Below are 106,361 nucleotides of genomic sequence, written 5' to 3'. Positions count from 1 at the left end.
GAACATCTGGTCGCCCGACTACCTTCGTTGAGGAAGACGATGAGGTGGCGAGAGAGATGAAGTGAAGGAAAGAGGGAGATATGAGGTGGCTTTAATGTTTTCCAGAAAGAATTCCATTTTGGCCCCTAAACTTCCAGAAAAAAGTTGTTATTTTAGCCCTACGAGGCCAAATCGAACTACCAAACATTTGTGGAGGCTAAAACTGCGAGTTGATCTCTAATTAGGGGGGGCGAAACGAACAAAATAAAGAAAAAAACTACTGGTTGTTAAGTTTGACAAACAGATATTGGGGGTGCAAAAGAGATGCTACACACAATGGGAGCCAATTGGGTGAATTGTTCATATTATAGGAGTCATTTGAAAATTAACCCTAAGACAAGGGTAATAAAGTAATTATAAAAATTAGGTCATCTCCCATTCCACCTAATTATAAAAGGGTGTTATTGAATGTAGTAGAGAGGCAAACAGATTCTAGATATCATGTTACATACACCCATCAAAAACTTCAACCAAAAGACAAAAGGGGGAAGAGAAGTTAGATAGAAATACTGAGGAGGAGAGAGAAAGAAAGTGAGAAAGAGGATAGCCATAAAAGCACATCCTTCAAAGACTCCCTCCATCTTAAACCATCCACAACCCCAAACAAACACACCATCATTCATCATCAATCTCTCTCTCTTTCTCTCTCTCTATATTACTAAACTCTTTCTCTGTCTAAAAATGTTGCTTTGCTCAATGGCCCAGCTGGACCAAAATTTATTTGAGATTGGAAAACGAAAAAGAAAACAAGGAAAGAATAGGAGAAGAGAAACAAGGAAAGATGTCTTCCAACCAAACCCCTTTAATATACTATATAATACTACCAAGTTTCCTCAACTACCCTTCTGCAACCTCCCAAAAAATCCTTTCTCTTCCTATCAAAGTTTTCAACCCTCTCATAAAGATTAATCTTTCCGATTTATATGCCCCTTTTTGGGTTGTTTAGGTCACAATTACACACAGAGTAATACAGTTTTTCTTTTTTTCTCTCTCTTTCCTCTCTCTCGCTTTTCCTTTTCTTTCAGATCTCTGGTTTTCTTCTTCGATTTTCCTTCTCTGATATACGATGTTGAAGAAGAAGATGAAAGGGGTTTCAATTGATTCTTCTTCTTCTCCTTATGCTTATAACGATCAGGCCAAAGCTAGGTTTAATAAACATCAAAGTCTTATGCAAGATTTCATTGAATTGCAGAAGGTAAGAGATCTATCAAGTTCTTATCTTTTTTTAGGGGTTTTCTTTATTTCATATTTTTGAATCATGGGTATGTTTTAGATTTGTAGAATTTTTCTGGGTTTTTTGTTATTTCTTGTTCTATATATGTATGCTGATTAGGGTTTGCAGTCAGATTCTTTGAATGTTTTTCAAGTTTTGGTATTTTGATCTATTCTAATATAACAATTCTTTCAACAGGAAACAGAGGCCAAGAAGCAGAGATTACAGATTGCAAAAGAGAAGAAATTAACTCTCTTGGCTGAAGTCCGGTATGTTCTATCTATAATTTCAGAATTTGTTTGTGTTTTTGAAGTAGAAAATTAGGTTTTGTTGAGTTCTTTATGAAACAAATTTAGGTTTCATTATGTTAGAACAAAATTAAGATTCTTGGTTATGTTGTTTTAGGAGGAAAAAAAATAGATTTTGTATGTTCTTATGTATTATCTAGTTTTGTCATTATGATTGTTTTGTTGCCAATCAGAAAAGCACAGAAAACTAGTTCTAAGATTCGGGTTTGTTTTTTCTTATTTTCAGCTTTTTGAGGCGAAGATACAAATTTTTAATGAGAAATCAATCACCGGCAACCCCTTCAATGGAGCAAAATCTAACTCGACAACAAGCTCCTGAAATCGTTAGAGATACAGTTCGACAAAAAACTCCTAAAATCCGTAGAAATACTTTTCGACAACAAGCTCCTGAAATCCGTAGAGATATCGTTCGACAACAAGCTCCTGAAATCCGCAGAGATGCTGTTCGGTTGCCAAATCCGACTCCAGTTTTGGATTTGAATCAGATATCTGTAAGTGGACGAATAAATTTTGATCTTGTGTTTTACTTGTATTGTTTGCTAAGCAGTTGGAGCGGGGATCAACTCGGGATTGGACATGGCACGAGTTGACCTGACGCCCTGATCCCTTATCTCCACAGACCTGAGCTGAGTATCTCGGTCGAGTTTTCACCAACTCATATGTATAACCATATGTATCAATATGTATACTACTAAAGACGCACACATATTTAAGAAGTCAAGATTGGGACCGTCACATGATTGGCTATCCTGCTATATTCCGATCTGGTCGACCAGTTACTTAGGGATTGGGTTCGGTGCTAGTCCAACTGCTCAAATATATATATATATACACACACACACACATTATGAACAAGTCACAAACTCTACTCTAATAGGTCAACTTAAACTCCGAGAATTCGAAGTTTGTTATACAACAACTTACTCGAGGGTTCGACAAGTGATCAGTTTGTGCTATCTGTGAACCTGATTTGATCCATGAATTAGTCCGGCCGATCGGCCTATCCTAACTACTTAGTGTTTTGTTTGTACTATGGGTTGTTCTGGATTTCTGATTCTATTCGGTTTTATTGCAGAATGGGGACGAAGAAGTAGATGAATTCCAGATCACTGGTGAACCGATGGAAGCTGAGAGAAAACCAAAGAACTACTCGATTAATAGAAGTAGTGAACAGCAGCAACAAAATGATGTAAATTTATCTGTATGTAGGGAAATAACAGATGGGGCAAATAGATCGAGGAAGAGAAAAATTTCATGGCAAGATCAGGTAGTTTTAAAGGTTTAGAAGAAATACTCTTGTCAGTAAATCAATCCTCTGATCTCAATGTGAACTTTATAATCTTTTGCTATATGTTCTTATAGTTTTCTTTTTTATGTAAAGGAAATCACAGTATTGTTGATTTCTAGTTAGCTATTACTTGTTGATGAAATCTATTTCTTACATAGTGCTCGAGTTATCTGATGAACCATAGGTTCCGAAACCCTGATAAATGTATCGTTAAATTTGAAACGTATATGGGGACCAAAACAGGGTGGAGTAACCCTAAAATTATAAATTACGGGGAACACAAAGACAACGGACCCAGATCTGATGGAGCAGCCCATCAGAACCCGAAACAAAGAAAAGCAAGAGTCACAAACTCTAAAATCTAAAGGGGTTCTTGAAGGCTTTCCACCTTTAAGGTTATGAACTTATTCATTCCCTATATGTATCAATATCATATTTTGTTAATTTATCAATAAAGTTTTCATGACACTTACATGTTTACCACATTCTCCATTTATGCAATAAATCTTTCAGGCTCAATGTCTGATGTTGCTGGGATGACTTTGAAACATCCAATAGGTGTTCTTTTTTTAAAGCACATTATGACACCTGTATGGAATAGTTTCAATTTGATCCAAAGAAGACACTTCAGGTCTCAATAAGCGAAAAAAATCCTATATATTAAAAAAAACTCAATCGGTTACATGAAGTTTAAGTCTGACCGTCCGTTTTTATCGGGAATTTGATAAAGATTACATCTAACGAATGATATAAAATCTTTTTTCGTGTAAATCGAGTCAACATAGATAGGTATTAGTGTCAACAATTAAATCCGTTAAAATCTCTCTTACCAACTCTCATTTTTCTTTCTCAACAAAAAAAAAAACTCTCATTTTTCTTTCCCTTCCGTAACTTCTAAATAACTTGCCGCCATCTCTTATCTTTATCTTCTTTCTTCTTTTCCATAATTTCTTTTAACCATCATTACCTTTCTTCTTTCATATAAAATGCGATCTACCGACGTAGTCAAGAGGGATCTACAGAAACCTAGTCTTCTTTAATCAGGAGACTTCCTTGGCACAAAATTTGGCATGATTCTATACCTAAAAGTAAAAAAGAAATTCCTAACAAAGATTATTCGGAATAAGCTACTTGATTGACAAAAGTGACCAAACAATCCGAACAAGGCAAATTAGGGATGTCAAGAAGACGTCATGTGTCAGTTCTTGGTTGACAAAAAGTGACCCAAACAATCCGTGAACAATTCAAATCCGACCGACATGTATCAGTTCTTGTATTAATCTCTGCATTTGAGCAGTACTTGCTCCCACTTCTCTGAAGCAATTAGCCAAGCATGCAGCATAATATCCTTCAATATTGTCTACTCCTCAAAGTTAGACATCATAGAAGTTAGATCAGAATCTAAGATCAATCCAGTTAGTGATGCGGAGCAAGAGAGAAGAGAGAGTTACTTGTTTTCTATTTACTTAGTACAATAAAGGTTATGTTTCTTTGTTGGTCTTTAGGGCCTGTTTTGTTGGTCTTTAGGACCCTTTCGTTTTTATTCAGTTCCGAGTGCTTTGATCATAGACCACTACTGAGAGTTTCTTCATCAACTTATAACTCTCTCTACCGATGTACCGGATTTAGAGGTGCAAACCAGAGATCTGCACGCCAACGATTGATGGCGAGTAGAGAAGAAGGTGAAAGAAGCATCGGTTATAAAACTACCCTTAGATGGTTAGTGGCGACTGCACCAGAAGTAGCCCACCAGTTAGATTAGGCAGCTCTAGAGACACCCCAAGTGGGCATAACTTGTCTTGTGTGTCCGATTTTGGTTGTGTCTTGTTATTTCAAACTTCATGATGTAATTCTCATTAGCCTTTAAATGAAGTTTGATTTCCAAAAAAAAAGACGTCATGTGTAAATTATCCTTAAGGTGCAATTTCTGGACATGTTTATCGGGCAAAGTAGCCCTATTAAAATTATTAATTGGTGAATATTTGGGATCAAATAACTAGGGGTGAGCAACGGTCAGATTTTTTCGATTTTGATTCGAACCGAAGCCGAACCAATAAGTGGCGGTTTGACTAAGTTGTTGGTCGAAGTCGAGTCGATCATTTGGTCGGCCGACATGGTTCGACTTGGTTTGGTTCAGCTCGGTTGGGTTCGGTTGATTGGTTTAACCGAAGACAATTTAGATAAAATGGTAAACTAATGTTATTCATTTCAATGCATACACGAAAAATAAAAATTAAGAGATTATTATACTTTTCCACCATTACATATAACGAAAATAAAAATTAAAAATTCATTGTATTTTTCCACCATTACCAACAAAAAGAAGGAGAAAAGCGAATGCAAAATCTGTATTCTTAAGTTACTAACTAAGAATGAGTTGTGATACATAGAAAATTAATGAATACTTACCTCTGAAAACCTTTCAATCAAGTTGAATATGTTGTGGTTGACGAAGCCGGCAACAACAATTAGGAAAGAGAACAAACTGTAGACTTGGAAGACTTGATTACGGTTTTCCTAATTTTTTTCCTTATTAACTTTACAAAATTATTATTTCCTCTTTTCGTAGAGTTCGGTCGGTTCGGTTTGAGCGGTTTCTAGAAACCCAAGCCGCGACCAAACCAAGCCGATTTGGGTTGTTCGGTTTTTCGGCCGAACCGAGTCGGACGATGATCGGTTCGGTCCTAAAACCGATCGGTGCGGTTCGGTCCTAAAACCGATCGGTGCGGTTCGGTCCTAAAACCGATCGGTGCGGTTCGGTCCTAAAACCAATCGGTGCGGTTCGGCTTGGTTTGGTTTGGTTTGGTCGATTGGTTCCGTTTTTGCTTACCCCTATAAATAAATTTTTTTTTGTTGAAAGTGGGATGAAATAACTTGCTCACTTCATCTGACTAATCATTGTATCTGGATGGACATTTTAGAGCGTTCTGGAGATTTTTTTTTTCATTTATCTGATTTGTTAGATCTTGGCAAATTTTTAATGAAATTGATTTTATTTTCGGCAAATCATAAGTCCTGATAATCGAACAATAGTAATGAAATCTATTTTATTAATGTGATATGAGATTAACAAGCGTTACGAAATTCACTATATCTGAATATTTTGTATAAAGGCCCAACAATTTCCATTTATGTTATTGAAATGTATATGGGAAGTTCTGTGGCATTTGACAAGTAATGAACATTTATGTATATATATATATATATTTGTACTCAAGAATTATGAAAGTATCTAAATATCTTTGAAATTAAGCCAAAAATCGCGCATGCATGTAATATAATTTCCAAATTTTGTGGTTACAAGTCTATAAATTGGATCAAATTAGTGTATAAAAGATCAACCCATTAATGGGCTTGATCGGGAGATTTCCATGAAAATGGGTCGGACTCTCTCCCACCCCCAATTCAAGCAGTTGCAACGTATTTGACACCAAACGATAGACAAAAAAATCTAGACCGATTTAGGGGACGGTCAAAATGCATATAGGTAGAGGACAATTCCGACTAATTAAAGGGAGACTGTTTTGTTTCTAAATCCGGGTTACCCTTTTTTCCTAGATTTGATCCAATTTATAAAACCGGCCCATCCCTTTTATGTAGTCGGGCAGATCAATCCATTAATGGACTTGATCTATCCGACCCACAACTCCCTTTTTAGTCATTCCGGACATCTCTTTCGAGCGCGGTTCTTTTTATATTTTGCACCTATCAAACTGGATCATATCTATCTATAGGTAAGCTCCTACTAGTCTACTCTCTCTGGTCAAGCCACCACTCTTTGGTGTAAGCCGCTGTAAGATCCGGTCTATGTTAACTGCGAATCACCGAAGTGACCAAACGATCGTTAGCGGCTTATAGCTAAGCATTACGATCCCTAATTAGATCGGACAAGATGATCTTCCGGATAAAGTCATGTTTATCCTAACTGACAAATTGGACGCATTGCCATCTTGGTCGAAGGACACTCCTTCGGAAGGACGTCTCCTTCAGACCGCAAAAATATCCTTTATATAGGGCGACTCTAGAAACACTGGATTAAAATTTCGTCACATTCAATTAATACAATTGTCCGTACCTTGGAGCACAGGATATGCCCTAGTATTTATAAAGAGAAGTAGTCCCTCCTTGGGATTTTAATATGATGTTCCATAATTCTACCATGAGCTTTCTAATTTATACGATCAACTAATTTGTGCATGGTTATCCTTAACAAAAAAAAAAACTAATTTGTGCATGGGCTAATATAAAGTTATATGGAAGATGCAGCTTCTTGTTAGCTATTAGATTTAATGAGTGGGAGTTCAAATGCTACATCTCATGACTAGTTAATGGGCACACCCTCCTGTTGTTAGATAAACACTAAATAGTTGTATAGATCAGGGTCGACCTTGGCCCAATTTTGAGAGTTAATGAAATCTCAGATTTTGGTCTCTCTCCCCAATTCCACTATTTGGTTTTATTTTCGGCAATTCATAAATCCCGATATTTGGAGAGTAGAATCGAAATCTATTTTATTAATATGATATGAGATAAACAAGAGTTAGGAAATTCACTATATCAGAATATATTACCAAAAAAAAACCTGAAAAAGCAATATATATATATATATATATATATATATATATATATATATAAATGCCCATCAATTTCCATGTATGTTATTGAAATGTATATCCGCAGTTCGGTCGTATTTGAGAAGTAATGAACATTTATGTACATATATATTTGTACTTAACAATTATAAACGCATCAAGATATCTTTGAAATTAAGCCAAAAATCGCGCATGCATGTAAATTAATTCCCAAAATTTGTGGTTAGAAGTCTATAAATTGGATCAAATTAGTGTATAGCCTAACCAACACCATAAGAAGTAGCTACTTAGTTAAAAGTAAGAAAATCAAGAAGAATGGCAGGTGGAAGAATGGCAGGTGGAAGAATAAGAGCTATTGCATTTCTCATCATGTTCTTCTTAGCTTGTTCAGGTAGTTTGTCCCTTGATGGTAACCTATTTATTGAATAAATAAATTTAGTTTTGAGTGAAAATAAAAGAGTTGTTTTTAATAGTGTTTGGCTAGTTATTTGTTTTGTTTTGATTCATGATGATAGTGAGTTTCCTAAAAGAGATGGAATGAAAATTGTTTTCCTACCCCCTCATTGATCGTGTTCTTTTTTATGTACTAATTCTTGTTATGTGCTTACATGTTTATTTTTTCGTCAAGGTCGTCTGAACGCAAATTTGACAGAACTGTTGGTGAGTACACAAGAATTTAAATGTTGTCACCATTATGATATTGGTGGATGTGACGAGCATAGTACAAAAGACAATGATAAATGCAAAGCTCTCTGCGGCAATTGTCCTAATGGAGGAGGACATTGCGTATTTTGGGAGCATACCGAACCACCTGTTGGTCATGTTTGTCATTGTCGTTGTTGATGAATCAATAAAATGTTTAAACCTAACTTGATTTGAATAATATACCAACTTAGAGTATATTACATTTTAGTAGTAATATTTAATAAAGAGAAGTATTTTCTCCTTGGAATTTTAATTGATGTTCCATATAACTCTACCATGAGCTTTCGAATTTATAAGATCAACTAATTGTGCATGGATTAAAATAAAGTTATTTTTCGCTGGTATTCTGGTAAGTGTCGATGTGCACTTTTACTTAGGGTTTTGAAAGAAAGGTAGTTTGGATCTTTATTCCATTTTTTTTTTGGTAAAAATCTTTTTTCCATATTGTTTCTTGGTTAAGAATCATTTTCTTCATATTTAGAATCCACAGACTCTACGGGTACGGCTGGATGTACACTTTAACACCCTCCCTGAAATTGAACAACGGTAAAGCTAAAGATTAAATTTTAGACGCAACTCTAAGAAAATCATACGATACAATTTTTTTGCTAGAATGACAACTAATTGAAATTGAGAAAGAACAAACCAGACTATAATGGATGATGCCGGACTAGAATGGACTACAAAGTGTCAGCTTAAAGCAATATACTTTGAACCACTATGGAAAAACGGATTAGTGGCTGTATAGATGACACTCTTATTAACCCAGTTAAATACAATGGGCTGCGATGAAGTATCGCTAAGTTGTTTAAAAACAAAACTAGTCTATGAAATATCAGCTGAAATCAGGCACGAAACTAGAACTTTTGTTAGGAGGGGGTCGAACTATTCTAGTCATAAACTAGTTTGAAAATTTTATATAGCACTTTCATTCAATATTACACATAAAAAAACAATTAAGTCATAAAGATTAAATAAAAAATAACATTGGACTACTACTCATAATAGTTTTTTCTTCTATAATGTATCAAAATGGAACCCGTCGCTCCTTAATGTATCAAAATAGGCCCCTCCTGGCTTTCACACAGAAACGTCCCCGACTGACATACATAACGTTGATAAGAAGGATGCTCACTTACCGACGGTTCATGCATAAATACCTCGCCATACCGATCACCATGCCTTGTCAGTACTGGCCCTAACTTTTAGGGGGCCTAGGCGGACGTGTCGATGGGCCCCCTCCACTTTAAGTCGAAAAATATAAAAGTTAATATTTTTTATAAAATTTATAATTGTTAAACTTATACATGAAACAAATACTACTTAAACACCGCTCTTCTTGCCTTTTTCGATACAAAATCACTAATCACATTTTTATCTAAAATATAATGTAAGTCATGGGAGTCTGTCCGATGAGAAATGCGAAACAGAAGAAGGATCCTCCTGCTGGGAATTAGATCCTGCTCTTTGTCCCCCCTCTTCACAGAATATGGAGAAATTAATTGATCGATTCATCGGATCCTAGGTCGGGACTGACGGGGCTCGAACCTGCAGCTTCTGCCTTGACAGGACGGTGCTCTGACCGATTGAACTACAATCCCAGGAAAATTAGGTGTACAGCCTAAAAATTCTTATTATTCTTTATCATTTTATTTCATCATGTACATGTATCAATAATATTCAAAACTTAAATTTTTTAAGTAAAAAAGATAAATTTTATCTTTTTTCGGTTAAAACCCAAAAATTTATCAGTTTTTTTCTGTTATATACCCAAATATTTGTATTTTGTTTTGTTGAAAATCCAAATTGTTTACAAAAATGTTGCAAGTTACGGTAAAGTTGTTGCAAGGTGTTGCAAATCTATTGCAGAGTGTTGCAAAACTGTAGCAAAGTGTTGCAAAATTGTCGCAAGTTGACTCGTCATTTTTCACCTAAACAAAAGTTTTGTTGGGAGTGTTAACCAAATACCCCCATGTGAGTAACCAATTCTTTAAGTTTTATAAAACAACACATGTATATAACTTTCTTCGTGACGGGCCGGAGTTCCGTAAAACCTATACATTTTAGAAATGATGATCCTTCGTTATCTTAAAAAAGATGTCCACTTTCAATAGCAGTTGTCTCAAATAAATATAGAAAAAACAATGATTTTTTCCATTTCTTTTGGGATGCTGAATTTTCGAAATCTCGCAATCTCGGGTAGCAAAATGCAAACTCGAAATTTCGATATTGGAAGCTCAGATTTCAATTTCGACCTTATAATTTCCAAACTTGGTCTGTAGAATACAAATCCAACTTGCACATTTTGGACACTCTATTTGTAGAATGCAAATTCGGTTTGCAAATCTTGTTAACTCAGTTTGCAAATCTTGTGAACTCAGTTTGCAGAGTGTAAACTAAGTTTATAGATTCAAACTCTAACTGCAAACCTAGAAAAAAAATACTGCAATTTTATCTTCTGCAAACAAATTTTTCTTAATCGGGCAATGATATGCTACTAGCTAGATGGAACACCACCTGGATCAGTTAAAACTATAGAGAAGTAGCTCTATAATACCATCATTAACTACAAAGACATCATAAACAACTTCAGAACAAATTAGGGCAAACCCGACATTAGGGGTTGTTCGTCATGTTCGTCATTTGAAAATATTCCAAGCCATTAAGATCCCGATATGTGCTAGAAAAAGTTGGCCCGAACAAGATAAATTGCTGATGTCAAGAAGATGTCACTTGCAAATTTGTTTTTTTCGTGCCATGTTTGTCTGACCAAGTAGCATTGTTGTTGACTCTCAACAAAGAAAAAGGTAGCAATATTGAAAGTATTAATCAGCCAGTCGAATATTTGAGAACTTGCTAATTTCATCTGAACATTTATGGCAAATTGATTTTTTTTCTCATTTATATGATTTATTAGTTATCTTCGTTTTGAAATCAATATTGATAGTTCTTGAGTCTTTAATGAATTTGATTTTATATCCGGCAAATCATAAGTCGTGATAATCGAACAATAGCAACAAAATCTATTTTATTGACGTGATATGAAATAAAAAAGCGTTACGAAATTCACTTTATCTGAATATATTATAGAACAGACATGAAAGAGCAAATAATTGATTTATATATATAAAACCCAACAATTTCCATGTATGTTATTGAAATGTATATCCGCAGTTCGGTCGCATTTGACAAGTAATGAACATTTATGTACATATATATACAGGGCCGGCCCTACCATTTACGAGGCCCAAAGCCGTTTATAAATTTGGGGCCCTTATTAGTTCCTCGTAATGTTTTATTTAAAAAAAAGAAAAAAAAACGCATTTGGAGGGAGTCGAAACTCGGTCAGTTGGGTTGCAAAACACTAGATGGACCAATCCACTAGCTTCTCTTTTATGCTACTTAACGTAAATAAAGGGTAAACAAGTGACAAAAATTTATCGAGAGGCCTTTCCGAATCGGAGGCCCAAAGACACCGCTTTGGTGGCTTTGGGCTAGGGCCGCCCCTGTATATATATTTGTACGCAACGATTATGAACGTATCTAAATATCTTTGAAATTAAGCAAGAAATCGCGCATGCATGTAAAATAATTCTCAAATTTTGTTGTTGGAAGTCTATAAATTGGATCAAATTAGTGTATAGCCTAACCAACACCATAAGAAGTAGCTACTTAGTTAAAAGTAAGAAAATCAAGAAGAATGGCAGGTGGAAGAATAAGAGCTATTGCATTTCTCATCATGTTCTTCTTAGCTTGTTCAGGTAGTTTGTACCTTGATGGTAACCTTTTTATTAAATAAATAAATTTAGTTTTGATCAAGGTTGGCTAGTTAGTTTTTTGTCTTATATATTGATTCATGATGATAGGTAGTTTTCGAAAAGGGATCGGTTGAAAATTGTTTTCAAACTCGTGATTGACCTTGTTCGTGTTCTTTTTACGCCTTTTTATATTAATTCTTAATATGTGTATATATTGGTATTTTCTGTCAAGGTCATCTGAACGCGAATTTGACGGAATTGCTGGTGAATACACAAGAATATAAATGTTGTCACCATTATGATATTGGTGGATGCGACGAGCATAGTCCAAAAGATAATGATAAATGCAAAGCTCTATGCTCCAGCAACTGTTCAAAGGGAGGATCGTGCAAATTTTGGGAGCATACTGAACCGCCTGTTGGCCATGTTTGTCACTGCCATTGTTGATTTTTTTTTGTTGAGAGGCTGCCATTGTTGATGATACATCAATAAATGTTTAAACTCACCTTTCTTTGAATAATATACCAAGTTAGATTAAGTTGGTTTAGTAGCAATGTGTAATAAAGAGAAGTATTTTCTCCTTGGAATTTTAATACGATGTCCCATAATTCTACCATGAGCTTTCTAAAAGGGATAGAATGAAAATTTGTTTCAAACCCTAGTTGATGTTTTTTTTTTGAATTGGTCAGCGTGTCTCGAACCCTTTACCTCTAAGTGGAAGATTATACCTCTTAGCACTCCAACCCTCATTGATGTTGTTCTTGTTCTTTTTATGTCTTTTTTATATCAATTCTTATTATGTATTCACATTTGTATTTTTTGCCAATGTCATTTGAACACGAGTGTGACGGAGATGGTGAATACACAAGAAATTAAACATTGTCACCGTTATGTTATTGATGGATGCAACGGGCATAATCTAAAAGACAACGATAGATGCAAAGCTCTGTGCAACTGTTCAATTGGAGGATCGTGCAAATTTTGGCAGCATACTACTCCGCACATTAGTCATATTTGTCATTGCCATTGTTGATGAATCGGTAAATGTTGAGTAATATATATACCAAGTTAGAGTTGCTTACGGTTTAGTAGTAATATTTATAAAGAGAAGTAGTTTCTCACGGGAGTTTTAATATGATGTTCCATTATTCTACCATGACCCTTCTAATTTATACAATCAACTAGTTTGTACATATTTCAACAAAAGAAAAACTAATTTTGCATGGACTGATATCTATATAATAAATCAGAAGGGAAAAACGCAGATTGGGACAAACATCCTTTTTTAATAAAGGATATTGTCTAGAAGCCCTTCTCAAAATTTGAAATATAGTCTTTCTTATAAATAAAAGAACTTATAAAAAAACAATAACGGTGTATTTCTTAGAACTAAAATAACTAGCTTAAGAAAAAAAATGAAACAATAAGTAGAATACCAAAAGGTTGATATAACAATAATAAATATGGAAAGTCGGGTGGATTTTGGAGAGAGCGTCTAGAATAATACTATAGGAAACCTATAGAAACACTGGGTTAGAATTTCGCCAAATTTAATTTGTACAACTGTTCGTGCCCTATGGCACGAGATATTCCCTAGCCGGAAAGTCGAACACTCGGTACAACTATACCCTAGGGCACTGGGTTAAAAATTATAGTATCCAGAATATAGCAATGACTAATATGAAAAGTTGGGTAACGTGTTTAGGATGAGCACCTAGAACAATACTATGAGGCTACTCTAGAAGCATTCGGTTAAATTTTCGTCAAATTTAATGATACAATGGTCCGTGCCCTGGGGCATGAAATATACCCTAGTAAAGTTGTATTGAAGATGCCTCTTGTTTCTTGTAGCTATTAGATTTAGTGAGTGGGAGTTCAAATGCTACATCTCATGACTAGTTAATGGGCACACCCTTGTGTTGTTCTTCTTTTTTTGTTCTTTTTTTTCGAATTCGATTACGATCTACGTTAGTCGTTACAAGACATTGATACATCATGAAGATGTAATAAATACGATAACCTCCTAATTTAAACCAAGAATGAAAGACGCCTAAAACCCAACAACAAAGATGGCTAAATCCCGACAAATTATTTCATTATTTATAGCCTAAATTACATAGGATAAATCTTGATGGCAAACTGCTTCCACCTAGACTCCATCCCATGACCTCGTGGGATTAAGAGAGGTGTCCAATTATTGCATGTAACGTCGTGGTGCCTTCGCCAAGAACAAAACCCCGTACCTATGTGAGGTGGTCAAAGCGAGGACAATATCGATAACTACTAAAGCTTGGGGCGTTACAAAATGGTATCAGAGCCTAGGACGGCTCTTCGCTGAGGGTGGGGGGATTGCGATAGTCCCATATCGCTCACGAGAGTGTCAAGAGCCTGGATTATAGGTGTACGCTGGCGCTTAGTAAGTACCGAGGCCTTTTGGATGCGTTCGTGGTGCCTTCGTCAAAAACAAAACCCCGTACATGTGTGAGGTGGTCAAAGCGGGACCATTATCGATAACTGCTAAAGCGTGGGGCATTATGTTACATTATTTAGATAAATCTTTATCTAACACCCTCATGTTGTTAGATAAACATTAAATACTTAGATTAGGGTCGACTATGTCCCAATTTTGAGAGTTAAGGAGATCTTAAATTTTGGTCTCTCTCTCCTCGTCCCACTTCTTGAAATTTTAGAGATTCTGACGGAGGACTTCAAAGGAAAATTTCAATAACGATCATGTCTCAAAAAAGTTTTGATATAGATATTGATAGTCTAGGTGAGAATAATATATAGTATAATTAATAGCAACTTATTTATGCTAATGAGAAAAATCTCGTTAATGGGAACAAAAACTTTCAAATATATTCAGATAATCGCAATATCATTATTTAGATTTTTAAAGACTTGTTGATAGAAAAAAACCTCTGTAATTTTTTTTAACAAGTTTAACAAAAATGATTTAGATATTTAAATTTTGTTATACTAATACAAACGACGTCGGGTTGAATTTCTTGTTCGTCGTGGCTAACACTCGATATGGATACTTTTCAAACTTCGACTTTTTGGGCAAACTTGTGCAGCTATGAGAACATTTTGTAAACCTTACAATACATGTATGTGCTTATGTAAAATTCGCTATGTGCGGATCCGTTTATATCCACATAGTTGGAGCATAAAATATTGATCTATCCCTCCATCAACATAAAATTGGCCTACGAAAATTCGGAAACTAAAGGTTATACACACATACTAAGGTGTAACACCAAAATAAGTTACTTTTTTGCTTATGTAAGTAAAAAAGTTAGTTTGGTAACGTGAAAATTTCCGGCTTCACTTAAATTAAAATTTGACTTTCTTTTAAAGTTCATATTTTCAGCTTTTGACTTTAAACTTAAACAACTTTTCTTTAACACATGCACGAGTTTTACTTTACTAATTTTTTTTCTTTGTTTATTTCCGCTCCACCACCACAACTAAACTTCCACCACATAATTCCACAAAAAAAAATTTCATCACACGGTTGTACAACCACCACTATACACCTCCACCACCATTGTATCTCAACCACCACCACTACCTCCACCACCACTATACCTCCACCACTACCGTACTACGTACCACCGTACCTTTACCACCACACCTCAACCACCACCACTGTGTCTCAACCACCACCACCACCATTTTTTAAGTTTTATAAAACAACAAATGTATGTAACTTTTTCGTGATGGGTCGGATTTCGGTAAAACCTATACATTTTAGAAATGATGATCCTTCATTACCTTAAAAAAGAAGTCCACTTTCAATAGCAGTTATCTCAAATAAATATTGGAAAAGCAATGATTTTTCCATTTCTTTTTGGATGCTGGATTGCGAAATCTCGCAATTTCGGTTAGCAAACTCTGCATTGTCGATTTTGGAAACTCAGATTGCAATTTTGACCTTATAATTTCCAAACTTGGTCTGCAGAATACAAAATTTGCATATCTTGCACGCTCCATTTGCAGAATGCAAACTCGGTATGCAAATCTTGTGAACACAATTTGCAAATTTGTTAACTCAGTTTGCAGAGTGTAAACTAAGTTTACAGATCCAAACTCTAACTGCAAACCTAAAAAAAAATACTGCAATTTTATCTTCTTCAAACAAATTTCTTCTTAATCGGGCAATGATATGCTACTAGCTAGCTAGATGGAACACCACCTCGAGCTGTTAAAACTATAGAGAAGTAACTCTATAATAACATCATTAATTACAAAGACATCATAAACAACTTCAGAACAAATTACGGCAAAAGCGTCATTGGGGTTTGTTCGTCATTTGAAAATATTCCAAGCCATTAAGATCCCGATATGTGCTAGAAAAAGTTGGCCTACAGAAGATAAATTGTTGATGTCAAAAATGTCACTTGCAAATTTGTTTTTTCGTGCCATGTTTGTGAGACCAAGTAGCATTGTTGTTGTTTTTTTTTTTTGTTGAAGTTAGTAGCATTGTTGTTGACTCTCAACAAAAAAAAAGGTAACATTGCTGAAATTATTAATCAACCAGTCGAGAACTTGCTAATTTCATCTGAACATTCAAGGCAAATCGATTTTTTTTTCTCATTTATCTGATTTATTAGATCTTGAATCTTTAATGAATTTGATTTTATTTCCGGCAAATCATAAGTCCCGATATTCGAACAATAGCAACAAAATCTATTTTATTGACGTGATATGAAATACAAAAGCGTTACGAAATTCACTATATCTGAATATATTATAGAACAGACCTGAAAGAGCAAATAATTGATTTATATATATAACCCAACAATTTCCATGTATGTTATTGAAATGTATATCCGCAGTTCGGTCGCGTTTGACAAGTAATGAACATTTATGTACATATATATATTTGTACGCAACGATTATGAACGTATCTAAATATCTTTGAAATTAAGCAAGAAATCGCGCATGCATGTAAAATAATTCTCAAATTTTGTTGTTGGAAGTCTATAAATTGGATCAAATTAGTGTATAGCCTAACCAACACCATAAGAAGTAGCTACTTAGTTAAAAGTAAGAAAATCAAGAAGAATGGCAGGTGGAAGAATGGCAGGTGGAAGAATAAGAGCTATTGCATTTCTCATCATGTTCTTCTTAGCTTGTTCAGGTAGTTTGTACCTTGATGGTAACCTTTTTATTAAATAAATAAATTTAGTTTTGATCAAGGTTGGCTAGTTAGTTTTTTGTCTTATATATTGATTCATGATGATAGGTAGTTTTCGAAAAGGGATCGGTTGAAAATTGTTTTCAAACTCGTGATTGACCTTGTTCGTGTTCTTTTTACGCCTTTTTATATTAATTCTTAATATGTGTATATATTGGTATTTTCTGTCAAGGTCATCTGAACGCGAATTTGACGGAATTGCTGGTGAATACACAAGAATATAAATGTTGTCACCATTATGATATTGGTGGATGCGACGAGCATAGTCCAAAAGATAATGATAAATGCAAAGCTCTATGCTCCAGCAACTGTTCAAAGGGAGGATCGTGCAAATTTTGGGAGCATACTGAACCGCCTGTTGGCCATGTTTGTCACTGCCATTGTTGATTTTTTTTTGTTGAGAGGCTGCCATTGTTGATGATACATCAATAAATGTTTAAACTCACCTTTCTTTGAATAATATACCAAGTTAGATTAAGTTGGTTTAGTAGCAATGTGTAATAAAGAGAAGTATTTTCTCCTTGGAATTTTAATACGATGTCCCATAATTCTACCATGAGCTTTCTAAAAGGGATAGAATGAAAATTTGTTTCAAACCCTAGTTGATGTTTTTTTTTTGAATTGGTCAGCGTGTCTCGAACCCTTTACCTCTAAGTGGAAGATTATACCTCTTAGCACTCCAACCCTCATTGATGTTGTTCTTGTTCTTTTTATGTCTTTTTTATATCAATTCTTATTATGTATTCACATTTGTATTTTTTGCCAATGTCATTTGAACACGAGTGTGACGGAGATGGTGAATACACAAGAAATTAAACATTGTCACCGTTATGTTATTGATGGATGCGACGGGCATAATCTAAAAGACAACGATAGATGCAAAGCTCTGTGCAACTGTTCAATTGGAGGATCGTGCAAATTTTGGAAGCATACTACTCCGCACATTAGTCATATTTGTCATTGCCATTGTTGATGAATCGGTAAATGTTGAGTAATATATATACCAAGTTAGAGTTGCTTACGGTTTAGTAGTAATATTTATAAAGAGAAGTAGTTTCTCACGGGAGTTTTAATATGATGTTCCATTATTCTACCATGACCCTTCTAATTTATACAATCAACTAGTTTGTACATATTTCAACAAAAGAAAAACTAATTTTGCATGGGCTGATATCTATATAATAAATCAGAAGGGAAAAACGCAGACTGAGACAAACATCCTTTTTTAATAAAGGATATTGTCTAGAAACCCTTCTCAAAATTTAAAATATAGTCTTTCTTATAAATAAAAGAACTTATTAAAAAAACAATAACTGTGTATTTCTCAGAAATAAAATAACTAATTTAAGAAAAAAAATAATAAGTAAAATACCTAAAAGTTAGGATATTCAGGTTATAACAATAATAAATATGGAAAGTCGGGTGACATTTTGGAGAGAGCGGCTAGAATAATACTATAAGGAACCTATAGAAACACTGGGTTAGAATTTCGTCAAATTTGATTTGTACAACTGTGCAATCTTGTGCAGCTATGAGAATATTTTGTAAATCTTACAATACATGTATGTGCTTATGTAAAATTCGCTATGTGCGGATCCGTTTATATCCACATAGTTGGAGCCTGAAAAATTGACCTATCCCTCCACCCAACATAAAATTGGCCTAGGAAAATTGGGAAACTAAGGTTATACACACATATTAAAGTGTCGTTTTGCAACACCAAAATAAGTTACTTGTTTATTTAAGTAAAAAAGTTAGTTTAGTAACGTGAAAATTTCGGGCTTCACTTAAGTTAAAATTTAACTTTCTTTTAAAATTTATATTTTCAGCCTTTGACTTTAAAGTTAAGCAACTTTTCTTCAACACACGCACGAATTTTACTTATTTTTTTTTCTTTCTTTTATTTCTGCCCACCACCACAACTAAACTTCCACCACATAGTTCAACAAAAATAAAAATTCCATCACATAGTTGTACAGCCACCACTATACACCTCCACCACCATTGTATCTCAACCACCACCACTATACCTCCACCACAATTGTATCTCAACCACCAACACTATACCTCCACCACCATTGAATCTCAACCACCACCACTATACCTCCACCACTACCGTACCACCGTACCTTTACCACCACACCTCAACCACCACCACTGTATCTCAACCACCAATACCACCACCATTTGTATCTCAACCACCGTCACCATTTGAATCTCAACCACCACTACCACAACCGTACGCACACTACATCCACCGCCACTTTCTCATACTTCCACCGTACATCCACCACCACCATACCTCCATCACCATCGTGCCTCCACCAACACCATCCCCGTACATCCACCACCACCACCACCATCCAGTTCCTTCACCACCACAACCATCATACCTCTGCCACCTCCAACGCCACTTTAATTCAAATCAGGTATCTTTATGAGAAGAAAAATAGAAAAGTAAATTGCATTACCAAATTAACTTTTTGACTTTTTTACTTACAAGTAACATTTTCGTCAAACATACTTATGATAATTTCTTACTTTTTTGAAGCAAAAGAACTTCTACTACAAGCAAAAGAACTTCTACTTTTGGTTGTCAATCGACACCTAAGTGTATGGCCAAATTTGCTTAATTGGCTTCTTCAGGACCTGCCCTAGTATAGATTTATCCTAATCAATGTCAATATATTCTTGTGAACTTGATTAAACATCCAATGAGAAATTATATGAATCTCTACCTATTCTTTCTAGCTATCTAACTCTCGGTTTCCCTCTCTCTTCATCTCAAGCTCACAGCTCTCACCATCTCTCTATTTCCTCTCTCCATTCGATCACTAAAGCTTGGGAATTTGTATTTTACATGGTATAAGAGCCATACTCATATTTTTTTTTGTCATTATTTAATCTCTCTGCTATCTCATTAGCTCTCGTCGTTACTTCTACTCGTGATCTTTCTTCTCAAACTTCCGCACCACCTATCAATAATTTTCACCTTTATTCGATGTTCACCTATATTCGATGTTCACCATTCAGATTCTCCCACCACTGTGTTGATTACACCATTACTAACCAGAAAGGAGAAGTGCATTGCCTCTAACCATACTTGCTCAACTTGGTTTGACCAAGTCATGAGTGAAAAGCACTAGAAAGGAGATGTGCATTGCCTCTAACCATACTCGCTCAACTTGGTTTGACCAAGTCATGAGTGAAAAGCCCATTAACAACTTTGGGCATTGTCTATAAAACTTCCCTTGGGAAAAACAATTCAGGGAACTTAAAAACAATTCGAAAAACAATTAAGGTTATTTTGCTTTACCCCTCGACACTAATTGGTAGTAATTGAATTTAGCACAAAAGAAAATCTAGCAACAACAGAACATAATTTTATTTTTATACAACAATTGCATACAGTATGAGTTCCACACAGCAAATAACAAGATTTGGTTTCCTCGCATCAAATACAGTTATCAGTTTCTAATTACAGATATGATTTTCCCTTAATTAATGAGAGAGGGAGAGCAATAGATCACCTGATACATCTTTATCAGGTCTGTTAAATCTGGAAAACATTTGTTTGAAATCGTTCATCGTATAACCTCCAATGTCCGTACCTCTCTGTATGAAAAACAGATCTTGGTATATAGAAATTTGGCTTTATAAACCTCTTCATATTTTTTAGGTTCACAGATGAACTTTCAATATCTCGACTAGTCAAATTTGCACACCCAAATAGATCCAAGTGTTCCAATTTCGAACACCCTTCAGAGACCGACGTGAGTCCATGAACTGTTAGCTTAGAGAATCGAAGCTCAAGGTGTTCCAGATTCGGCATAAACTTCCCAATTGCAGCAGCTTCGATATTTCCGTCTTGAGGGCAGGCGTTTAGATATGCATTTGGAACTATTCCGATGTGTTGCGAAGGGTCTAACCAATTCAGAAGGTTTCGTTTCAAGATCTTGAGGTTTGGGCACTTCTTTCCGATCACTTCAAGAGATTCGTTAGATATTTCATAACAGTAGCTAATATCGAGCTCTGTAAGCATTGGACAACTAATTGCGATCTTAGAAATTGATGTGTCAGTGATATTCGGACAGCTCTTGATTGATAAAACTTGTATGTTTGGGCACCTGCAATACAAGTAAAAGAAAAGAATACAAAATTAACAGGTTTTGGATCTTCGGAACAAAAATCAAGTGCCAAGAAGATGAACACATAAGATAAGGGCTCCATATACTAGGTCTAATTGCAGAATAATCAAGAGTAAGATTTCGAATAAAATTCATTTTGATAGACTATAATCAAGCCTCGTAAGTTTCTAAACAGTGATGCATAAGGCCAATCAACGGCCTCACATCCACCCACAACGCTCTAACCGATCTTACGAGTTGGAACAAGTTTCATCAATAGGTAGAGATAGAGACCACCACCCAACATTCTCTTCTGTGGGATGACGACCAGCCGCTGCGCCTCCCCCAAAAGTAGTCGGAATTTGTGGAATGTGTGGATTTGGTGGATGCCAAGTGGTTGCGAGGAGGTCGATACTAACTAATTTTGAGTCGCCACCCGAGGGTAATGGATACAATGGGTGCATAGCCCTTGTAAAGATCCTACACTTTTCTATTTCGACAAAGATTACAGTTATGAACTTTTTTTTCCCATCCACAAATGCAAATTACCTACTCAGAAGAGATCCCGATAGGTTATATCCACCAGAAGCGATGGCCTCTTACTATTATTTACTAGAAGTCAAAACACCGCCTTCTCAGTTAGCATTAGACAACCTAAAATAGATATTCAAAAGCAAGTAACTATTCTACATGTTTCCCTAACTACGAAACAATCCAAGTACAACCAAACCACTCTTCAATTGCAGCCGCTAATAAGGCATAATCTATTCTATACTTTCTCACTCTAAAATCTAACCAGACTGTATTCCGGTTCTCTGCGCAAGGAAAAACAAACTTAAAAGCAAGGAATAAAATTTCGGTCAGTCCCCAAATCGAAACATTTCGTAGAAATATTTCGGTTAGTGTGGAAATTTTACAAATCCATGGAAATGATATAAATACAATGCAATGGTATATAACAAGATTATTAAACCGTAATGAAGCACAAAAATGATGTATATAACGGATTATTAAAATCTATTAGTTTGGAGGGGTATTAACAATTACACAGTTATGTCCAGGAGTAAATTGAATAGCTTCTTGAAAATAACACCCAAAAGGTATCATTTTTACCGATAATAGTTACTCCAGTTAACAAACTCTGTCAGTTCGCCAATTACACAATTATATCAGGGGTGTTACTAAGATAAAATCAATAACTCAGTGGGTAAATCATTCAAATAGATTTGGATAACATTAAGAACATAACATAAAAATCAAGAGACATCTATGAGAAATGAAAAAGATGAAGGAATAGATAGTCCTTAGTTTTAGTTTCTCCGATTTTAACGTCCACAATCAGATCAAAAAATGATAACAAATCCCTAACAATATGCAAAACTCAGTATCTATCTTCTACCTATTTCAACATAAAAAATAGAGAATCCAATTGCATGATAATAACTGAAACCCTAAAAGACAATTGAAAAGTCAAAGTTAGTACCTATCAGCAACGAAAGAGAGAGATTGATCGGAGCAATGTCTAATACGAATCTCTTTCAAACCAAATCCCCCACTCCAATTGACAACAGATTGTAACATTGAATCAATTTTCCTCTCGAAATCGGGAGACCACCAAAGAGAAGATTCACGGTGAGATTCAAAAACAGATTCGAGATCGAAAACAGAGAATAGAGAAGGATCTTTGCTAGCATGAATCCATGATTTGCAAACAAACATGGCTCCTTTCCATCTCTCTTCTATACTCAGTCTTGAGAGGATATTGATTAAGCACTCGTGAGTTAACTCAGACCAGTCCGAGTTGAAGGTATCGTCTTCTCCACTTTCGTCCGCCATGGGAGATATGTGGTCTGAAAATGGAGGTTACCCCATTTCTTTTTATAACACGATTGACGCCACATGTGTGTTGTCTTTTTTTTTTTTGTTAAGACCACATGTGTGTTGTGAATATGGCTGGCATGGATCCGTCTCAGTTTGTCCATCTAATTTTATCCTTTGAGGGGAGAAAGTTCGAGATTTTTGTTAAGCCATATCTAGACGCTTTAATTAGTTAAAGTAATAGTTTGATTTGTTGATTTTCCTAAAGTATTTTATTTAAAGACTTCGAAAAAATTGTCAATCAAATCATTTACTTTAGTTGAGTGATACAATCAATGATATTTTATTACAGATACTAAGGTTCTAATTTTTATTGTTTTCCAAAAAATGGATTAGGTTAGTTCTCATCTACATTCTGTAGTTACTCTTTCTTTACCCCAATTTATAACTACTACTTGGCCAATATAAATCATTCTAGACTATATTTGTTACAACGAGGAATCGAAATGAATTTCACATACCTAAATAACAAGGCCAGGGTCAACACTTGGTTGTTCAAGTAGTTGATAGTGTTGACATAAATTCTAAACTCCTAGATGTCCCAAATTAAATTCTCAGAGGTTGTGGATTTCATGGTTATCGAATTTGGGTTATTAAAGGTATAAATTTGTCGGATTTTAGGTCTCTTTCATGTTGTTTGGCTTTAGGCCTCTTTCATTATAAGTTTAGGTGGTTATCGTGTTAATCACATTTTCATGATGTATCAATGTCTTGTAACCAGAGACGGAACCAGGACCAGAAATCAAGGGGGCCGATATTAAACCATATTTTTGATACTCATGGAGTTATATGACAAAATTGATGATTTAAATTTTAAACCACAATTTAATTCACAACTTGTTGGTCCTAGAAAGTGCACTCGCTCTAATGAATTATAATATATAATTTTTTTTTGTTATATTTCAATTGTCTTTCCAAAAAACATAAAAAAGTGAAATTTTGCGTCTAATTTTTTTACTTGAATCAAGAAAACATAATCAAAATATGAAAAATTTGCGTCTTTGTAAGAATTTTCATTTATTTTAGAATCGATTCATTAGATAAAATTAACTAATAAAGTACTACATTAACAAAAAAAATGTTAACAAGAATTGTTTTTGTTGGGTGTTGAACCAAAAAATTTATAAAGATTAGAAAAGGACCCATGGGTATAAGGCCCAAAATAATGTTGAAAAAAGGTTTAGGGTCCAATCTTCCCAAAAAATAGGTTTTTAGTCCTTTTGTACTTTGGACCAAAAACCCTTAGCCCATCAAATAATATACCGTCCCTGTCCCGAACTGAATTCCCGCGATTTTTTTAATGTGGGGCCAGACGAAATTTTAAACGGTATTTTGTACCGTGATTTTTTGTTTTAAACAAACGAAATCATTGATTTTCTCTCTCATCGAATCTGTTTTGGAAACGAAATCAATTTGCGTGATTGGGGGATTAAATAGGAAATAACGGATACTCAAATCAATTTTCTCTCTCTTTACAGATTTGGAAACCAAATAATTTTCTCTCTCTTACTATGTAATTTTTTTTCGATTCAAATCAATTTTTTCTCACTTAACTTTCAGATTTGGAAAGAGTATATTTTCTGGGATCAATTTAGCGTGATTTGAGTAATATACAAAACGTATATATCACTTTCTCTCACTTAACGTTCATATTTGGAAATAGTATATTTTTCCGGGATCAATATAGCGTGATTTGGGGGGTTAATATACATAACGTATATATCACTTTCTCTCATGTAATTTTCGTTTTTAGTTATACATAACAAAACATGCCTTACAAGTTATGAAACATGTTCATAAATTATGTACAATTTACGAACATTACAACATCATTTGTTTTCGTTGTTACTCATACATAACCACACATCAAATACAAATTATGAAACAAGTTCGTAAATTATGTGTTATTTATTACGAGGAAACCATTATTTGTCATATATACAACGTAATTTATCCAATATTTCACATTATTTATACCAGAACTTGATGTTTTTTACACAGGTACACTGCAGTATCTTCTCAACTATCTGAGTCATTCAAAAAACGAACTGAATCTTCTCTGATGGAAATTGAATCATTTTTATGAATTTGAAATCATGCCCTGTGTTTATATTATATTGTCGAAGAGCATATCGAAATGCTTTTGCACAACTAGGAAACAACTGACCAGTTTCAGTAAATATTTTATCCCAACTATCAAATTTTAGTTTCGTAGTCTTACTTAGATTTGATGATTCTGTAGAAAATTCCATCTGTAAAATCAAATCTACACACACAAATACAAATACATTAATCAACAAAAATATAATGTACTATAAACGACATGTACAGTTTCGTAAATTATGTATAACGTTTATAAAACTTCATCAGGTTTTGGAGACTAACAGATCTTTAGTCAGAATAACATGGCCCCTGTTTGTGAAAACAGTATGCGTAATTTTTCATAAATTATATATAATGTTAGAACAATTACACGATGTTTTTGATATTATTGTTAAAGTACATATAATTGTTTACGAAATATGCATTGTTTACATTCTGTTATGAAAACTTTGTACGGAAGATATATGAGTCATGTATTGGAAAGTATGCAAAATTTATTATAAATTACAGATAGTGTACATTTTGTTATGAAAACCCATACGGAATAATATCTGGTTCATAAATGGTACGGATACAAAGATTTGATATGAATAAATATCAGAAAATCAACATCGTTAACCTAAATCTAATAAAAAATTAAATGATAATTGGATACAAACATAACATAATCAAATATAATGTATTAGTAACCAAAAATTAAACATTAAGACCATAAACCGGTAATGAAGATCTTAGAGAGAGAAAATAATGAATAAGGATGAATTTTTGAAAAGATGATACAGAGATGAAAACTAATTTTAATGAAAATCAGAAATATTTTTAAAGATGATGATGAAAAACAGTTATAGAAATATTTAGCTTATTACCTTAAGATGAGATGCAACTTTTGATCGTATATAAGAGTACGAACTGAAAAAATAGAAATGGAAACTACAGCTGGTGTATTAGATTAGAATGAGATCTCAAACTTCTGTTATGAAAAACGAGATTGAATATAGGTTTCAGTTTTAGGAAGATCAATAGATTAGTTTCTGTCTTGAAGATGAATGAAGATAATGTTTACTGTTATTAGAATCGTGATTGGAGAGAGAAAGTGGGAGAAAATAAAAACCGTATATTTAAGAATTTGATGGAAAATGAGTGTTTGATTATATATAAGGTTAGTTTAGGTATTATGATTTAATAAAAATTTTAGGGATTTGTGTTTTCTCTCGAGATGGATACAAATGGATTATATATCCATTTTTTAAATATTTTGATTTATAAAACCATTTTAACTTTAGAGTGGATTAAATGTGTGTTTAAGGGTAGGTTTTTGGACCATAAGCCCAAAATTTCATTAGAAAATTGTAAGCCTAACAAAACTCGAACTCGAGTTCCTCACGCTCACAACTCCCATTACTGCCATCTCATCTGACAACAGTTCGTAGCCCAAGTGGTTCCAAGGTGTTGACATAAACTCTAGAAAATCCTCAAGGTCCTAGGTTCGAATCCCATAGAAGACGGAATCGTTGGTTATTTGAATTGAGATTATTAGGGTATAAATAATGTAGTTGGGTTGTAGGCCCGGTCTTGTAAGAGTTTGAATTTACTATCGTTGATCGTAGTCAATTTCCAAAAAAATAAAAAAAAATACTACCATCTCATCCACCCCACATAGTTGTATGGATTTGAATTGAAAGTTATATTTAATTCACCTGGTGAGCAATCAACCATTTCTAAATAGATTTGCAGCCAGACGAGGGGGGCCATGGTGCCTCTTGGCCTAGCTGTAGATCTGTCCCTGCTTGTAAAGACTAACGTAGATCGTCTTTGATTTCTCAAAAAAAAAAACAAGGAAGGAAGGAAACACATGGAACCCGTTGCATACTACTTTGAATTTTTGAGCTTATAGCCCAAAAAACGAGGCCTAATATGACATTTAGTCCACTCTAATCCCATTAAGAGTTTGAAAACCAAAATAATATTATAAATGGATATCTAGTCCATTGGTATACATCTAGAGAGAAAACACAAATCCCTAGAATATATATTAATTCATAATACCTAATATAACCTTCCTCATATATTATAACAGATTTACCAACAAAATCCTTGAATATCTTTTTCCATTTTTATCTCCCACATTCTCTCTCCAATCACGTTTCTATTCAAAGTAATATTAGCTTCATTATCTTCAGTAACGGAAATAATTTATTTTCTCTCACTAAAACCGATTCACTTAATAAATCTCCATTAACTCATAAATCTTGTTTCATCTTCATTAGATTGTTGTGCAAACATTTATCCTTTATCAGGTTTGACACTGTGAAATTCATTATAATCAACATCGTTAAGATCCAATATTGTTTCTCATGTTAAATTATCAGATTATGTTGCTCTATTATGGATCACATCAGATTTATGATCAAATTTTATAAGATATGTTTTCTAATTCATTAACTTCTAATGTATGATGTTTATTTTCTCTCTAAAATTTTCAAAACTATTTTAGATATTGATGTTTATTCCTTATTCAACGATTGCAGTTTTCACAGCTTGTTACTTAAGAAATCGTATGCCTTCATCGGGGAAAAGATTTCTCTCCTCTTTTTCCTTCCCTACATTCATTTTATCTCCCTCCTGAAGTGTTTAGTTCTCTCCTCTTTTTCTTTCAAATTTGATAATTTATGTTTGCATTCAATGATAATATCATATTTAAGTTTTTTTTTAATGTATGTGTATTTATGTGTGTAGATTTGATATAACAGATGGAATTTCAAACAGAATCATCAAATCAAAGTAAGTCAACGAAACTAAAACCTGATGACTCGGATAAAATATTTACTGAAGTTGGTCAGTTGTTTCCTGGTGGTGCAAAAGCATTTGGATATGCTCTTCGACAATATAGTGTAATTGTGGTTTGTCCTGCTCAAGACTACAAATGGAGAGTACATGGATGAGCACCATTTTTGAACCAGAGAAGATTTTGTACGTTTTTTTAGTAACAGAATGTAAACGATGTGTAATGTAAAAGAAATTATGTGTAATTTATTGAACAAGACCCACATACATTTGATAAATTACGTTGTATACATGACAAATGATGGTTTCCTCGTCTTAAATAACACATAATTTACGTATTTGTTTCATAATGTGTATTTATGTATGAGTAAAAACGAAAACAAATGCTGCTCTAATGTTCCCAGAAAAATATACTATTTCCAAATCTGAAAGTTAAGTGAGAGAAAGTGATATATATGTTTTGTATATTAACCCTCAAATCACGCTAAATTGATCCCAGAAAATATACTCTTTCCAAATCTGAAAGTTAAGTGAGAGAAAATTGATTTGACTCGAAGTAAGATAGAGAAAATTGATTTGGTTTCCAAATCTGTAAAGAAGAGAGAGAAAATTGATTTGGAAATATCTGTGGTGATGGCGTTTTGTTTTGGTTAGGATTTTGGTTTTTGATTGATTCGGATAATAGGAAAGAGAAAATTTGATTTCCAAAGCTGTTTAGAGAAGACAGAAATTATGATTTGTTTCAATCCATTTTTTGCTAATAAATCCCCCAAACCACGCCCAAATCTATCTTTCCAAAACGCGTAAAATTTGAGTGTGGGACATTGACGGTACTGTGTTTAGAAAGTGAGGTTTTTATGTCCATAATGTAAAAGGACTGAATATCCATATTTTGGGAAGATTGGATCATAAACTTTTTTTGAACATTATCTTGGTCTATATACCCATGGACTCATATTATATTGCTTTAATTATCAATGTCCAAACATTTAATGGAAATATCAATGTACTTCTTTTCTTATATTCATGTACATTCATATTTAAAATACAGGAAATTGGGCTGGAGACCCAATTTTTTGTTTTTTTTTTGTCAAAAAGACAAGTTATCTTTTTTTCCTTCTAGGCACCATGAAAAGTTTGGAAATAGGCTTGAAGGACAATTCTAAAAATCCCTTAATTTTGTATACCTGAATTGACCTTTGTATAAAGGAAAATTTTAGAAACACCCTCAGATTTTCCAAAAACCCTCACATTTTATATAATCTTACTTCTTAGTTACTTATTTTGTTAGGGTTTGATTTTGCGAAGCTTTGCAAACTAGTTTGCAAACTGATTTGCAAACTGATTTGCAATCTGGTTTGCCTTGCAAAGCTTTGCAAACTGGTTTGCAAACTAGTTTGCAATAAGGTCAGTTTTGTCTTTTCCCTATATTAGATAATTTACAAAAATGCCACAGGGAGCTGAAGCCCATAAAAAATTGTCCAATCCTTTTTAACCAAAGGCCAAAGTTTTTAGGGAGTTTTGGCCAAATTTCCCTTTAAAATAACCGTCCGTGTATTTGTTTGTTCATAATCATGTAAATGCACGTGAAAATTAAATTTTAAACCGTTTAGTAAAGATATCTTATAGGTTGTAGCTCTATGATCAGTATAATTGCCTCCAACATTATCTCATTTCTACGGAAAATTTATTACGATAATTGTTTGTCTTTACCCATTTTACTGTGGTAACTCCAATTTCTGTAATAGTAATCGATAGCTCTTTCAAATGAAGAGTCTTAGTTTATATTTTTATTTATCTCTTTCATTCTAATCTGGCTACGGTGGTCTAGAATGAACAATTTGTTGAGTATTTGACATGATTTCATGAGCTTTTGCAAGTATATTCTAATTTCATTTTCATCTCTACAATTTTCAACTACTAATAAAATAAATGCTTCTGGTGTGAGTTCAATTTGTTAGTCTGACGTTAGTTTGTACCAATCTTATTGTCATTGATAGTAGAAATATAAACTTAATGTTGTAGTACAACAATATTTTATTTCTTTTTCTGTGTTTCTTTTATAAAATTAGTTGTGAGTTAGACGTTGTTTGTGGTTCGGTACTTTGATTCAAATGATCGTAACCATTTGTTTAATTTACGTAGTTTATCAATCTCGTTGGAAGTTGTATCTATTCCGAGTAGTTGTATCTATTCGGATCACTAGTCCCAATAGATACTTGTAATTCCATTTTGACGGGCAAGGAAATTGTCGCAGATCTAGAACTAAACCCAATTACGACAAACTTCCCTTCAGTGGTAGTATCGTTATTTATTTCTTAAAGAAGGGTTAATTCATCAAAAAAGCCAATCGGGAGGAACTCAAACCCCATTTATTCTCTTCCCCTCCTAAATTTTCCCTCTCTAAAAATCTCTCTCTCTCTTCATTTCTGCGCTTACGGAGCTCTAAAGTACGATTTCTCATTCGATTTCATCTACTTTTACTTGTGATCGTCTTTAGGTTTTGATTTCATTAACTTCTTATGTTCTTTAAGTTAAATCGGTAAATGTTTGAATTTTTTTGTGTATAGTTTGCTTGAATCTGTAGTCGAAAGTCGCAAATTATTTGGTATTTCTTTACATGCTAAACCCTAGTTTTGTTTTTCTGGAAGATGATTGAGTTTAGGGTTTTGAAAATTGTCTTTGTTTATGGAAGATTATATTTCTTCTTTGAATCACTTTATGTTGTTTGTTTCTAGTTTAAGGGTTTTAAAACTCAAAGTTTGAATTTTTCTTGTTAAATTGTTTTGGATTTGTATAAGTAGATTAGTGGGATAACATTATATATGATATATTTAGGATAGTTAACGTGGTATAACCCAATTAAGTGAATTATCAAATGTGGCCGCTGACATTTTGAAGGATTGACTTATATTTGTGCTTGATGGAGGATGTGAGTAGTTTCTACCAGTGTGTATAAAATTTAATTAATTATAATTTTAGTTTAGGGTGCTGTTTGAGGACAAATGTATGTTGTTTGTTTGTTAAAGAATATTTGTTGATCAACAAAATCAATAATGTTCGTAGAGGATTAATACTGCTAGAGACAGTTGCTGGCAAAACTGCTTGGCTCCTTTCGTTATTCGCGCCCTTGTTGATCAAGGGAGATGTGATATTGTAATCTTGTACGCTTCCCTTAGTTGCAATAATCCATGTGGTACGTCACGTGATCATGCAGAGTTGAGTGCTGAAATATCTGGTAAGGAATTAAAACATAGATGACGTTGTCAAGTACATTAGTTGTGGAAATTACCAAATTGAAAAACCTTATTTCTCGTTAGAGGATTAAATAAGAGTGAATTTAAAAAATCTTCTTTGAATAATGGGAAGAATCATTATATTATATTATTATTATTATGTACAGATATTTACCGAAAGGGAAGTGAACGTATAACCAAAGCTACGTTGTTACAAAGGTAGCTTCCTAGTTTAGAGTGAATCCTAATTGGAAATTCTCTTTGTTGGCTCAAAAAATTAGAGAGATAGAATCCTTATATTGATGTGGTTGAAGTTAACCCTTCTTCCTTCATTCCTAGCAAGTAATTTTACAAAAGGTGAAGTAAATGTCCGATCAGAATTACGTTATGCCAAAGATATTCCCAGTTTAGACTGAAGTCCCTAAATGTCAAGCTTAGGTGCCAACTCCGTTTTTTGTCCCAAAAACCAAGAGGTAGAATTCATATGTCATTGTTGTCGAAGTTAATCGGTTCACCTTTGAATGTAGTTTAATTCCTTGCAAGAAGAGTTACAAAAGGGAAGCAATCATCTAATCGACATTGCGACAAAGGTAACTTTTCCATTTTGGAGTGAAGTCCCTAATCTCAAGTGTAGGTATTTTCGTAGCAGTCCAAGGGGTTGGTTCACTTTTGGACATGCTTCATTCGCTTTGCTCTTCTATTTTGGACACATTTCTCACGGTGCTAAAACCTTGTTCAGAGATGTTTTTGCTGGCATTGACCCAGATTTGGATGCTTAAGTGGAATTTATTCCCTTTTCTAGTCTAAACAACAAGAGAGATAGAATCTTTATCTTAACATTGTCGAAGTTAATCCTTTCCCCTTTAAATGTAGCTCGATTCCTGGCCTTCCAAGTTCTCCACAGAATCACATGTGGTTATAGATTCCATAATCCATTAATTCCTTTCCTCTCGAGGGGTTGAAAAAGATTCCCACTAGAGCAAAAGATCATGGACATCTTTAGAGGTTACACAGTGTCCCTAAGGAGAAAGTTCCATATGTCAACGAGACATCATGAAAGTATTGTTTCAATGTTTCTTCATTGCACATACGCAGAATTCCTCGACTCATATACCACGAAAGAGTATTAATTGTCGATTTCCTATTAAGCCATGATGTCTAAACAAAGAAATTCACCTTAAGCGGTGTTTACAGACTCCAAATTCTCTTATATGGGACTGAGGGGGCATATTGGCTACCCTCTTAATTGCATGGTAGCAACAAGATTTTATTAATATTCTTCAAAAAAAAAAGATTTAACTAATCCGTCTTCTGAACTTCTCTTCCGTACCCTCTTGTTCTCATTATGGGGCGGCTGGACCTCTACGATTGAAGCTTATATCTCAATAGTCTTGTATATTATCTATAATCAATGTAACTCCTAAGAAGATCGAGATTACAGGTTGACTGATAACTAGGATTGACCAAACTATTCCAACCTTACATAGAAGACGCGAAACAGCTTCTGGGAAATAGTTATTGCAAGTTCTTGAACCAATTACATCAACGGATAGGAAAATTTAGACAGATTGGGTTATTCTAATTTCCTAGTCTTATTTGAAATAATGTTGTGTAACAAGAAAGTTTAACTCTATTAAAAATGTGCAGGCGATGAGTAGTTTGGTTGAAAGACTGCGTATTAGGTCAGATCGAAGACCAGTATACAATCTTGATGAATCAGATGATGAAGCTGATTTTGTTCAAGGATCCAAATCTACAAAAGATAAGCCTGAAAGATTTGTTAGAGCTGATGCAGTAAGTTCGCCTTCCAGTTTGAATTTTTGTGTTGAACTAATATCCTTGATATTATATCAGAAGAAAGTAATTTTTCCAATGCGGTATTTCATTACCTTAAGCTATGTCTCAATTTCATTTGTAGAAAGCTGACTCATGTCAAGGCTGTGGAGAAAGTGGAGATCTTCTTAGCTGCGAGACTTGTACTTATGCTTACCATTCTAAGTGTTTACTTCCTCCATTGAGAGGTCCACCTCCTGACAGCTGGAGGTGTCCGGAATGTGTATGATTCTAGAGTTCCTATTAAACAGTTCTTGTATTAACTTGTTTATTGTGCTTTGCTGATTCAAGGTTTGGATGCTGCAGGTAAGCCCTCTAAATGACATTGATAAGATATTGGACTGCGAAATGCGACCTACTGTAGCAGATGACAGTGATGCCTCAAAGCTTGGGTCGAAGCAAATATTTGTTAAACAATATCTTGTGAAGTGGAAGGGACTATCTTATCTTCACTGTACATGGTAGTGTTTGGAATTTTATTTGCCCATATAACTCGTCATCATCTAATAAGAGGAATCTGTTGTTATTGGACCTATGAATTTTGACTATCCTACAACATATTCAGTTGTTCTCTAAAACATTTGATGTTACCTTGTATTCATCATCTGTTTTTCCAATATAAGGTAGTTGTCTACTAGTTTTTTTAGAGAGCCGAATTGTTAGTAAGGTCATGTAGACAACATAAGAGTAGAAGACGCACATCCATGGATCTTTCTATGAAAAACTCGTTTTTTTATCTCATAAATCATTAACATCTCAATAGTGTATATACCATTTACGGATAGAGACCCCAAAAAGTTCCCAAGAATTCAATGAACCACAGTGTCCATAAGAAGATCAACTGTCAGCCTGTAACCATTAACCATTTAAAGTTCAACGAATTCGAAACTTGACAACATTTCAATCTTGTAAAGAGACGATTAAAAGAACGCTACTGATTAGCTTGGTTCTGCACAAAGGGCATTAATTTGCTAGTGTTACACCCATGAGTTGGAGTCTATCTTGGGAACTTCTTGAGGCAAGTTTCCCATGTAAAAAATATCCTTATTTGGCCATTTCTGGTGCTATTGTATTGCATTTTTAGGTTCTAATGTTTTTCACCTGCAGTTTGCTAAAAAAAGACTGCAGTTATGTTAGTTTGCTTATGCACTGAAATGATCTTGTTCTGTATTGACCTTCTGGTGGTTTTGGTGTTTGAGTTCACTAAGTTTGTTTTATTCTTGACCACAGGGTTCCAGAGAAGGAGTTTATTAAGGCTTTCAAGGCAAATCCTCGTTTGAGGACTAAAGTAAATAACTTTCATAACAAAGCGACTGGGAATAATTCTGAAGATGAACCTGCTGCAATTAAAACTGAATGGACCACTGTTGATAGGATTCTTGCTAGCAGGTATGTTGTATAACCTCAGTAGAAATTTTACTTTGTAATATTGTAGGTTGAATCGAACTTTGTGGTCCATGTTTGTCTGGATTGTGTAAAGATTGTTTAGTAAGTTCTGAACTGTTGTATACTATGGTTCTTTACTGCCTATGGTAATTTTAAGGATCATATTTGGAGATCTTAGTCTTTAGTTTTTTTTTTTTTTTAATATTATTACCCCAGTATTACACAACAAGTATAGCGTGTAGTAGAACACTCTATTTGCTTAGAAGTTCTTTTTAGGTATGAAGGTACACATTTTTTTTTCTTGAAAAGACATCTTTTAGAAGTTTAATTTGGGCCTATACGATTTATAATCTGTTAGTTTTCTTTTTTGCTTAGGTGATATAAAAAATATTAGAATGTTGGGAAGTATTTCCTCTTCTTTTAGAACTTTGAATAAGTTGTATTGGAAGAGAAACAAGGATAGTAGGGAATGGTTACACCAGGCCATGTGAAGTTACAGTGTTCTAAAGATTTACCATATATTTGTTATTACTTATCTCAGGTGGGATACCAAATTTAAGATTTTAAGGGAAGCTCCTTTATCTTTTTCTTATTGTTTTCGTTGGTGAAGCTTTGAATAAATTGTATTGAATTGAGAAGGAAGGGAACAATAGAATTGTTACACCAGACCTTTATCGTCGCTGCAGAAGTCACATTTGCTGCTAACACAGCATCCCAACTGTAGAAGAATCTGCCTTCTTGCATTAGGGGCAATCATGTCTATCATTGATTGTTTGTTAGTAGGTTTGTATAAATAATGGTTGCAAACTTTTTTACTGGCCGTGGATTGTGAGAGAGCTCATAGTCAAATGGAAGCAATGAAGTTTGAGAGTAGGAGTGGCTATGTTATTATTCGTGGATATAGTGCTGAAAGACTGACCTTTTTGGTTTTAGTACGCTGACTAGAAGGATGCTTTTTTCAGTATTTACCCAGTGAACTTGGCAATATTTGTTATAGTTGTTTGTTTTTGTCTAACCATTAACCAAGCACCAACATTTCTGAGTTTTGCTGGTGTCAGCTGTAATACTCTACTCGAATGTTCTACAGGAAAACTGGTGACGAGAGGGAGTTCTTTGTGAAATGGAAAGAACTAAACTACGATGAGTGTTATTGGGAAGTTGAATCAGATATTGCAGGGTTTCAATCTGAAATTGAGAGATTCGACAGAATTAATTCCCGGTCTCGCAAAGCGTCTTCTAGTAAGCACAAAGGTTCTACTCGAGATTCAAAGGAATCAAAAAAGAATCAGAGAGATTTTCAACAGTTCGATCACACACCTGATTTTCTTTCGGGAGGTACATGCTTCCATAGGTTACCTGTTTTGGAGCTCCTTTTCATGTTCCTAGCTCCTAATCCTGTTATTTGTTTTACTTTGTGTATTATGTTTGGTTTGACGGCGATAATATCTGATAAAGCTTTCGCTTGTAGAAGGCTCATTACATCCGTATCAGCTGGAAGGATTGAATTTCTTACGCTATTCTTGGTCGAAGCAGACACATGTAATCCTTGCAGATGAGATGGGTCTTGGTGAGATTCTTGTCATTACCAGAGAACTCTTTGTTCACAAGATTTCTGCTTGCTAGTGTATATAATACTGGTGTTACGCATGGCCTGATACTTTTAATTGAGTGCAGGGAAAACCATACAGAGCATTGCTTTTGTAGCATCTTTGTGCGAAGATAACCACTTTCCTCATTTAGTAGTTGGACCTCTTTCAACATTACGCAACTGGGAACGTGAGTTTGCAACCTGGGCACCTCACTTGAACGTAGTAAGTAACATGGACTTTTGCACTTTTTGATTTGTTCTTTCACATCTTGGTCCATTTGGTTCTTATTACCACACTTCTCGTGCCAAACTTTTTCTTTTTTACATCTGAGTTGAATATATATACTTGCTTTAGGTGATGTATCTTGGAAGTACTGTGAGTCGCAATATCATTAGGGAATATGAATTTTACTTCCCTAAAGGGCACTCTAAGAAGCACAAGAAAAAGAAGGCTGGTCATGTTGTTACTGAGAGCAAGCAAGATCGTATAAAATTTGATGTCCTCCTAACATCGTATGAAACAGTTAATTCAGATTCCACATCCTTGAAGCCAATAAAATGGGAGACTGTGGTAAGATAACATTAGGTGGCTATGCGTTTTTTTAGTTGCCAAGTAGTTTGTTACTTAGTTGCTGATATATCCTTTTGTAGATTGTCGACGAAGGCCATCGACTTAAGAACAAAGACTCGAAATTATTTAATTCGTTGAAGCAATATGTGAGTAATCATCGTGTGCTTCTAACTGGGACTCCCCTTCAGGTTCGTTTTTTTTTTTATCTTTGGATTTTGCCTATGTACCAATAATTCATAAATATGTTCTTTCTCAGTTTTCGACTTCTTTCCTCTTATAATATGATTCCAACTGTTTTCCATATAAGTAGGATAGAAATAGTCAATATGAGCATAACATGCCTGCATCGTTACATGATGTTCTATCCACGTAAAAAAGGTTCTCGGTCACTGGAGTAGACTTGCAAACTTTCTTGGTTTTGATGATAAAAACATTTAGGTAAATGGACGGACATTGGTCCTGCTCGCTAGCACTCGGGATTTTGCAAATTTTTGTTATTGCTGCATTTTGTTCGTATGCTCAGTATAAGCTGAGAATTTGGGTAAATATATATGGTTACTGATGTCATTTTTTGTGCATTTTTTTCCCTCTTTTTGGCCTTCGGTACATGATCATTATGTCCCATTTTTGTTTATAATGCAAAATGTCGTCACCAAAATAGGGATAGTTTCTCAGACCGATTTGTACCTTATACTTGTTAAAAAAAGAAAAATATTGTACCTTATCTGGAAGGAATAAGGAAAGCTTGTTGTCTACTGTCTAGTTCGAGCCAACACTTAAGCAGATAAGTCAAAGTACCTTTTAATTCTGAAGTCCACAAATCAATTATAGTATAAAACTAAACGTTAATTCAGATAATCTACAGAGACGGTAAAGTAAAATCTTTCTGTCGCTACATAATCTTCAACTCATTGGTGGTTTCTGGTTGATCTGTTTTTCAGAACAATCTGGATGAGCTATTCATGCTGATGCACTTTCTTGATGCTGGAAAGGTCTGTGTTTGTTGAGAGTTCTTTTTCTTTTTCTTTTTAATGTTCTCTTCATCTGGAAGAGAACTTGAGGTCAGTGTATCATGCATTTTATGAAAAATAGTAGATAGTTTGAAAATCAAAGGATTAGCAATCAGATTTGACACGTGGTAATGGTTGCAGTTTGCAAGCTTGGAAGAGTTCCAGGAGGAATTCAAGGATATCAACCAAGAGGAGCAGATTGCCAGGCTCCATAAAATGTTGGCACCGCATCTTCTCAGAAGTATGTATCTTATATACTTCCATTTTGATTTCATATTTTGCGCTAGATGTCCTGAAATACTTTAATTTCTCTTGTTTTCTATCAAAATGCATAAAAAGAGATCCAAGCCCTTATGGGCCTTCTTCTGCATACTGACATGGCAATTAACAACTTATATCTTTCCCCATGTAGAACATTTTATTCTGTCAGAGTATTTATTTACACGTATGTCACGTAATCACTTTATCTTATTTGTTGATAATTTTCCTTTTCAGAAGTAAAAACTCTTTTCATTGTTTAAGCTGATATCCAGATAGACCGGTGTTACATCATATATGTTAGTGGTTAATAACATTTCTAGCTTTTAATTGGATAAAATCAATCTCTACACTCGAGTGAGATAAATAAAGGATTAATTCCAAAAATAGAGCTAGTCTTGGGCAGTCTAGAAGTCTTATTTCATGACTTCCACTATTTAGTTAGGATAATAATAGACTGTGAAACCTAGGGCCGATCATCTGCAGTACATCTAATAACATGAGAGACATAGATGGGGATGATAGGAATAGGATAATGATATCAATCGTTGTCAGTTTCTCATATATCTTTTCTGACGCTTCTTCTGGACCACATCACATTGTTAACTTGCTTTTGCTACAGTTGGTATACACACAATGGGATCTTTACTAATGAGTGTGCAAGAACCGCCCTACAATTTTGTGGGGATATTCAACGCCCCCCTCACAAGACATGAACCTCTGTAGGGAAGGGTCTATAGGCGTCTATGTGGTTTTGTGGCCACTGGGATCTTGTTTATTTAATTACTGAGGGAAGGCACCAACTCTTTTTGTATTGGATGGCCACATAGACATGTTTTGAGTTGTGGTACGGCTCTTTCCTGGCAGTATTTTGGGACTTATTTCGGAGGTCATTTGAGAGGATAGTGTGTACTATTTATATTGCTCTATTTGCGTCTGTGGTTAAACAGCATATTGAGAAAGCAATACAATTTGGTGTTTTGCTTTATTTTTTACTGCATCCTTGTAAAAGAAATTTGTAAGGGAATAGTTTATTTAAAAATGATTTTGAGGACATGATTTATAGGTTTTAAGCTTTTATAGTGCTTTCGACGATTGTGAAAAGAACGGATCTCTAATTTGTTCTACAACTGTAGGAGTCAAAAAAGACGTCTTGAAGGAGATGCCTCCTAAGAAGGAACTCATCCTACGGGTGGAGTTAAGCAGCAAACAAAAAGAATACTACAAAGCTATCCTGACTCGTAACTATGAGATACTTACTCGCAAGGGTGGCGCACAGGTAGGAATGCATTATTTTTACGATCCTACCTTTTGCTTCCAATAAACCTATTGAGATTGTGGAACTTGAGTATGGCCCATGTGCATGGATGTGTGTCATTAAAATACTCAAAGCGCCAATTTAGAGCAAGGGCATCTGACTGAATCCAGATTCAAATGCTCCCAGTAGTGATGTTGCTTTTCTTCCTAGTTTTAGGTGGACATAATTTATTATATTGTTGTCCGTTGGTTTTGTTCAGATTTCTCTAATCAACGTGGTCATGGAACTGCGCAAACTCTGTTGTCATGCCTACATGTTAGAGGGAGTTGAACCAGAGATAGAAGACCCCGATGAAGCCTTCCGGTAATTTCATTTGAATTTGATCCTGTACTATTGAAGTTTGTTATTCAATGATAATGGTATCTGCAATTTATTTATTTATTTGTTTCACAATTATGATATTAATATCTAACAGGACATTTGATCTAAAGTCCAGTTATTTATTCTTCAGTTCTCTTATAGAAAGCCATGTTTACAAACTTTATGAGATTGGTAGATAGTTGAACTTTGTGCTTCATTCTGTTGTCTTTTTGTTTGATCAAATTTTATTTGTTATTTGTAAAATGGCAGACAGCTTGTGGATGCTTCTGGGAAATTGCATGTGTTGGACAAAATGATGGTGAAGCTCAGAGAGCAAGGCCATAGAGTTCTTATCTATTCTCAGTTTCAACACATGCTAGACTTACTGGAAGACTACTGTAGCTATAAGGTAAATCCCAGTTTTAGCCATTTTGTGCTGTTAAAAATGAAGTTTTTTTTTTGAAAAACTTTGTTGTCCTGGTTTAGTTCCTATGAATGTCTTGGCTTGCTGTTCTCTTTGTGACGGCTTCTTTACAAGAAATCTCTCTGACATACTGTTGGTTAAAAGGCATCAGTTCCATCCAAATTGTGTCTGTTGATTTTCCTAAGAGTCGATAGTCAAATGGATTTTGGCTCTTCACAGTTCCCAATACCTTGCCTTGATGTTCTGTTACTTCTGTTTACTAGAAATGGCAATATGAAAGAATTGATGGAAAAGTTAGTGGAGCGGAAAGACAGATCCGCATTGATCGCTTCAATGCCAAGAATTCGTCTAGATTCTGTTTTCTGCTTTCTACCAGAGCTGGTGGGTTAGGAATAAACCTTGCCACTGCTGACACAGTCATTATATATGACAGGTACTACTTTTTATCCTTAGTTTCTCTTTCTAAGTTGTTGTATAACTGTTTACCTTGTTAGTTCAGTTTAGGTAACCTATCTGTTCTGCAGTGATTGGAATCCTCACGCTGATTTGCAAGCAATGGCTAGGGCTCATCGGCTAGGGCAGGCAAATACGGTTAGACTTCTGTTCGTTTACTATGCTTCAAGCAAGCAATTGGTGTCATAATTGTGGTTGGTTGGTGGGTCAGTAGTTTATTTGTTATTAATGGTCGCATGTGACAGGTGATGATATACCGTCTTATAACAAGAGGGACAATCGAAGAAAGGATGATGCAGCTGACAAAAAAGAAAATGGTTTTAGAGCATTTGGTTGTTGGGAAACTAAAAACACAAAATATCAATCAGGTATTCTTTTCTGCTTGTTAAACCATAAATCGCATTACTTAATTGTGTAGAAAAGAAGAACAGCTGCACTTGTTTATTTGAATCATTAGCATCTTAAAATAAAGTGCCCCTGGAACGTATAAGGCAAGGCTGCATGCAAATATGCTTCCAAATTATTTATAGACCCTAGGAGACAATTATTCTTTTCCGTGTTTTGCATTTCCGCGAGCAAAAAAATTGGCAGGTTTATGTGGACGATGAATGTATCTTTCTATTTTCCCACGTTTCTTGCATTGCATGAATGATGTACGGAATCATGGATTAAGCTCATGTTTGATACTGCTATCCCATGTTCTGGGGAAGTTGTTGGAACTTGGAAGCACCAATTGTCATCGCCTTGAATTTATTAAGCTTCTTCTGCATGATATAATCATAGGACTACATTATAGAGAATCACTAGATTGCAAATAGCTAGTTTTACAATGAAGTCCATCCGATTGAGTGAATCAACTGTTGTAGGGTCGATAACTTTATTCCACTGACAACCTACTATTTTATTATATGATCTTATCTTTTAGTTTTGTTTACATTCATGCTAGAGCAATTCAGTTTATTTATGGTTTGTTTCTTGGGTGTTGTTTGTTTTTTTAAGGTCGATAATTGAGTCAAATTTTATATAATTTACTTGTAAATCGTGAGTTCTTGTATGCATTTACTTTTTCTAGTAAAATCACACCTTAAAACAAGCCTCCTTCTCAAATCTAGACTTGTTTTTATAGCCAACAACACATGCATTTGGATAGTTAGAGTGATAGAAACATACACACCATGACACCAACAAAAAGTAACCCATAAATTTGACTCAGACTTCAGACCTTTAAAAAAGACCAACAAGTTTTTCAGTTGTTTCTTTTTTCTGGTTGTTGGTTGTCTGGGACTATAGTATTATATATAGTTGCCATGAAGTGTGAGTAGGTGGAATTTGAATTTTGATAGAATTCTAATCTGCTTTTGAAAATAATCTGTAGGAAGAACTTGATGATATAATAAGATACGGTTCCATGGAGCTATTTGCTGACGAGAACGATGAAGCTGGTAAAGCTCGTCAAATACACTATGACGATGCTGCAATAGATAGGTGAAATACATCCTGCCATCTATTGCGACAGCTTCCACTATACAATATATATATATATATATATATATATATATATATATATATATACATCTGAAGTTCGTGTAATGTTTGTTATTACTGATTATCTTCTTTTATATTCTTGTGATTTACCTTGAACAGACTTCTCGATCGTGAACAAGCTAAAGATGAAGAAACTGCGTTGGATGATGAAGAGGAGGATGGCTTTTTGAAGGCCTTCAAGGTTCTTCCCTTTCTTTTGGTCATGCTATAGTTTCTTGATTATCTTTATCACTTTATCTAATGAGCTATGATATAGTTGGTATTGTAAGGCCTTCATAACTCCTTTAGTATTTTTGACGTGTTGAAGACTTCGTCATGCGTGTTAGATACTAGCTGACACTATAGTGGGAAGCTGAGAGTAATATATTTTCTATATGAATCTTGTGGTGTACTTACACAAAATCATGTTAGGACCATAAGAACCTCCCGTGGTTATCTAGTAACCAAGTGAAGAATATATTTAAGTGTTCAGCCGTATCCCTGTTTTGTCCTTTTCCCACTGCAGTATACGACACTTCGTACAGCGATAATCCTCTTTGTGTAATTAAATAGTAGTCTGAACTACAGAGAATTATAGATAGTCCACTTCAATTAACTTAGGAAATTGAACTCTCCAAATCAGAGGCAAACTCTAATGAACTAGTACAAAACAGTAAAACGAAGAAAAAAATTTAAGCAATAAATAAGATTCTACGATGAGTGAAAGTACATGGAAGAACGCCTAAATAGATACCAATATCTCAAAATTATCTAAAATATCTTCGTTCATGGTACATTAAAAGTGTTCAATTGGGTTTTATCTTCGTGTTTTGTTTTTAAAAATTACTGCGGATATAGACCTAGAACACACTGAGAAATAAAAAAAAATCTGAATCTGAAAATGGTTACTCTTTATTTAAATCTGTATTTCTCCGATCTTCATAATTTTCTCTCTCATAAATATACTGTTTTATGTTTTGCTAATTATAAATGGTTGGCTTTATGACCTCTTGGTAACATTTAAATCAACGGGTTATTGGCCCTAGAAATGATTATGGCCATCTCCTATCCTATAAAAATGACTCATAATCTCTCAAGTTAAATGTTAAGAAGCATGCATATGTAAGGCATGATGTCATTGTTTGTTAATTTTGTAATTATTGTATACAATCTTTTTTCTCTATTGCTTTCTAACACGATAATTTCTTTCTTGTTTTTAAAATATAACACTTTATTTCATCTTGTAGGTTGCGAATTTTGAATACATTGACGAAGTGCAAGCTGCAGCGGAAGAGGAAGCACGAAAGGCATCCATAGCAAACAAGAACATGAATAGCAACTCAGAAACAAAAGCTTACTGGGAAGAATTGCTGAAAGACAGATATGAAGTACATAAAATTGAAGAGTTCACTGCTTTGGGGAAAGGAAAGAGAAACCGTAAACAGGTATGTCCTAACTTTCCCACCTGCATTTTTGAGAGAGATGTCAGTCAACGCGAAGCTAAACGAAGCAATATATATATCTAATATTTCGTTAGTTTGAGTCAAGGTTAACCAATGACCTTTTCTTCATTTCACAAAAGAAGAATATGATGAATACAAGAAACGTGGAAAAAGAAAAACCAACATAGTTGCTTATGCATCAATTTTGTTTCCTATCTCACGAGAAGCCCCAATCTTTAGCTGTAATTGGATCCTACTGGATGTAGATACAATTAGCTCTGTAAGAGGCGTAAATGTTTCATATCTTGTAACACTTAAATATAATGTAGTTCACGTTTGTTTAAAGCTGAAGAAAGTTCTTTTGCTGTTCTCATTACCACCTTTCTGGATCAATAATATCATTTATCTTGAAGTTCCGTGATGATCATAACATTAGTGGCTACAGGGTTGCCATACCCTGAAATTTCTAACCTAGCAATTGATACAAGGTTGATGCTCTGAAGCTATTGGTTGTAGAAGAAGTTTCAGAATGATCTCACTTTATGGAGGCTCATTGGCTCTGATTGTCAGCCTTGCGAAAAATTGACCTCAGGATTACCATGCGTGTACATTTGTAGGGCACGTTGTTTTGTTCACCCTCAATTAGTTATTCCTCAAGGACCTCAACATCTTAACCTTTAGATTGGGGCTTGAGCACATTCTTGTTGTCAAATAGTCTTGAACCTCTTATTTGCTACATACTTTTGTTCTAATACATCTATTTTGTTTGTCTTTTACAGGAAAATAGTTGTTTGTTCTTATTTTTTGTCATTACTTGTAAAACTTCTTGCCCTGTTGGGTCTATAATGGTTTATAATTCAAGCTTCGTTCACCCTTTTGAACTTCTTCGCTGCTTTCTATTCAGATGGTATCCGTTGAGGAAGATGACCTTGCCGGTTTGGAAGATGTGAGTTCTGATGGTGAGGATGACGGGAATGAAGCAGAATGGGTTTATGCTGAAATGATTCCTGCTGGACCCACATCTGGAAGGAAGCCTCACTCGAAGAAGAGAGCTCGTTGTATATTCTTTACCCTAAACGTATTACTAACAAAGTCATGTATAAATGTTTTATTAGTAGCATAATTCAGTTATTATTTTTACAGTGGATACCAACGAACCACTTCCTCTGATGGAAGGTGAAGGAAAATCTTTTAGAGTGCTTGGGTTCAATCAAAGCCATAGAGCTACATTTGTTCAGATATTAATGAGGTATGCTGGCGTGAACATTCCAATTGAAACATCACATGACATATCTATGCATCTAAATCGATAAATGAATAGTTGAATACAATTGTCCTATGGATGCCTACTGATAAGATTTTCTTCGCACTTAACCTAAACTTATCTGCAGAATGTATGATGACTAGTTTATGAGAGTGGTGTTTGTGTCTTACAATTTGGTTCCTTTTCTGATTTTTGAAGTGTGTGTATATGTATCCAATTAAAGAGGCTGATTTTGCATGTTTATGCTGCAGGTTCGGTTTAGGTGATTATGACTGGCAAGAGTTCGTTCCTCGCTTGAAGCAGAAATCCTTCGAGGAAATTAAAGAGTATGTATTCATATTAAAGTTGGAAAAACCTTTAACTCTTTAAGTGTACTCTCAAATTGGATATCAAATCCAAATTACTCAACTTTGTGTTTCAATTTAGTACAATATTAAGCATTACCAGTTAAATTAGATTTTTATCATCACGTATAATTACTAGTTGGAGCCTAGGGCCACAACAGACCGTGAGCAAATTATGCCATGGAGTTAAATCGGTTCTGTGATTGATACGTCCGCCTCCTGATTGTAGCTTCCCATTGTAAAGTCCACAACATCCTCATAACGTTGTTGGTCTTCGGCGAAATTGTAAACCAATTTTTTTTTGTAGAGTTCATTCTATAGATGATTACTTATGCGGTGGTTTGACATCATTTTTATCAGATACGGGATTCTCTTTATGACACACATCGCGGAAGATATAACTGATTCTCCGAACTTCTCAGGTGATTGTTTCATCAACTCTAGCTTGTTCTTTCCTAGTCTTGACCAACTCTTTGATGCTACTTTGACTCTTGTACACCTTTTCGATTGGATAAATTTTCACTACGTTTCTCCTTTCGTAATGATTTGCAACAGATGGTGTACCAAAAGAAGGTCTCAGGATACAAGATGTACTTGTGAGGATTGCTATCTTGCTTTCAATCAAAGAGAAGGTAAATAACTGTGACACTATTAGTCAAGTTTACACGAATATCTCTCGAAATGACATCTATAATGTAAGTCTCCTGAGGCAGGAAGGAATTAAATATAGTTATTTGGAGTTAAAGGTGCCTCTGATGGCTCACATTTATATCTTTGACAGTTCCAATAAAAGATCAAAAGTGTGGTGATTTAACTGATAAAGCCATATTGGTCTTTGCAAGTCTTTCATGTTAGGCCCACACAACTCTCGTTCTGTGTTTTATAAGCTGATTCGAACTGTGTTTAGTGTTTCTCTGTAGATTCCTGATTCATGGTATATAATGTATATTATTCTATGATGTTGTATGTATGTATATTACATATATATATATATATATATATATATATATATATATTAGTAGATCATCGATGTATTTATATAATGGGCCTGTGCCAGCTGCCCCACTTTGCTTTGCATCACCTAGCTCAGACTCTGACCTGCTTCCCAAATCCCACGTTTTCGCCTGAAGTCCTTGTTTCCAGTGGCAGTGCCTCAATAATATTGGTCTTTTGATACCCAATTACCTATACATGTACCTATGCCCATGTTAACTAGCTTTTTGTTGAGGACGACCTCACTAGTAAAATAGTTAAATTAAAAGTTTGTGAGGCTAGTTGGCATTCTTCCGTTGTATCACAATGATTGTTTTCTTTCTGAAGTTCGTACACAGCAGTCTATTTATATATTGGAATATATTAGGTGAAGTTTCTGGAAGAACAGCCTGGTACTCCTCTTTTCTCAGAAGACATCGTTTCACGAGTCCTAGGGTTGAAGAGTGGAAGAGCATGGAAAGAGGAACATGATATATTACTCTTGAAGGCTGTTTTGAAGTATGTAAACATATTACTAGTTCTTTAGCTTTCGTACATTACCATGTTCCATCCCATTTTCACAATGAGTTCTCTATTTTATTTGTTTTTAATTTTATAGGCATGGTTATGGAAAGTGGCAAAACATTGTCGAAGATAAGGATTTACATATCCAAGAGATCATTTGTCAAGAGCAAAATCTACCCTTCATGAATGTTTATTCTTCTGGCATTTCTCAAACAACTGATGGTGCAAATACAGTTAATCAGGAAGTAACGTCTAACAACCACGTGGCTGGAAATGCTGATGGCAATGGTTCTAGGTCCAATACTGTACAGGGCCCCACAGATATCACTAACCGTACCCATCCATATCAGGATTCTTCTATGATATATAATTTTAGAGAGATGCAGAGAAGATTGGTTGAGTTTATCAAAAAAAGAGTGCTTTTGTTAGAGAAAGCACTCAATGCAGAGTGCCAGAAAGAACTCTATGTAAGTTGACCTTCTTATATTTAGTTACGAGTGTACCTCATAGCTTTCTATTTGTGTGATCACTTGCTCGATTCTTGCTTTTCCCTTAAACTTCTTCTATGCTCTACACGACATTCTTTTTCTCATTCATCATATACCTTAATGGCTTAATTGCCTTTATCTGTTATGTCCCTTATCGAGACCTTTAGGAGATTTTCTTGGTTGGGAAGTTTGTCAATCCTTCGTCAGATTTTTTGTTGCTGCTAATGGGATCTGATAATCGATTTAAATATGTCAAGCTTATTCTCCTCCAACTTTTTCACTTTTTAATAAGCTAGTCCTGAGTCCTGACAGACCTTTACCATATGGTCGGTTTGATATTCTTAGTTTCTGTGGATATGGGCATCTTTTAGCATAATTAGGAAGTATTCATTTGCTTGATTGTAATATTGTATTTTCATTTCAGCAGAAGTGTGGGTCCATTAAGATAAATAAAAGTATGAGAGGAGTGTGGTTTTAATTTTTTCCATGGAATAAACATCTTCTTTGCCTTCAAGTAATCGTTGCCTTGGAACTGGTGTAGGGAATGTATTCCATGAAACACATTACCCACCAAAAATAACCTTATTGGTATAGAATATGATTAGATATCGTATTTGGAAATAAAACAGTTATTTTTCAGTAGGTATGAACCTTTCTGAACAGTAATGAGAGCTGTTGCTTCTTGAGGTCCATGTAGCTTTAGGATTTCTTTCCCAATTCAAAGATTTACGGAGACCTGCAACCACTCTCTGTTTATGTGATTGGTTGACTCAAGTCAATGTAATTTTTTGGATTCTGACATAGCAGTTTGAGAATGAGCAAATCTTGAATTGGTCGTTATTTTCACAACGTTTTCTTTGTTTCCACAGGGTGACTCTAAAGCAAGTGAGACTGCAAATGGAGAACCTGAAACTAAGGTTGTTGATCTAGAGACTCGTACTGCCATGTCGAATGACGCGCAAACAAATGACCTTCCTTCGATAGAGTTGATTGGTATGGTTCATTTAGTCAATACCTCTATATGATGTCTGGTCATCTGGTTTTCAGAAGATCTCATGGTTCATGGTTGTACTAGTGGCATATATTGGGATCGATTCGGCACTATCTCGAAATTTCAATCCTAGTCCTATGACTAAATTAGTAAGCTTGAGGCCCTTGCTAGAACTCAACTATTTTAACCTGAGCCTTAAAGATTTTCCATCCTTGTTCCTAAATAGCTTGTTGATGGACAAATATGCTCGTATGGAGAATGGACTTATCAGGATGTAGTAAGTTGACAACTTTCTTCCGCAAACCTGAAGCATTGTGAAACAGATAGGGTAACAACTAACAAGGACAAGAAAAAGAAAAGCTTGAACTCTTCCTTGGCCTAAAACTACTGCTGTTAAAAGCCAATTTATGTCTGAGTTCGTTTGGAACCTTAGTTATACATTTGGAGTAAAATATTCTTAACAGATAGTTGAGTTGTAATATATGATCTTTCTGTTGCAGACCCAGAAGAAATATCAGCTGCTGTGTGTGACGATAAAGCAGAACGCTTGGATGCTGCAAGGCTCTATAATGAGGTAAACCACAGTTGCTTTGCGACCATCCTCATTTTTCCGTTCAGTAAATATAGCTCACGAGCTTTACATAGTCAAGCTTTCCGATGCAAAAAAATAGTAGATGATTAAAACAGTTTAATATCACATTGAAATTAACTTTCTGTTGTTATGTCCTCTCAGCTTTGCAAAGTAGTACAAGAAAACATTCAAGATTCGGTTCAGACCCAATCAGCAAATGGATCTGCAGGGTTTGCATTACAAAAGAACCTTGCTCCACTTGATGCCATTAACGAAGGCATAACCCGAGTTCTTGCTGCAGTCCATAGTTCAGTAGCTGCAGAAACATCAACTGTAGATTCAGATGCATCAGTTAAGACTAACGTTTCTGAAACTCTGATTCAACCCACAAGAGATGGAAATGTTATTGATGTATCTGAAAGGATGGATACTTCACCTAAGGTCTCCGAATCAGAATCGATCAAGTTGGATTCACCGCCTAGAGTCTCTGAAACAGAATCTGATCAACCCGACATTGTAAATTCTGAAAATGACAAGTCTAAAGTTGTTGAGCCGACTGAACCAAGGAGACCTGCTACATCTGCAGTAGAAGAGTCTATAGATGTGGATATGGTTGATGCCGAACCAGAGAAAGGCCCGGGGGTTGCGGACGAGGCTGTCATTATCTTGGATGACTGATTAGAAGGCAAACATTTTGTTATACCAAATTTACAGTGTATATTTAGTTAAAAAGTAGAACTGAACACTGTACAAACAACTCTGGAATTTATCTATGATGTTCGTTATTGTAGTATTTTCGGGGAAGATGGTTTAGGATGTTCTTAGTTCATCTCAGATTTAGCTGGTTGTGGTTCCATTTGTTCGATTTCTTTTGCTCTCTTTAACTATACTCTAGGAAGTCTTGAAATGTTTTGAGAAGGTCCAAAAGCTTACTTTCTCACAGTTGGGCTATCAAAATTTTTGTTAGAACAATAATTTAAACCATGATCTGAACCTACAAAGGGCAATACCTATTAAAAGTAGGCTTAATATGGAGTTTCAAAGCAACCAAATGTTTTAAACATCTTAAATTTAGTCTCCATCTAATGGACTTCAATTTCCACAATGAGTTTACAATGTCCCAAAATAAATCAACCTAATGCATCTCTCTTGGACTTACTCTTGAAGTGCGAGTATATTATATATTGTAACGCAATCCGATATCATATGGAAAACAGGAAAAGCATTACAGTAAAAATTAGTAGGGCATTACAGTAAAAATTAGTAGGGTAAAAACGGAATAACAGAGAGATTCATGTGTATAAATAAGAACCGGGAGTCCACAAACAAAACCGAGGGTTCTCGGTGAGAGTTAGGGCTTACAGTAGACATTTCAATCGAAAATATGAGGTTCATTTTGCAGATTAATCGGAGGGATGTTGGTGTTTTCCGAGGGTTGTTGCTCCTCTCCGATCACCTGCATGATTTTCTTTACTTAAATCAGAGCCGATGATTCCTTCTCCATTGTGGAGTACCAAACAAACCCTCATCTATGTCTTGGTTTCTTTCTCTCTCTAGCTCCCTCTCTCTGTCAGACTAAGGTTGTGTTTGATTTTTTTTGCACTTATTAAGTGTTGAGCAACTCTTGTTCTTGCTTCTTCTTCTTCTGTTGGTGGTGGTGGTGGTGGTAGTAGTAGTACTGTAGTAGTAATAATCTGATGGATTCGTCACAAGCTGGGGGTCATTCAGGAATTAACCCTTTGTCTATTCTTCTCTTTTTCTTTCTTTCTTTTCTTTACAAATAAGGCTATGATGATTAATATATAACTACCTATTTTAGGGTTTCAGACTTGAAGTGAAGGATCTCTCTTCTCATGAAACTTTCATGGCGAGGTAACTCTGATGGTCATTTTGAAGATAGGGTTTAGCTTTTGTTTACCATTTTTCTTCAATTTGGCAACTGTTGTCGCAGTCATGCAAAGTAGAGAGAGAAAGAGGGAGAAACTCACTTCCATTGTCTGAACAAAGGCGAATCTGAGCCTATTTTAAAGGGTTAAACCCCTAATTATAAGGTCGCTGGTGTTCACGGAGCTACTGCGTTATTTACAGATTTCAAAGATCAGAAATGGATCTTCTTTGCAGATTAATCGGAGAGATGTGGGTATTTTTTTTATGGTTTTTGCCCTTCCCCTAAACCCTAATGGTTCCCCAACAAATAGACTCAGCTCCCCTTACCAAAGACCTGAACTAAACAACCCTCTCTCTACTTTCTCTCTCTAGATTTTTCTTTGGCTATGATGCTGGTGTTTTGGTTTTTGTTTAAGCTGTGATGATTTGATAAAACTACCTATTTTAGGGGTTTCAGACATGAATTGGTTGATCTCTTTCTGCATGAAACTTTCATGGCGAGGTAAGAACTTAGATGGTCATTTTGAAGATTGGGTTAAACCATTTTTCTTCAATTTGGCAACTGTTATTGCAGTCATGTTAAAGTAGAAAGAGAAAGGGAGAAATTCAATTTCTTTCTCTGAAAAAAGGCGAATCTGAGCTACTCACGAAGGAATAAAAATGGCCAGCGCTTTGTGGAAAGCTAAATAGTTTCTGGGCCCCTTTAAGACTTACTTGAGGCGCCAATAAACTTCCCTTCTTAATGCTGTTAATCTTTTTGGGAAATGTTATATACACTCACTATTTTTACCTGCCACACTCACACTCACATCTCCTTTGTGTGTAACATTGAAGATGCCTTGTAACTACTAACGTAGATCGTAGTCGATTTCTCAACAAAAAAAAAAATATTACTGACTCACATTGTACGATGAGGCTGTGATGATTGATATGTAACTTACTGTTCTAGGGTTTCAAAATAAAAGTCTCTTTCTCCATAAAACTTTCATGGCGGGGTAATAACTTGGAGGGTCGTTTGGCAACCGTTATTGCAGCCATGCAAGTAGAGAAAGATAAAAATACTTTTAGTTTGAGAAAAAGGTTAATCTGAGCCTATCTGTGTTGCTCTTTTCAAAATTAGACTTTGAATAAGGGCTAATTCTATTAGGAAAAAACAAACACGATCTAAGTACTTGAGTCTTACATTGGTGATGCTCTTCTAAGGATTCGGTTGGTTTTGATTCTAACCAAATCATGGAGCCGAGCAACTTGGGTTTTATTTTTTAAATCTTCACTTTCTATTCAAGGATTCTATTGGTTGAACTTTCAATTAAGTTGGGGATACCCAGATATCTCGTGAGTACTTGATACTTGATTTGATTCTAACCACTTGATGTGTAATTTGTAGAAGATCCCAAAAATCTGAATGTCCCGACTCGTAGAGATTATTGATCCTTATTCCTCAGGTTTTAAATATAATTTTGCTTTCTCTCATTCCTCAGGTTTTAGATTATTGATCCTTATTCCTGTAAACGGTTTGATATGTCTCGTTGAGTTGTGGTTGACACAGTTAGGGAGTTAGATTCGATCGATTACGATTTTGTTTCGGACCCTGTAAACGGTTTGATATGTCTCATTGAGTTATATTACAAGTATGCCGTTCGTATATGCAATATCAGTACTAGACAATTGTCACCATGGTTTGAATCATCATTGTTATCCGAAGAAAAAGATCGTAATGGCATCCCTTGTTATAGGATGTTAAAAGAAATTGTTTTATTTGTGAGGTATTGAGGATAGGGCTTCAAGGTATTATTGGTCATAATAGATGGAGGAGGATCGAAGAGGTTCCAGTTGCCTCTTAGGCCTAGCGCAAGATTCTGTTCATGTGGATGGTGTTATTTATTGGAGCAGAATTAACTTTCATAATGGCATCGAGGATAGTAAATATCGTCCTATATCCATAGTGGCATTTGATGTAGAAAGGGAGAAGTTTAGGACAATCGCAGTCCCTGATTTCATTCTTGATCAACCTGGAGATGATGAGGCTGTGATGATTGATATGTAACTTACTGTTCTAGGGTTTCAGACTTGAAGTCTCTTTCTCCATGAAACTTTCATGGCGAGGTAATAACTTGGAGGGTCATTTGGCAACTGTTGTTGCAGCCATGGAAGTAGAGTTTGAGACAAAGGTGAATCTGAGCCTCTTCGGTTTGCTCTTTTTCTATGCTTTGAATAAGGGTTAATTCCATCCTCTCTGTACTTCTCTAGTTTTTTTTTGTTGGTGGTGGTGTTTGTTTTTTTTTAAGCTGGGATGATTTGATATAACTACTTATTTTAACGTTTTCAGACAGGAATTGGTTGATCTCTTTCTGCATGTAACTTTCATGGCGGGGTAAGAACTTGGATGGTCATTTTGAAGATTGGGTTAACCATTTTTCTTCGATTTGGCAACTGTTACTGCAGTCATGTAAAGTAGAAAAAGAAAGACAAATTCAATTTCATTGTTCGAAGAAAGGCTAGTCTCAACTTCAATAAGGTAGAAAATTTAGGGTTTCTCCAATGAACGTTAAATTTGTTAATCCTTTTGCCTTCTATTATCATGGTGTCTTTTTCTCTTAGTCAGATCGAGGTCTGAATTGTCTTGAGAGTTGAGGCGTACTTTTTACTACTCAAACAGTTCAGATTCAGGTGAGGCAACCAAGCTAGATCAAAAACAGAAAATTTTGTAAGCGACCCCCGTATAAATTTTTTTCTTTATTCCCGGAGATTTTTCTTTCCCCAAAGCTGCGGCCTTTTGCTGTACACACCCTGGTGTGGCTAAAATTTCACTTCTAGAAATTGTGTTGCATTGGAGATGCTCTTATATATATATAAATGACGCGAAAGGTTTTGTATTGGAAACAATACCTTTACAAAAATGAGGCTGTGATGATTGATATGTATCTTAGTGTTCTGGGGTAACAGACTAAGAGTCTCTTTCTCCAGAAACCATGGCGAGGTAATAACTTGGAGGGCCGTTTGGCAACCGTTGTTGCAGCCATGCAAGTAGAAATAAATATTCTTAGTTTGAAAAAACATGAATTTGAGCCTCTCTGGTTTTTCTCTTTAAGGATTTGGTTGGTTTGTTTCTAACCACAACAAGGTGCTGAGCAACTAGGGTTTTATCCCAAATCTTCAAGGATTTGGTTGGTTGAACTTTCAATTTTCGAATACTTTATCGTTGGGGATACTCAGATTTCTGGTGAGTACTTGATACTTGATTTGATTCTAACCACTTTGATAAAATCTGAATGTTCGAACTCATAGAGATCATTGATCCTTATTCCTCGTGTTTTAAATATAATTTTTCTTTCCCTTCTAAGAAATTCATCCAGGAATTGATGCGTCTCTTTGAGAATTTTAGAGATGGTTTAGATTGTACGCTTGTAGCCCAACTGTTTTATGAAATTCCTCTTTTAAGTTTTAGTTTGCAGAGCACTTGAAGGTTAGAAAATTGCAGAATTGATGGTTATGATTCTACGTAGTTGGTCTCGGCCGTCTCAGCCGAGAATCTCAGGTCTCGTCTCGGCCCTCTCCCTAGACGAGACTAGGTCGAGACACTGAGTTAGGGTTTGGCCGAGAATCTCGGGTGTCTAGACCGATAAAACATCTTTTAATTTTTTGGAACTTTTTTTTTTGGAAACTTCGAATCCTAATTGTATACTACTATAATTTGTTGTTAGGAAAAATAACCTAATTTACTTGTTCAGTAATATGAAGATAAACGATGCGAAAGTAAAAGTAGAGACACCAAGATTATTTAACGTGGCAAAAAACCCCTCCAAACTAGAAGGTAAAAAACCACGGGACCTAGTCCAGAAATCTTCCACTATAATTAAATAATGGGTTACACAATTCTTCAAGATGTGTAGAAACACTCTTGGACAACTCTTCACCAAACCTATGGTGGATAAACTGAACAAAGAAACAAAGAAATAAAATCTCTTACTCCTTAGGATTTGAACAAATCCTAAATTACTAAAGGTTGAAGAAGATAACCACAAACTAAATTGCTTCACAAGATTAATAATCTTCTTTTCTTCAAACCAATATTCTGCTCTTTCAATCTCTCTTGAAAGAACCACTTCAGAAATCTCTCTTTCTCTGACTTCTCTTTGTTCTGGAAGTTGTTGTGTATAATCTCTTCCCTTTCATTCCCTATTTATAATAATAAATAAGGAGGTTTACCAATAGAAATAGGAATTCCTTTTTAGGCTTGAAAAAATAGAAGTTTCTATTTTTTCCCCAAACAAGGAATAAGGGAAATCCTATTCCAACTAGGAGTCCTTTAATTATAAGGAGGGACCCCAACAAACTCCCCCTCCCGACTTATGAAGAGGGACCTACCATCCCCAAACCTGCAACACTGCTACATAGCTCATGTTTGCCTTTGGGTAATGGTTTTGTCATCATATCTGAACCATTGTCTTCAGTATGGATTTTCTCGATCTTCAACACCTTTTCTTCAAGAACATCTTGGATCCACTGGTATCTCACATTTATATGCTTGGACTTGGAATGGAAACTAGAATTCTTACTGAGGTGGATGGCACCATTAGATGGAGATGTAGCTGAGAGAGTGTGGGCTGGGAAAGAAGTCAGTTATGGACACCTAAGGGTGTTTGGTTGCAGGGCTTTTGTGCATATACCTAAAGATCAAAGAGCAAAGCTTGATGATAAAGCCAAGCAATGCATCTTTTTAGGATATGCAGATGAGAAATTCGGGTACAGGTTATGGGATCCAGTCGATAAGAAGATTATTAGAAGTAGAGATGTGGTCTTTCTTGAAAATCAAACTATTGAGGACTTCGGGAAAGTTGAGAATCATAGTAATGATCTCATTGATCTAGATCCACATATCTCTTCTAAGGTTATGCATGATAATGCAGGTGAAGAACAAAATCATGAAGATGAAGCTCATGAAGATGTTCCTATGGGTGATGATGTTGAGCAAGGAATGGAAGTTCAACATGAACCACCAGTTGAATTGAGAAGATCGACTAGAGAGAAAGCACCATCTACCAAGTATCCCCCACACGAGTATGTGATGGTTACAGATAGTGGAGAACCACAGTGTTATGAAGAAGCCCTAGATGATGAACACAAGAAGGAGTGGTTGAAAGCTATGCAAGATGAGATTGAATCATTGCATAAGAACAACACTTTTAAGTTGGTTGAAAAACCTAAGAATAAGAAAATTCTTAAAAATAAGTGGGTTTTCAAAATCAAGACCGAAGAAAGAAATTCACAACCACGGTATAAGGCACGCCTAGTGGTGAAAGGATTTGGGCAGAAGAAGGGAGAAAGAGGTTTGCCGAGAAGAGCGGTGGCCGAGTATTTTCAGCAAGCACAGTCTTCGTTGCTCGGAAAATCCGACGGTGAGTTCTTCTCCGATTGAGCTGAAATTTGGCATAACTGTTCTTGACATATTCATCTAGTATTTGTACGGAGGGATCGTTGATTGGTCGCCGGAATCCTAGTGAATTTAGGGTCGTTTTGGCTGCAGATTTCTGGACTGTTTTGTTCTTTCTTGTGAGGGTTTCTCCGTGTTTCTTCGTGTTTGAGATTGATTCTTTTGGGAAGGGTCTGAGTCTCGGTTGGACGTAGTCTGTAACTACTTTGCTATCATAGTTGATTTGGTTGGACTACGAGTCCCGTGGTTTTTACTTCTCACGTTGAGGAGGTTTTCCACGTTAAAAATCGTTGTCTTATTTACTTTCAGTTCTTTGTTTATTGCTCCCACATATTCTTCTATATTATCCTCGTAACTAACACAAAGGGGAAAAACTCTTATATTTCCGCTGCGCCTAAGTGCCCGTTTTTCCCAACATTTGTTACATTCTTAACTACTTATTATATTCCCAATCAATCTAAGTATCAACAGTATTATATTGATATTTTAGGGCTTCTGCCTTACACAAGCTTCAAAAATTCTATAGAAACTTTGAAAGTTCTAGTAGATTAGGAATACAATATTTCTATCTGCCACACTCATCTCCTTTGACTTGAACAAAAAATACCTTAGATGTGAGTGATAACTAACAAAAATGGTGAGTGCATTTAAAAAATATAAAGTTGTATATGCATAGTAAGTTTTTGTTACACACTACGGTGTGGCTAAAATTTCTCCTTCCCATAGTCATTGACTGTTGCATTGGAGATGCTCCGTTACAAGAAAAGGAAATATTACTGTGGTCGCAAGTTTTTTTAATGTATAATGAGGCTGTGATGATTGATATGTAACTTACTGTTCTAGGGTTTCAGACTTGAAGTCTCTTTCTCCATGAAACTTTCATGGCGGGGTAATAACTTGGAGGGCCGTTTGGCAACCGTTGTTGCAGCCATGCAAGTAGAGTTTGAGAAAAGGTCAATCTGAGCTTCTTTGGTGTGCTCCTTTTCAAAATATCCTTTGATTGAGGGTTAATTCCATAATGCGAGGAGCCATGTGAAGACTATTTGGGTTTGTTTGATACGTGTGAAAATTATTTTTTTTCTGATAGGAAAGAAAACCAAAGCCCATGATTTCTCCTCCATTAAAACGTTCCCTCTAGATATTTCTTTGAATATGGTGGTTTGTTTTTAAGCTGTGATGATTTGATATAACTACCTATTTTAGGGTTTTTAGACAGGAATTGATTGATCTCTTTCTGCATGGAACTTTCATGGCGGGGTAAAAACTTGGATGGTCATTTTGAAGATTGTGTTAACCATTTTTCTTCAATTTTGCTAACTGTTATTGCAGTCATGTTAAAGTAAAGTGAGAGAAAGAAAGAAAATTCAATTTCATTGTTTGAAGAAAGGCGAATCTGAGCTCTAAGGTACAAAATTTAAGGCTTCTTCAATGAATCTTAAATTTGTTAATCCTTTTGCCTTCTGTTATTCTATTGGTTGATTTAGCTAGTGTCTTTTTCTCTTAGGTGCTGTTTGTTTTTTGTTTATGACTGAATCTGAATTAGCTGAATCTGAATTAGCTAAATCTGAATTGGATGAATCTGAATTGATTAAAATCTGACTCGAGGTCTGAATTGTCTAGAGGCATGTTTTTTCAATCAGACGATTCAGATTCAGGTGAGGCGGGCAAGCTTGATTACAAAACAGAAACTTTTATAGGCGCCCCACATTTTTGTTATACACCACGGTGTGGGTAAAATTCCCGCTTCAGAAATTGAGTTTTGCATTGGAGATGCTCTTATACGACGCCATAAGTTCTGTTATGGAGAAGATCTTTACAAAAAAGAGGCTATGATGATTGATATGTAACTTACTGTTCTAGGATTTCAGACTTGAAGTTTTTTTCTCCATGAAACTTTCATGGCGAGGTAATAACTTGGAGGGTCGTTTGGCAACCACTATTGCAGCCATGCAAGTAGAGAGATAAATATACTTTCTGTTCGAAAAATGTTAATCTGAGCCTCTCCGGTTTTTTCTTCAAAATTATCAGCTGATCATCTTTACGGGGCCATTTTGGCGAGTTGGGCATCTTTACAATTTTGGTGCGTTCGTCATCTTTACGGGGTCATCTTGGTGAGTTGGTCATGTCTATGCGGCCATTTTGGTGAGTTTGTCATATTTAGTGGGCCAAAATGGAATTAACTCAAATCTGTATATGCATTGTAAGCTTTTGTTATGCACACCATGTTGTGGCTAAAATTTCCTATTCCCTTGGTAATTGAGTGTTGCATTGCAGATGCTCTAAAAGAAAAAGGAAATATTACTGTGACTAGCAAGTATTTCTTGTATAATGAGGCTGTGATGATTGATACGCAACTTACTGTTCTAGGGTTACAGACTAAAAAAAACAAACACTAAATTATTTGGTGATGCTCTTATAATAATGGGAATCTGAAAGCGAAATTTCAGGGTTCCAAATTATTTTGGATCAAATAGCTATTTCTCTTCAAAAAACGGTTGGCTGGCTGTCTGCACCAAAGATTCTGCTTTGGGCACAGGATGTTGCTTCAGCGACGAGGAAATAGTTGGCAGGATGAACAACCTATTTTTCCTTTGTATAACAAGGCTGTGATGATAGATATATTACTCCCTATTCTAGGGTATCAGACCTCAAGTGAACGCTCTCTCTCTCTCTCTCTTTGAAACTTCCATAGTGAGGTAATAACTCACAAAGGTCATTGGGCAAACGTCATTGCAGTCATCAAGTAGAGGGAAAGAGAGAATACACTTCCTTCGTCTGAAAAAAAAAAAGGCGAAGTTGAGCCTCTCAAAGGTTGCTCAAATTCATTGAACAGTTGCTATTGCAGGGCGGACAACAATTTTTGGCTCAATCAAAGTCGAACCAGTACTTGGCCTATTTGAGTGGACATGAGCTGAATTGTAGTTCATCATGATGCCCAAAGGTTGTATTTTCCTTAACATATATCATCGTTAAAATTTCAATTCTTTGTTGGTTAAATGAACATGTACTTTACTAAGGAAAAAGAATTGGAGAACAATATTTAGATAGACGGATAACAATCTTAATCACTTTCTAATATAATGATTTAAAGCTAATTAGCAACGAATTCATGCATAGTATACAATCTGATATTGATGAAACAAGAAGGAAACCTTCAGAAGTAACAAAAAAAACTGAAAATTAATGCTTTAAGGCATTGTTAATTAGATCACTTTGTGAGAGATAAAGAGATTAATTAACAAACTGTCCCTCAAGAATCAGTTAGTAGTATAGCCTGATTAGTCTCAATTAATAGAGAAAATTAAGAACCATAATAAGAACAACTGACAGTAGACATAATCCCATATTGGCGATGTTCGCAGGTTGACTGCTTTTACTTGGTGCACCAGCTGGTGTGGTGGCGGCTGTATTTTCTCCACCGTCTGCCACCACGGGGGGTAGTGGTGGGTCAACCACGTCTGCTGCAGTAAGGGATGGGGCTGGAGCTTCAGCTGGTGGTAGTGCCTCTGGTGCTGCCAATTGGAGCAAAGACCCTGGTTGAGGTGGGAAAATAGTGTAGGGAAGGTCCAGGTTAGGATTCGAACATGGGCTTCCTGCATTAATCATCCAAGAAAACTTAATTAGCTTAAATATGATAATAATCTTCTAATGGAACACTCTCTTCATTTATCGAAGAAGGTGCTTTGATAGTCCCACATTGCTAAATGAAACCTAGGCTACATGTATTGGGTCGATCTTAAATAAGTGTCGAGACCTTTTGGTCATGAGCATTCTGCAGGAATAAAACCTTTTACTATTTAGCCATTGCATAGGGTGCCTCCTGGATTGCATATGCAGCTCAAGCTAAAATATGTCGAGGCCCTCTAATTAGTCTTTTAGAAACAAAACCCGTCTTCTTCGGACTTGGGCTTGAGTTACAAAAGCGTGAGTCTCGGCCTCTCAGGTCTTCACAAGTATATTCTTAAAAGTAAGTAGAGAAGTAAGTGAAGTAGTGAAACTTACTTAGGTAGGCATTTGCAGTTGCAGGGTAGTCTGTTATTAGTCCATCGACTTCGAATGCTGAGACATATGTAGCAATTTCATGTACCGGATCAGAAAAGAAGTCGAATGCAATTGCTGTATACTCATTCATGAGTGTTGATACATAAACCGAAATATTTGCAGACTTCATGGCCTTAACAATATCGGTATAGGCCGAAGTAAAGGAAGCTACAGTCACAATAAGGGAAGGCCTACGAACATTGACAGCGTCTGCGAACTTCTTGATTTCATCGATGCTTGGCTTGGCCACATTGCTAATAATCTCATCGACTATTAGTACTCTCTTGTAAGTAGGCACATTCTTGAACTTTGAAAGCACCGAAGTATCATCTGATTGAATCATAACTTGTTGAGTTGATTGTTTGTCTAGAGTTGAATTTACTAGTGATTTTAAAACAGCATCTGTTATGTCAAGACCCTTCTTGGATGCAAGAAAGGCAGCATTCTGTGTGCAAAACAAAACAAGAAACATATTAAATCTTACTTGAATACTTTCTTGTTCTTGATATGAATCTGAAGTAAGTTATAGTTGTTTCTGATTTCATAGGTAGATTTCTTTGTTAAAATCTTTCAATGATAACTATGTAATTGATTCTTCCTCTGTGTGCTTCTGCAGGGTATCCAGTTATGGCAAAAGCCCGTGGTCGAGGTGTGCACATTCCTGTTAGACGCATACATTTGTGTTTACTGAACTTTTTTATCTTGTTAGGAAATGGACTAACCTTTATGGTGATTAATACTCCTGAAACTCCCTTAGCTTTGGCGAAGTCTAGGAATTCAGAAAGTACAATGAGTTTACCCGCGTTTTTGTTTACTGGATTTCTCGGCATGCCTTCATCCCCTGTCTGACTTGTTAGTTGTGCTGAAACAAGAAGACTCAAAATATAAGCAAGGCTCTGAACTTTATAATGTCTGAAACAAGAACAAGCATTTTGGACTCCAGAACTATTAGCTTTCAAGAGATTTACGTTTCAAAGTTTGGATCTCGCTCCAAGTAAGATCGAAAGAAAAGATCCCATTCTTTGTTTGGATTTCAGGAACACTAGTAGCTTTAGTCATGAAAGTAGTCATTGCAGTTGTGCTTCCTGACAGATCTGCCGAATCTGCGCAGAAAGGAATTCCATCTTTCGACATTTGAACCGAACAATCTATGATGTCTGCGCCGTCGTCTACTGCTTGTTGGTAAGCAAGATCAGTACAGGGAGGAAATACTCCACTTGCTCCATTATGAGATATTATCAAAGTTTTTCCTGTAAAGAATTCATATCATATTAGGTCTAGCAAAACATTCAAAAGTAGTGAAAAAACACCCATATCTTTTCTGGCTTTCTTGGTTCTTTAGACTTGATGTATAATTCAGCCGTCCTCAAGGTTACTAAGCTCACCAGTTCGAGGGTTCTTTTTGTTGTTCTGTGCCAAGCAAGCTGCGTAGAGAAAACAAGTCAGAGTATAGCTTGAGAATATAGCCATGTCTTTTATGTTTTTCGGATATGAAATACTAGTAAACAAGTCAAAGTTTATGTAATAGAAGTTCCCGAAAAAACAGGGATACTTTGAATATTTATCAACCGGGGTGAACCCACCATCATCTTTCATGTACTATTGGTAATGTTATACGTTTGAAACATTTTTTAGCTTATAGATTGTAAAACATTTGCTCTTAATTTTGGCCATTGACATTGTTAGCTTCTGTTCTTCATTGGTTCTCGAAGGAAATGTTGAGAGAGAAGTAGAGAGAAATGAAACTTGGGCTTAGCAAACAAGAGTGATGAACCAACTCTAGCCCCTATGAAAACCAATCAATAGATAACTCAAATCCTCATATAGAGTTTCTTTTATCTTTATTGGAATAAAGAACTACACAATATTGGAATAAAGAACTCACCGATAGACTCAGATGCAGTGGAAGGGAAGTCGGTAAGAAGTCCGTCAACGGAGAATTCCGAGTTATCAATGAACTGTAAGTACTCAGCTGTTGGGTCATAACTGTAGTTGAAACTTGCAGGAAGATCATTAGCAAAACCATAGGCATAAACTTCTAGTCCTTGTTTATGTGCATCAGCAACAAGGCTAGTATGAGGTTCTAAGTAGTGGTTTATATCGACATTCCATATGTAAGTTTTGGGAACAAGAATCCCCGAAGCGAAGGCCTTGACTGATGCCAAATCTTTCAAAATAGACCCATAAGTTTGCTTTGTTGTGGGTTCAGTTACGTCTGTCTCCAAGAAACGAAAGATCAATTTTGCCCCCTTTGGCGTTGCTGAACGAAGTCTTTTCAAGAAGTCTATTTCAGGAGATGAAATGAAGTTTATACGATTGCTTTTGCTTGCTTCTTGAATGTACATTTCCATGTCTACATCATGTTCCTTGTAGAACATGTCATACTGCAAAAGATAGTCGACAGAACTGAATCATTAAAACGGTAAGGGAAGAACATTAAGTTGTATAAAAATCCTGCATTGCTCCGGAGACTAGACTAAGCAAGCTGAATAAGTGTCGTGCCTCGTGGAGCATTATGGAACAAAACCCTATACCCATTGTGATTGACATAGGTGACAAAAGCATGACGATGTCGATAAGGGCTTGGGTCTTTCCAAATCGTGGGTGTTGCCTCACTTAGGAGTTTGGTTACTAGGTATGAACTTGGGATATATACAGTTTTACTTGGGAAAGAGATAAAAACATGAACAGAGGGTTTTAATAATACTATCTACTTACCTGCACATTCACCCAAAGTTGAGGAGGTTTAATTCCTCTGATGTCGTCAAATGTCATCAAAGGCAATGAATCATCGAACAAACTTGGCCGAGAATAGATGCTTTGAATCACTAAACAAAGACATTGTTAGTAGATGAAAGGAAAAACACAGATGCATATGAGTGTAGAAACAAAAGTTCTTAGATTTCTAACTTGATCATCAGTCACCACCATTTTACATGGTACCGGAGCAAAAAAAATGAGAATAAAAAGATATCGAACTACCATAACAAAAATGTAGAGAGAACGAGAGAGGGAGGGAGATGATTACAGCTAACATTGCTGAGTAACTCTTCAGCATTGAAATCGACAGCGAACCAGCCGCGAAGATTTTTGCTATTAACATTGTAAATTTTTCGCCCTTTAGGGAAAACTTGTGCTACATTTGTAGAGTTGTCAAGTGTTATCGATGATTGACATATACCAACACCATCTTTTGTTACTTGTAAATCACAATATAAGGCCACATTACTCAAGCTTGTCGATGTTGCTATTTCATACCCGTAGCTACAAGAATCGGGAAAAATACCCGTATATCCACCCCTTGCTATTACAAGCGGGCGTTCCCCTGCAACCAAAAAACGTATTACTTCTAAATTCTCAATGTTTAGTGAACAAATATAGCTCGAAATCATATAAATTATGAAGCTTTAAACATATAGAACTACAACTTTGCTTTTATATGTACTAGATTTCTTGGGTTTAAGTTTCTTACACATGAAAAATGTACCAACTAAATAATGTAGTTACCCGAAAGCGTTAGCCATTTCTCGGTCGGAGTAGCGGGAGAGACGGGTTTTTTCGCTAGTGCCGAGTGGGCCAACAAGAGAAGAAAGAACAACAACCTATTCATTGTTGTGTGGTCTATTATTTGTCCTGCAAAAAGAAGAAAAGTTTGCAACATTAATTTTGATCTAACAAAGAATAGATACAAGAAACAAAAATGGGAAAAGATTGATTACTTGTAAGGATTAAGGGGAAGAAAATGAAGAAAAACTTCATTAAAATGGCCTCAAAACATTCTCTGAAAGAAGAAACAAAGTCTTAAAGAGAATGAATGAGGTGGAAAAGAGAGATGAAGAAAATAGGTAAGTTTTATAATTACATAGGAAGTTGAAACTTCCCCCATAGAAATCTCCTTTGAAATCTCTTTGGTCAGAATTTCTTTTCTCTCTAAAATTCATAACAATCCCTCATGCAAAATTAACAAGTTTTAATTGGTCTAAGCGTTTGTTACGCTTCTTAAGGACAAACCGTTTATTCTCTTTGTTTTATAGAGAGAGAGAGAAAGATAATACTAACACTTGATGACACCTCAACAGGCAACTGTCAAAATCACTTCTTCAATACCAAATTTAATTTGTTCTTCACAATCCCACACAAAACAAAACGACCATATTCACACAAATTCTTTTAACAAATCATCAAAAATCCTCTTTTGTAATATCATACATGTATGGAGATTATTATTTTCGCCTTATATCACGATGTACCCTCCGTTAAACTTCAATTGTTTGAACCTCTTGTTGTTTCCATGGTTAGATTGGACTAGTGGAGTTTTCGGTCTCTGGTTTAATCATTAAAACCGAGTTTGTGTTCTTAGTCGACACAAAATAACCTGGTTAATTCTCGAGTTGTCACTCTATCTATTTTGTCAAACAAAATTTCTCGTTGCACTCAAACCAGAATAACCATTTCCTCTAATTGTTAGAGAGAATCGACAATGTTGTTGCCTATCGGTAAACATTATTTTGTCAATAACCGAGATAGACGTGGGTTAAGTCGAGGCGATAATAGATTATCTTTCCTTAAGACATTTTACATCCCTATAACAGTACCAGATGTTGTGCGTATGTCTCCCAAAATTCAACGACTTTCTGTAAGGTTCGTAATGGTACTTCACAATTCTGAAAGCAGATAACCTTCGAAAGTGATATGAACTCTTTGACTTATTCACTTGACTCGTGAATTAATCCCTAAGTAACTACTGCCTTCTGAGTTGGTTTTGAGATAACTCCTGACTTCGGTTTTTTTCCTCCAAGCACAATCGGATGCTCTTGACTCCAAGATCTAGATTCGATAAAATACTCTAGATTCTAGATACAGTAGAATGACTTTGATTCTAGACATATTATAGAGCTCCTGATTCTAGACATACTAGAATGCTTTCGATTTCGTACTCTTCATTTCCATCTTCTAAATTAAAGATTATATTCTGGATACACATGGAAAGCTTAATATTTCAGAAGATAGGAGATATTGAATGGAATCCTTCTGACGTTCTCGTTGAGGTGCTCTTTTAGACACTTTCCTGACTTTTTCCATTGAGTTATATAGTCTTGACACCCAAGAATGTAGAGCTTGCACGGTTGGATGAGCAGGAGAAAACAAAATGAAATTTGGAATTGGGCTCAATTTGTAGGAATCGAAAATGTTTATACAAAGGGACACTTTGTTGGCACTGGGGCCCTGAGCCTCTGAACTGGAGGTGACATTGATTGGGAATCCCTATATTTTGTGTGCAATATGGTTCTTGGTCGTTCCATTTCCGTGGTTGATAAGATAATGAAATGAATGAGAATATTGGTTTGATATGTGAATGTAACTGATTTTGAAAGATCGCATTAGATGCATGACTGGTTACATATACGACCTGTTCGATTTACAGAGAAGATGATGTACAATTTTCGACTCTTCTGTAAATTGTCGGGGCGTGATCGTGCTAGATAGAGCACGGGTAATGTGTGACTGTTGGGACTAAAAAGGTGATCTTTGGTGTATTGTAAGTGTCGACAACGACTAGAGCCTTTAGATCTAGAGAAAAAGCAGGCAACAAACGTCGTTTGCTGGATCTTAGAGGCGCTACAGAAAGTGTAACCAAATGGGTGACCTTTGACCATTGGATGGACGCAATTGGGACCTTCCAAAAGGTGGTTTGAAGGGCGCCCGACCAACTCACTCCAACTGACGAACGAACACGGTGTTGGATTGTGAGTTTGATGAGTGGGACTGAGCCAAAATTAGCTCTCATTCCAACACCTCTGCATCAAAACACATTTCATAACAATCACATCAAAATGAAACTAGGTATACCATATTCTCCAAGGACACATCTGCAAGAGGATAAATCCTAAAAGAACATAACTAAATTGATGGTTAAGTCCTTTCTTTGTAAACAAGTTTTTGAAGAGAGTTAAACTTAATAGTCTCTAAAAGACTATGACTGACTACAACTAGCCTCCCAAAGTGGTGGAATTGTTATATAAATGGAGGTTGGTATTGTTTTGGTGATGTTTGTTCAAGGTAACAAAATCTATTTCACCCCCACAATACAGTAATGGTATACAGCATAACCTAGGCCAAATAATTACCTTCAGAGACAATCTCATATCCCTAATCTAAAAAACCATACCATAAAATATTGAAAGCAATAATACCATTTACCTACACAAATATGACAAATCTTATTTACAATAAAACCACTGAGAAATCATAACAAGATTATCAACCATTGGAAGTTCATAAAACAAACATGCAAATCAAACTGACATTTACTACTAAACCACAAACTAGCTAGAAACAACATTCCACTTCATTCATCCATTTTTTTATTTATTAATCCATTCTTGTGAGTAGTGATTGATTTTACTTCCCAAAGAGAGATTTGAACCACCAGATTCCTTTAGTGTCTTTGGGAGTTTCATCTCCTTCAGGTGGGGGATCAGATTGTGGTGTCTTATGCAGTTTCTTCACATCATATCCCTCAGCTATGGCCTTCTCCACCAGCTGATTGTATATCTCTTCATCTAGGTGAGTATTCCTGCATAAAATCTACACAAAAAAAAAACACAATCAAATTATCAGAAAATTAAAAAACCTAAAGCTAAAAAAACTCTAACAATATGTAACGCCCAGGCTTCAGCCGTTGCCGATATTGTCTCCGCTCAGGCCAACCCCACAGTTAAAGGTTTGTTCTTGGGGAAGACACCATAAACCCACCCAAAAGACCTCAGTACTTACTAGCTTGAGCGTACACATATAGTCTAGCACGAGGAAACAAAACAACTACCCAAATCATAAAATTAAAAATGAAGGAAGCTAGGGGTTCAGAATTATACGTACCCAAAGATAATTTCTGCTAGGCTGACCAATCAAAGCATAGGAATAATCATCATCAATGGTCAAAACCCAATAATCACCAACAACAGGGATAATAGGTAAGAAAGGAGGAACATAAAATTTAACTTTCAATTTAGCTTCAGTACTATTTGGATTAGCTTTATATGCTGTTCCTTCAATAAACCCTCTTTTCCCATCACTCCAAGTTTCATTTAAAACATGAACAGTGGTACCATCTTCATTTAATGTATAAGTAGCTCTTGTATTTACCCCATTTTTAGGTTGAAATCTTGATGGGAATGAAGCTATTTCATACCATCTACCCATGTATCTTTTCACATCTAAATCTTTCACCACTTCCATTTCTTTCTTTGCTGCCATTCTACTAGAATCTAGATAGAGAGAGATAAAGAGGGGATAAAAAGTTGAGAGAGGAAGGGAAGATAGGAAACAATGCTGTATGGGGTTGAGGGTTCAGCTAGATGGGTATTTGTTAAAGGATGAGAAGGCGACGTGGAAGGTTTATAGCCTTATGTGGAAAGGTTGTGTGCCAAGTAACACCTTAACTATAAGATCTTGTTAAGATGATTCTAGAGTAATTTGAGATATGTAACAATCAATTGTAGATCATGTATAGTAGAAATATAAGTTATGTGATTCCCTTGTCAATCATATCCCACATTTGCAATACAATTTTATCAAATATGCTATTTTCACCCCGCATTGCAAAGATGCTAAATTTTTTTTTTTTTTTGTTGAAAGGCAAAGATGCTAAATTAGAATTTGAAATAGAAATATGTAGGACAATGATCTTGTTTTTATTTTTCTGTCAAATATCAATAGAATGGCTAGTTGACCAATCATATGATGACTTTTGACATAAAATAATCATTGCAAGGTATTTGTTATTTCAATGTGTAGCCAGTATCTAAGAGTGCACTAGAAGTAAAATTTATACTAACAAAAGGTTGGGCGTTGGGTATATTCACTAAATTTATGGAACTTTAATACAACTGAATGAAAGAGATCTAGTAGTTGTTGCATTTGTTGAATTCAGTTATTACAAAAAATAAAAAAGTAATAACATGCCCGTAGAGTCGAGTAAGAAATCAAATGGGACTAAAAATCTAGTTTTAGTATTAGAATACATGTGTCCTACGAAGATTATAAGCACTCCTCATAAAAAAAAGAAAGATTATAAGCACTTTCTTGTTTTGCTATTGTAAGTGTATTGAAGAATGTGACCCTATTGAATGTTGTAGACCGAGTGATAATGAATTTGAAAATAGCCATAAATGATTTGTAATGTCACGGTATAAACATCTTGAGAAGAATAGAATGAAACAAGAAAACAACAATCTGATATTAAAGTGACAATGACACTTTTGGTGCTTCAATTATGCTCACTACAAATATCAATTCATAAATACTTGGTTTAAAAACGAGAGTGGTAACTTAGCTATGAAGTGATAATTTTGAACCGCTTACAATGAACTCATTAACAAAAAAACGAAACAAAAAAAGTACCAAAACTTACTTGGTTATGTTATTATGTACACGTATGTGTCACAAAAACAAATATCATTTGAACTTGACAAAATAGTTAAAGCTTGTCGGCCAAGCATCAAAAAAGCTAGTACACCACATAACTAGGGAAATGATTTATCTCCGGTACATATGATCCCCAAGATTTAAAACTTTTTTTTTTTTGTTGAAACAAACTTCTTTTTTTTTTTGTTGAAAGAAAACTTTTACAACTTAGAAACCATTCTCTTAATTGATTATGAAAGAGATGGGAACCTTAACAAAATAAAAAGAGATGGACAAATCAAGGACCTAGAGAATTGCACTCTTACATTTCTATTTTCTTGGAAGCAACAAAAGAGCTTAGAAGATCAATCGAAAATGATATTTTTCTATCTTGGACGCACACAGAAGATTTTGGGTACATGTGGAATTCCATGGCGTTGCAACACGTCAAAATTTTCTGAAAGTATTTTTTAATTCCTTGCTTGGCATTATATATATACATAAAGTATTTCGAAATATATATGGCCCTGCAACATATCAAAATGTTCATAATATTTTAGTTCCTTGTTTGAAATACAATCAAAAAATATTTTAAAAACTATGCAACTCCATGGCACTGTAATACATTAGTTCAATAATATTAAGAAAAATATTTTTGAAAACTATTCAACTACCAAAATTTATGGAATAATCCACGAGAACCCACATCCTATTTAGGATCGACCTCACAAATTTTGGAATAGATACACAATCCCTTGCATTCGTATCGGATCACTAAGAACGACTTTCGTCCCTACTAGACTGGTGTGTCTCGCAATCAAGCTTCCTTCTGCTTTGCACTCTAGGGTCAATCCCCCTCATGGCCAAGAAAACCTTTGCACGTCTCGTTGCGCCCCAACTTATCAGATGTGGAAATTAAGGTAAAATTTATAGATCTACTTGATGAAAATTGGAAAGAATAATAGAGTAGATCCAGGTTCTAGTATTATTTCCAACTGACCCATAAAACATAAACATCATCATCGAATTGTACGAAAGTGAAAAAAAACTACCTTGGACCGTCTAGAGAGGGTAAAGGTCTGAGGAAAAGTTGTATGTCAAACAAAAATTCACTGTTTTAGTATCAGATCTGAAGAAGAAGAAAAAAGTATTGAAACAGAAGAGGAAGAAGAATAGTCAGTGGGTTCTAGTGAGAGAAAGATGTCAAGCGGTTCTCGGCGTTCAACAAGTTGTTTGAGATGTTGTTTGGTTTTGTTTGCAATTGCTTCTGCTCTTTTTGTATCTGGGCCAGCATTATATTGGAGATTCAAGAATGGGATTAGGTTAAAAGATAATACATCTTCTTGTTCACCTTGCATCTGTGATTGTCCTCCTCCTTTGTCTCTAATGCAAATTGCTCCTGGTATGTATTCATTCCCCTTTTTGACTCTTTTGGATTCTGGGGTTCTGTTATTTCTTCATTTTCTTTTTTCATATGGTAGTTAAATGTGAAATTAAGAGATACCCACCATTACCCAGATTCCAATTATGTCTGATCAGCTTCTAGGTTTTATGTTTTGTGTTTATTTGGCAATTTTGATATCTGGGTTATCTGTTTTTCCATAATTCTGTAAGATTAAGGTCAGTTTTTCTCAATGAATTATGTTGTAGTACTTACCAAGAAGAGAAGCTCAATTTTGTCTTGTAGATCATTTCCTTGTACTTGTGTTAGGAAATTGGACTTTGTTTGAGATTCTGTATGTGTTAGGAAAAATAACCTAATTAACTTGTTCAGGAATATGAAGATAAACGATGCGAAAGTAAAAGTAGAGACACCAAGATTATTTAACGTGGCAAAAAACCCCTCCAAACTAGAAGGTAAAAAACCACGGGACCTAGTCCAGAAATCTTCCACTATAATTAAATAATGGTTTACACAATTCTTCAAGATGTGTAGAAACACTCTTGGACAACTCTTCACCAAACCTATGGTGGATAAACTGAACAAAGAAACAAAGAAATAAAATCTCTTACTCCTTAGGATTTGAACAAATCCTAGATTACTAAAGGTTGAAGAAGATAACCACAAACTAAATTGCTTCACAAGATTAATAATCTTCTTTTCTTCAAACCAATATTCTGCTCTTTCAATCTCTCTTGAAAGAACCACTTCAGAAATCTCTCTTTCTCTGGCTTCTCTTTGTTCTGGAAGTTGTTGTGTATAATCTCTTCCCTTTCATTCCCTTTTATAATGATAAATAGGGAGGTTTACCAAAAGAAATAGGAATTCTAGGAAAAATAACCTAATTAACTTGTTCGCATATTTAGATTTTGGCTTAGCTTTTCGATTAATCTTCATAGTCGGATCAATTTCAAGGATAGGTTCGATAGCTTCCGCGACTTTCAGTTATAACAGTATGTTGGTTTTGGTGTTTAGGAAGATCATTGCTGGTTTTGAATTCTCTAGATCCGATTTTCGCCAAGCAGTAATTGACTTATTAACCATTATAGTTTGTAATCCTTTTTCAATCAGAATGTAGAGTCTTGAGATCTTCTCTGTATCTAGACCACATGAGTTAGTGTCGGTCTGGAGGAGAACTTTTGTAGACTTCCACCATTTGTGTTGTGTTTGAGCTGTCATTTGTGGATCAGTTTGGACTAGCCTTCTGGTGATCATAGAGTCGGAAACCCAGTTTTGAATCCAATTAAAGGTTGATTTGAGTGCCTCAAAAGAAATCACCCATTCAATTCAAACGGGATATAGTTTATATTGTTTTTGTCATTCATTCCAGAGTACACAAATCCCAAATTTTTTATCAACAAATGAGTCCATTTCAGGTACTTTGAAACTGGGAAAAGTTATGTTCGGGAACAATTCAAGAAATTCAATTTCTAGTAGAAAGTTCTTTCAGAATTTTGACACAATCGTGAAAAGGTTCATGAATAATTTCAAACCAACATTAGATATTGAGCTAAGTAAACCGCATACGTACGAAAAAAAATGCCAACGAAGTAAGTAGAGAGAATACCTTTACTTTTCGTCTAGAGAATTCATCTTTTCTTGAGTGTAGGAGTTCCTATGACCAAAACTGATGTAGGACAGTGTAGATGGCAATTGTATGCATATTTGAGATCAATCACACATTAACATGAACAACTAAAAATCAAAACAATGGTGATTTCATACATAACCATTTAGAGTATCACTAAAATATCATACATGATTCGAAACCGATTACAATCTTACAATATTAACTCAAAGAAGCACATAGGACTTTTTATGATGTTTTAGGTTAGAAATGAAGGTCAATAGCAAGTCTGATTCAGCAACTAAATTAGGGAAAATAAGTAAAGATAGATGGGTAAACCTGAGATTTATGGGAAAGTAAAAAAAATAGAAAATCTTGCATCATTAGTGGACAAGAAAAAGTAAAGGTACGAAGTAACTTGGACAACAACAAACATCTTCACTTATTATAACCAAGCATAAAAACGAACAGTTTCTTTGAATCACACGAAAGTTAAGGGATCACGCTAAAACTATCAAAGCTCAACACTTATAATCTCTTTTTTGTTCTTTGTTTTCTACAAAATGAAATTATTTATAGATTAGAGAATAACTACTTAAACTACCCTACTTTACACATGTTATTCAAACATGACATAACCACATATAACTACCGTTGCTTCCATATGTCTCTCACACATAAAAAAAACAACTAACTAACCATAAGTTAAAAATAAAAATATAATTAACAAAATTGTAAATAACTCCTTAATCTAATCAGCAAGTGGACCAAATGTTTCCCCGTGCCTGAGTAAGTTTTGCTTAAAAGATTGTTAAAAACGCTCAACAAATGAGGGTTGTTTTCTCCAGCTTCATTTCTGTTACCACATATAATCAGATATATCGAAGTTTCCACTTGACAAGATGCTTTTGGTATCCTCTGTGCTTAGTATTAACAACTTGCGTGTCCATGATATCTTCACTCTCATCTTTGCTTAAGAGGATGAAAGTGATAATGATGAAATGGTCGGTTTGATAGGTATATTGTAAGGATTAACTTATGCGGATAACTTTTGGTCCACTTGTTGATTAGATTAGGGAGTTATTTGTGATTATGTTATCTTTTATTTTTGTTTTTTCATTTATAGTTAGTTATTTGTTTTTTATGTGTGAGAAACATGTAGAAGCAAGTGTAGTTATAGGTGGTTATGTCATGGGTGAATTACATGTGTAAAGTAGGGTAATTTTAAGTAGTTATTCTCTAATCTATAAATAATTCTACTCTGTAGTACAAAGAAAGGAAAACAAATTACAAGTGATAAACTTTGATAGTTTGGAGTGATTCCGCAACGTCGGTGTGGAGCCACTTGGAGTGATTTCAAGAAACTATCTTGGGGTGAAGCCAGTAGTGTTATTATATATATTTTATTTTATGCTTGGTTATAATAAATGAAGATGTTTGTCCAAGTTATGTCCTACCTTTACTTTTCTTGTCCAGTAACTAGGCAAGATTTTCTCTTTTTCTTTCCTATAAATCCCAAGATTTTACCCATCTATCTTTACTTATTTTCAATGATTTAGTTGTTGAATCAGGCTTGTTATTCACCTTCATTTCTAACCTCAACGTCATAGACAACACTACATGCTTCCTTTTGAGTTAGGATTGACCATTATACCTATAACTATCATTTATTAACGTAAGGGACGTCCTTCATAAAAAAAAACGTAAGGGACGCTATTGTAGGATTGTAATAGACCTCAAATCATGTATAATATCTTAGTGATACTTTAAATGGTTTTGTATGAAATCAGCGTTGTTTTGATTTTTAATTGCTCATGTAATGTGTGATTGATATCGGGCATGCATAACATGGCCATCTACACTGTCTTACATCAGTCGTGACTCGTGAACCAAGTTACGAATCCAATTTAAGGCCGATTCATGTGGTAATCTTTTGAATTTATAAAAGGGAGTATTCCTAGATTTTAATGACTAAAAAAAGGAGAACAATTGTGGAAAACATAATGTACTTTATTCATAATTTTGTATGTGGACGTCTTATATATTAGTTAGTCGACAAACAAGGTCAGACAAGGTCAACAAAACTGCGGTAGGGACTCCTAGAATTCCCATGCAGTGAATCTCAAAACAAAATCTCAACACGGGAGTTTTGTATAGATTACCATGAGGTGCGTCTCAAAATCAAAGATGAATTCCACGTCACCTGAAAGAGTACTTCTAAAAGCATTAAGACTTCTTTGTGGAGTGCTCTGGTTTAGATGTTTATTCTTTGTTCCAGGTGCCTTGAGATTGCTATCCAGTATTTAAGCAATCTTGAACATCCTGAGTTATTGACCTCTTCTCTGTTTTTCATTGTTTCTGTGATGCAAAGCTGAGTCTATAGGTCATGGTGTTCCTAAATTAGGTGACATTCATAGTGAAGTAAGTAGAGAGAAGACCTCCATTTTTTGTTTGGAGAATTCTCAAAGATCCATCTTTTCACGAGTATAGGAGTTTTATGACCCATATTACGTGGGAAAATCTCTTTTCTGTACTTCACGTGTATCTTGTTCTAATGCAATTTGGTTGCTCAAGTAGAAGACTTCCTTTTTGAATATTTAAGTGTTGGTGTGGGTTGAATGCGAATACATTCTAGTCTTCAAGATTTCCAAATTAAGGAAACTGGCTATTTACTTCAGTGAAGAGTTTTTAGAAATTAAGGGTTGTGCTGTTGTCTCGAAACTCTCCTGATGTCCCAATAGAATTTAACTGCAATTGCCGTTTCCTTTTTAGTTGAACTATTTTCTTCCTCTCCAATATAGACTACTCTGTCTGGATTCTACTTGCATATTAGGGTTATGTAATTAGCAATGAATTTTTTCAATTATATTGAAAAAGACAGTTGAAGCAATCTAACATGGATACTCCTTATTAACGAGTATGATGTGAGATTCTTCTTGCATATCGTCATGGTTGGGCCATAAAATATTGTTTGGTTAACGTCTTTGTGTGTTATATATTACTAAGTAACATTGTCAGTAAAAGATAACCTAATAACTATGAAAAATGTATTCGTATTGACATACCGAAGTTTTGGCACTCCGCACCAGATCTGAAACCTACCATTTTCCATGTTATTTACGATTATAGATAGCTTTTTTATTGTTAGGTTTCTTTCTATATAAAATGACATTATTCATTGCTTATCTTATTTAACGAATGGCTCTTAGTTCAATTCCTAACACATTTTTTTGTTTTGATTTCTGATACATTCGCAGGACTAGCCAATCTATCTGTCGCAGGTTAGACCACTTAACTATCTTGAAATACAGCGAAGTAGTGATTCATTTTTCCGTTTGATGTGTTTATCTGTTATACTTCAAAATTATAATGTGAATAAATCGAGCCCAAAAGAAGCTTGAATGTGGTATTTAAGCTTTCTTTGGACATCATATTATATTTTATAATATGCCAAGAAGAAATCGGGTTAGGAGTTCACGAAGGAGATAACTCCCAAAAAGAGAAAAAAGAAAAGAACTACCCTGACATAGGATTGTTCATATAGAATGTTGAAGAGTTTTCTTTTTTCAAAATGGTGTTATCGTGTTATGATCTTGAAGTATCGGAGTTTGTGCCATTTGCATCTTTCAATCTACTCGAATCATTTGAATTTCGTACAACTATCATAGATATATTACTTGTCTCTTTCCTATCCGTTATTTTCTTTATGATGGAAATTTTTATGGTTGTTGACGAAGCAGATTGTGGGAAAAATGATCCGGAGTTAAACAAGGAAATGGAGAAGCAATTTGTGGACCTATTAACAGAAGAATTGAAGTTGCAGGAGACAGTTGCTCAAGAACACATGCGCCACATGAACATCACGTATGGAGAAGCAAAGAGAGTCGCTTCTCAATACCAAAAAGAAGCCGAGAAATGCAATTCTGCCACACAAATTTGCGAGGAGGCCAGAGAAAGGTCGGAAGCATTGCTGATAAAAGAAAGGAAGGTAACATCTTTGTGGGAGCAACGAGCCCGCAAAATGGGATGGGAAGGAGAATAAACTATATATATATATACACTACCTATTTGATTATTTATTTCTACTTGATTACTGTAATTTTTGTGTCTCGAAACGTCATTAGTTTGTATTAGCAGCAGTTAGAATATCTGCTTGAGGTTCTTTCAGAAATGGATAGTATTTTCCACTCATATTATTACAGATTTAGCTGACAAAAATCCAAAAAGGCTTCTCAATAGAATTGGGTAGCTAATTTCATCAAGTTTTTTACCTTCTGGGATCATGCAGGTCTTGATCTCCAAATTTCCTTTTCTCTATTTTTGAGAGGATGGCCCTACTGTCCACTAAGTGTAAACATGGAGTAAGGTTAATTTTTACTGAAGGTTAGGGCTGGGTAAAGACTACTATACATTGGTGTGTGCAATATATTACAAAAAAGTTTCGGTTGAAAAACTAGTCCGCATCGACCCGTGCATTGGTGTATCTAACCCTCAACTATCTTGCCTACAGAGTACACCTGCAAGAATGAAACTTAAAGGAATTGATGGGGGGTGCGCGTGAGGGGTGGAGCGTGTGGTTTAATTCTATGTAGAGCTAAGGACATGCGAACCTTGTCCAGTCTTGACATGTTGTGAATCCTCTTGAAAGAAACAAGTGCTTTCAAGAATACGAATATCAATGTTGGCATGTTGCATAGTTGTTGTCAACTCGTGCCATAACGCCTTGGGTTAAGTTGTCAATTCATGTCATACGGTGTTGGGTTAAGTGAAGAAATGTGAGAAGGGACTTGAGCCGATGAAATGTGAGGACGCCGTTGAGTGGGAAGGCTCGTGTGCACAGCACTTGGTAAACATTTTTCAGGAAGACCTTCCTCATTTAGTGCTAGAGGAAGCACTTCGCAAGTTTTGTTTCAAGCTTGGACAAGCTAAACTAGGATGCCCTAAGGTAGGACCGTAAGACAATGGCTCATTGAGACATCTTCTATTGCTATGACTGCTGCATCCTCATATTTTTGATTGAGAATATTGAAATGAACAAGAAGAAATATACAAATCAATAATATAGCAGAATGAAGAAAAAAAAAATTTTGAACCATTATAGATATTAAAACATCAGATTCAAAAACAAAAAAGAAAAAAAAAAAAGAGATAAGATTACATGATCATGGTAATGATACAAAGCTCTTTTTAAGTGGTGAGCATTTTCATGACTTGATGCAATCCCTCCATTTTATTATCAAAAGAGTGTTAGTTTAACTAAAACCCAAAGATTTACATACATGTCCCTCTTACTGAGTAAACCTCAGACACGATATCTCTTTCTCTGAACGTGGTAATCTCATTTCGCTCCTGCATAATAAACTCAATACTTTTATCCAAGATCCTATAACAAGACAAACGATAAAACCCATATCAAATTTAGACCCAAAAAAACCATTAAAACGAGTAATAGGCAAAACAAGCATCTATATAGAATTTGTCGACAATTAATATAAGCATATGAAACCAACATAAGACCAGCAAGGCGGGCATAATATTAATTAGGCACTTGATTATGCTGAAAGGCGAATCACAATTTTCTATAGTTTACTCTAATGGATAGACTTACCCGGGCTAACATAGGTGTACTCGAAATGTTTAACCTCTTAGCTACCTCTAACTGAAATATAACTTATGTGTATTTGAAACACAAACTAAGTCGAGCTAGTTCAACTCGTGTATCCTGGTGAATTAAGCTTTCAGACTATATCAGACGAACTTTCAGATCATTCAAGAAAGATCGCTGTTTAGTACAAAAATGAAATTAGCCGAGTAATATACTTAGAAGTGAGTAAGACAAGAGATAGAGTTTTACCCGTTTAATCATTGCACTCATTAAATCTTCCAAGGAGTCACAATTATCAGAAACGATCACACCTTGAGGCCTATTACGGTTCAAGATCAGCTCTTCATTCGCCCGCATTGTCATGTCAATAGCCGACTTATCAATCCCATTATTCTGTGCCATATATGAAGAACCAGAACTTGATTGGGAGATCAAAGATAAATTTATCTTTCTGTTGGTCATAGTATTATTCTGGCCTAAAGAACCCACAATACCCTGGATAGGATTTGATTGATTTACTGAATTGAAGATAAGGTTTGAGTTCTGGATGTAGTCTTGTTTATGACTATCCCACTTTTGTTTTGGAATTTGACTCATAGTTTGACCAATCCTATCACCCATATCTATGAAGTTTGAGAACTTTTGGTTATCATTTACCCCAATAGAACCTGCTTGTAGATCTCTTCTTGAGTTCTGAAAATTTGCTGATACCACATTGTTCGGAGAAACGTCAAGTGTGTTGTTACTAATTGAGGCAGGAATCGAATCTCTAGAAGAAGATAAATCAATGTGACTATATTGATTATCGCCCAGGGGCAAGGGATTCGATGAAAACCCACTTAATGGTACAGCGTTTGCCCAATTATCATTACACCTACCTTGATCAGGTAACTGAGAAGAAACACCGAAGCCAAACTCAAATGACTCGGAATTGATTGAGGGCATCCTGAGTGTAGATTGATTTCCAAAGCCAACCATACTTTGTGTTTGTTGTGGCACTCCTTGTATCATCAAAGAATTGTTTTGGACGTTAAGAAATGAGTTATTTGTACTAGCAACTGTCACTCCATTTTCCGAGTAGCCACCAGAACCCGCGAAAAGTTTAGTATTAACATGTGTAGAAAACTCTCCAACACGGGAAATGCCCTTACTTTGCTGTAATTGGTCAAGCTCAAGGGATGTCGGCATTCCTTGAAGAAAATTCCCACTTTGATTTCCTGATAAAACAATTTGCTGAAACTTTCCTAGATCATGGGTCGAGTTGTTGGAGCTTTGGGCTCGGCCCAGTTGGATCGTTCCTGAAGGAGATCCACGTAAGCCCAAACCAACCGGACTGTTCAATCTACCAAGCATCCCAACTGGCGAGTATGATGCAACCGAAGCATTTGGTAGCTGGCCTGATCGGCCAAACATATGAAAATCTCCAATTCCATCAAATGAACCCATCCGCAAATAGGAGGGATCTTTCGCTCCTAGAGCAGCAACCATGTTAGCTTGTTGGCTTGCCACACAGCTAATCCTTTTCAGATAAAGCCTATATTTCTGCAGGAAGGGGAACACTGGTCAGATGAATCTGAAGTGAACACAATGGGATCCATGATTCAGATTTAACAGACACGACGAATCTTGGTTGTACAACTTGTGCTTAAAATATATATATATATATATATATATATATGGTACCTAAGGAAAAAACAAGAAAGAGGAGAGAAAGATTTGTGCCTGAAGATGGCTTGCCACATTTTCTCTGGAAAGCTTATCCACGTTCATCAGATCAAGAATCTTCTTAGGTACGGCTTCTGCGTTTTGGAAATAAAAATGAATAATGATAATCAAATAAATAAAAACTACATTAATGAACTTAGAGGCTAGAGTATTAGTGATGAGTATGAGAACATACTATCAATGCCCAACTGATTAACGGCTGCAACAAACTTTCGATGAAGCTCCACAGACCAAACAACCCGAGGCTTCTTTTGTGAGGATGGATCTTCATTCTCATTACCGTTGTCATCACACTCATCATCATCTTCTTCATTCTGCTCTTTGCGTTTTCTATTAAGCTTTCCATTTTTATCATCATTTCCACTCAGTGCTTGCTCTTTTCCACTTTCACCAAATCCTTGATTAGACTTTTCATTTTGGTCCTTACAATCACTCTTCTTCCGCCTAATAACATGCTGCCATATGTTCTTGAGCGACTCAATTCGAACAGGTTTCAACAAGTAGTCACAAGCACCATGTGTAATCCCTTTCATCACAAGTCTGGTGTCGCCATTTCCCGACAACACTAACATCAATCAAACAAGAAAGTCATTATTATTAAAGTAAAAACCCCATTTAGGTAATTGCATTTTGGAGAAACACTCATCCCTTAGATTACTCAGAGTTTGACTGAAAAGCTAACATGACATCTTCATGATTACATACTTTCGTCAAGTGTTCTTTAAAAATCTCAATGATTTAAAATCGAGGATACAAATTGTGCCAATGCATTGAGTAAGACTATGAGTAAACCATTAAGTGATCGTAGCACTTCCCTTGGAAAAAAAACCCGAAAAACAGATACTACTAAGAGGAATATCCAAGACTAAAGACTCGGGTGTCTTACTTATTGTATAGCACTTCACCCTAAAATCCTAAATTGGAAGCAAAAAAGCCCCTTGCCATCAAACTTTTACTACCAAATTCAATATCAAACAAGATCCAAATTTATAATATCCAAATTTGCTTTTAATGAGAATTGGTATATACTTTATATTGAAACTTTTATACTTACTTATGACAGGAAGGTCCATTTCAAGACCAACTAGCTCAAGAAGTTTGAATCCATCCATGTCTGGCATATGAACATCGCTGATAACGAGGTCGAAGTTGTTTCTATTTTCTCTTAACATGTTTAGTGCAGTAACTGCTTGAGTTGTAGAAGTAACTGCAGAAAACAAAATTCAAAAATCAGATTGTTCTCTTTGCCTTCTTCTCTTGAACTCTTCTTTTTGGGTTATCAAATGAATCAATTTAACTCATTTAATGCTCCAAAATCATTAATTTGAGGGAAGATCTTAACAACAAAAACCAGTTTTGGGGTGACAAAAAGATGAGATCCAATACCATTTAACAAATTTAGAAGTTTAGTAAATCTAGCATCAATCAAGATAATAGAACCAAAATAAAAAACAGAATATTCAAGATAAGTATATTAAGATAAATCAAAAACATAACTTGAAGATGAATCTGGTCCAATCAACAAAAGAAAAACTTAAATTCCAAGCAAATATGGAAATAACTCCATGAATTCAAAGAAAAAAAAAATGAGATTAGAATGAAGAAATTGGACGAAAACCATATACTGGATTTGATTAAGAAAAAAAAGAAATCTTGACTATCAACAAAAATCAGAAAGAGAAGATAAGAAGAACCCATGATTTGATTTCTTACCATGATATTGACATCGACGAAGGAGAGTTTCTAAAACCCTCAAACAAGTAAGATCATCATCAACAGCTAAAACACGCATACCAATCGGAAACTGATCAATTTTCTGATCATCTTCACTCATACTTCCTCTTATTTCTTCGACTGTCATTTTTTCAGTAATGATCTTCAAAACCCAGATAACAAAATCAAAATAATAACCACCCAAATCCCTCAAAGTCTTCAACTTCAATAAACCCAGAGACAGAATCAAACTCTACTTTCAGTTCTCCCCACCAAACCCAAAATAGAAACAGTCACCGTTAGAGAGAGAGAGAGAGGGAGAGAAGGGGAGTTCTAACACCCACGGAACAGTGAAAAAAACCCACAAAACAGTGAGAAAATGAGACGATGGGTGATATCTCTGTTTTGCTTTTTCTTCTTCTAAACTGGTTTTTGGCTTGGTAAAGCTATTATCCAAGTTCCAAGGGAGGTAAAGTTTTACAGAGAGAAAATTAGAGAGAGATAGAGAGAGAGTTAACTAATTATAATTATGAGTAATAAAAGTAATTATTTTGGAATTAATGAGTATAATTAAGGGTATGATTTTAAATATTAAGAAACTTTATGAATTTTGTCTTGTATTTCAACTTTTAGTATATTAATGATAATGGTGGGACTAAACCCTAAAAATGGGTTCCTATCTCCACAATTGACCATACACCTCTCCTCCATCTTTGTTTAATATTTGTGGGTCACCACAATACAATTCTGTCCTATTCATACCCAATTATAGAGTAAAGATTATGATTGTGGTTGTTTGCCTTTCTATATATATTTTTAGTTTAAAAACAAACTTATTTTTGCATAGTTAAAACCAAATCCAATTTATGTTCTTGGGTAGAAAGTAAATTAGGGCAAAACGTTGGTTAAAATTATGCTTACTATAAACGAATGTAATGTCCTTAACAAAAAAAAAAAAAAAAAGAATGTAATGCATAGTTATGTTGTTCAAGAGAGTGTGCCACTCACCAACAAAAAAAAGAAGTGTGCCATTAAAAGCACCCGTCCCAAATGTTATTAGTGGGCAGAGGCGAGGGGGTCAAAAATTTGCAAATTCATGGGTGTCCGAAAATCTATTAGCCCTCGACTTTATTTGTTCTTTCATAACCGACTTTTCTACTCTCTCACTTATTTTTTCTCGTACTACTCTCTTCTCTTGCTCATATATCGTTTTTCTTGCATAAGCCCTAAATTCCAGAACTATTTGAGGAAGAAAAGTACAGTTCAATTGATTTTGGTTGAGTGAAACCTAAACTCTAAAATCTCCACAAGCGGAGAAGACCTTTGCGGGTTTGTTATCGCAGAGACTAGATAATTGAGCTCTCTTGCTAGAACACAGACCACATAGTTTGTGACTTTTTATAAATTTTCAAATTGGTCTTGGTTCGGAAATCTCAGCCATGACAATCCACGAGATTTGTACATACAATTTTTCTAAAACTTATATTTGCAAGCTCTTTTTTAGTGCTTTCATAAAAAAAAAAAGCTCTTTTTTAGTGGTCTTACTTGTTTTTTGGGTTGGACAGGACACTCCAGACCTCTCTAGGTCAAACAAATTAGTGGATCTGAATATCATTGAGAGATCTTAGACCGACCAGTCCAAGTACTTAAGTCTGTCCCCGTCTATTTCTTTACAACATCGTACGTGAAACAAATGATGGGTTAAGAAATATTTATATATCTCATTAGAGACTCATCTTTGTCTGTCTTATTGATCATTTCTAAAATTTCGGTTAGAACAAAATAGAAGAGAAAATAAAAATTGACGTAAACCTCTTTTCGAGTTGGTTGTCAATACAATGTTCGACCAATTTTCATTCACAACAAACTAACCAGTCACTCCGCTAATAACAGTTGGGCCTGTGGCTGAGCGATTTCTGGCTACTAGGTTGTGCCACCATGTAAACAGTTACAGAGGCAGTTCTCCTCCTTCAGAGTTGGTTCCTTCTCCGAATTTGATTTTCCCTGTTGTTGGTGTTGTTGGAGATTGATTTTGAATCGGCGATTGATTTTGATTTGGAGTTGATGATCGATTTTCTGATTGTTCAGTCATGATTCAAATCTTGAGTTGTTGCTGATGCACAAGGAAGAAGTTAGAGAGAGAACGAGAGGAATTAGGAATCGATTCGGATTCAGATTTTTAGAAATTGATGAATTTTGTAACTGTTGAAGATATAAAGGATCGGTTTCGATGAAATAAAATAAAATAATTGATCAAAACAGATGAAATTTGAAGGAGTCGTCGGAGTTCTATCTTCGTTCTTGTGTTCTCCAAATTAGGGCAAAAACAATTGAAGATTTTCAAGGCAGTTGGACGAAGAATGAAAGACGACGTTTGACTGTAAGCGATTGATTTGAGGAATCGAATCATATTGTGAATCCTCCCGGGCTGAAATTGCTCCCGGGCTGAGCCACCAATTGCGGTGGGCAATGAATGGTTTTTCAAGGCGGTTTTGGCAGTAACAACAGTTTCTCGTCTGAATTCTCTAGTTTTGTCTTCTATTTCTGGTTGCATTGACGGCGGTTCCCCTGTGGTGGTGATTCTCCGGTGATGGGGTCAGTTCTCCGACGATGAAGACAGTTTTTCGGTGATGAAAACGGTTTTTCCGGTGACGACGACGACTTTCCGGTGAAGACTACGATAGTTATTTTAGTATTAGTATTTGTATTAATATTACTTTTTGTCGACCTTTAGGGTCTTTTCATTCGCGACCTTTAGGGTCTTCTCATTCACGACCTTTAGGTCATTTTGTTGAGTCTGTGTCTAGTCCAATTTCTTTCTCTTCATGAGGCACTTTGTATTTAAATGTATGTAACTCTCATGAAGTTTTCAAAGGAGAGAAATAAGAATGATGTATCATCCATGTAAACAATGTGATTTTGTCACTTATTAATGGAAATGGTTCCCTTGGCTTCAAAAAAAAAAAATAATAATAACAGTTGAGCCTTAGTAGGATCACCTTTAACAAAAGTTGTTATAATATTTTCAAAATTATTCTTAGTTTAAAATGTTCCAATCTTATGCTTACCAACTTATACATAAAAGTACTTTGTTTTTTTTTTAATTATTAAAATGTTAATAACAAGTGATAAGTCTATGTGAAAGATTACTTGATATGAATAACATCTATACATGTGTTTATCTAACCATAAACATATACTAGGGTGAAAACTTTATCCACCAAAGATCAGAACCCTACAATATGAAAATAATAGGGTATTATTATTCCCAAACATACCATATTATAATATTTTAGTTGCAATCAATCTATAGTGGAATCCAGTAGTAATTTTGACTTGGGAAGTCTCATCATGATTTTCTCATTTACTCGTATACAAAATCAAATCTTCCCCATGCCCCAAAACAAGGGGGCCAAGCCAACTACTGTCAATAATCTTAAGTGGACACCTCATCATAAAATCTACAACTAGTAATCATTAGATATCATCAATGTATTTACTACATATCTCTATAATGAAATATCCAACGGTTGATACATAAGGATGACAGTGTGACCTAGGAGCTAAGGACCAGATTAAATTACAGAGTGGTTAAGATGTAAATAGTTGAAATTGGAAGGTACATTTTGTAGGTGTTAGTTTTGATCATGACCTAAAAGGACACGTTTCGAAGTGTGATTTGGTAATTGGGAGAGGTGGGACCTAGAAAGAGAATCCGGCTCAGAAAGTAATGCAGCTTTGGCAGTGCAGCGACGAACCTGGGGAATCGTTTTAGGAAGAGACAGATGGAGGGCGTAAGATCTCTGTTAATGTGGGACCCACATGATAGAGAGAGAAAGTGTTTAGAGAGAGAGAAAGAGGGGGTGGGAGGGTGGCTACTGTCGTCGAGAAAGGAAGCATACACGCGTGCGCGTGCTTCACGGCTCATGGGTGTAGTCTGGAAGTTAACTGCAGTTCAAGAGAGAGAGAGAATGAGATATAAAGATTTAACCTTTCTTTTCTTTGTTGGGTTTTTTTTTTTATGATTTGCTGTGGAGGTCAATATAAAGATTGTTATTAACAAATGATAGGTGAGTTGATGGTGCAGATACTCCCGTCCAAACTCCCCTCCTAAGTTTAGATTAAGGAGTAATTATTGAATTTAAGTTACTAAAAGTATAAATAAAATAAGTCAGTTGGTTAGACGCTAAGTATTTGATATGGTATTCACCATTCTTTGGTGTAACGGGTTGGACACTCTTTTTAAATTCATGAGGTCGTGGGATCGAGTTTCAGTGAAAGCAGTTTGCCATCAAGATTGATCTCATGTAATTTAGGCAATATATAAAGTAAATAATATAATAAATTTGTCGAGCTTTAGGCCTTTTTTATATTGTGGGGCTTTAAGCCTCTTTCATTATGGTTTAAATTAGGCGGTTATCGTGCTCATCACATCTTCATGATGTATCAATGCCTTCTAGCGACTAACGTAGATCGTAACGACCAACAGACAGGCTAAGCTGGCGATGGAATGCACTCATTGGATGTGACGATCCATGTCACATCTGTTGGACTAGATGCGTTCATTAGATGCACCCCGAAATTCACCCCTTCGCCACCTATAAATACCCATCGAAATCAGTAACATTCTCATTCAATTTATTCTCTTTAAGTCCAGCCCAGAATCTCAAGTCTATAGCATTCTAGTTAGTCTATAAGATCAAGTTAGAAACAGTCAAGAACTCGAATGTTCAAAACAATTCCAGAACCGTGAAGTACCATCACATTGCTGAAAGTAAATCATTGAATCTTGTGAGACATACTCCCAATTGTCGGTACTATTGCAGGGGTATAATCTGTTTTAAGAAAATAAAATTCATTCTCGTCTTGACTAATAATTTTGTTTATCTCGATCAAATCCGAAGAAAATATTACTACTTACTCAATATATCGTTTCTCTCTCTATTAAGTCATAAAAGGGTTAGTCTGTTTCGGAAAATAAATGACGACTCTTAGTAGAGAGACCTTCTTTAATTAGTTTATTTTATTTATTTTAAGGGTTATTTTCCAAATAGGCAAATATCCCATAACTTTGTGGACTGTTTCCTGCCTAGCCCCTTACTTTATCAAAAATATCCAGATGACCCCTTTTTCAGTTACCGTTATAACACCGTTAACTAGTCATCACCTTCTCTCCTCCATCTCATCACCTCTCTCTGCCACCTCACCTTCTTGGCACCTCATCGTCTTCACCGACGACCTTTAAAAAAAACAATTTTTTTCCTTTCTCTCTCTCTAATTTTTTTTTTCTTTCCTCTCTCTCTAGAACAGATTTAGAGAGAGGTATGTTCATCACGAACAGACTTAAGAGAGAGAGAGAGAGAGAGAGAGGAGATAGGAAAAAAATTGTTTTTTTTTTCAAGAAGGTGAGGTGGCAGAGAGAGGTGATGATGGAGGAGAGAAGGTGATGACTAGTCAACGGTGTTATAACGGTAACTGAAAAAGGGAATCATCTGAATATTTTTGATAAAGTAGGGGGCTAGGCAGGAAACCAGTCAAAAAGTTGGGAGCTATTTGAGAAATAACCCTTGTTTTAACGCTTATCCTAGTCTCCCAAACAGTTTATTACATGAATTTGTAATTTAATTGGTGGCCCATTTTCTAAAAACAATTGAAAAGTCGTGTGTTCAAATCTTCACAAACTACCTTCTTTTTCCAATGTACCTGTGAAGTGAAGGTAGATCTTGGTGGTCTTTTAAAGGTCTTTTTATGGCTTGTAGGAGTCCAAATATCATTGTTATGATAACATATGATCTCTGGTTGTCCATACGATGTATCAATTCCATTTTAAATATAATGAGAATATTGTCTTTGCAGTAATATGGTTTATTTCATTATTTGTTCTTGGTTGCTTCGCGCCTGGCTGATTTCGTTGAGCGTGAATTTAATTCTAATCTCTATATGATCTGGTTATACTGAAATATCATCTGACCAGGTACTATATCTTTAAAGAATGTTCATATAAATTTCCAAACCCTTAATTCTGAAAGACATGAGAAATTGAGGAAATGAAAGGTACATATGGTGGAAAGATAGAAGGTGGCATTCTCCTCCATTATGTTCTCTTTCTTTTTTAATGTATGATATTGGTTATTGATGGTGTTGAGATGGTGGTGACAATGATGTTGATGATTATGTATTCATTTATAAAGTGATTCTAATGATGTTGGCAGTTGTTGAAAAATTGAACTTCATTAGTTGAGATTCATTTTGCTTGATAAACGAGAGACCAAAACATAAAATAAGAATTAAAACAAGGAAAATAAAGAAACAAATAAGTATAAAACTAAAAATCATATAAATATATGATGGTTTATTTATTTTATTTTCATAATATTATCTTTGTTTTATTTTCTTCCTTGATACGGGACAATTCATATGTTAATATGTGTATCATTTGCTACCGTGAAGCAAATATGTAGCTCATATCTTAATGAAATCCGCTTATGTTAATGTTTTAAATCAAAGTACGGAGATCTATCAGGTTCGAAGTTCTATTATAAGTTAGTTGGAGACAGACTGTTCCAACATGAATTCAAATTCAAGTAGTTAATAAATTGAAGAATTAACCTCCTTCATTGGAACAATCTACTTACTACCAACTACTTCATTTGGGGTCTAGAAATATTTCTATTTTCTAAATTAGTAGCGAAGAGGAAAAAGTTTGTACTCCCCTGCTTCAAAATGTCAATTAAAACTAGTACTGGATAGACCGACCACAACAAAACTCCTCATCGGAAATTGTCATAAACGCACGTGCATACACACACATATGCATTAGTTTCTTTTTGTTAAGTTACATATGCATTAGTTGCTGATTTGCTTTGTGAGCTAAAATTCACAAGTATTATTCATATGAAACCAAAATTAAAAAGATAAAGCAAACCCTAGAAACTAGTGTAAATAAAAGTAAGGGACAGAATCGTGTAGAGCACTTTGTCAATGTAATATTATTAAATCTTTGTTTACCTTAATATATTTATTTAATATTTTGTTGTTCAGAGGAAGAAAAGAAAGAAAAAAGACATGGAAGGAGGTTCCGGATGAGCTTCCTTTATGTTATTTTAGTCATTAAAATATGTTAGAAGTTTGCACCACCAATTCATAACTAATTTTTTTTTATTGCTTTTATGAAACCCTAGATTATTATATAAGTTATTTATTGGAACCCATGTGAGGATTATCATGTTATTTGGTAATAAAGAGTGAAAAGTTAAACTGACTTAGTTAAGGGTTAGTATAGTTTTGATGGTTAAGTAGGAATTTTGAAATAATGGTTCTTCTTGAGTAAGGAACATTTTTTTTCAAGGAAGAGGTGTAGGGATGAACTCCTAACTCTAGGTACCAAGAAGCTTATCATGTCGGCTTGGGTTAGCTCGTCTTACTTGTAATTGTTATACGAAACTTTCGAGACAAAATTACTATTGAACTTGTTTGTGTCTTAGTTGATTCGACTAGCCTATGCTCGTATATTTCGGATGCGTATTAATTGGTCTAGCTAAGTCAATCCATCTCCACGATAACCTAGCTTTATAAAACATATCCTTCAAAACTCCTAGTTAGACAAATAAAGGAAAAAATGTTTTATGGATACAAAGAGCTTGTAATGAACATATTACATATATGACTTTAATTCAGACGAACAACTTCACTTTCGTGCAAAAAACCCTTAGTTGGAGTGGGCAAACACTTGCCACTAACCTTCATGTCATAGGTTCGAGGCTTCGAGCCAATAAATTTTAAATTTCCTTAGAAAACTCTGACGACTTTTACAAAAACACTATAAAAGAAAATATAAAGAAACTACGCGAAAAGAAACAAGCTATAGATACCACTTCCAGGCGGACGAGTAGGTTCTTAAGCTATGGTCTTGACTCGTCTACCATATTTCCCTTCAAATATTTGTTGTAGATAGATTTTGTAGTCATTACACTAATCAACCTGGATCAATTTATTCATTATGGCTAAGCTATATAACTTAGCACCCTACATATATAAATTCATGATTTTGCCCCTAATCAATCTTTTAGTTTTAAAATCAACTCCGATATTTTCTGATAAATCTTTGTTAGAGTAAAGTTAACAGTTTTTCTCCTAAAATAGTTCTATCTAATTATGTTACAATGTTCTAGTTTATCAATTTTCTTGATCCAGTGAGGAGAGAGAAAAGTGATTCTCCAAGTAAAAATAAAAGAGATATAGAACATCTATTGTTTAGTTCATCTAACAACTAATTCAAAATCATTTTCTGCCATACTAAATTTCTGCTTAAAAACCAGTCAATGATAAAATTTTATGTTTGGGAATCGTCATATATATGATCGTTTCCCTTTTAATTTTAGTATATGGTCCACTAAATTCAAAAAGACAAAAATAAAATAAAAATAAAAAACAGAAAAGGTGGTCAGTATATCACATGGCATTTTCTGTAATCCCTTTTCTATTTGAATAGGTTTGTAATGGCTTAAATGGTATATTAGTAGGTATAAAGTATGAATTTTTGTTCTCAAAAACAATAGAGGGAATCTTATGGTGGTTAGTCTGATGTATGTTGTCTTGTTTATTTCTATAAATCATTAACCCTTTATGTGTTATTTATTTGAGAAATTGACTACGATTTACATTAGTCGTTACAAGACACTTACGATGTGATAAGTACGAATGTACAATAATCGTCTAAGCTAAATCGTGAATGAAGCTGACTTAAAGTCTAACAATATGAAAAAGGTCTAAAGTCTTGTTTATATCTTTAATAACCCGAGTTCAATAAACCGTTGATTCCACCTCATCTGGAAATCGAATCTGAAATCTTCAGAATTTTGGAATTTATGTCAACACTTTCAACTACTTAGACAAGCCTAACATGAGCAGAATCTTTTTTACAAACCAAACTACAACTCCACCATCTATCAAGCTAGAAAACATGCAGAAGGATTCCATAACAGAAACGATTTTCAGATCCAAAACCCAGATTCTTCGATATAGATACCACCTCAGGACCAATATTTAAAAGCCAATTTTGATGGTGCCTTCTCGGACAGAGGAGCATCCATGGCGGTGGTGGTTAGAGACAATAATGGACAAATCATTAAGCAGACAACAACAAGAATCGAATCAGACTCAAGCCTAGAAAGTGAAACTGGGGATTTGCTATTAGCTCTGGATATTGGAGAAGAATTAGGTCGACCAAGTCTGATAATAGAAGGAGATTGCAAGGTTATTATAGATGAAATAACAAACGGCCAGGATTCATTCCCATCGAGATTGAAACTTTACATTCTAGAAGCCATGAAGAAATTCAATGACTATGGACACTCTCGTACTGCCCAAGAGAAGCAAACCAGGCTCCACACTTGCTGGCCCAATATGTACTGAATGTTACTTAGAGCACCTTTCTATCTTCTTTGTTTTCTACTTTTAACTTCCATGTAATTGACACTTGCCTATGGCTATATATGAATTCAAAAAAAAGAAAAAAACCCAAACCCTAGACGTTCTTTCAAATGCTGCAAAACTATTATAGCAAATGGCAAGACAACTTATAACATAAGAAATTGATTTAAATCATTGATAGAAGATCAATTGAAAAGGTCAACCCTTAGCTTAATAGGCCATTTGGTTTCAAAATTTTGGAATTGGAAAAATTCAGAAGAATCTATCTCCTCCACTTGTGGGTTTGTACTTCAACTTGTAGAAGAATATCTATATTAATTCTAATTTAAATGACTATGTAGCACAGTTATCATAATTAAACGAGTCAAATTCAATAAGAAAAATAAACGATTTGTAAGTATATAGAATTGCACCTGTCTTGGCAAAATGTCTCATTCTGTGTCCACCTGAATCGACAACCGTGAAATTTGATTTACTGTTTGACAATCCTAAATCTGATTTCAGGGCTCAGGCTTAGAAATACTACACACTTTAGTGATTTCAAAACTAAATGAGAAATAATCGATGTCTGAATAAGTCAAGGTGACTGTCGTACCGTGAGTGAAACAAGTAAGATTCAAACAATAACGAAAGAAACAAACACCCCTAATCCCCTTAGAAAAAAACACCTAAAAATTGTTTTAAGACAGACTCATCCTGCAAATAGCATGATAACATAAAGCATTTGAATTTAACAGTTTCCTTTTTGTTTTCCTTCATTTAAGTGAAAAGTTATTTTTTACAAACACATACAATATTTTACAAATAAGCAATAATTCATCAGTATAGGGAAATAATCACAACTGAGATTGCGTACCACATTTGAATAATATGAGCTCCTCTTCTAGTCTAGTCTCATCTCCGATAACCACTACCCAAGTCTCGGCAATCTTTTCAAACTTCCCATTGATAATCTCGACTACAGTGAAAGCTCGAACCGTGCCATTGGATTCAGACGCGAGAGAAGAGGTTTTAGCTTCGTTAGAGCTTCCGCTACCGGATTCATGTTCATCGGTCAAGTTTTTCACCCTCGGGACAATTGCTCCATTCAGATAAATAGTATTATCTGCTCCAACTACGATCATCTTCCTTAAACCATTTCGATATGCAAGTTGTTTATGCATATGGCCAAAAACTACTAACGGTATTGGGAATTTGGTAGTTTCCTTCAAATGAGATATAGCTTGGGCAAGATCTGTAGTTGTCAAAGTATGAAAGTAGAATTAACATCGAGTCGTTATCCTTTTTTAGCAGATTAGCAATAGCAGAAATACAATACTGGAACGGTTTCTGAGTATTAAGTTCGGGAATCGGAAGAAAAAGCATTGCAATAAGGGGGTTGCAGATTCAATAAAGATGATATTATAGAGAGAGAAACCTGGATCGCCATGGTCGCCGCCTCCATATATCCAATCTCTTCCACAAATGTCATTCATTTTAGATCCAAGACCTGCACATAAAAACCAAAGTTTTTGAGTTTTTTTTTAACTTACTTTGGCCCGATCAAGCGAAAAAGATAAGAGTCGATGCTAGTTACACCTGTGGGTCCATTGTGGGCTAGAAGTACTATAGAATTCCCCTTCGGTGTCCCTAGAGCAGCTTCACAGATTTTTTTTGCACTTCCATTCATGTCATCAACTCCATATCTGAAAGGATTTAACAGTTTCTCAATGAAAACATTGATTTTAGCTTTTCACTTGATCACTCTCTTGTTCAATGGTATGGAGTCAGGATTTTGGAAATTGATGATGACACAATATATCAGATATACTCAGGAGTCAGGATAAACGAAGATTAATGGCAGAGAGAGAACTCCGCCACTTCAAGGAAAGACCGATCTATCACCAATTGTTACTTATTTTCTGACCACGAAGGGAACAATACATTAGGCAATGTTTTCATGGTTATCAAAGTACCCCTAGATATTGTAAACATTTGAAGTAGCGGCTGCATGTCAGTTATTTTAAGTTGCAGTTGTGCCTATGAAAGAAAAAAAAGGAAAGGAAAACGAGATTATATACGGTATCTACATATAGATTTGCTGTAGTACAACATACGGACCTTGTAGATAGTAGATTTTTTCGAAACATTCTATCACCACCACAAGAAAATGGGCGTCCCCCAACCACGCTCAGCTTTAACATAGAAAAATCTAAACGACGATAGCCCACATGCTCCTCGGCAAGACTGATCATGAAAGAAAACCATCATCAATTAGTCCTAAAGTCCGAATGAAAGAGGCACAAAAGCGCTAACAGAAAGCATACAATGGGAAATATAGTCTCCAAAAGTAATCAACCAAATACAGCATAGTCCGGAGATTTATTAGTGAACTCACCATTCCAATTGAAGTTGGACGCGATCTTTCTTCCTAACATTCAAATCAAGAGAAAGAAAAAGAATTAATCAATAGTAAGAATAATAGACATGCATCTGAAATCACTTAAGATATGTTATACAGTAAGATCCCAGTTTCAGGAACACTTGTTGTGGAGCTTACTTTTGTGAAAATTGCTGAGTTTTCCAAGTATCATGGTTCCCCAAAATAACTGCTTTAGGAAGTTTAAGGCTCGCCACGCTCCTAACTAGTTCAAGATTCTCATTACCAAAATCACCTGAGCAGGCAGAGAAATAGTTTGATGAGAAAGCAAGCCAGTAAAATGGCTATGGAAACAAGTAACGTAGGAAGCAAGCAAGAAAACATGAGATGAGAAGAGATAACTGAAGCAAATCTGAATCTGTCCCGGCTACATTAGATGCATATATGGCAAAGTGAGAAGAAAAACCTGCCTGTAAACAGCACCAAATCTGGCTGCATTTTACACGAAATCATGTCAGATTTTTGTGGAATGTTATGTAAACTTCCAGTTGGCAGTGATAATAAATGAAACAGAAAGTGACTAATAGATGGATTTACTCTAAGCTCGTATAGCTTGAGAATTTAGCTGTCTAATTTCCATTTTACTTAGTATTCTAGAGTCTAGACGTGAAGTATTTATGCATCTTAGTTGGATTAATTCTAATTTAAGGAAATCACCAATAATTCATTTTAGGGGATTAAAAGCAAAGCTCATCAAGATGAGGAGTGAAAGAAATATAAAGGTACTTGAAGAGGTGCACTTAGCCTCTATAGAGGTATTAAACACTCTAGTTGAGATGGAGTACTAAGACTTAATTAAGACACTATTGCTTCGTTAAAATAAGTCCTCGGAAGGGGAGGACATAGATTTGGAATAAACTAAAATAGCTTGATCTTCTCTTCTTTGCTTCGGGTGTCAGAGAAAACATTGGAATCTTTCGATGTCAGATAGGGACTTCAGTCGTAATTGCACGTCTTGTAGAGAGTAGGGACTTCACTCTTAATTAGAATGCGTTAGGATTTTCACTCTTACTTGGGACACATTATTAGGATTTTGCTTTCTTTTTGTTTTCTTTCAAATCGTGCTCGTCGAATTGTCATTAATTTTTTCTATTACTTAGTATAATTATTAATTAACTAATCCCTTTTTGTTGAAAGAAAAACTCCAAAGAGATAGGAGAACAACAAAAATAGAACAATCATTTTCTGTTTCCTCAATAATACAACAAAAATTTCTAATGTCATTTTTTTTTTAACCAAAAGAAGCATCAGTTTAATATTTCATTTCTATCAGTTCTAAATTCAAACAAACAGATACCCTAGTATTAAAATTGATAAGAACCAAAATTTAAATGTTGAATAAGAAATGATTAAACAGAGTTAGGGGGAATTGAAATTGGAGAGAGTTTACCTGCAAAAACTGAAGAGCTTTGGAGTCTTCTTGGAGGTTCCAATCATCATGCTTCAAACAACAAACAAATATTATGTACATAGAGAGAGAGTTGAAACATAACATTGGTAGATTGAGGTAGCTAGGGTTTATGACAGAACAATTACTACGTGCATAACACAGAGAGATAGATAAGTGAGTAACTTACGACGTCACCGACGACAGCGATTCGGATAGAAGAAGCCATAGATAGACGATTGCGACTATTGTTGGAGGAAGAAAAAGAAGAAGAAGAAGAAGGTGATGAAGAGAAAGGGGAAGAAGAAGAAGAACGGAAACAAGAACAACAGGTAGTTGACGCGTGCATTCTCAACCGATGCGCGCATCAGACCATTTCTCAACTTCACCCTTAAATGTCAAACTCTCTCTCCCTCTCTCTACCGTTGACACATACCTTATTACTTCTTACCAGACCTGGTTGACCAAATACTCATCCTATCCCCCTCTCTCTCTCTCTCTCTCGCTGTGACTCTCTCACTCTATTTCTCATTGTCTCTCCCTCCCTCTCTCTATGGGTGGGATTTTGGCCCGAAAATCCGAAACTCGCCCACGACTGTCTGAGTCCGAAAAGTCCGTGACCGTCTGATGTCCGAATCGGTCCGTACCCGCTCGAAAGAGCTTAAGGGGACGGGCGTGGGCAATCCGATCGAGTCTGCTCGCTTATATAGTCTGGCCGACCGAACCCATCCATACCCGTCCGTTTATCTTACCTGTTACACCCGCCCCCTATATGATTGATTTTAAGCCTTTAGATCTGTAGTGTTAGCTATACCCATTAGATTTCAAGAGTAAAAATATAAGTATATAACCTTAGAAATCACTTTTCTTAATCTTGTCTTCGCCTCTCTACTTCTCTAGCATCTCTCCTCCAAAATCTCAATATCTCATCAGTAACCCTTGAATTCACAATCACCGATCGTAGTCCATGAGAAGAATAGAACCAATCGTAATCCATGAGAAATCTCAATTGTTATCTTTTAATTTTGTATTCATTTACGTCTTGGAATGGTAAAGTGGGTGTTTAGAATGTTGCATTTACCTACTAAACAGTATTAATTTCGAATAAAAATTTCTTTATTTGTTCATTAGTGATCGTCTCCCGACCGACCGATACCCAATTGCCCGACTATCAAAACGGTCACGGACGGGCACTTTGTTAGAGAAAAATCTGAAATGTCCGCCCGTTTTGTCTAGATGTCCGAGTGGACACTTAGGACTTGTGCCCGTTCTGCCCTAACTGGTTGAGTTGGTGTCCGTTTCCCGCCCGTTCGGGCCGATTTCCACCCCTACACTATGTGTGTCTTTCTTTCACCGTGTTCGGCCCAACACAAAACATTTTGTGATTGGCCAACTAGGAAAAACCTACCTCAAGGATTGGTTTCGGTGAAAGAAGTATTATCTTCAGCGGAATTGTGTGTCCATGAGAGAGGGAAATAGATATAGGAAGAGAGAAGGAGATAGAAAGAGGATATGAAGACTATTGGACACACAAATTTTTTTTACCAAAATAAACATGGCTCTAAGTCAAATGTAATTATAATTTAGGTACCAATATATGGACAACTAAATTTCTTATATGGACAAAAGAACTTATGGTCAGGGGCGGAGCTAGGATTTCAACTAACACACGACTAAGCTTTAACTCCTTGTTAGTTAAATTTTTTTTAATCCAAAAACCGGTATAAATAAGTTTTTACCTTTATACGTGTTATAAAAGTAATTTGTAGTGATAACAATGCATTCTTAATGATGCATTTCACATATATTTAGTTTCTGAAAAAAATAAAATAAACATGAATCAAACATCAACCAATATTAATCGACAATCAAATTAACTAAGTATGAATCAATAAACAATGTCAATTGATAATTAGACATCAACTAACTAACAAAACTTGAAACTATCTAAGATTCATAACTCATAATAAATTAAGAATTATAATTAATAAATGAGTAGAGAAAGACGAAAAAAGATGAGAGAAAAATACATTATAGGTCAGAGAAAGATAAAGTGAAAGAGATAAAACCAAACTGTAAAAATAACAAAATTAAAATACAACACAAGAAACACAAACTGAAGATAAGGTTTGAGTTCTGGATGTAGTCTTGTTTATGACTATCCCTCTTTTGTTTTGGAATTTGACTCATAGTTTGACCAATCCTATCACCCATATCTATGAAGTTTGAGAACTTTTGGTTATCATTTACCCCAATAGAACCTGCTTGTATATCTCTTCTTGAGTTCTGAAAATTTGCTGATACCACATTGTTAGGAGAAACATCAAGTGCATTGCTACTAATTGAGGCAGGAATCGAATCTCGAGCAGAAGATAAATCAATGTGACTATATTGATTATCGCCCAGGGGCAAGGGATTCGAAGAAAACCCACTTAATGGAACAGCGTTTGCCCAATTATCATTACACCTACCTTGATCAGGTAACTGAGAAGAAACACCGAAGCCAAACTCAAATGACTCGGAATTGATTGAGGGCATCCTGAGTGTAGATTGATTTCCAAAGCCGACCATACTTTGTGTTTGTTGTGGCACTCCTTGTATCATCAAAGAATTGTTTTGGACGTTAAGAAATGAGTTATTTGTACTAGCAACTGTCACTCCATTATCCGAGTAGCCACCAGAACCCGCGAAAAGTTTAGTATTAACATGTGTAGAAAACTCTCCAACACGGGAAATGCCCTTACTTTGCTGTAATTGGTCAAGCTCAAGGGATGTCGGCATTCCTTGAAGAAAATTCCCACTTTGATTTCCTGATAAAACAATTTGCTGAAACTTTCCTAGATCATGGGTCGAGTTGTTGGAGCTTTGGGCTCGGCCCAGTTGGATCGTTCCTGAAGGAGATCCACGTAAGCCCAAACCAACCGGACTGTTCAATCTACCAAGCATCCCAACTGGCGAGTATGATGCAACCAAAGCATTTGGTAGCTGGCCTGATCGGCCAAACATATGAAAATCTCCAATTCCATCAAATGAACCCATCCGCAAATAGGAGGGATCTTTCGCTCCTAGAGCAGCAACCATGTTAGCTTGGTGGCTTGTCACACAGATAATCCTTTTCAGATAAAGCCTATATTTCTGCAGGAAGGGGAACACTGGTCAGATGAATCTGAAGTGAACACAATGGGATCCATGATTCAGATTTAACAGACACGACGAATCTTGGTTGTACAACTTGTGCTTAAAATATATATATATATATATATATATATATATATATATATATATATATATATATATGGTACCTAAGGAAAAGACAAGAAAGAGGAGAGAAAGATTTGTGCCTGAAGATGGCTTGCCACATTTTCTCTGGAAAGCTTATCCACGTTCATCAGATCAAGAATCTTCTCAGGTACGGCTTCTGCGTTTTGGAAATAAAAATGAATAATGATAATCAAATAAATAAAAACTACATTAATGAACTTAGAGGCTAGAGTATTAGTGATGAGTATGAGAACATACTATCAATGCCCAACTGATTAACGGCTGCAACAAACTTTCGATGAAGCTCCACAGACCAAACAACCCGAGGCTTCTTTTGTGAGGATGGATCTTCATTCTCATTACCGTTGTCATCACACTCATCATCATCTTCTTCATTCTGCTCTTTGCGTTTTCTATTAAGCTTTCCATTTTTATCATCATTTCCACTCAGTGCTTGCTCTTTTCCACTTTCACCAAATCCTTGATTAGACTTTTCATTTTGGTCCTTACAATCACTCTTCTTCCGCCTAATAACATGCTGCCATATGTTCTTGAGCGACTCAATTCGAACAGGTTTCAACAAGTAGTCACAAGCACCAAGTGTAATCCCTTTCATCACAAGTCTGGTGTCGCCATTTCCCGACAACACTAACATCAATCAAACAAGAAAGTCATTATTATTAAAGTAAAAACCCCATTTAGGTAATTGCATTTTGGAGAAACACCCATCCCTTAGATTACTCAGAGTTTGACTGAAAAGCTAACATGACATCTTCATGATTACATACTTTCGTCAAGTGTTCTTTAAAAATCTCAATGATTTAAAATCGAGGATACAAATTGTGCCAATGCATTGAGTAAGACTATGAGTAAACCATTAAGTGACCGTAGCACTTCCCTTGGAAAAAAACCCGAAAAAGAGATACTACTAAGAGGAATACCCAAGACTAAAGACTCGGATGTCTTACTTATTGTATAGCACTTCACCCTAAAAGTCTAAATTGGAAGCAAAAAAGCCCCTTGCCATCAAACTTTTGCTACCAAATTCAATATCAAACAAGATCCAAATTTAGAATATCCAAATTTGCTTTTAATGAGAATTGGTATATACTTTATATTGAAACTTTTATACTTACTTATGACAGGAAGGTCCATTTCAAGACCAACTAGCTCAAGAAGTTTGAATCCATCCATGTCTGGCATATGAACATCGCTGATAACGAGGTCGAAGTTGTTTCTATTTTCTCTTAACATGTTTAGTGCAGTAACTGCTTGAGTTGTAGAAGTAACTGCAGAAAACAAAATTCAAAAATCAGATTGTTCTCTTTGCCTTCTTCTCTTGAACTCTTCTTTTTGGGTTATCAAATGAATCAATTTAACTCATTTAATGCTTCAAAATCATTAATTCGATATTGGGGAAGATCTTAACAACAAAAACCAGTTTTGGGGTGACAAAAAGATGAGATCCAATACCATTTAACAAATTTGGAAGTTTAGTAAATCTAGCATCAATCAAGATAATAGAACCAAAATAAAAAACAGAATATTCAAGATAAGTATAATAAGATAAATCAAAAACATAACTTGAAGATAAATCTGGTCCAATCAACAAAAGAAAAAACTTAAATTTCAAGCAAATGTAGAAATAACTCCATGAATTCAAAGAAAAAAAATGAGATTAGAATGAAGAAATTGGATGAAAACCCATAATACTGGATTTGATTAAGAAAAAGAAGAAATCTTGACTATCAACAAAAATCAGAAAGAGAAGATAAGAAGAACCCATGATTTGATTTCTTACCATGATATTGACATCGACGAAGGAGAGTTTCTAAAACCCTCAAACAAGTAAGATCATCATCAACAGCTAAAACACGCATACCAATCGGAAACTGATCAATTTTCTGATCATCTTCACTCATACTTCCTCTTATTTCTTCGACTGTCATTTTTCAGTAATGGTCTTCAAAACCCAGATAACAAAATCAAAATAATAACCACCCAAATCCCTCAAAGTCTTCAACTTCAATAAACCCAGAGACAGTATCAAACTCTACTTTCAGTTCTCCCCACCAAACCCAAAATAGAAACAGTCACGGTTAGAGAGAGAGAGAGAGAGAGAGAGAAGGGGAGTTCTAACACCCACAGAACAGTGAAAAAAACCCACAAAACAGTGAGAAAATGAGACGATGGGTGATATCTCTGTTTTCCTTTTTCTTCTTCTAAACTGGTTTTTGGCTTGGTAAAGCTATTATCCAAGTTCCAAGGGAGGTAAAGTTTTAGAGAGAGAAAATTAGAGAGAGAGTTAACTAATTATAATTATGAGTAATAAAAGTAATTATTTTGGAATTAATGAGTATAATTAAGGGTATGATTTTAAATATAAAGAAACTTTATGAATTTTGTCTTGTATTTCAACTTTTAGTATATTAATGATAATGGTGGGACTAAACCCTAACAATGGGTTCCTATCTCCACAATTGACCATACACCTCTACTCCATCTTTGTTTAATATTTGTGGGTCACCACAATACAATTCTGTCCTATTCATACCCAATTATAGAGTAAAGATTATGATTGTGGTTGTTTGCCTTTCTATATATATTTTTAGTTTAAAAACAAACTTATTTTTGCATAGTTAAAACCAAATCCAATTTATGTTCTTGGGTAGAAAGTAAATTAGGGCAAAACGTTGGTTAAAATTATGCTTACTATAAACGAATGTAATGTCCTTAACAAAAAAAAAAAGAAAAACGAATGCAATGCATAGTTATGTTGTTCAAGAGAGTGTGCCACTCACCAAAAAAAAAGTGTGCCATTAAAAGCACCCGTCCCAAATGTTATTAGTGGGCAGAGGCGAGGGGGTCAAAAATTTGCAAATTCATGGGTGTCCGAAAATCTATTAGCCCTCGACTTTATTTGTTCTCATGACCGACTCTACTCTCTCACTTATTTTTTCTCGTACTACTCTCTTCTCTTGCTCATATATCGTTTTTCTTGCATAAGCCCTAAATTCCAGAACTATTTGAGGAAGAAAAGTACAGTTTAATTGATTTTGGTTGAGTGAAACCTAAACTCTAAAATCTCCACAAGCGGAGAAGACCTTTGCGGGTTTGTTATCGCAGAGACTACATAATTGAGCTCTCTTGCTAGAACACAGACCACATAGTTTGTGACTTTTTATAGATTTTCAAATTGGCCTTGGTTCGGAAATCTCAGCCATGACAATCCAAGAGATTTGTAAATACAATTTTTCTAAAACTTATATTTGCAAGCTCTTTTTTAGTGCTTTCATAAAAAAAAAAACTCTTTTTTAGTGGTCTTACTTGTTTTTTTGGGTTGGACAGGACACTCCAGACCTCTTTAGGTCAAACAAATTAGAGAGAGAGTTAACTAATTATAATTATGAGTAATAAAAGTAATTATTTTGGAATTAATGAGTATAATTAAGGATATGATTTTAAATATAAAGAAACTTTATGAATTTTGTCTTGTATTTCAACTTTTAGTATATTAATGATAATGGTGGGACTAAACCCTAACAATGGGTTCCTATCTCCACAATTGACCATACACCTCTACTCCATCTTTGTTTAATATTTGTGGGTCACCACAATACAATTCTGTCCTATTCATACCCAATTATAGAGTAAAGATTATGATTGTGGTTGTTTGCCTTTCTATATATATTTTTAGTTTAAAAACAAACTTATTTTTGCATAGTTAAAACCAAATCCAATTTATGTTCTTGGGTAGAAAGTAAATTAGGGCAAAACGTTGGTTAAAATTATGCTTACTATAAACGAATGTAATGTCCTTAACAAAAAAAAAACGAATGTAATGCATAGTTATGTTGTTCATGAGAGTGTGCCACTCACCAAAAAAAAAAAACTCTTTTTTAGTGGTCTTACTTGTTTTTGGGTTGGACAGGACACTCCAGACCTCTCTAGGTCAAACAAATTAGTGGATCTGAATATCATTGAGAGATCTTAGACCGACCAGTCCAAGTACTTAAGTCTGTCCCCGTCTATTTCTTTACAACATCGTACGTGAAACAAATGATGGGTTAAGAAATATTTATATATCTCATTAGAGACTCATCTTTGTCTGTCTTATTGATCATTTCTAAAATTTCGGTTAGAACAAAATAGAAGAGAAAATAAAAATTGACGTAAACCTCTTTTCGAGTTGGTTGTCAATACAATGTTCGACCAATTTTCATTCACAACAAACTAACCAGTCACTCCGCTAATAACAGTTGGGCCTGTGGCTGAGCGATTTCCGGCTACTAGGTTGTGCCACCATGTAAACAGTTACAGAGGCAGTTCTCCTCCTTCAGAGTTGGTTCCTTCTCCGAATTTGATTTTCCCTGTTGTTGGTGTTGTTGGAGATTGATTTTGAATCGGCGATTGATTTTGATTTGGAGTTGATGATCGATTTTCTGATTGTTCAGTCATGATTCAAATCTTGAGTTGTTGCTGATGCACAAGGAAGAAGTTAGAGAGAGAACGAGAGGAATTAGGAATCGATTCGGATTCAGATTTTTAGAAATTGATGAATTTTGTAACTGTTGAAGATATAAAGGATCGGTTTCGATGAAATAAAATAAAATAATTGATCAAAACAGATGAAATTTGAAGGAGTCGTCGGAGTTCTATCTTCGTTCTTGTGTTCTCCAAATTAGGGCAAAAACAATTGAAGATTTTCAAGGCAGTTGGACGAAGAATGAAAGACGACGTTTGACTGTAAGCGATTGATTTGAGGAATCGAATCATATTGTGAATCCTCCCGGGCTGAAATTGCTCCCGGGCTGAGCCACCAATTGCGGTGGGCAATGAATGGTTTTTCAAGGCGGTTTTGGCAGTAACAACAGTTTCTCATCTGAATTCTCTAGTTTTGTCTTCTATTTCTGGTTGCATTGACGGCGGTTCCCCTGTGGTGGTGGTTCTCCGGTGATGGGGTCAGTTCTCCGACGATGAAGACAGTTTTTCGGTGATGAAAACGGTTTTTCCGGTGACGACGACGACTTTCCGGTGAAGACTACGATGGTTATTTTAGTATTAGTATTTGTATTAATATTACTTTTTGTCGACCTTTAGGGTCTTTTCATTCGCGACCTTTAGGGTCTTCTCATTCACGACCTTTAGGTCATTTTGTTGAGTCTGTGTCTAGTCCCATTTCTTTCTCTTCATGAGGCACTTTGTATTTAAAGGTATGTAACTCTCATGAAGTTTTCAAAGGAGAGAAATAAGAATGATGTATCATCCATGTAAACAATGTGATTTTGTCACTTATTAATGGAAATGGTTCCCTTGGCTTCAAAAAAATAAATAATAATAATAACAGTTGGGCCTCAGTAGGATCACCTTTAACAAAAGTTGTTATAATATTTTCAAAATTATTCTTAGTTTAAAATGTTCCAATCTTATGCTTACCAACTTATACATAAAAGTACTTTGTTTTTTTTGAAATTATTAAAATGTTAATAACAAGTGATAAGTCTATGTGAAAGATTACTTGATATGAATAACATCTATACATATGTTTATCTAACCATAAACATATACTAGGGTGAAAACTTTATCCACCAAAGATCAGAACCCTACAATATGAAAATAATAGGGTATTATTATTCCCAAACATACCAATAATATGATGATATAATATTTTAGTTGCAATCAATCTATAGTGGAATCCAGTAGTAATTTTGACTTGGGAAGTCTCATCATGATTTTCTCATTTACTCGTATACAAAATCAAATCTTCCCCATGCCCCAAAACAAGGGGGCCAAGCCAACTACTGTCAATAATCTTAAGTGGACACCTCATCATAAAATCTACAACTAGTAATCATTAGATATCATCAATGTATTACTACATATCTCTATAATGAAATATCCAACGGTTGATACATAAGGATGACAGTGTGACCTAGGAGCTAAGGACCAGATTAAATTATAGAGTGGTTAAGATGTAAATAGTTGAAATTGGAAGGTACATTTTGTAGGTGTTAGTTTTGATCATGCCCTAAAAGGACACCTTTCGAAGTGTGATTGGGTAATAAAGAGAGGTGGGACCTAGAAAGAGAATCCGGCTCAGAAAGTAATGCAGCTTTGGCAGTGCAGCGACGAACCTGGGGAATCGTTTTAGGAAGAGACAGATGGAGGGCGTAAGATCTCTGTTAATGTGGGACCCACATGATAGAGAGAGAAAGTTTTTAAGAGAGAGAGAGAGAGAGAGAGAGGGAGGGTGGCTACTGTCGTCGAGAAAGGAAGCATACACGCGTGCGCGTGCTTCACGGCTCATGGGGTGTAGTCTGGAAGTTAACTGCAGTTCAAGAGAGATGGAAAGAGAATGAGATAAAAAGATTTAACCTTTCTTTTCTTTGTTGGGTTCTTTTTTTATTATTTGCTGTGGAGGTCAATAGGGTGATTTGCTGTTTGGACCTCCTTTCGTATAATCGATTTGTTGTTTGGACTCCCTTTTTTCAGAGTTGCAATTTGGACTCCCTTTTGACGGAATCACCTTAGAATATTCCGTCTCTATATTTATATTTTAAAAAATTCCTACTTTACCCTTGTATGTTAATATTCCACTTTGGACCACCCCTAGTTTATTTAGCTCAACAAGATGATAGCTGCCATCTTCAACAACAACAAAAAAAAAGATGATATCTGCCACCCTATCCTAGATTGATGTATCTAAATACCATATTTAGAAAATCATAAGTATGTGTATGTGCAGGTCAAATTAGATTTTACTCCTTAGTAAGATCACACAAATTCATTAAGAGTTTCATAGCTTCCACGAATTTGAAGCAACGGCAACATCAATGATCAAATCTTTCAACAAAATAAAAACAATCAAAGATCAAAGAGCTCAATATATCTAAAATCTGAAGTGGGTCTTCTTCTAACAACAACAATGAATCTTTTGTGCTTGAGAGAGAAAATTCTTTCAATTTTTAGAGAAGTTTCTCTTCTTTGATCTGAGAGGAAGAAATGGTTGTTTTGTATATACTCCACCAACCATCATCAGTACTTCTATGAGATATAAAGTAAAATCATCAATCCAACAGCGACAAGGCCAACCTCCGTGATCAACAACTTTAACCCTATTGAGATGTTCAATCTCATCATCCCGACCTTTCTCTCAACAGCATGATGAAACAGTTGGACTAAAATCAGCTACTTCACAAGGGGTTAGGCTCCGAGTTTTCCCTATTCTAACTTCTAAGATGAGTTGAATACACCAATAACCAACTCTTTCTGGGTAATCCTGGATTTTCATGGGTAGATACAAAAATCAGAAATTCACATGAAATTGTAGGTACGTCTTTCATGGATACTTTTTCTCTCTAATCCCCTTCTTCCTCTTGATGTAGTAAAGGTATCCGAATTCGATTTTGGGGTAAATTTGATTCTTCAAGAACTGACCTTCCAGTACTATCACCAACAACTTGGGGCTGATGATGAGAAATGTAAGCATCAAGAAGTATATTGGAAGACCCATCTCGCCTCAGTGATATAGATGAGAAATTGAAGTGAAAAATTATCATAAGCTAGGATCAGAACTGGTGTATGAGATTTGAGAGAAGAGAGAGAAGGGTAGCTAGGTCTCGATAAATTGGGAGAGGTTCGGGTAGGTTAACCAGGGTATTCTCCTTGATTAGGGTAAAATAGTCATTTTCCCTCTCTTTGGATTTTAAACTGTTATATTTAACTTTTTATTTGAAAAAGGGAGTCCAAAGTGCAACCCTGGAAAAAGGGAGTCCAAACAGCAAGTCAATTATAAGAAAGGGGGTCCAAACAGCAAATCTCCCAGGTCAATATAAAGATTGTTATTAACAAATAATAGGTGAGTTGATGATGCACATACTCCAGTCCAAACTCCTATCCTAAGTTCAGATTATCTAAAGTAATTATTGAATTCAAGTTATTAAAGATATGAATAAAACAAGTTAGTTGGTTAGGCGATAAGTATTTGGTACGGTATCCACGGTATTTTAGTGTAACGGTTGGACACCTTTCTTAAGTTCATGAAGTTGTGGGATCGAGTTTTAGTGAAAGTAGTTTGCAATCAAGATTGATCCCATGTAATTTAGACAATATATAAAGTAAACATTGTAATAAATTTGTCGGGCTTTAGGTCTTTTTTATATTGTGGGTCTTTAAACCTCTTTCATTATGGTTTAAATTAGGCGGTTATCGTGCTCATCGCATCTTCATGATGTATCAATGCCTTCTAACGACTAACGTAGATCGTAATGACCAACAGACAGGCTAAGCTGGCGATGGAATGCGCACACGAATCATTAGATGTGACGATCCATGTCAGATCTGTTGGACTAGATGCATTCATTAGATGCACCCCGAAATTCACCCCTTCGCCACCTATAAATACCCATCGAAATCAGTAACATTCTCATTCAATTTATTCTCTTTAAGTCCAGTCCAGAATCTCAAGTCTATAGCGTTCTAGTTAGTCTATAAGATCAATTAGAAACAGTCAAGAACTCGAAGGTTCAAAACAATTCCAGAACAATGAAGTACCATCACATTTCTGAAAGTAAATCATTGAATCTTGTGAGACATACTCCCAATTGTCGGTACTATTGGAGGGGTATAATCTGTTTTAAGAAAATAAAATTCATTCTCGTCTTGACTAATAATTTTGTATTTATCTCGATCAAATCCGAAGAAAATATTACTACTTACTCAATATATCGTTTCTCTCTCTATTAAGTCATAAAAGGGTTAGTCTGTTTCGGAAAATAAACGGCGACTCTTAGTAGAGAGACCTTCTTTAATTAGTTTACTTTTATTTATTTTAAGGGTTATTTTCCAAATAGGCAAATAGCCCACAACTTTGTGGACTGTTTCCTGCCTATCCCTTACTTTATCAAAAATATCCAGATGACTCCCTTTTTCAGTTACCGTTATAACACCGTTAACTAGTCATCGCCTTCTCTCCTCCATCTCATCACCTCTCTCTGCCACCTCACCTTCTTGCCACCTCATCGTCTTCACCGGCGACCTTTAAAAAAAACAATTTTTTTCCTTTCTCTATCTCTAATTTTTTTTTCTTTCCTCTCTCTCTAAAACAGATCTAGAGGGAGGTATGTTCATCACGAACAGACTTTAGAGAGAGAGAGGAGATAGGAAAAAAAATTGTTTTTTTTTTCAAGAAGGTGAGGTGGTAGAGAGAGGTGATGATGGAGGAGAGAAGGTGATGACTAGTTAACGGTGTTATATCGGTAACTGAAAAAGGGAGTCATCTGAGTATTTTTGATAAAGTAGGGGGCTAGGCAAGAAACCAGTCAAAAAGTCGGGGGCTATTTGAGAAATAATCCTTATTTTAACGCTTATCCTAGTCTCCCAAACACTTTATTACATGAATTTGTAATTTAATTGGTGGCCCATTTTCTAAAAGAAAAAATGAGTGAAAAACCCAAAAATCTAGACCCTAATAGGAAAAAAACCCACTCAAAAATAATAATGTCAAAAAGACCCATTTTTTGAACACTTTTCAAAATGTTCACAACAT

General features: G+C 35.3%; 9 protein-coding genes and 2 long non-coding RNA genes across 17 annotated transcripts; 5 read left to right on the top strand and 6 right to left on the bottom strand.

The window, feature by feature from the left end:
* Positions 1-457: 457 nt before the first annotated feature.
* LOC147539964 (uncharacterized) lies at positions 458-3,003 on the top strand. Its single transcript, XM_086642527.1, has 4 exons — positions 458-1,234; positions 1,451-1,521; positions 1,787-2,051; positions 2,636-3,003. Exons 1-4 carry the CDS (start codon positions 1,106-1,108, stop codon positions 2,843-2,845), a joined length of 675 nt encoding a protein of 224 aa, XP_086498653.1. The 5' UTR covers positions 458-1,105; the 3' UTR covers positions 2,846-3,003.
* Positions 3,004-19,989: 16,986 nt separating this feature from the next.
* LOC147539963 (uncharacterized) lies at positions 19,990-23,084 on the top strand. Its single transcript, XR_015225949.1, has 2 exons — positions 19,990-20,238; positions 20,313-23,084. It is a non-coding gene; the product is annotated as an uncharacterized LOC147539963 (long non-coding RNA).
* On the bottom strand, positions 20,470-23,144 carry LOC147539962 (F-box protein SKIP1-like). The gene is made up of 2 exons (XM_086643327.1): positions 22,717-23,144; positions 20,470-21,233 (listed from the first exon to the last, which is right to left on the bottom strand). Exons 1-2 carry the CDS (start codon positions 23,067-23,069, stop codon positions 20,660-20,662), a joined length of 927 nt encoding a protein of 308 aa, XP_086499453.1. The 5' UTR covers positions 23,070-23,144; the 3' UTR covers positions 20,470-20,659.
* A 7,069-nt stretch (positions 23,145-30,213) lies between these two features.
* On the top strand, positions 30,214-49,289 carry LOC147539961 (CHD3-type chromatin-remodeling factor PICKLE-like). 4 transcript variants are annotated; one of them, XM_086640486.1, is made up of 31 exons: positions 30,214-30,448; positions 32,882-33,028; positions 33,153-33,290; positions 33,374-33,528; positions 34,298-34,456; positions 35,541-35,788; positions 35,922-36,020; positions 36,128-36,264; positions 36,397-36,612; positions 36,693-36,800; positions 37,554-37,604; positions 37,764-37,863; positions 39,017-39,159; positions 39,398-39,501; positions 39,769-39,907; positions 40,186-40,355; positions 40,447-40,513; positions 40,621-40,743; positions 41,751-41,860; positions 42,020-42,101; positions 43,147-43,344; positions 44,246-44,399; positions 44,485-44,590; positions 44,857-44,931; positions 45,310-45,371; positions 45,505-45,581; positions 46,310-46,440; positions 46,541-46,913; positions 47,804-47,927; positions 48,426-48,499; positions 48,659-49,289. In XM_086640486.1, exons 2-31 carry the CDS (start codon positions 32,885-32,887, stop codon positions 49,172-49,174), a joined length of 4,383 nt encoding a protein of 1,460 aa, XP_086496612.1. In that variant the 5' UTR covers positions 30,214-30,448; positions 32,882-32,884; the 3' UTR covers positions 49,175-49,289. The 4 variants fall into 4 exon arrangements, with proteins under 4 accessions (XP_086496612.1, XP_086496615.1, XP_086496616.1 ...); XM_086640489.1 differs by having other exon boundaries at positions 30,216-30,448; positions 35,925-36,020; XM_086640490.1 differs by lacking the exon at positions 30,214-30,448 and adding an exon at positions 31,768-31,824 and having other exon boundaries at positions 35,925-36,020.
* A 540-nt stretch (positions 49,290-49,829) lies between these two features.
* On the top strand, positions 49,830-61,531 carry LOC147539960 (uncharacterized). Of its 2 annotated transcripts, XR_015224877.1 has the most exons (6): positions 49,830-52,554; positions 52,713-52,901; positions 57,147-57,222; positions 58,663-58,758; positions 59,180-60,376; positions 60,475-61,531. It is a non-coding gene; the product is annotated as an uncharacterized LOC147539960 (long non-coding RNA). The 2 variants fall into 2 exon arrangements; XR_015224876.1 differs by lacking the exons at positions 49,830-52,554; positions 52,713-52,901; positions 57,147-57,222 and having other exon boundaries at positions 57,641-58,758.
* LOC147539959 (glycerophosphodiester phosphodiesterase GDPDL7-like) lies at positions 58,865-63,852 on the bottom strand. The gene is made up of 10 exons (XM_086638872.1): positions 63,578-63,852; positions 63,366-63,491; positions 62,887-63,183; positions 62,577-62,686; positions 61,744-62,242; positions 61,244-61,282; positions 60,827-61,108; positions 60,581-60,720; positions 59,820-60,303; positions 58,865-59,410 (listed from the first exon to the last, which is right to left on the bottom strand). Exons 1-10 carry the CDS (start codon positions 63,615-63,617, stop codon positions 59,106-59,108), a joined length of 2,322 nt encoding a protein of 773 aa, XP_086494998.1. The 5' UTR covers positions 63,618-63,852; the 3' UTR covers positions 58,865-59,105.
* Positions 63,853-66,037: 2,185 nt separating this feature from the next.
* TIL (temperature-induced lipocalin) lies at positions 66,038-67,420 on the bottom strand. Its single transcript, XM_086638870.1, has 2 exons — positions 66,738-67,420; positions 66,038-66,446 (listed from the first exon to the last, which is right to left on the bottom strand). Exons 1-2 carry the CDS (start codon positions 67,113-67,115, stop codon positions 66,261-66,263), a joined length of 564 nt encoding a protein of 187 aa, XP_086494996.1. The 5' UTR covers positions 67,116-67,420; the 3' UTR covers positions 66,038-66,260.
* Positions 67,421-68,963: 1,543 nt separating this feature from the next.
* Positions 68,964-75,463, top strand: LOC147539957 (uncharacterized). Its single transcript, XM_086638901.1, has 3 exons — positions 68,964-69,666; positions 74,530-74,553; positions 75,013-75,463. The coding sequence occupies exons 1-3, from the start codon at positions 69,465-69,467 to the stop codon at positions 75,312-75,314; spliced, it is 528 nt and encodes a 175-aa protein (XP_086495027.1). The 5' UTR covers positions 68,964-69,464; the 3' UTR covers positions 75,315-75,463.
* An 879-nt stretch (positions 75,464-76,342) lies between these two features.
* On the bottom strand, positions 76,343-81,053 carry LOC147539956 (two-component response regulator ORR22-like). 2 transcript variants are annotated; one of them, XM_086638900.1, is made up of 6 exons: positions 80,316-81,053; positions 79,657-79,809; positions 78,778-79,167; positions 78,600-78,676; positions 77,127-78,419; positions 76,343-76,655 (listed from the first exon to the last, which is right to left on the bottom strand). In XM_086638900.1, the coding sequence occupies exons 1-6, from the start codon at positions 80,461-80,463 to the stop codon at positions 76,644-76,646; spliced, it is 2,073 nt and encodes a 690-aa protein (XP_086495026.1). In that variant the 5' UTR covers positions 80,464-81,053; the 3' UTR covers positions 76,343-76,643. The 2 variants fall into 2 exon arrangements, with proteins under 2 accessions (XP_086495026.1, XP_086495025.1); XM_086638899.1 differs by having other exon boundaries at positions 76,343-76,621; positions 80,316-81,001.
* A 9,417-nt stretch (positions 81,054-90,470) lies between these two features.
* On the bottom strand, positions 90,471-94,108 carry LOC147539955 (uncharacterized). 2 transcript variants are annotated; one of them, XM_086643543.1, is made up of 9 exons: positions 93,744-94,108; positions 93,557-93,607; positions 92,577-92,598; positions 92,287-92,401; positions 92,125-92,157; positions 91,848-91,973; positions 91,326-91,432; positions 91,165-91,236; positions 90,471-90,981 (listed from the first exon to the last, which is right to left on the bottom strand). In XM_086643543.1, exons 1-9 carry the CDS (start codon positions 93,900-93,902, stop codon positions 90,584-90,586), a joined length of 1,083 nt encoding a protein of 360 aa, XP_086499669.1. In that variant the 5' UTR covers positions 93,903-94,108; the 3' UTR covers positions 90,471-90,583. The 2 variants fall into 2 exon arrangements, with proteins under 2 accessions (XP_086499669.1, XP_086499670.1); XM_086643544.1 differs by having other exon boundaries at positions 92,573-92,598; positions 93,744-94,083.
* A 1,409-nt stretch (positions 94,109-95,517) lies between these two features.
* On the bottom strand, positions 95,518-99,310 carry LOC147539954 (two-component response regulator ORR22-like). The gene is made up of 5 exons (XM_086638898.1): positions 98,616-99,310; positions 97,951-98,103; positions 97,073-97,462; positions 96,895-96,971; positions 95,518-96,688 (listed from the first exon to the last, which is right to left on the bottom strand). The coding sequence occupies exons 1-5, from the start codon at positions 98,761-98,763 to the stop codon at positions 95,585-95,587; spliced, it is 1,872 nt and encodes a 623-aa protein (XP_086495024.1). The 5' UTR covers positions 98,764-99,310; the 3' UTR covers positions 95,518-95,584.
* Between the last annotated feature and the right edge of the window lie 7,051 nt (positions 99,311-106,361).

This window comes from Eschscholzia californica, unplaced genomic scaffold, assembly GCF_041429995.1.
Source record: "Eschscholzia californica isolate CP2 unplaced genomic scaffold, dmEscCali1.0.p SCAF_5, whole genome shotgun sequence".
NCBI lineage: Eukaryota > Viridiplantae > Streptophyta > Magnoliopsida > Ranunculales > Papaveraceae > Eschscholzia > Eschscholzia californica.
This window is presented reverse-complemented; position numbering and strand designations above follow the sequence as displayed.

What these genes read in the sequence shown, in the direction of transcription:
- LOC147539964 (XM_086642527.1), top strand. Translation starts at nt 1,106, where the DNA reads ATGTTGAAGAAGAAGATGAAAGGGGTTTCAATTGATTCTTCTTCTTCT. An exon ending in ATTTCATTGAATTGCAGAAG is followed by an intron (nt 1,235 to 1,450) that starts GTAAGAGATCTA and finishes TTCTTTCAACAG; the next exon opens with GAAACAGAGGCCAAGAAGCA. An exon ending in TGGATTTGAATCAGATATCT is followed by an intron (nt 2,052 to 2,635) that starts GTAAGTGGACGA and finishes GTTTTATTGCAG; the next exon opens with AATGGGGACGAAGAAGTAGA.
- LOC147539962 (XM_086643327.1), bottom strand. Translation starts at nt 23,069, where the DNA reads ATGGCGGACGAAAGTGGAGAAGACGATACCTTCAACTCGGACTGGTCT. An exon ending in CTCTCTTTCGTTGCTGATAG is followed by an intron (nt 21,234 to 22,716) that starts GTACTAACTTTG and finishes CTTGTATTGCAG; the next exon opens with GTGCCCAAACATACAAGTTT.
- LOC147539961 (XM_086640486.1), top strand. Translation starts at nt 32,885, where the DNA reads ATGAGTAGTTTGGTTGAAAGACTGCGTATTAGGTCAGATCGAAGACCA. An exon ending in TCCTTCGAGGAAATTAAAGA is followed by an intron (nt 44,932 to 45,309) that starts GTATGTATTCAT and finishes CATTTTTATCAG; the next exon opens with ATACGGGATTCTCTTTATGA. An exon ending in AGTGCCAGAAAGAACTCTAT is followed by an intron (nt 46,914 to 47,803) that starts GTAAGTTGACCT and finishes TTGTTTCCACAG; the next exon opens with GGTGACTCTAAAGCAAGTGA.
- LOC147539959 (XM_086638872.1), bottom strand. Translation starts at nt 63,617, where the DNA reads ATGAAGTTTTTCTTCATTTTCTTCCCCTTAATCCTTACAA. An exon ending in CAAAAAGAACCCTCGAACTG is followed by an intron (nt 61,109 to 61,243) that starts GTGAGCTTAGTA and finishes AATTCTTTACAG; the next exon opens with GAAAAACTTTGATAATATCT. An exon ending in CGAGATCCAAACTTTGAAAC is followed by an intron (nt 60,721 to 60,826) that starts GTAAATCTCTTG and finishes TTCTTGTTTCAG; the next exon opens with CACAACTAACAAGTCAGACA.
- TIL (XM_086638870.1), bottom strand. Translation starts at nt 67,115, where the DNA reads ATGGCAGCAAAGAAAGAAATGGAAGTGGTGAAAGATTTAGATGTGAAA. An exon ending in CTAGCAGAAATTATCTTTGG is followed by an intron (nt 66,447 to 66,737) that starts GTACGTATAATT and finishes TTTTTTGTGTAG; the next exon opens with ATTTTATGCAGGAATACTCA.
- LOC147539957 (XM_086638901.1), top strand. Translation starts at nt 69,465, where the DNA reads ATGTCAAGCGGTTCTCGGCGTTCAACAAGTTGTTTGAGATGTTGTTTG. An exon ending in TCTAATGCAAATTGCTCCTG is followed by an intron (nt 69,667 to 74,529) that starts GTATGTATTCAT and finishes ATACATTCGCAG; the next exon opens with GACTAGCCAATCTATCTGTC. An exon ending in AGCCAATCTATCTGTCGCAG is followed by an intron (nt 74,554 to 75,012) that starts GTTAGACCACTT and finishes TTGACGAAGCAG; the next exon opens with ATTGTGGGAAAAATGATCCG.
- LOC147539956 (XM_086638899.1), bottom strand. Translation starts at nt 80,463, where the DNA reads ATGACAGTCGAAGAAATAAGAGGAAGTATGAGTGAAGATGATCAGAAA. An exon ending in TCGTCGATGTCAATATCATG is followed by an intron (nt 79,810 to 80,315) that starts GTAAGAAATCAA and finishes TGTTTTCTGCAG; the next exon opens with TTACTTCTACAACTCAAGCA. An exon ending in AATGGACCTTCCTGTCATAA is followed by an intron (nt 79,168 to 79,656) that starts GTAAGTATAAAA and finishes GATTGATGTTAG; the next exon opens with TGTTGTCGGGAAATGGCGAC.
- LOC147539955 (XM_086643543.1), bottom strand. Translation starts at nt 93,902, where the DNA reads ATGCACGCGTCAACTACCTGTTGTTCTTGTTTCCGTTCTTCTTCTTCT. An exon ending in ACTCAGCAATTTTCACAAAA is followed by an intron (nt 92,158 to 92,286) that starts GTAAGCTCCACA and finishes TTTGAATGTTAG; the next exon opens with GAAGAAAGATCGCGTCCAAC. An exon ending in CGGCGACCATGGCGATCCAG is followed by an intron (nt 90,982 to 91,164) that starts GTTTCTCTCTCT and finishes TGACAACTACAG; the next exon opens with ATCTTGCCCAAGCTATATCT.
- LOC147539954 (XM_086638898.1), bottom strand. Translation starts at nt 98,763, where the DNA reads ATGACAGTCGAAGAAATAAGAGGAAGTATGAGTGAAGATGATCAGAAA. An exon ending in TCGTCGATGTCAATATCATG is followed by an intron (nt 98,104 to 98,615) that starts GTAAGAAATCAA and finishes TGTTTTCTGCAG; the next exon opens with TTACTTCTACAACTCAAGCA. An exon ending in TAATCAGTTGGGCATTGATA is followed by an intron (nt 96,972 to 97,072) that starts GTATGTTCTCAT and finishes TCCAAAACGCAG; the next exon opens with AAGCCGTACCTGAGAAGATT.